Raw genomic sequence first — 144,179 nt, forward strand, 5'->3', positions numbered from 1 at the left:
TCAGTAATGACAAGCAGCTTTGATGGGTAGTCTGAATTGTCATTAGCTGTCTTTTGGAACATTGAATACCTCTTTCCATTTTCTCCTGCTTTTCAAAATCTCAGGTAAAATCTGTTATTCTCACAGATTTTCCTCTAATTTTGTCTTGATGTTTCTCTTTCCAATGTCAATACATATTTTTTATTTAAATATAACATTTTGAGAGGTGGTTCTTTTCTGGTCTTATCTATGTGGGATTCTAAATTCTGCCTGTATCTGAATGTGTATCCATTCTAACAAGATGCAACTTAGCAAGAAAAGGGTTTGTTTTACTCACAACTCCAGAGTACAGTGTATCATTGATAAGAAGTCTTGGTAGGAAGTTAAAACACTGTATTCACAGTCAAAATCAGACAGACAATGTGTTTACTCTTGCTTTCTTACCTGCAACTAGCTTTCTCTTCCCTTATACTTTTGTGGACTCCTATGAGTAGGGAATGATCCTGCCCACAATGTGATTCATCATTCTACATTATAAATGAACTATCAGGATACTCTTTCAAAGACATGCCCACAGGCCAATGTAATCTAGATGATTCCTCATTGCAAATCTCTTCCAAGGTGGATATCGAATGTGTTAAATTAACATTAAAAGCTACTAAACATGATATCTCATTTCCTTATTACAAGAAATGATCATAAAATGTTTACTACACCTATGAAACTTACATTTCATCTTTGCATAGGATGACAGATATCCTGGAATTCCCACTTTTATCTTCTTATTGTGTTACCTTTGTTATTATTGGATTGTCCAAAGTCTGCCATCTTGCCTTCACACTATTATTATTTTCCTTTAAACATACATTTTTAAAATCATTTTTTTTAATTTATTTTTTTCATTTTTCTTTATTAAGAAATTTTCTACTCACTCCACATATCACCCATAGATCCACCCTCCTCCTTCCTCCCATGCCCAGCCATAAAAATATCTTATTAATTTTGATCCCATGTGTATGTGTGCATGTGTGATTCTGTGGTTACACAAATTTCAAAGAACATTTGAGAGAATTTGAGAACAATGTTGTGGAGTTACTTTTCTACTTCTGATTTATGTGGGTTACAGAGACAGACTGATCATCAGGTTTATAAGATGAACAATGTATATTTTTACCCATTGTTATCTCATAATGCCACCATTCCCTTTTGTATATTTATTTACTTTATTTACAATTATTTGTTGTGTATGTCATCTGTGAAAATTTCTACACTTCCTTCTTCAATAAAGTTGTTTTTATAACTTACTCTTCAAAATTATGTCATTAGGGCTGGATAGACACTTCAGTAATCAAAAGTACTTAGAAATACTTAGAAAAAAGTACTTGGAAGAGTGGCATGGGTTTCCTAGCACTCACATTAAGTAGCTCAATTTGTATCATGACTCCAGCTTCAGGGAACTGACACTCTGCAAACCTCAGTGAGCACACACACACACAAACTCACACATACACAAACAGATTCATACTTCTCTCATTATGAACAAACATATACATAAATAAAAATATATCTCTTGAAAATGATTTCATTAACTACAATTTCTAGGGCGTCGCATACTATCTGAATGCTCATGTAAACCATTCTCTCTCTCTTGCCCCCCTTCTCTATCTTGCAACAAAGGAAATAAACTCCACAAGGAGTTATTAAGTGCCCCTCATCTTCTCTGAAGTAGATTAATGCTGCCAGGAGTACACATGTCTCACAGACATGAAACAGAATATATGTTATTACAACATCACAAATACCATATTCTGCAGATCTCTGATGTGTTTGAGATGACCTATCTAAAATATATTTCAGTTTGAATTTGAAAATGTACCTAATATAAATACAAGTTCAAATGCAACAGGTGACTAACAACTAACTTTTATTTCTTTATATGCTAAATATATGGTAATAATAAATTTCAGGGACTAGAAATTTGCATTACATTTTAAAGTATTTGTTTAGGTACAAAGCCTTGAATAAGATTAGAATAGTTTGTACAATATGGTCTTGTAAACAAATTTCTAGAGGGTCTTATTAAATAAAAACAAGGAACCTAATATAGGGGTAAAGCCTTAGAGAGATCAGGGAAATAGGAAAAGCCAACAGCCAACCTCACCTCAACAACTCTGTGGTTTCCAAATACAATCTATTTCCTGTCTTCCAATGCCTCTTTATGCCTTGCTTTTCTGCCTTCTTATTGGCTCTTACACCAACTACCTCACTGCCTTGTCACTGTCTGTCTGTACATACCTCCAGATGTCTATAGTTGATAATGGGATTAAAGGCATGTGTCAACACACGTGACTCTGTTCCCTAGTATGTCTTTGAAAACTCAGAGACTCTGCCTTCTAATTGATCAGATTAAGGGCACTGTGCTGCCTGACTTTGTTTACTTAAAATGGCTGGTCTTTCACCCTGATTTCCAGGCAAACTTCTTTTCTTAAAGCACAAATAAAATATCACCACACTTTGCCTTTTTTTGTCTAATAAAAATTTTCAAAATTAAAAATTTATAATTAATATAAGAAAAACTATATACTATAAGTACAATAACTACATATAATACATACAAGCAATAAATACATCAATAATGTCTAGTCCATTTACATTTGACAAATTCAGAGAAAATGTTCATTTATCTATTCTCTTTTGGAACATCCAAAACGTATCTAATTCACTTTTTATTCTAACCCATATTACCAACAGAAAACTATCTTATGATGTCTTTCAGACTTATACAATTAACACATCTTAGTGAGTTTCTTTTCTAAATTTCTTAAGTAGGAAATTTGTAACTACACCTATCTATTGTTTAATTCCCTCAGAGACCAAAGAAGGAAATCATATTATCTAGTAAAACAGGAAGTTTAAACAAGCAACTTCCAAAAAATTGAGAGTTCATAGAAACTTTCAGCTGTGCATACAATCATCTGAGGTTTCTCTGCATGTTAGGGCATCATCTTCAGCCTATAAGCTTAGAGTATCTGACAGACTCATTTGTGAAGTAGGGTGTATGCAAGACCTACAGCTTAACATCTTATTTGGTGCAAGTGTTCCATGTTCCATATAAACTTGAATTGCACCAGTGTCCTGTCATGATTCAGGATTTTAAATTCTGGAAATTGTTGTTGTTTTTGGAATTTGATTGTCCATTCTTCTCAACTAGTTGGTGGCTTCATCTCAGAATCCCATCATTCTTAGCTTATTGGTGGTTTCATCTCCTTTCTTCAATACCAGTCTATCAATGAGAGGATGGATGCCATCAGTCTAGTTACTCCTTCAGGAATAACTGTTTCAGTTACTGTTTCACTGCACACCAGAAGACATCAGGCCACTGTTTGTTTGGTTGCCTTACAATAAAGAGGCACTGTACCTTTTCTGGATTGCAAAGCTACTTTGATAATGGTATCATATTGTCCTTGTCTCAGAGGACATCTGTTGACAAAGCTGCAACCACAGTTGTCTTGGCAAGAATTGGTCATCCTGTGTTTTGTGTACTATTTGTCCATTTTGGACATAACACTGTCAGTAGTCAATGTGATATCACTTTGTTGCCCAGTGGCTAAGTTTTGCTACAAAATAGTTAACTCTATATGCATTTCTTTCTTTGCCCATATCTTCTCTGAAGTAGAATGGTGCTGCCAGGAACTGACATGTATAGGCAGCTAAATGAAGCCTTTTTCTAGAATAAGTTTGTACTTAATGACCATTAATATAATGACATAAGTTTAATATATATGTATACATATATACATGTATTTATACATGTATAGTAATCTTATACATTTTGACATAAAATTCATACCTTAAGAAAAGTTTAAAGAATCAAAATAAAACCAAAGATTTGAGATTCCTGGCAGTAGAAAAGTTCCTTAATTTTTTTGTTTTCTTCTGCCCATGTCAGAAGATGTTTTTTTCTTCTGACAGGATACAGAGAATTTGCATTTCCCTTTTAACAATATGCTTGGGTATAGAGAAGGAAAGAACCATTCTCCAACTCAAAAACCAGCTTTAATTTTTAATTGAACTGGGACTACTTAAAGACCATTTGTGTTAAGTGTCTGTAGAGAAGAGTAAAAACACACTTTTAAGGAAGATTTATGGAATTTTACATGTGATATACCAATAGGCCAATTTTCCCTGTCCTATTTTTTCTGATGTCTCATTTGTCCAGTATTCTTCAGATCCCTTAGCCTTTATTCTTCTGAAAGACAAAAACAAAAACCTTTCCCCTAGCCTTCTAGCTAGTTATATCTGATTAAATGAAAAATGAAATGAAAAGAATTTGTTGTTTGACTAAGTTAGTTTCAAATTGGATGGTCATACTGGTTGATGAACTATTCCCCATTCTAATTAAGAGGTCTCTCCTATTCAAATCAATCCTTTATCACTTTTAATGGTATCCATAGCTTTTCTTCTCCTGTAGAAACAAAGCAAAACATCATCCTCAATGTAACATATATCCTGGTTTCCATTTTGGGGTCATCATATCTTTAAAGTATATAGGCTAATTTAATACTGTAGATTTTTCTATTATCCAATGTCTCTCCTGTAGATGTAACCATTGTGTTAAATAAGAAATACAGAGCCAATTGCAAAGTTAAAAAGCCCAAGAGGTCAGAGCAAATGTTAAGAGCTTAAATCCTTACCCTTCACTGTTGCTGCTGTCCTTCTCCATAAGAGACCTCCTTCCTGTGTTTTTGTCCTTTTTTTTGACTTATTATTCTGCCTTCTCATTTGTTGTAAACCCAACCACATGACCTCCTTGTCACTGCCCATCTATACAGACCTCCAGATCTTCTATGATTGGTATTGAGATTAAAGGTATATGTCTCCATGCTGGCTGTATCCTTGAACACACAGAGCTCTGTCTAGCTCTGCCTCCCAAGTGCTGTTAAAGGTGTACACCACCACCACCACCAGGCTTCTGCTATGGATTGCTATTATCTCTGACCCCCAGGCAACTTTATTTATTAAGACATTTCAATACAAAAGAAAATATCACCATACTCTCCACAGCTGTTGCTCCTTTCTTATTAGCACTGAGAAAATTCAGTGCTAATAGAGCACTATGTAATCTATTTCTGGGGAATTGTGTTTCTTTTTTTTTCTGTGTATTTAGCATATTGTTTAGAGTTGTATTTAATCTTTATGTGACTTCTTGGCTTGTAGGATTATGTGGTATACTTGTAATATGCTTTATCTTGCAATAAGCAAAAACCTGTTTCATTTAAACAGAGACATATGTTGGAGCATTATCAGGTTAATTTCGTATAGGTGTACCCACAATACACATCACTTCTAGCAAATGTGTGATTACAGAATCAGCCTTTTCAGAACCGAAAGCAGGTGCCCATTGAAATCCTGAATAAGTATCAATGATGTGGTGTACATATTTCAATTTTCCAAATTCTGCAAAGTGAAATAATCATCTGACAGATTTCATTCCTCTGAGTATCCTTTGGGTTAAATCTTGCTGGCAGTGGAGTCTGCTTTTAAATAGAACAAGTAGGACATTTCCTTGGCTTCTTCCCAGATAATGGAAAAAAACATTTTTAAAACTTTTACTATTGATATGATGTTTTTTAAATGAATAATGAGGCCTTCAGCACATTTCCTATCATTAATTTATTGATCTCATCATTATCTTGTGGTAGAGGGCCGGACAGACCTGTATGGAATCAGATGTGAGTTACATGTGAAGGATGCTTCCTATTCCTGATTATATCTTGGAACTGAATAAATAATAAATTTAATTCTGACTCATCATGTATAAATTCTGCAATCTTAATATGTAAGACCACCATTTCAGCATACTGTGAGTCAGGAACTATGTTGAGAGGTACAGAAAAATCCATTAATACTAACAGAATATCATAGAATAATGGTTTTTGAACTGAATTACATGGACTTTGAACCAATTCACTTATTTTTTTTATATTTTTCCTGCCTTTTCTTGTTTGTTTTCATCTGAATAAAATGCATGGGCTTCAGATGTGGGTGTTTTCCTGGACAATTTAAGGCAGAATCCAATCAGCCCTCTTTATAAGTTAAACTCTGTCACTTTTGGGATATTTACTGTTAATCTCTCCCCAAAATTTACAACAAGTTCTTTGCCAAGGTTCACTTTCTTCCCATAATTTGTGACTTTTTTCTTTAGTTAAAGGTACTACAATTTCTGCTGCATCTATTCATGCTAATTGACAAAGTCTGAATTTTCCTTTTAAAATTAAGAGACCTTTTTCACATAAATTTTTAATTTTTTACCCTTTTGCTTGGTAGAAATATTCATTCCAGTATATTATCTTCCCTCGTCACTAAAATTCCTGTAGGATAATGCTTAGACTGCAAAATAACCAAAATTGATCAAACTTTGGATTCACACGATATACATGTCCTTCCTGTGCTATCTATTAAAACAAGGCTAATTCTCTCAGCTTCCCCTGAAAATTCTCTTGGATTATATAAATTTTTATCACTTTCTAAGGTTTTGAACAAATTACTAAATTCATCATTTTTTTATCCCCAAAAAAGTTTGTGGATGGGAAATGTTAGAAAAATAAACTTTGAAATTAATTAAGAGTCTATAATAGATCTCTCCTAATTTGCATCTATTGGGGTCTAATTTTTTGTAGACCTGTGTTATATTCTAAATAATTAATAGAATCTCCTCTTTTTATATTTTCAGGAACAATTTTCAATATCCAATAAGGCAAAATTTTATTTACTTCTTCAAACATTTGTTCTAAATTATCTGCATTTGAAACAGCTAGTAAAATATTGTCCATGTAATGATAACTTATAGATTTGAGAAATTATGTATGTATTATTTCCAATGGCTGTTGTACATAATATTGGCACAGGGTTGGGCTATTCTACATTCCTTGTGGGATAACCCTCCATTGATATCTCATAACCATCTGAGAATTATTATAACTAGGCAACATGAAGACAAATTTTCTCTGTTCTTTTCTTGTAAAGGTATTGTACAAAAACAGTCTTTTAAATCAATACCTATAATAGGCTAGGTTACAGAGTAAGCAAAAAAATTCCAGATTGTATAGATCTCATTGGCTGAATTACTTTGTTAATTGCCCTGAGGTCTGTTATCATTCTCCATTTACCAGATTTCTTTATAATACCACATACAGGAGAATGCCAAAGGCTGTTTTATTCTTTGATATGCTGAGATTCAACTGTTCTTGTACCAGGTTTTCTAAAGCCTGCAGTTTTTCTGCTGTGAAAGGCCATTGCTAAACCCATACATCTTATCTGTTAACCATTTTAAAGGTAGAGCTGTTGGGGTCTATGAAAGATCAACAGTCCTGTACTTGTACAATCTGGATGACCAGTGATCTCTCTTTGTAATAATACCTCCTAATATTTCTCTCAGAAACATGTGTTAGTTTATGGTTTGCTTCTGAGGTTGGAGGAATGTTAATCTGAGTATCCCAATGTTGTAATAGATTATGTCCCAATAAATTTATAGCTATATTAGACACTTATGGCTTTAATTATCTACTCTGTTCTTTTGGACCTATACATTCTAGCCATCTCGAGCTCTGTTTCACTTGAGATGATGTTCCAGTCTCTAACAGCTGAACATTTACCTCCTGAAGAGGCAAATTTGGATGCCAAAATTCTGGTGCAATTAGTGTAACATCCGCACCTGTGTTTAACAAATCTTCCAAGAGAATGACATTTTTCATATTTTTAATTTGGTATTTGTTCATTTATAGAATTTTGCTGAAAAAAATGCTTTATGGTTTCTCCTGAAATTCCTGTTCTCTCTGCTACAGCTGTTCTATTATTCTGAGCACCCTGGTTTATTCCAATATGTATTTGGTTGCTTAATTGCTCTGAAAAGTGGTTTCTTTTATATTGACAGGAAAGGTCTGAACTTAATTTGCTGTGGGTACCTGCATGAGACCCGTCTGGGAGTTTCCCAAGGGCAGATGAAAAGGATTACCTTGTCTGTCCATTGTTGACCTACATTTGTTGGTCCAATGTTTATTCTCACCACACTTTCTCCATAATCCAGAATGGAGGGGCCTTCTGTTCCTGATGTTCATTGAATTAACATTCTTTCTAGGAAAACCTTGTTTACACTCCCTTTTCAAATGACTTTCTATCTTAAAGCCAAAACATCTCACATTATTTTTCCTCTCTTATGCACATCTCATCATGGTCATGAGTCTCAATATTAATTATATCCCTGATCCAATACTCCAGGGGTGCTGATCTAGCCTTTTGTGGCCTGATTATTCTTTTCCAAGCTGCATTCACATTCTCAAAAGCCAAATATTCAATTATTATCTGTCTGTCTTATGAATTTGATATCATTCTATTTACTGCTGAAGACAGCCTTTGTAACAAATCCATGAAGGATTCTCTGGGGCCCTGTATAACTTTTGTAAAGGATTCAATTTTCTTTCTTGCTTCCTCAGTTCTGTCCCATGCATTCATGGCTGCCATGTAGCATAGAATTAAGGTTGGTTATCATATGAACATTCTCTTTGTATATCAGTCTATTTGCCTTCTCCACGAAACTGATCCTGGGGAATTTCCACACCTCCAGGCCAACATTTTTGCTGTATTGTTTTAGCTTCCTCTTCCAATAACATTCTCCATTGTAATTGTGCCCCAGCTTCTATGACAGCTGTAACAAATTCTTTCATGTCCAGAGGGAAAATTCTGTTACAAGTTGACCAAAAAACTTAACATATGCTTTACAAATGGAGAATCCATACCATATGCGACTATACATCTCCTTAAATCTGATATTTCCACTGTAGTCCAATTAGCTTGTACAGTCCATTGAACAGGTATTTCTATAAGGCTACCAGTAGATTAAGTTTGTTTGTTTGAAAACAGGCTGTATCTCTGTAACCATATAATTCAATCCTGAAAGAATATTACCTTTAAATTCTTCTGTCTGGCTCTAAATTTTTCTATAAGTCATTTAAACTAGTTTTTCTAAAGTCAATTGTAGATGAATTTCTAATCAGTCTTTTAAATAAGAAACACAGATCCAAATACAGGAATGAAAGCTGAAGAGATCAGAGAAATATGAATAGCCACCAGCTAACCTTAGATCACCATGTTGTTGTAGCTCCAAAGTAAATCAGCTTCCTCCTGTCTAACCTGCACAATTCTTGCCTTGCTGTTCTTCCTTCTTATTGGCTTTTAGCACAGCTGCCTCACATCCTCATCACTGCCTGTCTGTAAAGACCTCCAAGCCTCTATATTTGGCATTGGGATTAAAGACGTGTCACCTCACGTGGCTGTGTCATTGAACACACAGAGACTATGCCTGCCATGTGATCTGATTAGTGGCGTGTGCTACCACTGCCTGAATTTTCTTTATGGCCAGCTATGTCCTCTGATCTCCAGGCAAACTTTATTTATTAAAATACAAACAAAATATCACCATAGTCAATCCTGAGTTAGGTTCACATTTAAATTCCCCTCTCTAGGTCTGAATTTATATGATTTATTTTAACAAGTTTTTCTAAAACTCTTATATTGGCACTTAAGTTGACCAAACATTTTAATACTATGACAAAGATGATTAAACAAATAATATTAAAAATTGATGTTATGTACATCCCATGAACATTAATTATCCTCTCATTTAATTGTTCCATGTTCAGACTGCCTAATGTGTTATCAAACTGCAAACAAATTCCTTCCCTTGTAAAAATGTTTCCCATTTTTAATGTGGGAAAAATTTCTCTTTTAACTAATCTCACCCTTTAAGATATTTTTATTGACTTACCAAATCTGTCTTTTGCATAGAACAGTAGAAGTCTGAGGAAATTTCAAAGCAGTTACCAAGTGTTGTGGCAGTACAAGATGGAAATCCAGAGAGAGACAGAGGTGTTGGGAGTCTGCTACCCTCAAATAGAGAGAACACTAAAGAGATTCTGGCCACATGCTTGGGCCTGAGTCATGCAACTGTTACTGGAGCCAGAGGCTCTGTAAGCTCAGAAGCAGTCTGGCCACATGTAGCTCTGGCCACTTGCACCTTCAGCTGAGGGCACTGCCCAGCTCCTGTGGAGTTGGGACCCAGCAAGGCCACAGGCAATTGGATTTTCTGTGAATTACTGCCCCACAGTTGGATGCCAAATGTAGATGACTATCTAAATGGTCTTCTTAAATAAAAAAAAAAAAAACATGAAACCAAATATAGGGGTGAATGCAGCATGGAAAAGAATAATCAGGCTACAAAAGGCCAGTTCAGCACCCTTGGAGTATTGGATCAGGGAAATAGGAAAAACCACTAGCCAACCTTACCTCATCAAATCTAAAGCTTTCAAATGTGAACTACTTCCTTTCTACCCACACCTTTATATGCCTTGCTTTTCTGCCCTCTTATTGCCTCATTAGCCAAGCTGCTTCACTTTCTTGTCACTGTCTGTCTGTACAGAAGCCAAGGTCTCTATAGTCAGTACTTGGATTAAAGGCTTGTGTCACCACACTTGGCTCTGTTCTCTAGTTTGGGCTTGAAAACACAGAGATCCTGCCTGCTAAGTGATTAGATTAAGGGCATGTGCTGCCTGACTTTGTTTACTTAAAATGCTTGGCCTTTTAACCCTGATCTCCAGACAAGCTTTATCAAAGCACAAATAACTATCACCACATTTCAGCACAAATGAAATATCACCACATTGTCTAACAAAAATTAATCTCAAATTTGTATTAATATACAAAATTTGTATACAACATAAAAAAATCCAATCTGGTGTAAGATATTTAAAACCACTATATGATGTTTAAGATTAGATTCAGTAATCTGCCCAGTTTTTCCTGTCATTTCTATGACATTTTTAGAGAAGATTCAGTAATATACCTCTTTTCTATATCCTCTTTTTTTCCTTTTGTAGTAGATTCAACAATCTATTTTTTAACTTATCACTTCTATATTTTTATTGTAGATTCAATAATCAAATTTCTTAACTTATCATTTCCATATAAAACTTTTCTCTATCATACCCCCTTTCTTTTTTTTTTTTTTTTTTGGTTTTTCGAGACAGGGTTTCTCTGTGTAGCTTTGCACCTTTCCTGGAACTCGCTTTGGAGACCAGGCTGGCCTCGAACTCAGAGAGATCCTCCTGGCTCTGCCTCCCAAGTGCTGGGATTAAAGGCGTGCACCACCACTGCCCACCCCATACCCCCTTTCTTATTTTAGAAAGATATTGACTTTGACCAATAATAATTTTTGCCAATGAATAAACATAGACAAACACCATAATCTATTTTTGGGAATGTCCACACAGTTTTTCAGGCTAATTCCTTATTTGCTCTAAAAAGAAGTGTCCTCCATAATTACAGGAAAGGATTCAAATGAAATTTACAAGGGTGCTTGTGAAAGGCCCCTCAGGGAGTTTCCCAATGGCAAAGGCTAGAGATTACTTCATGTGTCCATTGTTGATCTCCATTCATTATTCCTGTCTGTGCCTTTGCAGAGATTCAATTATTATCTGTCTAGATTCTGAAATTGGTGTCACTGTATTTACTGCTGAAGGCAGTCTTTTTAAGAAATCAGTGAGGGTTTCTTGTGGGCCCTGTATAACTTTAGTAAATGACTCATTTTTTCCTGTGTCTTCAGCTCTGTCCCAAGCACTCAAGTCTGCCATTCAGCAAAAAGTCAGGGTTTGGTCTTTATATAAAGTTTGGCTTTATATAACAGCATAATCACCTTCTCCAAGAAGTTTGTCTTCAGAAATTTCTATACCTCTAGTTCTATTTTGTTGTTCGATGGTCTTAGTCTCATCTTTCCACCAAATTCTCCATAGTAATTGAATACAAGCCTCTAAACTGCTATAACCAAATTTCTCCAGTCTTGAGAGATAATTCTGTTACAAGTTGATTATGGGTTGAACGTCGGCTTCATGAAAGATGAGTGGATGCCATATGAGATGGTTGCTTCTAATAATTTCCCAAAATTTAACATTTGCTCATGTGTCAAGTGAGTTCTTACAAAGTCTTGAGGATATCAAATCACTTGGTAGTTCCTGTAAAGTTTCTGGATAGATTAGCATTGGCTGTTTGAATGACTTATGCTGTTTCTCTCTTACTATATAATGCAATGTTGAGATTGGTTCTTTTTTAAAATCTTCTGCTTGGTCTGAATATCTCTACAATCTGTTTAAACATATTTTCTAAAACTTTTATTTTTGGAATCATATTAACCAATTTTTTAATGATAAAATAGAAATGATAAAAAAATAATATTTATCAATGATATTATGTAAATCCTATGAGCATTAATTATCATTTCATTTAATTGTTCTGTTTTTAGAGCATCAATTGCATTATCAAACAGAGAGAAACAACACAGCTATCTCTGTTGTTTAGTAGTGCAGTTTCTCAAAGGTCCCCTGTGCAACCATTCAACACATTCTTTTCAGCTATTGCCATGGTTCTTTCCTTCCGAGGAAATGATAACTTAACTTGTGATAAAATATGTAATAAAACTATTGAGCCAATAATAACTTGAGGACTCAGGACAAGGGCTAGAATTCAAATCAATTCAATAAGAGATAAAATACAGTCCTTAGAACAGGTGGTACAAGAACAGTTAAATTCCCAGCATATTGAAAATCAATCAGACCTTGGAATTCTCCTGTATCTGTTATTTTAAAGATATCTGGTAGGTGGAGAATGGTAACAGATATAAGAGCTTTTTAAAAGCTAATTAAGACAGTGGGCTCTCTACAATCTGGAATACTTTGCCTTCTCTGTTACATAAAGAATGACCTCTTATAGTTATTGATTTAAAGAGCTGTTTCTTTTCACTGGACAATGAAATATCTAAAAGAAAAAGACAAAATATACAAAAAATGTCACAATAAAAAGAGTAATTGGCCTGTTGGTATATAGTATATCACATATTTAACAAGATAAAATTTCATAAGTCTTCCTAATAGTTTGTTTTTAGGTGATCTCTACAAACATATAATGCCAATAGTCTGTGTAAAGTCCCAGTTCAATTAAAAGTTACACCTATTTTTGGAGGTGGAGCATTGCTCTCGCTTTTTCTAAACCCAAGCATGTTTGTTAAAAGAAAATGAAAAATCTCTGTATCAAGTCAGAAGAGCCTCCAGAAATGGGATAGGAAAAACAATAAGGGACTATTCTATGGCCACTAATCTCATAATTCTTTGGTTTTATTTTGACTTTTTAAAACTTTTCTTAATATATAACATGTGTGTGTGTGTGTGTGTGTGTGTGTGTGTGTGTGTATTTTAAACTTTTGTCATGACATTAATGGTCATTGAGTATTATCTAATCCTAGAAAAAAGGCTTCATCTAGCTGCCTGTACAAGATTTCAGGTTTGAGTCTCTATCTATTTTCACAGCATACCATGACCATACATAACAGTGATTTTTGAAGTCCAAAAATGATGATGGGGCCCCACAACAATGATTCCATCAGAAAAATGATAATACCAGTGAGAAGATAAACACCACCAAAAGATCAGCTTTGGACTACAAAGTGCTCAGGACAATTTCAAGTTGGCTAGCTGAGATGATCCAGGCTGAGAGTCTACTTAAACAATGACTTGAGAAATAATCTTTTATTATTTTAGACAAAAAGGGGAAATGTGGTTATACATTATACAACCCAATAAAACTTATCTGGGCATCAGAGAACAGAGCCAGGCACTACATTATGAATGTAGACTAGACATTGATGACACATACCCATCACTATCACTCAGGATACATAGATCTGTCAGGTTTTCTGTGAGTTTAAGGCCACACTGGGGAAAGAGTCAGATGTGGTAGAACATGTTTTTAATCCCAACACTTGAAATTGAAAGACCCCCCACTCCATTATGAGGACATGGGGCATTGGGCCGATGAAATGCCCCCCCCCCGTCCCAATAATTTAGCTTAAGAAACGTCATTCTGTAAGACCAGAGTTCACAGCTGTGGCTGGCCACCCGGCCTTGAGAGAGATAACTATGGCCAGCCATCTGGCCTTGAGAGAGAGATAACTGTGGTCGGCCACTGGCCTTGGGAGAAAAACCCTTGAGTCAAATCAGGATATTTTATGACTGGCCCCCTGGCCTTGAGGAATAAGCAGCTGGGCTGGAAAAACACCCACTATACCCTGGGCAAGGCCAAGTCAGCCACACACATACGACCCCAAGTTCACCCTGGCCTTCTTTGAAACAACCAATAGGAGCCCTGTAACTATGCTTCTCGCTTCTGTAACCGTGCCTCTGCCCCTGGGATCCTATAAAAAGTCCCTCTTGCCCTAGGAAGGCATGCAAGTCCTCCGAGAGACTTTGCCCCAGGTCCCTGTGTATCTAAATAAACCCTCTTGCTGTTTGCATCTGATCTGTGGTTTTGGTGTGTTCCTTGGGTTTGGGGTCTCTCCTGAAGGAAGATCTCCCCTGGGGGTCTTTCATTTGGTGGCCCGTACGGGGAAAGAGACCCCTCCCTGGGACCACTGACCCACCGTCAGGAGGTAAGCCGGCCAGCCTCGGTATATGTCATCCCTGTCCTGTCTGAGTGTTGTGTGTTTGTCTGCATGCCTGATAATCTGTCTGTGGCGGTGGGGACTGAAGGAGCTGACGAGCTCGGACTTCGCCCACCGTTACCCTGGCAGACGTTCCACGGGTGTCTGAAGTCCCCTCTGGGGCACAGTTTTTCGGGGCCACTCACATATCCGAGGGATACGTGGTGTTGGTCGGAGACGAGGGGTCCGGACCCTCACAGTCTCCTTCTGAGGTTTTGCTTTCGGTTTGGAACCGAAGCCCCGCAGCACGTGTTAGTCTTATTTGCATTTGTCTGTCGTTCTTTGTTTTCTGTTTAACCGTTCTCCTCCTAGAAACAGCCATGGGACAGACTGTCACCACCCCCTTGAGCCTCACGCTCGACTACTGGTCAGATGTGAAGACAGGAGCCAACAACGAAGGAGTTGTAATCAAGAAAAATAAATGGATCACCCTTTGCGAGGCCGAATGGGTCATGATGGAAATAAGATGGCCTCACGAGGGAACCTTTAACCTCAGTCTTATTTCACAGGTGGAGGGAAAAGTTTTCGCTCCGAGTCCCCATGGCCACCCAGACCAGGTCCCATACATCGCCATATGGAGACTCCTGGCGACAGAACCCCCTCCATGGGTTAGGCCGTTTCTCTCCCCTCCTGCCCCCCGGCAGCAGCACTCGCCGAATCCCGGGGCCGAGGAAGCCGGATCGGCGGATCTCTCCCGCTCCCCATTCCTCCCAACCCCTCCACCCGTGCGTCGTTTCCTCTCCCTGTGTCCCGCTGCTCCGGTGGCGCGCGCAGGCGGGGCCGGGGGTGGGGTAGGTGGGGGACCGCGCACTTCCACTGTGGCGGTGAGCCGAGACGGGCTCCGGGACGGCTGGGAGGGCCCGGTGTGGGGAAGGTGGCTCCGGGGCAGCGCCACCCGTGGACGCCGAGCCACCCCACCCCGAGTGTTACATCCCCTCCACAGCACCACCGCTCCCTCTTGCCCCTCCTACCTCCTCCCTTTACCCTGTTCTCCCATGAAAGGATCCCCCTAAGGCCCCTGCAGCAGCACCGGAGGGACCGGCGGCTCCCGCAGCGCCCCCAAACAGCCTCTACAGAGAGAGCGGGAGGATGAGGCCCTGGCTCCCTCCCCAATTGCCAGTCGCCTACAAGGAAAGTGCGACGAACCAGCCAAAGAATCCAGGGCCTTCCCCCTTCAGGAAGGTCCTAATCAACAGCTCCAATACTGGCCGTTTTCGGCCTTGCCTAATATCATTGATGCAGCCTTTCTCCTCACCCACCCGAACTGGGACTTCACAACCCCAGAAGGTAGGGAGCACCTACGTCTCTATCGCCAGTTGCTCTTAGTGGGTCTCCGAGGGGCCGCTAGATGCCCAATTTGGCTCAGGTTAGGAATGTGATCCAGGGAAAGGAGGAGACGCCGGCAGCATTCTTAGAAAGACTTAGAGAGGCTTATAGGACATATACCCCGTACGATCCGGAAGATCCAGGACAGGCACCGGGTGTTATCTTGTCTTTCATCTATCAGTCAAGTCCAGATATAAGGGCCAAGTTACAGAGACTAGAAGGATTGCATTCATTCAGTTTGTCAGATTTATTGAGAGAGGCAGAGAAAGTGTTTAATAAGAGAGAGAGAGAGAAGAGAAGAGAAGAGAAGAGAAGAGAAGAGAAGAGAAGAGGAGAGGAGAGCAAGAGAACGAGAGTGGAGAGCGAGCAGGAGGAAGGGAGGGCGAGAAACAGAGACACAGAGGGAGAGGGAAAGAGGCAGGAAAGATCCTGAAATGAGGAAGAGGAAGAGGTGTTGGATCTGAGGGCAAGAAGAGAGAGATAAGAAACATCATAGGGAAATAAGTAAAGTCCTGGCCACTGTAGTGTCTCAGGGACAGGTCAGAGAGGGAGTTAGGATGGAGATCAAAGAAGGACACCGCTTGACAAAGACCAGTGTGCTTACTGTAAACAGAGAGGACATTGGGCTCGTGACTGCCCAAAGAAGCCTCAAGGGTCTCAGAGACCTAAGCCAAGGGCCACGGACCTCCTCAATCTGGAGGATTAGGGAGGTCAAGGCCAGGAGCCCCCCCCCCCGAGCCTAGGATAACTCTCAAGATTGGGGGCAGCCAGTGACCTTCCTAGTGGACACCGGAGGCTCTTGGACCAGGGGGTACTTGTGCCCTGTCGATCCTCTTGGAATACCCCCCTCCTGCCTGTAAAAAAAAAAAAAACCTGGGACAGGGGATTACAGACCGGTGCAAGACCTAAGGGAGGTTAATAAACGGGTTAAAGATATACACCCCACGGTGCCAAACCCTTACAACCTCCTCAGCACTCTTCCACCAACCCACATTTGGTATACGATACTGGACTTGAAGGATGCCTTCTTCTGTTTGAGATTGCACCCCCAGAGCCAACTGCTGTTTGCTTTTGAATGGAAAGACCCAGAGATGGGACTTTCAGGACAGTTGACCTGGACTCGGCTCCCCCAGGGGTTTAAAAACAGCCCGACCCTCTTTGATGAAGCCTTACACTCAGACCTGTCCGAGTTCCGGGTCGAACATCCAGCCTTAATCTTGCTCCAATATGTGGATGACCTCCTCCTAGCAGCCAGAACCCAGGCTGAATGTCTGAGAGGCACTCGGGCCCTTTTGGCTAAACTGGGACAGAAGGGCTATTGGGCTTCGGCCAAGAAGGCTCAGATTTGTCAAAGCAAAGTCATTTACTTGGGTTACATCCTAGAGGGAGGACAGAGATGGCTCACGAAAGCAAGAAAGGAGGCCATACTCTCCATACCCCCTCCAAGGAACCCCCGCCAGGTATGGGAGTTTCTAGGTACTGCCGGCTACTGCTGCCTCTGGATTCCAGGTTTTGCCAAGATGACTGCCCCTCTGTATCCTCTCACCAAGCCTGGGGCCATGTTCCACTGGGGAGAGGAGCAACAACAGGCCTTTCAACGAATTAAGAGAACCTTACTTGAGTCACCAGCTCTTGGCCTACCAGATCTGACTAAGCCCTTTGAACTGTTCGTGGACAAGAACTCAGGCTTTGCAAAAGGAGTGCTGGTACAGAGACTGGGGCCATGGAAGAGACCTGTAGCTTATCTATCCAAGAAATTAGACCTGGTAGCTGCAGGATGGCCCCCCTGTCTGCGCATGGTAGCTGCCATTGCTGTTTTGCTCAAGGATGCAGGGAAACTGACTTTGGGACAGCCATTAACTGTGTTATCCTCCCATGCAGTGGAAGCTCTGGTCCGGCAGCCCCCAGATAGATGGCTCTCAAATTCCAGGATGACCCACTACCAGGCTCTGTTGTTAGACACAGACCGAGTGATGTTCGGACCAGTTGTCTCCCTCAACGCTGCAACCCTGCTGCCCTTGCCAGACCCATCCGAGGAGCACAATTGCCTCCAGATTCTGGCGGAGACCCATGGCACCTAACAGATCAACCGCTGTCGAACCCAGATTTTATCTGGTTCACGGATGGGAGCAGCTTCCTCCAAGAAGGAGAACGGAGGGCCGGAGCAGCCGTCACCACTGAATCAGAGGTAATTTGGGCCTCACCGCTGCCACCTGGAACATCGGCCCAAAGAGCAGAGCTGATCGCGCTGACCCAGGCCCTCCAGATGGTGGAAGGAACAGGTCCTCCAACAGGTGACTTCCAGCTGCACTGCTTGTGCCCAAGTTAATCCAGGAAAAGCCCATCTGAGCAGAGGGAGCCGCCTGCGAGGCCACCGCCTTGGAGTCCATTGGGAACTTGACTTCACCAAGGTATGGAATGCCCCAGATATTGGGGTCAGACAATGGGCCCGCCTTCGTCTCCCAGGTAAGTCAGAAGGTGGCCAGGCTACTGGGGATTGATTGGAAACTCCATTGTGCATACCGCCCCCAGAGCTCAGGACAGGTAGAGCGTGCAAATAGAACCATTAAGGAGACTTTAACCAAATTAACGCTTGCAACTGGCACTAGAGATTGGGTGCTCCTACTCCCATTAGCCCTTTACCGAGCCCGGAATACTCCTGGGCCTCACGGCCTAACCCCATTTGAGATTATATATGGGGCTCCCCCGCCAATTGTAAATTTCCTTCACCCTGATATCTCCTCTTTTGCCACTAGCCCTACCCTGGAGGCACACCTCCAAGCCCTCCAACTGATACAAAAGACGATGTGGAAACCCCTGGCCGATGCCTACCAGGAACAACTGAATCGCCCTCAAAGAAGAATGCTGCTTCTATGCAGATCATACTGGAGTAGTCAGGGATAACTTGGCTAAATTAAGAGAAAGATTAAAACAGAGACAACAATTATTTGAGTCTCAACAGGGATGGTTTGAAGGATGGTTCCAAAGGTCACCATGGTTTACGACCCTTGTCTCCACCATTATGGGCCCCCTAATCATCCTCCTGCTCATTTTATTGTTTGGGCCATGCATCCTCAACAGATTGGTGCAATTCATCAAGGATAGGGTTTCTATTGTCCAGGCTTTGGTCCTAACCCAGCAATATCAGAGGTTCAGACAGTCAGAGATGGAGCTGACCCCTTATTCTCCATCCTAAAATGAAAGATTCCATTTGGTACAAAAGAAAATGGGGGAATGAAAGACCCCCACTCCATTATGAGGACATGGGGCATTGGGCCGATGAAATGCCTGCCCCCCCCCCCCCGGTCCCAATAATTTAGCTTAAGAAACGTCATTCTGTAAGACCAGAGTTCACAGCTGTGGCTGGCCACCCGGCCTTGAGAGAGATAACTATGGCCAGCCATCCGGCCTTGAGAAAGAGATAACTGTGGTCGGCCACCGGCCTTGGGAGAAAAACCCTTGAGTCAAATCAGGATATTTTATGACTGGCCCCCTGGCCTTGAGGAATAAGCAGCTGGGCTGGAAAAACACCCACTATACCCTGGGCAAGGCCAAGTCAGCCACACACATACGACCCCAAGTTCACCCTGGCCTTCTTTGAAACAACCAATAGGAGCCCTGTAACTATGCTTCTCGCTTCTGTAACCGCGCCTCTGCCCCTGGGATCCTATAAAAAGTCCCTCTTGCCCTAGGAAGGCATGCAAGTCCTCCGAGAGACTTTGCCCCAGGTCCCTGTGTATCTAAATAAACCCTCTTGCTGTTTGCATCTGATCTGTGGTTTTGGTGTGTTCCTTGGGTTTGGGGTCTCTCCTGAAGGAAGATCTCCCCTGGGGGTCTTTCAAAATCTCATGTCTTTGCTTGGGAACTATACATGACTTTAATACCAGTAAGTAAGGTGCCAGGGCATAAAAAGGTTATATAAGGCCTGAGTAAAGAAGTCTCTCTCTTGAAGCTGAGGATTTTGAACAAGTAAGAACATGGCTGTCTTGTTCTGTTTCTCTGATCTTTCAAATTTTACCTCAATATTTGGCTCTATTTTTTTAATTAATAAGACCATTTAGTAATTAATGTTACACACCTGTTAACTAACTTTTCAACAGTGAAAATTTAAGTACAGATTATAAGCAGTAGCAATGATAATATATCCAAACTTTTCTTGTTTTTCTATTCTTTTCTTTCTTTTTTTTGAGACAGGGTTTCTCTGTGTAGCTTTGTGTCTTTCCTGGAACTCACTTTGGAGACCAGGCTGGCCTCAAAATCACAGAGATCCGCCTGGCTCTGCCTCCTGAGTGCTGGGAATAAAGGCGTGTGCCACCACCGCCTGGCTAAATTCTCATGTAAATTTAAGAAAATTAATTATTTCATCTCATTGTGTAAATTTAAGAAATTCATGTATGCCTCAAAGATCAGCATCTTGGATCTATCTATCACAACTCGTACTCTAGATAAATACTTCTGTCAATCAACAGCAGAAATTTCCCTACTTACCTACTGTCAATTCCTATCATTGGGATCTATCTATCTGCCTCTGATATGATTAGTCTTTAGAATACTTGTACACCCTATAGACCTGGAAATTTCAAGCATATACCCAAAAAAAGTTTTTCCACTATGCTCATTATCTTTATTTTTTCTCCAGTCTATAGCTCTCCCATCAGATTTCTAATTATTTAAAAACTATAAACTGCTCCAAATTAAAAACAGCTAACCCCACACTTGCTGTAAACCATATAAACTTGACATTTCTGATGGAATTCCAAACTGGCCTTAGCCTCTGGCTTTAACCAGAATTTTCATACTGCTCCAAAGCTCTCTGTTTTTTGCCTGCCCCAGGTTGACTCTGTAAACCTGGATATCAAAACAGATGTCTCCAACCTTACCTCAACTCCTTACTTCCAATCTTTGATAAGCACTCCAAACATCCAAGGTCCTGACAACAACATCGTAATTTCAGCCAAGAAGCAGATACAAAACTGATTACATAGGCCTTCGTCACCAAAAAACAGTATGGAATGTCAGGGTCAAAATAATTCTTAGGACAAATGGCTAAATTGGTGCCTGTTAGCTTACCAAAGAGCATGCTGGCCTCCATGCTCTCATGGCAAATACTGTTACAGAGTTCACATAAGTATCCAGTATCTTGACTCCTCTCTGCTCTTCTCACCCCAGTCCCTATCCTGAACTTATCCAGGTCATAGACTGCTGTGGATATTGTTCTATATAAATAAAACACTGATGGCCAATGACCAGGCAGGAGGTAGGTGGGACAAGGAGAGAGGAGAATTCTGGGAAGCGGAAGGCTGGGGGAGGGAGACTGCAGTGACCGCCAGGAGAAGAGCATGTAGAGACGCCGGTAAGCCACCAGCCACGTGGCAAGCTATAGATTTATAAAAATGGGTTAATTTAAGATAAAAGAACAGTTAGCGAGAAGCCTGCCACGGCCATACAGTTTATAAGTGATATAAGCGTCTGAGTGATTATTTTATAAGTGGATTGTGGGACTGCGGGGCTTGGGGAACCTGGAAAGAAGCTCTCAAGCTACAAATGGCGCCCAACGGCTCGAGTTTCCACCTTAAACCTGAGAATATTTAATAACCAATTCTAAACAGAGCCAAAACCAGGTTCCTGCTTCTTGTCTCATACGGCAGCTAGATGCGGCAAAACGCAAGTTTGGACACTGGCGGGTTCCTGGCGGGTGCATCTGACCGGCAGTATGGCGGAAATGAGGCATCTGCCAGCGGCAAATTAAGCTGTGTGGTAGATTTAGTCTTTACTATTATTTAAAAAAAAAAAAAAAAAAAAAAGAGGTTTCTGGGCTACACGCTGCTTTGATAAAAGCTTAGACCCACTATTTCTGAGACTTGATGACTCCCAGAGCTGGCGGAAAACGTACCACTGCCATGTTGGGAAGCTGAAGTGGGCGGAGCCAGCAGCCACAGCGCCGTTTCAGGCTTACAATGGTACAGTTTAAAGCAATAGGCTCAAGGCTCAAGGTAATATAAAACATAAGCCACATAAAGATGGCTACCACACAGAGAATCTGGATTATGTTCTCTTTGATATTCATAACTAAAGAAAAACATTTGATTACAAAACCTGTTGAGTTATGCCAAAATGTATATTTTAAAGGTACCTTGACTTCAAAATTTGGATATAAGGATATGTTACTTTGGAAAAGAGGTTCTGCTTTTGTTTCCACAGAAAGCCAGAGGCTGTGGACTTGTTCCAGATTAAGATACATCAGGTTTCACCAGCCAAGACCCCCTGAAAGGTCTCCGATGACACCATGGCCCAGATGATCCAACATCCAGACCGGTTTCAAGGCAACTGGTTCACACAATACAGCCTCACGGACTACCCCATAGGTCTAAAATTTTCTTTGTATCCCCATAAGATACAGCGCCCCCCTCCAGCAGGAAGTAGTAAGAGATGCTACGCCCAAATTCCCAAATATACCAAGCTGGCTTTAGAGGTGGAATTGGCTCACTCCCCCTCTAAACCCAGACATATTGCTTTAAAAAAAATGGTTAAAAGATTCTTGTGTCCCAAATCAGAAGAGCCCTCTGGTGTGGGACAGAGAAAAACCAATATTTTTATTTAAAACAGGTTGATAATAAATCTGATCTCTTTCTAAAAAAGAAAAGGGGATATAATATAGATATATAGGAGGATATGGAGATGATAAGATAAAAGGGTAGATTAATGAACCTACTTTTAAAGAACAACTTGTTTAAAATGTTTTACATTGGTATAGATTTTATAAGTGGATTGTGGGACTGCGGGGCTTGGGGAACCTGGAAAGAAGCTCTCAAGCTACAATAGACTTCTATTCCCTAGCCACTCATTTGTATATAAAACACTCAATTTGACAATGTCCACTCTTAGCCCTCTTGATCTTTTCGGCCACTCTCTCTCATCTTATTCTGTTTTAGTCTTGCTTTCTTGATCCCCACTTAGTGGCCTGACCTATTCTGCTGGCCACGTTCTGTCTACTACTTTCTCTCTCTGCTCTGGACTCTTCTAGATGCCCCTAGGTATATTCTCCATGAGAGTTAAAATAAATAACTTCCCTATAATCATAAAAAGGAAAGAAAATATTGCATCATTTTCTCCATTCTGAACATCCATATTTAAATATAAATATGTCTATAGGACCCCCAGGCAGAGAGGTGCTGTGTGGTAGGAGAAAGTACTAACATGAGTGAATGTACGGCACTTGGCAGTAGAGGAGTAATACTGAGAAAATGAAAATGATGTGCATGTATGAACCAGTTTTATAATGAAACCCATTATTGTATACACCCTGTAAAAATTACCAAAAAGAAGAAAAAACTGAAATACAAATACACAATTGTGAACAGAAATGTAAATTTTAAAGATCTTCTACCATAGACTAGATAAATTAGGTTTGAATGTCTATAAATACAATTATTTATTTTTCACCCAAATGTCACAGACCAAAAATTTTCTACAAATTTCTGTAGAGTGTTTTGCATTTCAGATATTACAAGGGTTGTTTTAAGCTGCAATTCTGTGAAGCACATTGGACTTAATTGGCTATGTATAGTAAAAAAAAAACATTTCATGACTCAAGACTACAATATTTAGGGCTGGAGAATTGATTCAGAGGTTAAGAGAAGTGTACTACCCTTACAAAAACCCCAAATTTAGTTCCTAGGATGCAAAGAAAGGAGCTTACAGCACATGTAATGTCAACTTCATGGGAACCAATGCATTAATCTCATCCCTAAAGGTACTACACACAGAAATGTACATACACACACACACACACACACACACAAATACATATAAAACAACCACCACTACTATCCTACTATGGCCACTAATACTACTGCTGCTATTATTACTAGTACATTTTAGGAAAAAACTACCCAATTCAATAAACACCAGTGTTCATGTAAGATTATGAAGTTTTAAGGATATTTCCATGGAAACAGCCCTGGAGGGAAACCAGCCATTTTCTCCTGGAATACTTTATCAAAGGCTTCAGCTTGGGCTACTGTAAAGTGATTCTTCCAGTCCCCAGTTGTGCCTAGAAAATGTGAAATAGACACATAGATCGGTAATGTTGATTGTACATATGCTCTTACTCCTTTATGCACATGAGTTTACCATCTGCTTAAGTAGGACTACACAGTCAATAATGTAGAACTAACAGTTATTCTGTGGAGAACAATTCTTATGCTTTGAAAATATGCAAACAGACTTGTACCACTAGTGAATAATGTCAACCATTTCCTATACCAACATATCCACTAAACAATCTAACAGCATAGACAATAGATCTACATTTTTAATGTCCAGATTATTTCTCCTTCTCAATAGACATCCTTCAGTCATTCTCAGCAAGATACAGCTTGCTGAGAACAATCCAGGATGTTGGTTTTCAGTTAGTATGGAGTTTGGTGTTGCATAAAGATGATTTCATCCACTGTCTTTACCACCATATCTTGGTTCTCATAACCACATTCTAGGAAGTCTTTAGGTTTGGGCTTAGAGATCTCAGGTAGTGCATTTTTTTCACATTGTATTATGTGTTCCTTCACCATGATGTGCTGAAGTGTTCCACATAGTCCCTTCTTTTACTTTTGTATCATTATTTGTGTGACTTTGACCATCTCTTACTATCTTCTCTCCATATAGAATTCTACAGCCCCCATCCTTCGTGTATTTTATTTCACAGTTGTGTTACTTTATGCATTTCCTTTTTGTAAACATGGTTGAAATATGCATCTAATACGTTTGAAAAGTAAAATATTTCTTAAATTGTATGTATCAAACATAAAAAACATATTCAGTACGAAATTATTAAAAAGATTATTGAATGAGTAAGGAAGATAGTGGCCTTGTTGTCATTTTGCTGATGAAGGAAAATTAGTCCTTGGGATCTTACCAGCATTATAGTGATGTATGTGGTTTTGAAGCCAAAATGCCTAACAATAGTAGTCATGTGTTTTCCTGATGAAAATAAAATATTTTTGTCACATATGTTAACTTTAAATGCCCAGTGTTATACATTATAAGAAATGTAATTATTGATACACCACATTCAAATAATATACCATTACTTGTGATGACTGTAAGAGTGTCATCTATTACTAATGGAATCTATCAATGCCCATTTCTACTTTTCAGCTTCATTATTGGAACTCATTATTGGAACAAGTTGTGTTACTGTATCCAATAGCAATCTTGATTCTCTTAAGCCAGACTAGATGCTGAGCTTCTAGAATCTGAACAAACTCAGTATTTCTGCCTAATGGAATGAATCAGTCCTAATGAGGGAATCATGTTTCTGGAGTTGAACATATGAAGTATAACCCTAATGCATAGTGGCTTGACACTTCTTGGAAAGGAACTTCCTCCTGGTTTTAGACGCTGTAGGTCTCATAAAATGTTGTTGTCCATACCCTCTAGGCTTTTTGGTCTGTAGATAACGGGCTTCTCTGTGGGTCTTCTTCTCTCTGTGTCTCAGATTAATACATTTTTTTATACAAGAGGAAATGATTACTGGCTCAAGTACACTGTCTAGTAAATATCTACTGTGAATTAATGAGGGTGAAAACCTTCGAAGTTTGTCAGAAGACATTTCCTCCTACATATCTTCATTGTGACAATGTCTTTATAAAAGTTTTGTCAACTAAACAAGACATCTCTCTGATCTATATTTTCTGCAGTATCTAAATATTGAATAATAATGCCCAAAATTGTTTGTGGAAAATTTTTCATTGGAGCTTTAAACTAAATTAATGCCATCTAGCCAGATAATTGAGTCTCCCAGGGAAATAGTAGCTCTTCATATTATCTCTCTAGAGGCAAGAAAATGTATCTTTCTGGTGTCCTAAGAAAAGCAAATAAAGGACAACAAAAACAAGTTGAGAGAATTCCTGTGGTCAAAGCAAGTATAACATTTCATGCTTTACAATTTCAGGATTAGGTATGTAAAGGTAAGTAATGAAATAAATTTTAGAATTAATCTTTGATCTACTCATACCTTCCGTATTAAAAAAGGAATCAGTCTAATGTAGGAAATAAGAAGATCAAAATCTTCCTTGCTCATCTTATTCTTTCCAAAATGTTTCCTAACATATGCATCTCAGCAACTTCTATAATGAAGTTATGAATCAGGGTGAAGTGTGTGATGAAGTTTGTCTCCCCTTCATTGTTCTGGTTTCCTGTGGGATTCATGGCTTATAGTGTGTGTTAGTACAAGGAAAACAATTTCTCAGCATAAAAGTTATCTTCAAACGCAAAAAAATGGGTGTCATGTATAATCACTATGATAATTAAGTCACATGTGACTTATAGGGCCATATCCATTGTTCTGACATAACTGATACATTTCCTCCAAAGGAATATAATGCATGAAAATATACTATGTTTTAGAAGAGACTAAACTAAAATCCCAATGCGGAAACATCCTGGAAGAAGAGAACTAGAAAAGAGGTAATTATAGTTTTCCTCATGAAATTGTGACCCTAATTCTATAGCATCTGATCCATTGTGTCTCAGGTAAAAAATATTGTTACTTTCAATAGCACTTCTCTAGTAAGCAATACACTTTATTTCTTTTGGTACTTCTTTGGAGCCATTTATGTGCACATACTCTTTTATCTCTACCCAATTTTGATTCATTACAGGAAATCCAAGAGTGGCAATTTCTTTTCTAATTGAGTTTCTCAGTTGTAGTACAGAGAACTCTATGTCCACAGAACCTGGAGCACAGTTGTCTGAGGTTAAGGGTCAATGGCAGTGGACCCTCCCATAGGCCTCAGTCCATAGTGTATAGATGACTATTTTCTTGAGCTGACATTTTTGTGTGCCCAAATCTGAGTCTAATTTCCTCCTGTGAGGACACCAGGAGTACTGAATTAAATGCAATCCACTAATGACTTTAACTTACTTATCTCTATGTATATTCCTGATGTCTTACACTCTTATGACCTGATCCTCACACTGTATGTTGGAGAGGGACTGAAGTTTAAGGCTGAAGCATGTAAAAAATGGAAGAGGAAAATTTGAACCCATAACTCTCCACATGTGCATTTATACCCAGGTTTTTTAGTCACCCTCAAATACCTCACATCTACCTCATTCCTTCTTCAACCTTGAGTCTCACCTCACCAATTATTCACTAATTCGGTGTGGTGTAGTCTGGCAGTCACTCCTCAACTGCACAGATATGAAACCACACCTACAATTTGCTCCTAGTGTAAAGTGGTGGCACAGACATAGAGAAGATGGATATTCCTATTCCAAGAGAGACAATTCAGAACAAAGCCAGTAACTATGATCGTGAAGCAATCAAAATTTTGCTTGGCAAATGCCGTCATATGTTAACCCTGGAGGACAATTTTCTAAATCCTTGTAAGGTCTGCCCTTTGCCTGAGGTGGATCATCAATCTTGACCTGTTGGACATATTTTCCATTAGTGAATAGAAGTGTATTTTGTGCTATGCATATATATGTGTTTGTGTGTGTGTGTGTGTGTGTGTGTGTGTGTGTGTGTGTGTGTGTATCTTTAGTTCTTTGCATTAAATATTTTCTTTCTTTTGAGTTTAGGGCTATTCTACTGGGAGCCTAACCAAGCCTCACAAAAACATGTCTACTTTCTCATTTACCATTGGGGATATTGGACATAATACTCTAAAATCCCAAGATCATCTCTCCCCACCAAAATAAATATTTTCAGTTTCTGAAGTCCATGCCATTACCATGGAGAGATCCCCCTGGAAGGTCTGTGAAAAATTATGAGTAATAAGCAGTGACTGCTGACATATTCCCAATTTTTTTAGAGTCTAATATGAACAACACACCCACCACAGATTCTAACATATTTTGGAACTAAAGAGTTTATTCACCTTTTCTCAGGAGGACCAAACCATTAGTAACCATATGTTCTGGGACAAGACTAAAATTAGACATTTTGTTTTCTTTCATGGCTTGGAAAGAGCTGTACTTGAGGACCAGATCTAGTTCATCTGCCTCCAATTTCTTTCCTAGGAAGTCACAGATCTTCTCTATGGTTCCCCTTGTATTCTGAAAGAAGAAACAAAACAAAAATGAGGTTAATAATTAGCTTAAAAAGAACAGATGCGGAGAAGGTACCTATAGATGGACGATGGAAAAAAAATGAAGAAAAAACGGCAACACAATATGAGAAAGTATTCAATGGGGTTTAGCAAACAAACACACCTTGTATGGAGGGCAATAGTCACACACAACATTTGTATATTTAGTGGGTTGGAATGTGACTGATCTCTGGCCCCTAAAATATAGAGGCTGGGATTTCTTTTATGGGGGAGTTGATATTGGATGGGTCTCATATAACTTAGACTGTCCTCAAATTTATATTGTACTGAATGAGGACCTTAAACTTCTGATCATGTTGTCTTCATCTGTGTATTGCTATATTCACAGGTGTATGCCTAACCACCTACTAACTGCAATGGGATATTTTGTCTGGAAACAGAGTGTGCTATGTCCTATAGAGGGGGGAGTCCTATGTGGTGTGATGTAAACTGCTGTGGAGACCAGAGGACCTCACACAGTCATACTCATTTCCTCTTAAGAGTTAGCATTAAAGGTTTGCACCACCATACCCAACCTGCCCTGTGATGTTTAAAGATACTTATAGAAATACTTCTAGAAGGCAGTCAAGGTGAATGAAGGCCATATGCACAAATAATTGAATGGAGGTTCATGTTTATGCCAAAGGATACCTTTTCCTATGGGTAAATGAGAATAAGACAGTTTTAAAATACTTTCATAAAAATGTTCTCAATAATTCTTAGTAAGGGTTACAGCCAAACTTTAATTTTGATTTTAATTATGCTTTCATGCTGTTATTTAAATGGGCATCAAATCCACAATCTGTTTACCTCAGACCCACATAGACTCGGATTATAACTGTGCACTGCCACAGCTTGCTCACTTCTAGGGTTGGTCATAAGAACTCAAAATTTTGGAATAAGGGTGACTTTGCTTAGAATTCAAGTCCTACACATGGGCTCATGAAGGTTCTTTTAGCTCTAAACTTGTATTACATATTTTATCACAGATTCAGTTAACTTTTAATTGAAAGTAAACAACCATGCCAATAACTGAAAAGAATGTGTTGAATGCCTGGAAGGGAGACTTATGGGAAACTGAATACGCATACAGTGGAGGTGAGTAATGAAGCTATCTGGGGAAAATTGAATTTATAATGAAAATTAAAATATTTTTCAAAAGGCAAGTTCTGATGGATGTCTTTGCTTCTTACATGAAAACTTTCTATCCCTGGAAAATAAAATTAAGAGAGCAAATTATTTTTGGAATGGTTCAATTTTTCTGTTTTAGGTTATCCTTAATATATTTCATTAAAAATTATTTTTCTGACTCCTGCCAGGGAAGTAGGTAGGCTGACCAAATATTTTAACCTTTTCTACTCTTCTTCCAGATCCAATCCCCAAGTCTGATTCAAACTTCTGCAGCAAAATATCCGTGTCATCCCCCACTGTAGCATGAAACTTAAAAGTTCTTATTAATAAAATCAAACCTGAGGCCAGTTATTAGGGTCCATGCTGGTAGATCAGAGAGACAAAACAAGCCACAGCTATCTCACCTTGCTAATTCCTCAGCTGGTCTTGTCTCCTCAGACTGGAGGCCTCTGAGTCCTCATCCGGAATGGGTCTCAGCTGAATTACTGCTCAAAAGCCTGAATGCTTAACCAGCCAAATGCTTCTAGTTTCTGGTTCTCATGCCTTATATATCTTTCTGCTTTCTACCACCACTCCCTGGGATTAAAGACTGGCTTTCTGGGATTAAAGGCATTTGTCACCATGCTTGGCTATTTCCAATGTGGCCTTGAACTCACAGAGATCCAGAGGGATTTCTATCTCTGGAATGCTAGGATTAAAGGTGTGAGTGCCACCATTTTCTAGACTTTGTATCTAGTGGCTGTCTGTTCTCTGACCCCAGATAAATTTATTAGAATACACAATACCACCACACCCCACCCCCATCTAGAGTGGATCCCAAAGAGCTTCTCCTCCTTTCCTGCTCTTCCAACTCATAGCATTATCCCCACACCCTACTTCAACTGGCCCTCCATGGGAACTCACAGATTGTTCCGGCCAGGGAAAAATAAGCTAACTACGTTTTTGGCTTATTTTCCATTCCTTTGTGTCCCATCCACAAGTATTATCTACAGCTCTGCATCAAAACACCTACATCAGCTACCTTCATCTCTAGTGAATCTCAGAGACACCCTTAAACACCTATACCATAAATCATTGCTTTGTCCAACACCTCAACTCCATCAAGCATTTCCCATAAATCCTCATGCAAAGGTGGGCTTGAAAGCAGTAGGCTCAATGCAGAGCTTTACCTCTCCATTTCTTCCTTGAAGTCTAGTCTCCTAGTTTCATCCTCATCTCTGTGCAGAACACCTGCTATAGTCTCTCCCCAAAATTTCCCAATATAATGTATATAACACAGGTCTTATACTCCAAAGTTCCCTCTACTTACTCATTGCTTTTCCCTCACCCCCAAATCAAGAAAACACTCCATAAGAACCCACAAGTCACTCTCACCAGGAAAGCAAGTAGGCCATCTATAAATCCTCACCTCTACCTCTGTTATCCCAAGTCCAATTAATCAGTTTTATTCACAGCTTTATATGAAAATTTTTCTGGGCCTGTCCTCACTCAGTGCCCCCATTTCCAGGTGATTGTCAATGCAGTTCCTGTGGAAAACTCTGCTTTCTTACATCCTGGTGTCCTTCCTATTACAACTCATAGGCCACCCCCTTTTCAAGTGCCATGGAATGTTGCTGTACACTATAAATTATGTCCAGATTGGTTTAATAAAAAAGCTGACTGACCAATAGCCAAACAGGATATGGTTAGGCAATAAAACCAAATTATGGAGGAGGAAATGAAGGGTAGAGTGGGAGTGAGCCACTGAAGAAGCAAGATGTTATAGGCAGGTGAAGCCACAAGACATGTAGCACAACATAGATTAATAGATATGGGTTATTCAAATGTAATATCTAGTTAGTATCAAGCTTGAGTTTTTTTTGCTGAGCATTTTGTAATTAATAGACATCTCTGAGCGGTAATTTGAGAACTGGTACGTGGGAGAGAAATGTCCAGTTACATATGGCACACACTGTGAGTCCCACAGTGTGAGAGGCCTTAAAAAGGCTTCTAGACACACAAAAACAGAGCCAAGACGAGCATTATCATTCATGCCTCTCATGTGGGCCACTATACAGAGACACATCCCCTGTGTGTGACATGTTGGCTTGAGCTGCAGCATGGCAAGTTATCACATTCTCACACAGGATGAGGTACAGAGAGGCAACTCCCAGCCACATGGTAGGTGGCAAATGAAGGTTTTTTGCTCATAAAGACAGAAAGGCTTAGAGATACACAGTAAGGACAAATTTAGACATAAAGGCCTCTAAGTGGATCCCAGTGTGTTTGAAAAATGTGTGTAGGCTTGGGAGAGGAAGAGAAAGACTAGAAATAGTCATAGATTTAAAATTAATAAAGTAAAATCCCTAAAAATGTATAGGAATAATAAAAATTATGCTAAGTCATATACAGATCAAAATATACAGAGAGTCTAGATTCTATATTATGTTGTGTGCTGTTTTTAGGTTTTTGACTGTTAATGCGTGGATGACAACATCTGAGAGACATTTGATTGTGAAAGCTATTAAGTTACACCAATCTGTACATTGTACAGTTTGTATTTTTAATAAAGGTATATATATAACCTTTAAAAATTTACATATTTTCAGACCGGAGAAAAAAGCACCAATAAAAATGATGAGGGTGATCCAACATCCAAAATAGATTTAAGATTGCTAGCTGTGATGATCCAGATTCACAAAATATTCAAGCCAAACCTTAACAATGATCGTGATTTTCTCAGAATTCCTGAAAGTTTACCAGCACCCAGCAAATAGCAGGAAGAAGTCTAGAAATCTAGACCTACAGTCCCAAACTATTGGTTATAAATGTTTGTTTTCATTTAAGAAGGGTTGGTTACGAATTGAAATTGGTCATAATCTTTTTCTAAAAGAAGAAAGGAGATATGATATAGAAATGTTAGAAAAAAATGTTACATTATTATGATGGGAAAAAAGTAAATTATGGGATATTTAATCCTCACAAACAACTGTTAAGCTCTAAATATTTTATATTGGAATGAATTTTACTTTATTTATACAAATTTAAAGTTACTTTTGTTGTATGTATACTACCACTATTGCTTAAGGTAACTTTTATGCAATTCAATAATAAATGTAGTATATAATTAAGCAATACAGATCAGTAGTCATTTCTAATAGTCAAATTTATTGTCTTGTTAGTTAGATGTTCTAGGTACACAAACATGTATTTTAAGTAGATAAGAAATCTTCAAAACATTCAAAGAACTACAAAATATGACATTTAAGATGTTTTAATAATTAAAGCTTTTCATGAAACTGAGATATGTCTGTCCTGGCAGCACCAATCAACTTCAGAATGGATGATGAACATCAAAGAAACTGTATGGAGTTTTTTTTTTTTCTGAATAAATGTAGCAATCTGGGCAAAGAAATGGCCTTTGCTTCAATTGCTGACAGCCACTGTAAAAACTAGATCAGGAGAGTGCAGCAAGTGGTGACTGCCAAACTTTGCCAAGACAAGCTAGGAAGTCTTTTAGTATTCTCTGTTCACAGTAAATTCTGTAGGCTATTCCAGGCCTGTATGCCAAAGATGGATGCCCCATCATTGCAGAGGATCTTTGGGTGACTGATGAGATAGCCTGATGTCCCTGTCATTGAGTAATATTTCATCCTTCTGGGATTTGATGAATTTGAAGAATAAATAGTTATAAATAAATATTCCTTAGTTATAATGGAAAGTAAATTAGATACAAAACTTTAGACTTAGATAAGTTACATAATTATTTTGTCTATTTTTGCCAAACGCAAATGGATTGCGTATAAGAACTGCAATTCTTAATAACTTTTATATGTAGCTTTACTATGTTAATGATAAAACCTTTCCATTAATGTAGACCAAAAAAAGGAAATTGTTTTGGAATATTTCATACCATGTGTAAATTATGTTCTGATTGGTTTAATAAAGAAGCATTTTGACCAATACCCTGGCTGGATGAGGTTAGGTGAAAAAACTAAAATACAGAGGGGAAGAAGAAGGGCACAGTGGAGAGACACATCTGAGATGCCCAAGGAGCAAGATACTGGAGGACAGGTAAAGCCACAGGACCTGTGACAATACACAGATGAATAATTACAAATTATTAATTACAATACAAATTTTAATAATGATAGGTTGATTTAAATGTAATGGTAAGAAATCAAACCAAAATAATTCAAAAAAGAATTTGGAGGATATTGTATACTTATTAAGGCAAATATCCACCACAATGCCATTTCAATTCTTAATATTTATACTCCAAATGCAACGGCACCCTTATTTGTAAGAGAAACAGGACTAATACTTAAATCAAAAGCCAAATCCCAAACATTTATACTGGGACACTTCTGCCATCCTCTCATCCCTACAAATGGACATGCCATCCAGAAGGAAATTAAATGGAAGAATAATGGAATTATCAAATATTATGGCGCAAATGACCACAGGACATAAATCTATAGTACGTTTCACCCAAACACAAAAGGTTACACTTATTTCTCATTTTCTCATGGAACCTTCTCCAAAATTGATCATATACTCAGTTACAAATCAAGTATTCACAGATTAAAACAATTGCAATAACCCACTATATACTATGAGACCACTATGAGTAAAATTTGCATTTGAAAATAACAGAAACTATAGAAAGACTATAAAATCATGAAAACTAAAAACCTCCTAACTGAATTAACAAAGAGTCAATAAAGAAATAAAGTTTTTGAACAATTCTTAGAATTCAATTAAAATAATTCCATGACCTACTGAAGCTAATGGGACACAATTAAAGCTGTGTTAAGAGAAGGCTCATAGCACTAAGAACCCGAAAGCAGAATTTAGAGAATTCTCATACCAGAGAATTAACAGCACAATTAAAAGCTCTAGAACAATAAGAAGCAGACACAAATACTACAAAGAATTCAGGAAATAATCAAATAGAGGATGAAAATCAATATAATAGAAACAAAGAGAACAATGCAAACAATCAATGAAACTTCAAGTTGGTTCTTTGAGGAAAAACAACAAGGTAGACAAACATTTTCCAAACTTACTAAAAGGCAGAGAGAGAACATCCAAATTAACAAAATCAGAAATGAAAAGAGAGACATAACAAGTGACACCTAGGATATTAAGGAAATCATTGGGTCATACTTCACAAATGTTTACACTGCAAACTTGGAAAATCTAAAAGTAGTGAACAACATTTGTGTTAGATATCACTTACTGAAGTTATATGAAGTTTAAAACAATTTATATAGATGCATAATCCCCAAGGAAATAGAAGCAGTCATTAAAAGTCTCCCAAATTATAGTAGTCAGGACTAGATTGTTTTAGTACATACTTGTACCAGACATTCAAAGAAGAGCTAATACATATACTCCTCAAATTGTTCCTCAAGATAGAAATAGATGGAATATTGCCAAATTATTTTATGAGGCCACAGTTACCATGATATCTGAACCACACAAAGAAAAAACAAAAATAGAATTACAGACCAATCCCTCATGAACATAGGTGTAAAATACTCAATAAAGGACTCACAAACTCAATCCAAGAAAACAAAAAGATAATCCAAATTGGTTAGGTGGGCTTCATCCCAGAGATGCAAGGATGACTCAACATATGAAAATCTTTTAATTAAATCCATCATATAGATTAACTGAAAGAAAAGCTCCACATGATCATCCTATTAGAGGCAAATGAATCCTTTGACAAACAGGAGCACCACTTCATGATAAATATCTTGGAGAGATCAGGGATAAGGGACATACCTATACATTCCAAAGGCAATATATTGCAACCAATAGCCATCATCAAATTAAATGGGGAGAAAGTCAAAACAATTACACAATAAGAGGAATGTGATCAGGCTTTCCACTATTTCTACATTTTTTAACACAGTACTTGAAGTGTTGTCTAGCAGAATAGGACAACTTAAGGAGAATAATGAAAAACAAATTGTAAAGGAAGTCAAAAAATTACTATTTGCAGGTGGTACATCAGTATACATAATCTATACCAATAATTCTACCAAGGAGATTGAAAACTGATAAACATCTTGAGTGAAGTAGCTGGGTTCATAAATAACTGAAAAAAAAACCAGTAGTCCTCCTATATACAAATGATAAATGGGGTGAGGAAGAAATCAGGAAGACAACATGCTTCACAATAGCCACAAGATAAAATAAAATATCTTGGTGTAACTGTAAGTAAGTAAGTGAGTAACCAGTATGACAGGAACCTAAAGACTCTGAAGGAAGAAATTGGAGAAGATTTCAAAGCATGGAAATGTCTCCCATATTCATTGATCATCAGGTTTAACATAGTAAAACTGGTCAGCTTATTAACAGCAATCTACAGATTCAATGCAATTCCCAACAAAATTCTAACACAATTCTTTACAGATCACAAAATAACAATACTCAACTTTCTATGAAAAAAATCAGGATAGCTAAAGCAATCTTGGATGAGAAAATAACAACACTATCCCTGATTTAAAGCTATACCACAAAGTACTAGTAATAAAACTCACATGCTTTTTTCATTAAAAACAGAGAGATTGTACTTTTGATAAGATAAAGGACCCAGAAGTAAATACACATACCTCTGGACATTTGATTTTGGACAGAGAAGCCAAAATTATACAATAGAAAAAACAACATTTTCAACAAATGGCACTGGTAAAACTGGATGTTTGCATGTATAAAAATGCAAATAAGTACATATCTATCATTGTACAAAAATCAAGTCCAAGAAGATCAAAGCCTTCAACACAAATCCAGATACTACCTGATTAAAGAGAACGTGGGATATAGCCTTGAACACATTGAAACAAGAGACAACTTCCTGAGCAGAATACTAATTGAGCAGGCAATAACAATGACAATTAACAAATGGGATGTTATAAAACTGAGACACTTGTGTAAAGCAAAGGAAACTGACAATAGGACAAAAGGCCATTCACAGAATGAGAAGAGATTTTAACCACTTCCACATTTGACATAGGTGTAATACCTAAAACATAAAAAGAACACAAGAAACTAGATATCAATAAAATAAACAATCCAATTTGAAAATGAAGTACAGATCTGCACAGAGAATTCTCAACAGGGGTGTATCAAACGGCAGAGAAATAGTCAAAGAAATATTCAAATCCTTAGCCATTAGGGAAATGCAATTAAAAACAACACTGAAATTTTAACTTACCCCTGTCAAAATGGCTAAGATCAATGTTACCATTGACAGATTTATGATGAAGAGCACATGGAATAAGAGGAACACTCCTCCACTGCTGGTTGGAGTACAAACTTATATAGCCACTTTGGAAATAAATATGGCATTTTCTAAGAAATTTGGGAATTGATCTACCTCAAGACTCAGTTATACCATACCACTCCAGGGCATATGCCTTAAGAACACTCCATACCACAGGACCATTGTTCTACTATGTTTATAGAATGTTTATTTGTAATAGTCAGAAACTGTAAATAAACTCAATAGAAAAATGGATACAGAAAATCTGGTTTATTTATATAATGGAGCATTACTCAGCTGTTAAAAACAATGACATCATTAAATTTGAAGGCAAACTGATGGATGTAGAAAAGATAGTCATGATTAAGGCAATTCTGACACAGAAATACAAGTATGGTATGTACTCAATCATAAGTGACTATTACATCAGAAGTAAAGGAGAACCAAGCTACAACTGACAGACCAAGAGAAACTAAATAATTAGGTATGCCCAAGGGGGTCTGTATGCATGCATCTCACTGTGAGGAAGTAAAATGGACATTGCTAGTGGATGGGGGAGAGTATTTGAAGGGAGAATGGATATGGGAACAGGAGGGATCATGTGGGTGGAGGATGGGTTGAAAGAGAATTAGGAGAGACAATGGAATATGGGGCATCACTGGAATGAGATGGAAACCTAGAGCAATGGAAACACCCTCAGGAATCTATGAGGGTGACCTAGTAACAAAGAATATGGCAGCTGAACTAGACATCTCCTCTAACCAGGCAAGATTTCCTGTGGGAGGCCTGGGACACCAGACCAGCCACAAAGCCTTCAACCTACAATCTGTGCTACCGAGAAAATTTGCTTGGGTAAAGATGTGGCAGCATTTGGGGGAATGAACAAGTAATGACCGGCAGAGCACAGACCCATATCCTGAGAGGGGCTCCCATCTGAGGGCCAGCACTGAGAGGCAGTATATCCCAGAGATTTAGGATAGCAAAAATATCAATGGCAAAGAAAGTCAATGAAATGATATACTGCTTTTCTCATAGACTGATATCTTGTCCTACTGTCATCACATAGACTTCACCACAAAGCAACTGATGGAAAAAATATGCAAAGACTACAGCCAAACATTAGGTGGAACTCACAAATAAACTTCAGAACAGGGCAAGGCTGGAGTGTAGGGGTCAGTGATATCAAAGTCACCAAAAGAAAATCCACCGAATTAACTAACCTGGTCTCTAAGAGTCTAAGGGCCGGAGAGGAGAACATAAAGAAACAAGGCCCTCCACATCAGCATGAGAAAAACACATATGAAGCCACATTCTGAAGCATGCTGCATTGTGCTCCATGTCTGAATCAGTTCTCTACTTATAAATTAGAGTTTCTAGTTTCATGATTTTTTTGGCTTCCCATGTGATCAAACATTGAGATCTCTGATTTTTGTGCCATTTCTTGTGATACTTTTGTTCTGTTGATTTGTCTTGTCTAACTCTAAGGTGATAGTATTGATTCATCATATTGTACTTTATTTTGTTATAATTTCTAAAAATGAATGAATGAGTGAATGAATGAATGAAAATCTAGCCACTGAGGTAAAGGTTAACACCTAAACTGTCATTTATACCTGCGGGGAGAGGGAAAATCAGGTTTCTGCAGTTCAGTGACCCTGTATATATCAATCACTCCAGGGCAGTGTTCATGTGCAGGAATAATTAACCAACATATAATAGACTCCATAGATTTGGTTTTTTTTGGGGGGTGGGGGGGTGTAGCTAGAGTTTTCCTGCCTTGCCCACAGTCAGGACAAATCTCTCTCACCCACCAGCCCCACAGCCGCTCAGACCCAACCAAGTAAACACAGAGACTTATATTGCTTACAAACTGTATGGCCGTGGCAGGCTTTTTGCTAACTGTTCTTATATCTTAAAGTAACCCATTTCTAGAAATCTATACCTTGCCACGTGGCTCGTGGCTTACCAGTATCTTCGCATGCTGCTTGTCCTGGCAGTGGCTGGCTGTGACTCCTGCCTTCCTGTTCTTTTATTTCTCCTCTCTGTTAGTCCCGCCCATACATCCTGCCTAGCCACGACCAATCAGGTTTTATTTATTGACCAATCAGAGCAACTTGACATACAGACCATCCCACAGTACAGCCAAGTGCAGACCATCTCAGACACCTGCACTCAGGCCCATGGTCCTAATCATCCTCTATGCAGACCTGCTGGGTAACGCCACAAGGAACCCAAGAAGGGCTCCCACAGGACATACAGAACATCCCACAGCAGGGGGGTGCTCACAGTTAGTTACACTTTGGTGTTTTTCTTTTGTTCCTTTTTTATTAGTATTAGAAATTTTCTATTCATTTTACATACTGACCACAGATCCCCTTCCCCACCTTCCTCTGACCACCATATCATTCCCCCTCAACCCATACCCCCATTCCCATCTCCTCCAACACAAGACCTATGATGGTGAGTCAGCAGAGCCTAATACAACCAGTTGAGACAGGTTCAAGCCCCTACTCTGCTGTGGATATCACTCTGTATAAATAAACACTGACTGGCCAGTGGCCAGGCAGGAAGGATAGGTGGGACTAACAGAGAGGAGAAAAGAGGAAACAGGAAGGCAGATGAGAGACTGCATGTAGCCATGACCAGGACAAGGGAGATGTAAAGTACCAGTAAGCCATGAGCCAAGTGGCAAAGTAAATATTAATAGAAATGGGTTAAATATAAGTGTAAGACCTAGACAATGATAGGCCTGAGCTAATGGCCAAGCAGTTTAAATATTGTAAGAGTCTGTGTGTTTATTTTATAAGTGGGCTCTGGGATTGGCAGGACTTGGCGGCAGGAGCTGGAGAGATATTCTCCAACAACACTACTCCTGCACAAGGGTTGTGTAAGTTGTCCCATGCTAGGATGTGTGGACTCTCAAAAGCCTGCTATACACCAAGGATGGTTCATGATCCCAATGTCAGGGAGCCCATTAAGCAGAGCAAACTAATCAACTGTCTTGCCAATGCAGAGGCCCTAGTCCAGTCTCATGGCGTTTTTCTCTTTTGCTATTGTTTTCATTTGGGGATTTTTTTTAACAAGGAATTTGAAGTTGGGTGTGTAAGGATGGGGAGATGATTTGGAAAGAAATGTGTGAGGGAAGAATCTGATCAAAATATATTTAAATTGCCATGTGTGGTGGTGCTTGCCTTTAATCCCAGCACTCAGGAGGCAGAGGCAATCAGATTTCTGTGTTCAAGGCAAGGCTGGGCTACAAACTGAGTTCCAGGACAGGCTCCAAAATAATATATAATTAATAATTGTTTTAAAAAATAAAAAATATAATAAGAGAACATAAAAGCAACAAAAAAGTTACAACTATTAGCAGCCTTTTCATCACCAGAGTCTACTTCTGTAAGGTTAGCATTTACTGTAAGATTGCTTCTCCTTAACTAAATTTTTGAAGAATTCTAATGATGGACAAGTATTTTTTTCTGACAGACTGTTTGCTCAGGACAATTTCGTTTTGCTCAGTAAAAAGTACAATTGATATCTTTATCACTGATTATAAATGTGTAAATGATGGTTGCATTTCACATGTAACTTTCAAACTGCTTAAACTTTTGAGTTGCTGATCAAATGATAATACTTTTGTGTTTATATGCTTGGTTTCATTATTATGTGCCCATCATTATAGGGAAGATTTTTTTTTACGTACATGAAAATAAATTAGACAAATGAACTTCAAAATTATTTTCCTTAGTAGTCTTTTGAAACAAGGTCTCTTATACCCAAGGTTGGCCTCAAACACACCAGACAACCAAGGATGGCCTGTGGTTCTGAGTCAGTCTCTAACTCTCAGTGCAAGTTAGACAATCATGTGACACCCTTCCAGGATTTTTTTTTTAATTTTTAAAGTAAGAGATATTTGTGACATGCACATATTACTTAAACATATTTATGACTTTCAGTGGGACATTTCAATGAAATGAAACCTGCAAAATAACATAAGGGTGTGACCTATCAGAGTATTTAGATATATTTCATTAGTTAGTGTTGAAACATTTTAGATATTCTTTTCTAAGAGTATTGAAATTTTCAGTGTCTTCTAGCTCACCATGCAGAAACCCTCAGTACTTCAGAGCACAGGAAACCCTCCTCCTGAAAGATTGCATGCCATTGTCCCTCTTCTTTTCATCAAAGGGAAAAGGCATACATTTCGGCACACCAGTAGTATTACACTGTTTACCCCTTCCCCACTACCACTGGGTTATCAGCTGTATCAAAATTGTTGCATAGACAGAATTGAAACACCACTAGAACATGTTTGAGCTGCCCCAACCTACTTCAGGGTCAAGTAGGGTAACTTGGAGGCTGGAGAGTAAACGACAGATCACCTTAATAAAGGAAATAGGGTATAATCTCACATTTAGTGACTCTTCATGATCCTACCAGTGATAGTATAGTTGGAATAGAGATACTGAACAATGTGGGTTACTGCATGAGGTGAATTGCTAAAGGATTTTGTGATTGCTGTAAGAATGACAGGTACCTTTTTCATGTCTTCATAGCTCAGTAACAGGAAGTTGTCATTTTCTCTCATAGACAGCCAGTTACGGGTGTGCTCAAACCATGATCCATATGTCACTGTATGAAAGGGGAAGGAAATTATTGATTACAAAGTATAACATTGAGGTCTGCCTATTATTATTCACTTTCTGCAAATGACAGACAACTTTACTAGGAAAAACAAAACCAGTATTACAGCATTTAATGTGATATTTTATGTAGCCATATCAGAGGAACAGTACATGGCAACTGAAGATCAGTAGGTTGGTCCACCATGGAGGAAAGTTTAGGGCTTTGGCCCTAAAATGTCTTTTGCTAATGTTGCACCTTTAAATTTTTGCCACTGGTATTTTCCTATGTTATCTAGCATGGCTTGAATGCATGGGGGAAGAACCCTACTTTCATTAATTTATTATGACTATCTCTGGGAAATATTCCATTCTACTGGGCATTTTTGTTTGTGGATTATTGTAAAAATGATTTCCTCCTAAGCTATTCTGTTAAAGCAATCATTTTATCCAAAATAATTGTGTTGGTTTAAATGGGATTTTGGTGATTTGGGTTCTTTAATAAATGTAGTAATTGATTATGATAGAGTTTAGTTTAGTGGGGAAACTAATAAAGTCAAAAACAAGATATGGTGTTTCCCCTGCCCATGATAAAGCATGGGATCCAGAGAATAGAAACCCAGATCAAGGAAATTTCACATCCTAGTTTTATTGAGGATCCATATGGATTGTAGTTTAGATTAATGATGAAGGAAAACAATTGTGTTGTAGAAATTTTTAAAGTATGTTACTTTTTTACATTGCATTTGTTTAACTTTGGGAAGTTATGTTATGGTATCTGTCTAAACAACTGATGGTCTAATAAAGATCTGAAGCCAAGAGGGAGGCATGAAAAAGGTCAGAAGGGGCTGGCAGGCAAAGGACATACAGAAGAAGTCTGGGAGTAAAAAGGATCAATGAATGAGAGAGAAGTAGGAAGACGTCAGTGTCAGCCAACCAATACACAGCCAGTGCCAGAAGAAGTAAGAGTAAGACTAAGATTTACAGATGTAAGAGAATGGGAAAATCCCAGAGGCAAAAGGTAGATGAGTTAATTTAAGTTAAGGAAAGCTGGAAAGAAACAAGTCAAACTAAGGACAGGTATTTACAAGTAAGAATAAGCCTCCTTGTGTGATACATTTAGGAGCTGGGTGGTAGACTACCCAAAAGAGGAAAAATGAACAACAAAATTTTGTCCCAGAAGTTAAGCTAGCTCAAGTTATTTTAATCTTAATGTTGAGTGATGTGACATGGGCCTCAGTGTGCATCATAGCTAAAACAAAGCTTTCAATGTGCCTTACAGAGAGGATAAGATATTTTTGTTAAAAACTTTGAGAGAAAAAACCTGGGGAAACCATCTAAAGTTTGGAAAGGCACATAGTTGAGTGAGGGACTCATTGAGGTCAAGAAACAAGAATAAAGCAGCCTATTTATTATTTGTAGATGGATTTTTCTTGTTAGGATGGTTTGGCAATCCAAGATGATGATTTATTCATTAATCCTTAAATCCTGATAATTAATTCAAAAACAGTTAGTAATTAATGCCCATTTATGCCCTCTGCTTCCTGATATAAAAAAAGCTACTGATGAGTGAATACACAATCTGAGTATTTAAAAGACAGAAGACTGGTTGTTTTTCATATATAATAATTTAGGTTTGTGATTCTTTTAAGATTGTTTATAAGATTATCATCTGAGATAAGTAATAAAATCATTGATCCTTCTTTTGTAATCACAAAAATCAGCCTGGCAGTAATGAATGGCTGAGAAATAATCTTACTTGCTTATATTCTGTTAATCTATGCCAAGTTGCTTGTATATGCGTGTATGTGGGTTCTTCTAATAATTTGTTTTACATCCATGATATGTAGGATGTTTAATCGTTTGAGGGAAATTGGAAATCATGCTTTCTAACTATTTTCATTTTAATCATGCACTTGAAAAATAGTATGTAACCACATTGTAAGTTTTATAATGCCTGAGAGATTTTGTTCAGATATATAAGCCTTAAGAGAAACACAGAGAAAATGATGGAGAAATATAAATTTTTGCATGTTTCCTCCTTTTTTTTGGCCTCAGAGAGTTAAATTTTGTCCTCTCTCTGACCCCAGCCAATTAACTTTTACACCCTCAGATAGAAAAGTCAAGTTAATTGATTAGTTTGCTGACTCCATGCCTTCCCCTTCAATCCTTGAGCTCCTGAAGGCTGGTCAACATTTCAATGATATCATTTGCCACACACACACAGTTAGTAAGCAGATAAAATCCAGTTCATTAGTGAACTCATCACCTCACAAATTTACTACTGATGCCATGAGGAGACATCCTATGGGCAAGTAGCAGTGGCAAAGGCATGAGTTGGTAAAATGTGATCACAATAGTACAGGAAGCCAGAGGATTCTGAGCATTTCCAGTTTGGGATTTTTTATTACCATCATGTCTGCTGAACTCTATTAACCCCTTCTCAGGGAGATTTCTTCCCAGTAACATTCACCCCTCAGGTCCACAACTTGTGGATAGTGACTCCTTAAGACCAAAGCACCAAAACATAGACAGCTAGAGATGCTCAAGGCATAGACTTCCATATTCAGTCAAATGCTTCATTTACATTCCCAGTACTACTTTGATATGTTTTCAATAGTCAGAGTGTCCTAAATGTTCCTGGTCTAGTTGTGCTGTCTCTTCATGCATCACCCTCCATTGCAGGCTTGTATTGTTCCTCATTATCTCAAGAACCAACTGAATCAATTCAGGAGAGAAGGTAAGACTTAAGCCAGTGCCAGAGAAGTAGGATACATGAATTCAATGAATCTAAGATTTGATTGAAACCTGGTAGTGATAAATGATCTACAGAGAATGTGTAGCAATAAAGTAAATTATATAATATATGAGAAAATTAAGTCACTTAAGGAGATTGAAAGCTTGGCTCATATGATAGCTCAAAGGAAATCAGTTGCCTTGTATGTCACAAGACCTGAGTTTGGATCCTCAAAAAACCTTCAAACATAGAGATGCAGCCTGATTTTTTTATGCCTAGTATACCTTCTATGACATGAGAGGTGGTGACAGGAGATTGCCTACAAGCTTAGGACCTGCCAATTTGCCACACACAGGGACATACAAGAAGAAGGAGATTGTCACAAACAAGTTAAAAATCAAGGTTCAACACCTGATATTATCATCTATCTTTAGCATAAGAACACATACATTCTCACATTTGTATGGACTTCATCATAAACACAAATACATACATGCATAAACGGAAAAGCTAGAAGCCAAGTGAAATGTTTTGTCACACATATGTAATGCCAAAATTAAGAAGGGAGGGTCAAAAGACCAGGGATTCAATGTAATTTTCAATTACATGATGAATTTCCTGTCAACTTGGGATACAACAGATCTTGTCTCAAAACCAACAAAACCAAAAGCATGTTAGTGAGTGCACCAAAAATAAGTCAGTGAGAAATACTGATAATAATTAATATCAATTCTACTTTGGGAGTTGTTTTAAAAGGTATTTGTATAGGGACATGAATTACAAAGTGTATGTCAACAAGGCTGTAGTTGGAAGATTTCCTGTATTGACCTGCTGGCGGTATGGACACATCTCTCCCACTCACATCACCCAAGTTAACACACAGAAGCTTATATTAATTATAACTGCATGGTCATGGCTCAAACTTTTTGCTAGCTATTTTTTATATCTTAAATTATCCCATAACTATTAATTTGTGTATCTCCACTGGTTCTGTGTCTTTAACTGCATCCCATTGCATGTTGCTCCTTGGGTGGCTAATTGGCATCTCTTCCCTCCTTCTCCCTGTCTCTCTCTTTTAATTTCCAACCTGCCTCTAACCTGCTTTGTTATAGGGCAAATGGCTTTATTTATCAAACATTCAAAGCAACACATATTCTCAGCATACAGAATGACTGTTCTTCACTATTTCCTCTCTTCTGTCTCAACAAAAGGAATGTTTTAACTTTAACCTATTAAATTTATGAATAACAAATGAGTTATCAAGCAATAATAACATTTACAATATCTAGTCTATTTGTATTTTGCAAAATTAAAGAAAATATTCTATCTGTCCTATAGTTGTGAGTCTACAGTTTCATATGTAATGTGTCTTTTATCATAAAAAAGAAAATTATAATTAGAACTATCTAGTCTTCAACTGTATCAAAGACCACAGAAGGATATATTACTTAAGTAAACAAGAAATACATTGTATGCAGCTTCCAAAAATCTAGAATGACAGAGAGAGCTGGCTACCTGGACAGTTACCACTAGGGCATCCTTATTTAGTCTAAGGGCCTAGTGTCTCTCAGTTGCTTCTCTCTTTGTCCTGTCGAAGGCCTGACTGTCTCATCTGTTAAGTAGAAACCTAAAGAACCATCTTATCTTGCAAAGTTCAGTGGTCACCTTTTATGAGTCCTGATGTCTACTTTATACAACATATTTTCAAGCAGTCCAGGCAAGGGCAATTTTTTTTGTACAGTGGCTAACTTTTGCAGCAAAGAAAGCAAATTTCATAATGAGTTTCTTCAATGACTATTATCTTCTCTGAAGTAGATTGGTGCTGCCAGGAGCAGACATGTCTCAATGTCCAGAAAGTCAAATATCTTAAAAGATTTTAAATGCCATATTCTGTAGTTCTATGAACTGTTTGAGGATTACATACATAATTGAAATATATCTATGTATATCTAAACAACTTAACTAAAATGACTACAATTTTGATATCATAGATGATTAACTATAAATATGCATTTCTTTATGATACATTACAACATTAAATGAGTTGCACAAACAAAATACTTCCAAAAATTGTATAAATATACATACAGCATAAAAATTAACTTTAAATTTATATCAATAAGCTAAAATCCACAGCAATGTAAAACATTTTTAAACAATCTACCCTTTCATCCTATCATATCTATAACATTCCCTTTTCCTGTTTAGTAAGAAATTGCATTTATAACAATGTGCTTTAAACAAAAATAAACATTTATAAACAATATTTTGGGAATTTGGGAGTAGCTTCTTATATTACCCATGCTAGTTAAGGGTGCTGGTAATCTTAGGAGAATCCTGAGTAAATTTGAGAAAATGTTCAAGTCCTGGTAATCCTAGTTATAACCTTTCTTGATAGGTACCATCTGTTAAAGTTCAGGATGTCTGGCTTGATCAAATATGAACCATCTTAACATGGAACAAATCCATAGCCTCTTGCTTTCTGTGGAAACAAAAGCAGAGCCTCATTTCCAAAGCAATATATCCTTAGATCCAAATTTTGAAGTCAAAATACCTTTAAAACACATATATTGTTTTAACGTAGCTACCATATAATCAAATGTCTTTCTGCAGTTATAAATCCCAATAACAATATAATCCAGATTCTGTGTATGATTTCCATCTTTATGTGGCTCACTTTTTATATTACTTTTACTGTCTCTTTAAAGACTTTACTCTTTAAAACTTTTTATTTTATATAATTCTCTATATTCCTTTCCTCTCTCGTCCAAGCCTTTGTTTATTTTTACACATACTGTAAACTCTTTAAAGTTTATCCAATTTGAATTTGTCTCATTGTGAATTTATTGCTTTAAACTACAGTGGTTAGTACTGAAGGGAGAGTCTTGGGTGCTGACTCTGCCCACCTCAGCTTTTCAACATGGTGGAGATAATTCACCACTGTCTCTGGGAGCCATGCTGTCCACTGACTCCAGGGGGCCATAGGTCTGTGCTTCCATCCAGAACTGTGTAACCCAAAGCATCTTCCTTTTGCTCCTTGTTTCTAGTAGCAAAAGCTAAATCCACCATGCAGCATAGAGATGCTTCTGTATATCTGGAGGGAATCTGCCATGCTACTGATCAAGACAAATGCCACAAACCTGCCATACTCAAGCTCCCAGCCTGCTGTTGGCCTGACAGACACACTAGGAAGCTGTTGTTAGCCCCTTTTTAGAATCTTTTTTTAAAGCTCTTTCAAGTTTTGGGTGGAAACTCTTGCTACATGTTGGGCACTAAATGTAGGTTGAAGATTTCCTGTATCCTGTCTAGCCCACAGCTGCTCAGACCAAATTTAAACACACAGAAGATTATATTAATTATAACTACAAGGTCATGGCTCAAGCTTTTTTCTAGGTAGATAATCTTAAATTATCCCATAAATATTAATTTATGTACCTTTACATGTTCTGTGGATTCACCTGCGTCCCAATACATGTTGCTCCTTGGATGGATGGATGGCATCTCTTCCTGTCTCTCTCTTTGAACTTCCCGCCTGCATCTAAACTGCCTTGCCATAGGCCATATAGCTTTATTCATCAACCAATCAGAGCAACACATATTCACAGCATACAGAAAGACATTTCCCCATCACAAGGCTGTCCTTAATCTTGGTATGTAAACAAAGATAGCCTTGAATTTTTGATCTATTCATCTCCCCCCAATTAATACCTTCATCATCCCACTCAGTCTGTAAATGTATTATTTGTTACATTTTAATAGATAGGTATCAATTTTGAGACCTAGTGGCTGTATCCACAACAAACAACCACAAAATTTTAGTGTCATTGCTGAGTAATGTTCAATAACCTGTCAAGTATGTACTTGCCACGTGGAGAACTTCTGGAGGAAGTCTGAAAGCTCCAGTTAGAAATATGTAAAGCATGGCATAATATGAAGATTCCCATCAATAAAGCAACCTGTTGAGTGAAAACAAATGAAGGTATGTATCAAGGTTTTATGACCACATTAATAAGTATATTAATGACCAGAGTGAGGTATGTAAGTCAACTGGTAGGGAGAAAAGGGTGTGGGGGAGGAAGAAGAGAGAGAGCAGTAAAAGGAGAGAGAGACTGGGGATTGTAAACATGTATTTTTGGAGAATATACAAATTTCTAGAAACTTGTAGTTAAAGACATAAATTGTAAATGGTTTATTGTATTTTTATATTTGTATGTTTATGTGTTCTTATGTGAGTACAAGTCTGTGTGTGTGTCTACAGAGGTGAGAGTGTTGGTTTCCCCCAAAGCTAGAGTTACAGGAAGTAGAGAGCCACTCTGTGAGGATGCTGGGAAACAAAGCACCTTCTTCTAAAAAGCATTAAGTTCTTTTGGTCAGAGCCATCTGTCAAACTCCTATGATAATATAATTTTAAAGAATAATTTATACTGTACAATGAAAAGTATAAAGTATCCCGAAATGATCTCCACAACAAATACATTGTAAATAAATTAAATAGTGATACAAAAAGGAATGGTGGGATAATGATATGACAATGGGTAAAATGCTTATTAGATAAACCTCATGACCAAACCTCAGTCTCTTGTAAACCATATAAATTAGAATGGAAAACTGACTCCACAAGGTTTTTCTCAGGTTCTTCCAAATGTTCTGTGAGAGGTGTGTACTCACACAGACCCTTATGCACACATGTACACTAGATCAAAAAAATTAAAGGAAAAACATATCACAGTGTGAAGGCAAGGTGAAAGATGTGGGACAATTCAATAAGAACCAAGATAATATAAGAAGAAGATATGAGTGGGATTTCCATGATATTTGTCACTCTATGGGAAAAAAATCTAAGAGGTGTTATATTAAAATTACCTACTGTTAACTTATCAAAACCTATAACTGCTTTGGAACAGATTTTTAATGAGGAATTATATAGATCACGTAAGCCTGTGGGTATATCAATGAAAGATTGTCCTGATTGTTAACTGATGACGTAAAGGTGAAGAATTATTGTGGCAGCCCTATTCTCTACTCAGCTGTGTTCAGGAAAGCATAAGGTAAGAGAATATTAACTGAGGGCAAGAAAGCAAGAGCAAACATATTTATTGTCTCTCTACTCCTGTCTGTGAACTCACTGTCTTAATTACTTGCCTAGACTTCTCATCAAAAATAAACTGTAACTTGGAGTTGTAAAAAATATTAACATTTTTCCCCTCTAGGTTGCTTTTTGTTAGAACAGATGTCAGTTAAGATAAAGGAGTAATTTAGAACACCATATATACAAGACCACAAAATATATTTACCTCATAAAATTATAATTTAAAAAAGTACATTGAAACTGGCAAAAGAGAAATACCAAATCAAATGTAAAAGGAGGGTCTGTCAGAATAACAGATTTTTCAACTGAAATTTTAAAATGCAGGAGGGCCTGGAAAGCTGTATTTCAAGTTCTAAGACAACCAACGACAACTCTGTATACTGTACCCATCAAAACTGCTTCTCAAAAATGAAGGAGAAAAAAATATGCTAAAAATATGCAAAATGAATTTATGACCATCAAATCTGCTCTACAAAATATACTTACAGGAATTTTTTCCAGTAAAGAGAAAAAAATGAATCCATAAGGATGCAACAAAGCGAACATTAACTTCCATGTTCAAGTTGATTCAGCCTAGAATTATCTGAGAAAGTCTCATTCAAGAGTTTGAACAGATCAGATTGGCTGGTGACAAAGTATTTGAGTTGTTGTCCTGATTGATGATTGGTGTGTTAGGTCCTACAGCATAGGTAGCTGTGACTGGATTTTATGAGAAAGATAACTCAGCATAAGACTGTAGATGTAACTAGCCATCTTATTAAATAAGAAACATAGAACCAATGCAAAGAAGAAAGCCAAGAGGTCAGAGCTAAGAGCTAAAACCGTACCCTTCCTTCTGCAGTGGTCCTACCCCTCCAAACCAGAGCTACTTCCTATGTGTCAGTCTTTTTATAGTGTTTCTCTTCTGCCTTCTCATTGGTTGTAAACCCAACCACATGACCGCCTCATCATGGCCTGACTGTATAGACCTCCAGGTTTTCTATGATTGGTATTGAGATTAAAGGCATGCGAATCTAATATTGGCTGTATCCATGAATACACAGGGACTTATCTAGCTCTGCCTACCAAGTGCTGGGATTACAAGCGTACGCCACCACTGCCCTGCTTTCCTATGTCTTGCTAATAGCTCTGAACCCCAGGGAACATTATTTATTAACATACAAATAACATTTTAATACAAATAAAATATCACCATATAAGAAACTGAAACAAGTTAACATGCAGATTTGTAAAATGGTTTCTGCTTCAGTTCCTTCTGGAAATACTGCTCTGACTTCTCCCATAGATAATTGCAATCTGAAAGTTTAAGCCAGATAAATAATTTCTTCCCATACATTGCTTCTGGAAAGTGTGTTTTTTATCACAGAGACAATAAAGCAAACTAGACCAATAGTTAAATAAAAAAACTACTCAATCACCTTAGTAAAATCATCAAAATGAGAGGAGTCAACAAACATCTTTCACTAGTGTAGCTGAAGTGCTCTGGGATGTCCTGTATTCTGTGAAAATATGTTGCTAGGTTTGATTAATAAATAAAACACTGATTGACCAGTAGCCAGGCAGGAAGGATAATGTAGGTGGGACAAAGAGAGAGGAGAATGCTGGTTGGAAGTAGGCTGAGTCAGAGAGATGCTGCCAGCCTGTCATGGGGAGCAGGATGTAAAGTACTGGTAAGCCACAAGCCACATGGCAAGGTATAGATTTATATAAATGGGTTAATTTAACATATAAGAATAGGTAGCAAAAAGCCTCAACCACTAGGCCATAGAGTTTGTAAATAATATAAGTCTCTGTGTTTTAACTTGGGGGACCCTTGTGGGAGAGATCTGCCCTGACTCCTGTCAGGATGGGGCACAAGAAAGCACCAGGTACACACTAGTAACTGAATATTAATAGTACCAATTCCTTAATCAAAAGACACAATGTAGGACATTGGATTAAAGTACTAGGATGTTTATGTTTGTTGTAGTCCATCATATAAGACAGCTATAACCTTACAATGAAATAATGGAAAAAAGAGATTCTTGGAAAATGGAGCTGGAGAACACGGATATGTTGCTTATCTAATCTGACATAATAGACTTGAAATCTATTGAGCAATGATATACATTATTTCCTACAATGTAAGGGAACAATTCATGGGGAGAACTGTATAACTACAAAGACAGGTTCATCCAGTTATGCACAGAAAATACTACTAGATGTAAAGACATAGGCAAGCATCACAGTACTTTCATTTCCAATAGTTAACACTTCATTCCAATAGAAAATAAATAGAATTAACTGACATCACAGGTAAAATGGTCTTAAAGGACATCTATAGAATATTGTATCCAAACACTGTAGAATACACTCTGTTCTCAGAAGTCCATGGAATTTCTGTAAAATAGACATATACAAGGTCAGAAAGAACATCTTAAAAGCATAGGGGAAATGAAATAATTCCTTATGTTCCACACAGAACTATAAAATGACTATAAATAAATAAGAAAAACTCCAGAATATAAACAAACTCATGGAGAGTACACAATTCACAACTTGATGAATGAGTCCTTGATGAAATCAAGAATGGAAAGATTATCACAATGAAATAAAACAAAAATACTACAATATTCTTTAACCTATGGGATGCAAAGAAAAATGCCCCAAGAGGGATGTTTAAAGTTCAAATTAACTACATTATAATGTTAAAGAGATTTCTAATAAATTTGCTAATAAATCACCTTAGGGCTTTGGAAAGGAAATATATCAAACATCAATATTAGTAGCTGGAAAGAAAACACTGGCGTTAACAAAATTTAGTGAAAAGAGCAGCAATACCAAACATATCCAGAGAGTCAATGAAATAATTTGCTCCTTCAACATATAAATAATGTTGTCAAAACTTTAGATAAATGTAGATGAATTTCTAAATGGTCTTATGAAAGAAAAAACATGAAGGCAAATATAGGGGTGAAAGCCTTAGAGTGGTCAGGCAACTAGGGAAGCCACCAGCCAACCTTAACTCACCAAATCTGCAGCTTCCATAGAGAGTGACTTCTTATCTACCCAGTCTTATATGACTTGCTGTTTGCCCTCTGATTGGACTCTTAGCCTATGTAGCTTAGTCATTTTCTGTCTCTCTGTACAGACCTGCAGGCCTCTACGGTTGGTAATGGGATTAAAGTCATGTGTCACCATTGTTGTTTTATCTGAATCTGTCTTATTGTGTAACTATTGGTTTAAACTGCAGTGGTTGTAAGACTGAAAGGGCTGCTGTGGCTGCTGGCTCTGCCCACCTCAGCTTTCCAACATGGCAATGGTAGGATTTCCACCAGCTCTGGGGGACATCAACTCTCAGAAACAGTGGATCTCTGTTTTTATCATAGCAGCATGTAGCCCAGGAACATTTTTTTTAGCAAAGGCTAAATCCAACATGCAGCATAATGTGTCGTTTGAAGATGCCTCATTTCCACCATACTGCTGGTGAAATGTGCATGCAAGGAACCCACACACTTGAGAGAGACAACTAGGAAGTTGTTTTTAGCTCCGTTTTGAATTGGTTATTAAATATTCTCAGGCTTAAGGTGGAAACTCCAGCCATTTTGTGCCATTTGTAGTTGGAGTTTTCTCTCAGGGTCTTGCCAAGTCCCAGCAGTCCAACAGCCTACTTACATCTCCCTTGTCATGGAGGCAGCTGGCAGTGTCTCTCAGCATCAACCTTCCACTTCCCAGAATTCTCTTCTCTACTTGTCCCGCCTATAATTCCTGCCTGACTACTGGCCAATTGGTGTTCTATTAATAAGCAATCACAGCAAATCATTTGACATACAGAACATCCCACAACAGAGAAGGGATAGAAAATGCTGACATATGGGCATGACATAATAAGTGTACTCATGATCTTAAAGCAACTGAAGCAGCTACAAAGATCCTGCATAAGACTAGCCCAAAAATGAGGTATCATGGACTGAAGTGGATACTCGTTGGACACTACAGCTCCATAATGAAATTATGAACACTGAATGATTCTGGGTTGTAGGAAGTCACTATCCTGAGTTGTGTCCCCAGTGAGGTGCCAACTAGGTTTCCATTGGTAGTTCAAACCCCACATTCCCACGGAAGATAAAAATCATGGTTAAATTGAATGGGTCACCAATAAAAAGATGTAAGTTATAATAGAGAACTGTAGGGAATGGGGGTTACTAAATGTGAGAGGGATATTAGAGAGGGAAAAGGGTTTCAATAAGCAGAATATAATGTATACATCTTTGTAATTTCTAAAGAACTAGTTCAATAATAAATTCATACAAAAGCACAAACAATTGCAGATAATCAAAGCAACCTTGGACAAAGATAGTACCTTATCTCAAGTTATACGAGAGAGATAGAGTAATGAATACAGCAAAGCACTGACAGAAAACAAACATGTGAAATAGAAAACCAAGACATAAACAACTGCAGGCACTGTATTTTTGACAAAATATCAAGAACATGCATTGGAAGAAAGACGGTATCTTCGGTACATGGTATTTGGGGAACTAGATCGATATGTGTAGAAGAATGAATTTTGAACTTTTTTTTTTGGTTTTTCAAGACAGGGTTTCTCTGTGTAGCTTTTCGCCTATCCTGGAACTCACTTGGTAGTCCAGGCTGGCCTTGAACTCACAGAGATCCTCCTGGCTCTGCCTCCAAGTGCTGGGATTAAATGCGTGCACCACCACTGCCCACTGCCCAGCTTTGAATTTCGATCTTAATCTTTCATCACACACACACACACACACACACACACACACACACACACACATACACACACACACACACACACACAAACACACATTCACACCAATTGTAAATTTATCAAGACCCTCAACAGAAGACACAAAACTCTGACACAGTTGAGGAAAATACAGGAAGTGCACTTTGAGAGGTAATCACAGGTAAGGACTTTCTAAATGCTACTCATCTCACTCAGAAAATAAGGCAAATACTCAACAAGTGGGACCCATTGAAATTAAAAGATTTCTATCCACCAAAGAAAATCATTAATCATGTGAAGGTTCAGACAATAAAATGGAAGAAAGCTTGGCCAGTTATATGCTTCCAGACAATGAGTATCTAGTATCTAAAAAGAATTAAAGATAATAAAATATTCAATATAAAGAGAGAAATGGATCAAAATCTGTGCTATGGAACTAAATTGTAGACCGTAAAAGAAAGAAAATGCCTCATATGAATTTTGAAAGTGTTCATCAACATTAGCTATCAAGGAAATATAAATAAAAATCAAAACTACTTAGGAGTCCATCTTATCTATGTCAGAATGGCCACCGTTATTTATATATATATATATACATATATATATATATATATATATATATATATGCCAGAATTATAACATAGAGAAAATGCATCTCAGAAGCAAAACAAAAAAGACAAAAAAAAAAACAAGTAAATGTTTGAAATGTATGGTGGAAATGTTTGAAAAGAGAAAATAATTTAAATATACAGGGATGAGAAGGGAGTAGCTGTAAGTAATGGACAAGACTGTTGTATGAGAATATAGGCTAATGTTATTCTTGTTCTAAATTTCTCATGGATTTGGGAGTTTTATGGTTCAAAATTGGGTGAAATATAAGCAGTATTGAAAGTATAACATTTAATATGAAGTTTCCCAGCTTCTCTTTTGGATACCAATTCTAAGTGTATATAAATTCATTACATTGTATAGACTTTGAGTCTCAATAAATTTGGTGAATCTGGTTTTTATTTATGTGCAAATTGCTTTGTAATAAAATTTAGTTATCATTATTTTTAATTTTCAAAAAAAATGTGGGGAAAGAAAAACACCCTTGGGACTGAAAACTGCACAGCCATTATTTAAATCACTGTGAGCAGCATTAACAAAGCTAAAAACAGAAATTCCATATGACTCAGCTATCAAATCTTAGGTATATACTCAAACTATGTCAGTATATACTACTATAGACTTATATTTACACAACTACATAGGTACTTGACATTTGTGCTAATTGCAGCTCTATTCACAACAGCTACAGAACAGGTTTAGCCTAGATGCCCATCAACTGAAAATATATGAGATTGTGATATGTACACACTATAAAATTTCCTTCAGCTTTAAAGATGAAATTACAAAATTCACAGTAAAATATTTGGAACTTGAAAATATGCTTAATGAGTTAACACAAGCACAGATAGACAAACACTGCATCTTTTTCTATATTTGGAACCTAGACAAGTTCTTAGCATGTTTACCTTGATCTATATAAAGGAGGGGAAGGCAGAAAGGAGCCATTAGAAGAGTAGCAATAAAAAAGAGACTTTAAGGAGAGAGAAGCACCAGGACACATATGGTATCAATATGAAGGAAGGGAATATGAGACTGGTTGTGTGGATGCAAAGATGGGGTGTGTAAATTAGGGATAGAATTAATCAAAACCCAGAATATATGAAAATGCCATTAGTTGTAAGCTCATTTAAAAATTTTTTAAAGAGTTTAAATCAAGGCAGCATTCATGAGCAGATACTAATGCTCCCAGAAGTTACTGGTTATAAAATAAAAGCTGTAATGCTATTATTGGGATACCACCCTAGGAGTTGTTGCCTTAAATGGGCCTGAGGATCCAAAAAATGTAGGCAATTGTCACTACTGTCAGTTGCCCACAAAAACTGGTTGGTAAGACACTATTTCTTTTTTCTTTCTTTCTTTCTTTCTTTCTTTCTTTCTTTCTTTCTTTCTTTCTTTCTTTCTTTCTTTCTTATTATTTTCTTTTTATTTTTGTCTTTCAAGACAGGGTTTCTCTGTGTAATTTTGGTGCCTATCCTGGATCTCGCTCTGTAGACCAGGCTGGCCTTGAACTCACAGAGATCCACCTGGCTCTGCCTCCTGAGTGCTGGGATTGAAGATGTGCACCACCACTGTCTGGCTAAGACCCTATTCCTAAAGCCAATCTTATAGTCTTGTCACACAACATAAGGAAAGAAAACTGGGAATGAGCTGAAACGTGCTTTTCTGCTGAATTGCCTTCATTGTAGCAGAAGGTTTTATATAGGATTCTTATGGGAGATTCTTGTCAATAATATTACTCAGCTATGGAAACTGATATCTATACTTCAACCATCCACTGGTGCAATAACTGCAATTGTGTTATCACAGTAATCAATCATTTTCTGATTGAGAAGACATCACATCTGATACAGTTACCATGGTCAAGTATCCACGATGGGGAGGGAATAGGTCCTAGTGTTGTTGCTATCACTGTTGTTTTGTTAACCACAAGGTATAACATCTTCATTAGTACTAAAAAGACTAGATACTCCAATTATTGCCAGGATGGTTAGTCATAGGTCAAGCTGTAGCTGTGCCATTAGGCAGTGACTTGTGGGAACAGGTAGACTTCAAAGTTAGGTTTGTAATGGTAATGAACCTTGGATCAACAGGTTGGTAGAGTGTAGAGCGATAAGATAGAGTGAAGAGAAAATTACAGAATATACTAAAGGCTAGAGTTGTAACTAAGTTAGATAACATAAATGACTTGGAGGTTGAGCCCCAGTATTAAATAAACAGAATATAGAACTGACTACTTATAGTCTTAGAACTCAGGTAGTACAGGAATGAGGGGCAGAACTTCAAGGTAACCCCTATCTGCATAGAGAATTCAAGGCAGCCTAAGCTATATCACACCTTGTCTTCATAAATGTAACTGAGCCTCCCTCAACCCCTATATTTAACAGGACACTCACCATTTCCTTTGAGGAACAATTCAAAGTAAGTTCCTAGTGACTCTGGATTATCAATCAGGTTTATTTTATGACGGAAAAAATAAGCAGACACAAGAACATCTCTGGGATTTCTGATGATATAGATCACCTTAAATGGAAAAACATGTAAGTGTAGGTCAATATAGTAATAAAACAATTTGATCTTGCATAGTTATTTGAATATCAGTGAGGTTTATAAAAATAATTATTATTTTCATTTGAACAAAATATGAACAGACATGCAAAATATCTATATTTTCAGAATCTTCTTTTATAATTTTATTTGACTGACAAAAATGTAACAGCAAATGACTGAGGTCACTAATACTGTAAAAAAATTAGCAACAAGAAAAAGACAAGATTGATTCAATACTTGTAAAGATCAATATCTTAAAGGGTGAAAGACTATCCATCCATTGTGAAAGAATGGTTTATATACACAGAATAATACATACAATCTAAATATATCTGAAAAATGACAAACTAATTGGTTTCTGTAATTGTAACTATAAAAGAATCATGATACAGAGTTCAATGCCAATGTTTCATTGCAAAATGGTGAACACAAAGACCCATGAGCACCTAAAAAAATGCTGAGACAGAAAGAAATAGACTTCCCAGGGAAAAGCATAGCAATTGGTTATGCCATACCAGTTTTTTAGCCTTGAAAATATACATACACTAACATTGTATATACTGAGCAGATTTTACCAAGGTACTTAGGAACACACACACACACACACACACACACACACACACACACACACACACACATATACATATATACAGATGTAACAAAAAAGGATGGAAAAACCCACAAATTTGAAAGAGAGGAAAGGCTGATGGTAGTGGCACATGCCTTGCATCCCAGCACTTGGGAGACAGAGGAAGGTGGATCTTTGTGAGTTTGAGGCCAACCTGGTCTACAGAGCGAGATCCAGGAAAGGCACAAAGCTACATAGAGAAACCCTGTCTTGAAACCCCCCACCAAAAAAAAAGAAAGAGAGAAAATAGGGTTATAATGGTAAACCTGGAGAGAGGAAGAGAGAATAATGTATGTAATTATAGTACAATCTCAAAAATAGAAAAAATAATTTCAAAAAAAAATAATATTAAATAATTAATGAGATTAATATTTTGTCCAAATGCTCATTGTGACATTACTATATAATTCATCTTTTAGGCTTTAATTTCTCCAGACACAAGTTTTCCAAATCTTGCTGGAAAAACACACATATATAGGTTTATGATCACAACTTCACTGTGATAGGTTCAAGAGAGATTATTTTCTACATTTGTCTTTATGTTTAAGCATAAATACTTATAGATTCTAAGGTATGGGGACTTCCACAAAACTTTCTTACCAACAATGAGCTATGATATATCAGAACCTGTATATTTCTGATTCCTTTTGGGGATCCCCTATCAGTGATGTCGGTGATTTTTGTGGCTACTGAGCTCAGTGCACAGCTAGACACAGCAAGACACATTGAATACAGATAAGTCATGATTGTTGAACAGTCTCCCAGATTAGAGCATACCTGCCTGTTCAGGCTGCATCCCCTATGAGCAGCTCTGCTTGGGTGATTCATCCATTATGTATGGGCTATATTTAGAATCAATTTTAGCTAAATGGTTTTGATGACAATGAAAAAATAACATACACTAGAGTTTGAGCTCTACTTGACCTGTATGTGTAGTCCCTGAATTCCCTACTGTGATAACACAGTTTTTTGCATTATATCTGCCCAGGATCACTGAGAGGTGGTTGATATTCTGTTATTCTGATATAGTCTGAGGAGGGGACATATTAGCATCACCTAGTAAATGAGAATCCCATATTCCCTCACCAAATCTACAAAGAATACATTTCAGGCAGAGGTCCAGGGCCCAACACAGTAGAATAAGTTCAATGAGCATTTGGCCACAGATTTCTCAGCCACTAGACACTGACCTTGGCCTTGGATCTGAAGAAAGACTTGGGGAAAAGATGGAAAGGGAGGTGGGAGGACATGAGGCGTGGTCCTTCCTTATTGATTAATATTGGAAATCCCTTTTTAGTCTCTATCCAGGGTGAGCGTTGCCAGACAGGCACAGATTGGATCCATTTGGGATTTCCCTTGGTCTGAATCAAGCAGACAGTCTCAATCAGCCAGTTAGTTCCTGAAAAAGAAGAAAAAGGTATTGTCACTCATTTCAACAGCACCTCTGAAAAGCCTTAAATAGAATATACAACCATAAAATTTACAATTTAGCTGTTTCCAATCACAAAAGCATGTGGTATTTGCAATATCCACATTGTGTAAGTACAAAATATATTCTTCCAGAAGATTCAAAAGGTTTCAACTAACAAAACTGAGAATCTTTACTCAGTAAACCCCACCTGCCTATTGAACATTCCCTTCAGTCAAGAAGGATTCTGTTTCGGTAAATTCAACTATTCCACATATTTGTCAGGGATGTAGTCATGGAATTTGTCCTTGAGAATGGAGCCTTTTATTTAGTACAATGTCATTAAGATGCATCCATCCTGCACTGTATGTATTGGTACTGCTTCTCTTTAGCTTAAATAAAACCCCTGTGTCTATTTACCATACACATGTTTATTTGTGATTACATGCTCATTTGTCAGTGAGTGTTTCTCTAATATTATTCTCTGAGCTATTATCTGAATTCTTTTCCTGCATTCCACTGTCCTTAGATTTTCCATGTTATTGCTCTTTGATGTTAGCAACCTAATACTTAACCAAAGTTTACTGCTTCTGCCATCCACCACACTAATCCCCCAAATGACCACGATGCTTTCTTAGTTCCTTGAGTTTTGAGACTCTTTTTTCTACATGAAGAAGGTCCATTGTAATTCTTTTACCTGACCTTGTTCTCTCCTCCACATATTCTTACATTCATGCCTTTTTTCTTGATGCTATTTTATCTGTTTATTCTCATCCTTATCTCTCTTCCAGACAGACAAACTAATGCCACAATCTGCTTTAGGAGACACTGCTATTGCTCCAAGGATCAGCTCAGGCAAGTGCCTGAGCTACTCCTCTGACTACATTGCTTAGGTTAGAGTTCTTCCTCTGAGTGTCAATGTTCTCAGATAAAGCTCTCCAAGACCACAAACAACCATTTGAACACATGAGATATATAAAGCATTCCATTAACCACCTAAATGAAAGATTATTAAAACCCAAAAGTTCCACAGACAGTTCAGGATCATTCTCATTGATGTTCCTTACCTGATTTAGGATAACTCAGTATGACAGTGTCTTCATCTCTGATCACAAATTTATCACGGCTTTCTTCAATGATTTCTCTTTTATGCACTATAGCATGGAAAGGTATTCCTTCAAAACAAAAGTAGGCTGACATCCCAAAAAAAACTCTCTCTTGGTGCTGTGAAAATTCCAGCATTGGCCACCTGTTCAGCTTAAAGCAAATGCTGAGAGCTAAAATTTATAGTGCACTCAAAAAATCATTAACATCCCAAAGTTTGTACAAAATGAGCTGCTGATAGAAAGAAATACAGATTGCGGAAATCAGTCAAAGGTTGCTGTATTATGACACTGTCAACTTAATCAGAGATTGTTCTACAAAATTGTGAACCTGAGGTCATGGCCCCAAACCAGAAATTCAATACGTACTTAGACATTGAATTGAGGCTTAGTTAAAATATTTTCTAGTACAATTAAGCATTTCCAATGGTTTTTAATGTGCAAAAAATTTACAGAGACCATAAAAAATGTTGTCCTGAAAAACAGTTGTCATGTACAATCATCATTTTAAAAGTAGGGATTGTTTTTGATAAATAAAGTGCCTTTAATACACCTCAGCCTCATTTTCCCCCTCCATTGCCTTCCTTCCTTTTCCATATTCATGATCCCTTCTTTAATTTTCACTGCTATGTTGATATGATCACACATTTACATAACATGCAGAGTCCATTTAATTCTGTTTGTATGTGAATATCCTTAGATGAGCACTAGGACCTGAACAACCAATATGGGATTTCCCCTCCTGAGGCAGTTGATTCTACATTCATTAACCTGTTTTGTTGTGTTTGTTTTTTCCTCTATGGATAAGACAATGTAAAATTTCCCCTATCATTACTTGGGTAAAAACTGTGCCATTATGGTGGTTCATTTGTATAAATATACTGGTGAGTGTTCAAAGATGTATTGCTGTGTCATGTCTGTAGAATATATCCCATCAAGAGATATCCTCAGGCTCTGTGTTTTTAACAAGCCTTAGGTAGAATGGATTCATTGTAGAAAAGTTTTGAAACTCTGAGGGTTAGGTCCTGGTTTTGGGCACCAAAATGTAAGCAACTTTCGAAACTCTGTGGTTTTGGTCTCAGGTTTTGGCACCAAATTAAAAATTTTGCAACTCTGGGTGAAAGGTATCTCAACTATTTGGAGAGTCAGATAACAACTAGGACAGCCCTGACAGCAGGAGCTGCAATGAGAAAGCTCAGCCCTAGAGGATGAGGTATCTGGAATACCTCAAGCTGACAGGATAGCTCAGCCCTGGAGGTATCCCAAATACCTTGACTGGCATAGGACAGATCATCCCTGCAGGGGAAGGACTCCCAGATATCTTGAGCTGCTAGGACAGCTCTGATGGCTGGATCTGCAATGAGACAGCTCAGCCCTGGAAGGGAAGGCATTCTGAGTGATCAGGAGAGTCAGGCCTGGAGCTTCTAGGACAGCTCAGCATGAAAGGGTGAATTAAGATCTTCACACCTAAAACTCTTTTGAGAAAGAAATTTATATGGGAAGGAGGAGTCCAGGAGAGTGGCTGCCTCTAACAGGTTTAGAGAATATCCCACAATTGAACATGCAGGGTACATTATATAGAATATCTTGGGCGTGGTGTCAACCAAATATTGGTTAGTTTTTTCTCCTCAGTGATTGGTTATTTCTGTGGGTTAGGGACAGAGTTGGCCTTGATCTCAAGCCAAACTGTGTTTCTTTTATTGGCCTTTCTTGGCTTTTTGACACTAATTCTAAGGCTAGGGCATATTTCTTTGACTGACTCTGATTCTAGAGACCAAGAGTGTTTCTTTGGTACTGGTTTCAGAGTCAGGGCTTGTTTCTTAGGTTCTGGGTCTGGGGATAATTTTCATTTCTCTGACTCAGTTCCCAGACTCAGACTGTGTTTCTTTCCCTGGTTCTGGGCTCCGGGGTCAGGTTGGGTTACTTTACCCAGCCCCTTCACCCTATATTCATTGCAGATGTGTCAACTGGAGTTGGGTACTTTACCGTGAATTATTTGTGGAACTTTGTGAAAGTCTCCATATATTGCAAAAAGGAGCACGTTTGATGAGGGGTGGGAACTGTATTTACCTTAATATAGGTATTAAGAAAACAGCTAGAAAGTATGCTGGTTAGTTAAACTGGCAGTGGCAGGTTCACCTCTTGGATCTATTCCCTCTACATGCCTAATTGGTTGTCTATGTTTACAGTACCACACATGGCTTACCTGTTGTTGAGTGTGCTTTAAGTCCAATTAGAAAGCCCTTGAAACCTCCAAGATGAAAGTTCCACTATTTCACCATTGTGAATGTCTTGCTAGTCCAGTTATTGTTGTGGCTCCCAGATATCACATCTGGATAGGTCTAGTGATTGATCCTTTCCCTTTGAAGCTTTTCACTTTTGAAACCAATTTTCAGGAAAGAGGTTCCAGGTGAGGTTCAGTTCAATTCCCCAATTTCTGTGTCTGAAGTGCATCGAGACTTTAGCAAAAGAGTTAAATTTTCAAATTCTGAGACAATCAAGGGCAACATTAGCTGATACGGTTTTGGAAGTCTCATGGATTACCCTGAACAATAACTTGAAAGGATATTTCTCATACATAGTACTTTAGTGTTTAGTATATGCAATATATATATATATATATATATATATATATATATATATATAATTATAGACTTTGGGGGAATATAATCACTGTTAATGGCATAATTTTTTTAAAAAAATACATGGTAATACATGCATATTATATGTGATTTTAGATAAATATGGAAAATTAAGATTATCTCTGTCTTTTTAAACATGCCTAGCAGTATGTATCCCTCCTTCCACTCTTTCAAATTGTATTGTACTCTGTGACTCTTTATCAGTTAAAGACCCCATCCATTTATTCCATTTCTCCCTTTGAAGTACCTGCATGCTATTCTAGTATTGAGAGATGCTTTAACAATTGATCCCATTTTGCTATCTTGGTTCTGAAGTTGCTTGAGGTTATAAACTTGCATCTACAGGTTCCAAGCGAGAAAACACTAATAAGAGAGAACACTTAATATTTGTGTTTCTGTGTCTGTGTTACCACATTCAGTATAATACTTTTAGTTAAACATATTTACATGAAAATTTCATTAATTCATTTTTCTCCATTTTGAATAGATATCCATTGTATGCATGTATCATGTTTTCATTAGTAGTTCACTGGTTGAAGGACATTTAGGTTCTTTTTCTTTCTTATCTATTATGAACAGGGAGTAATGAACATGGCCAAGAAATTATTAGTGAAATATGATATCAAGTTCTTTAAAAGAGTCCAAGGAATAGTGTGTTGGGGCCTTGTGATAAATTTTCCACACTGATTTCCAGAGTGGTTCAACTGATCTCTAGAGATTCCTATCACACTAAAAGTACATAAGCGTTCCCCATTCCCCACACCTTCTGCAGCATTTATTCTCACAAGCATTTGTTGTTTATGCTTTTTGGAATGATGGCCATTCTTGCTGAGTAAGATGAAATCTCAAAGTAGTTTCAATTATCATTTTCTAAAGTTTAAATATTTACCAATTTAAAAGATATTTCTTGTCCATAGACATTTTACTTTCTTTTCTTGAGAACTTTCTGGCCAGTGATTTCTCCCAGTTTTTAATATAGCCAAGATTTTAAATAGATCATCTCTTTCATGGGACAGTTCTGTATTCCTTAAATTTTTTCTTATATTTTTTGTTTAAAATATTTGCACATAATATATTTTGATCATAATTTACACCATACTACAAAGTCTTTCAGATTATACACAGTCAACTTTATTCCTCTCAGTTAAAACAAAAACAAATAAAAATACAAACAAACAAAAAATGAAACCAAACCAAAATAAAATAATATACTCTCCTAGACATACCAGATGGAATCTGTTTTGTGTTGGCCATATACAACTGAGTATGAGGGCTGACATGGAATATGACTGATACACCCAATGACACTCCATTGGAGATAACTTAATTTCATTTCCTAGAAGTTATCAATTGCATATTGGTGTAGATGTAACCAACCTTGGTTCTTGGTTAGGAGCAAGAATTTGTGTCCAAATGTCTTTTTCTGTGCTGAAATTTTGCCTCATATAAGGTGTGTAACTTGTGCATGCTATTAGTCTGCATGGAAAGTTCTGTAACTTGAATTTATCCAACAATTCTGGCTCTTACAATCTATCCATCTCCTGTTCTTTATGGATCCCAGCACAATGAGTAGTTGAGTTTTATGAAGATATCTGATTTTGGAATGATTGATCCATGTTTCATAATTTCTACACTTTATCCAGTTGTGATCTCTGTGTTAATTAAAATCTACTGCAAAAAATTAGCTTCTCTGATGACAGTGGTATGATGCCCTGATCTATGAGTATAGCAATATATCATCAGGAGTTATTTTACTGCTATTTTATTTAGCACAATAATATTTATAGATTTTTCCCGTAAATCCATGACCAATCTAGAATAAAGTTTTGGCCTCATTGTCAGTGTCAGATGTGGGTTACATCTGATAGAATTGGATTTAAATCCAGTAATAATGGTGTTGACTATGTCCATAATATTTTTTCCATTAAAATACCAATAAATCTGGAAGATAGATCACTTGTATAGTCACAGGATAGGTAGACATATGATATTCGTGATTGCTTTTCTTCTCCTGTAGTGTGCAGAGTACCTTCCAGTACTGTTAATGATAATCATTAGAGATGAAGCTTCTTGTTAGACACCAACTTATTTTCTCCATGGTGAATAATATAAGTTAAGTTCTGTCTTCAGGAATAAGGACTTATCATCATGTTGTAGAAGGTAACCAATAACATTGACAACAGCCTATAACATTGGGGGTGTCTATGGGACCCTTTTGGCCAACTATTCAAAAGATGAAAACTAATTCCTAATACTATAGATTTTACTTGACAGCATATAAATTCTAGTTGGAACATGATCATCCCTATATGTCATAATATAATTTGAATTATTTTATTTACTTTAGAAAGCATCTAAATTAGTGGGTTTCCATATGTATTTTCAAAATATATTTAGTATCAATTTAACAAAACATTAGCCCCCTCAAGTTGATTAAAATTTGACCTTGCCTATAATTTTGATATTTCACAGGATTTCAGTTTGGAGAAATATTGAAACTAACATAGAATATATGCCATGACAAAAGAGTATCATTTTGAATTGCTTTCTAACTAATTATTATTATCTGATATCAAATTGTGGTGGTTTGAAACAAAATGCCCAACAAATGGAGTGGTAATATTAAGAAGTGTGACTTTGTTGGAGGAGGATTGGCTTTGTTGGAGTAAGTGCGACATTGCTGGGGTGGGCTTTGTGATTTGACAAATACTCAAGCTACTCCCAGTGATTCAGACCACATTCTGTTGCTATTGTATAAAGATGTGAGAACTCAGATTCAGTATTTTATCTGTCTGCTTGCTACATTTCATGCCACCATAGGGATAATGGGATAACCTTCTGAAGTATAAACTAACCACCAATTAAATATATTCCTTTATAGGAGTTGCTGAAATCATTTAGTATCTTCATAACAATAGAAACCCTATCTAAGAAACAAATCTTAATTGTGATGGGTGAAGAAACAAGATATTAGGCCTGTGAAAAGTAAATATTCCATTGATTTTGTGGAAAATCTTCTCACTTATAAGAAGACCATAAAATGGGAGAGACACAATGTAGATCAGTTGTTAAGAGTACTGGTTGTTCCTCCAAAGAACACAGATTCCACCTTGTCACCTATATGTCACTCTCAAGCATCTGTAACTGCAGTTCCAGGGAATCCAATAATCTCTCCTGGCTTCAACAGGCACCAAAATGCATGAGGTATACAGATTATCATGCAAGTAAAACACTCAAAACTGAAAGTAAAATAAATTTGAAACATCTTTTTAAAATAAGAAATGAAATTAGAATTTTGACAAAATTTTACTATGGATTTTCTGTGCTAATTTAATCATATTCATAATATTAAATTTGTCAATCAGTGAAGAGTGTATTGCTGAAGAGTATCATTCCAGTTCATGTTGTTCTTTTTAGGTGCTTCCTTTAAGTCTTAAATATTTACTGTAATTTATTTTACCTCCTTTTTCAGAACTGGTCCCAGTATAGTTTAATCTATTAAGAGTATTATTTTCTTATTTTTTCAACATTTTCAATGTTATTTTGAAAGGTCATGGATCTTGTGCCATGCTTTGTTGTGGAAAGTAGTGATATGGTCTGAGTGTTTTGTGGAGGAGTCCTTAGAATCTGCGATAGGTGGGACCATTTTCTTTCAAACCACCACAACTTGGTGTCAGATGATAACAATTTGTTAGAAAGGAATTCAAAATGAAATCTTTTCTTATGAGATTGGTGCTGCTAACTGGCTCATTTCCATGACATTGCTCAACCTGCTTTCTTATGGAACCCATTAAAAACAACCAAGGGAGAGCACCACCCACTATGGGTTTGATGTTCCCAGAACTAACTAAAAAAAAAAAAAACATTACAGTTGAATCTTATGGAGGTATTTCTCAGTTGAAATTCCCTCCATTCAGATGACTTTATGCTTTGTGAAGTGAACATAAAACTAGCCAGGACACAAAAACTCTAGCTTCAGCTCAAGAATGTCTATTCCTGATCATGAACATTCTATAGCTTACATAGAACAGGAAGCATCCCAATAATCTTGCCTATGCAATCATCCCAGGGTGCCCTTTTCATGCATGTTCCATAAAAGATTTTTTTTTTCTGGAACTGACCAAATTTTACAGAAGCTGAAATTACAGGTTTCTAGTGAGAATTGTTTACCCTATAGCAAACAGAAGTTTCTATAGAAGCTAAAAGGAAGTGAGGGTCACTTCTAAAAGGAAAAGGGCAGATGTCTACTTAGAACTGAAAAGGTCACATGAAAGTTCACTCCTCCCTAACTCATTCCTCATAGTTTCCTTAGTCTGCTTTTCCAAAAAAAACCAAGACCAACTGCCTAGGATGCCTCCAACACCACTGGATTGGGTCCATCTACATGAATAATTAACCAAGAAATGGTCAAGACATAACTACATGCCAGTCAGTTGGAGTCATTTTCAAAATTGCAATTCCTTCTTCCAGACTGAACCTGGTATATATAAAATTGCCTAAATATTAACCAGAAGATTGGAGTTTATTAATGAATATGCAATGACTTATGTATAGCTACCTATCACTGGACCAAACAGCAAGTCTCTCCTATAAGCTCTATCAGGCATCCTCTTAATCGTCTTTCACATCTGTGTTCCTTCTAGAAAAATATTAACTCTTTTCTATTTAAAATATATCAATGCCTACAGCTCTTCTATGTTATGTACAACCAACTGGTCACTTCAAAACACATAGACATATGATCAAAATTAAATCAACATATTAGGAGTGATATATTATATATTCATACCAATATAAATGCATCACATTTTCATATATACATACATAACATATAAATGTATCTATTATATTTGTACATACATAAGATATGTAAAAATCTTTAAGAACTTGGGAACTGAGGACCACAAGAGGAGGGAAGTAGCAAAACAGAAAGAAGGTAAAATGTAATGATTACAATATTTCTGTAGGAGTTTCTCAACAGATTATAAGGGAATAAATTAAGAAACCTATCAAACAACATATAGCTAGAGAGTTCATATTAGACCATACAAAGGAAACAGGAATTTGGACTTGGAAAATGGTGTATGCCATTGCTCAAGGCTAACTTACTAAATTAGAAGTAATTTAATCTTGACTTAACTCTAACCAAGCAATTGAAAGACCTGCATGACAAAAACTTGAAGTCCTTGAAGAATGACTATCATAGAATACTAATTGTTTTATTACAATTTAAATGAGTTAGATGAATATATTACCTTCAGTAAGAGTAAAAACACATATATAGTATAACAAAAATAACTTTAAATTTGTATCAATAAACTAAAATCCATAGCAATGTAAAACATTTTCAAACATGTTGTTGCTTTTCAAAAGTAGGTTCAACAATCTACCCTTTTATCTTATATATCTATATCAAACAGCTCGTGCTGGAGAGGAGGTAGAGTAAGGAGAACACTCTTCCACTGCTGGTGGGAGTAGAAAATTGTACATTGTCTTAGAAAGTCAATGTGGAGATTTCTCAGAAAACTGGGAATCAACCTACAAAAAGACCAAGCTATACCACACTTGGGCATATACCCAAAGGATGCACAGTCATACAACAATGATATTGTTCAACTATGTTCATAGCAACTGTATTTACAATACATGGGGAACTGCTTAGTCTTAATGGAACTTCATAGGCCAAGATTTGTTGATACTCATGGGAGACCCGCCCGTTCCTAAACAGAAACATAGAAGGAATGGTTTGAAGGGTGGCTACAGAGGGAGATGGGGGAGTTCCTGGGAGGCAAGGAGGGATGGGAAACTATGGCTTGAATGTAAAAATATACATAAATAAATTTATTTTAAAGTGAAGAGAAAAAAAAAAACAAACCAAAAACCAAATCTTGTCGAACACTCTGGGCATGGATGTGCTCCACTATCAATAGCAGTCTTCTCTCATTCCAGTCAATCATGTCATGCCTTCAGTTCCAACCTACTTGTCCCACTTTACTACTCCATTTTTCCCACATTTCCATTAATTATTTGTTCATCATAATGGCATAGGGAACTAGGGAGTGTCATGCAGTATATAGTTTTGCCCGAAAGTTTTTACTTACTGATAATGTACATTGCAATGAGCTGTTGTTCTGGTTCAGGGCCTCTGCATTCTGTTACACCATCAATACTGGACCCTCACGTAGACACATCTTGTATATGTTACTATCACAGTCATGGATATCCTGTGACTAGGTTTTGAAGGACCATCCCTTTTCACCTTCTCTACTAGCTCATAGATATGGCCAATGTTGGGGTGACCCAACTCAAAGCCCTAGATTGGGCCTCAGTGGTAGCTGAATTATTCAGTGATAGTCTTTGCTGTGCCTTTTCCCACCCCAGAGGTAATAGACAAGGGGCAGAACTTGTCCTGACTATTTTTAATTTTCCTTTTATTTTGTGTTTAGAAGCGTTTTTCTTGCATGTATGTATGTGTTTGCTGCAAATGTCTGGTGCGCCAAGAGTCTAGGCAATGGCATTGTGAATTGTTATACAGGTAATAGAAATTGAATTGTGCTTTTCTACAAGAACAGTGAATGCTTTTAACTGCTGAGCCATATCCCCATCCACACTTTATTCAATGTTTAAATCATCATCTTAGTTTAATTATGGTAGTTTTTGAGCTCTCTAGAAATTCATTCATATGTTATAGATTTTTCCAGTTTAGTGGAATGTTCTTAAGGTAAACTCTAATAATTTTCTGAATTTGACTGTTGCTTGTCATCCATTTTTGAATCTTACATATTCAGCGTTGGCTTACATGCTTCCTTTTGCATAGTTTATCTAAAGTTTGTCAATAATTTTATATTTGGAAGGACCAAAATAAATTTTATTGACTCTGTGGTTTGTTTCCTTTTCAGCTATTTGCATTTCACTGATTTCATTAATGTCAGTGCTTTCTTTCCAGCTCCTGATTTTGATATGTAAGTTGTCCTTTTTCCAGAGCCCTAAGGTGAACCATTAACTAAATTATTAGAAATCTCTTTAATTTTTTAATGTAGGCATGTTGACCTTTAAATATCTCTCATGGGATTATTTACATTGCATCTCACAGATTAAAGTACATTGATTGGTTTTAATTTTCATGTTATTATAGGAGTCTTTCTACTCTTGGATTCTTCAAGAAATCATTCATGATTATGTTGTGAGTTGTTAATCCGCCATGAGTTTCTTTACCTTCTAGTGTTTCTCTTGTTTATTGAAGTTATTTCATTGTTGTCATGTACAATAAAAGGAAATATTTCAGTTTCCCCATATTTGCTCCGATGTTCTTTGTGTCTTAATATATGATCTATATTAAAGAAAGTTCCATGGGCTGCTGAGAACAATTTGTATTCTGCAATGTTTGTATACAACATTCTATAGTTGTCTTTTCAGGACATTTTACCTTTGATTTCATTTAGCTCTGTCTACTTGTTTTGGGATGAAAGATTAATTCTTAGAATGAACTACTATGATACCTGGTGATAGACTTTGGCTTTACATCTAATAGTATTTTCTGTGTAGTACTGTGTGCACCTGTGTGTAGAATTGTAAGGTTATCTCCATGAATTGTTCCCTTAATCAGTAGGAAGTGATATTTATCATTTTTCATTAGATGTCTTTTCAAGTCTATTTTGCCAGATTGCATCAGCTTGTTTTCAAGCTACATTTGCCTCAAATATCTTTTTTCATCATTTCATTTTAAGGTTACATATGTCTTTTTATGATGCAATACAACAAAAAATACTTCATGCTTTATTATTCTAATCTCCTAACCTGTGTCTTTTGATTAAGGAATTGATTCCATTATAATTAAGATACTACTGAATGGTGCCTATTCCTGATTTTTATTTTGATGATTTTGTCAATGTGCTCGAGCTGTTTTCCTTTCATTATTTTTTGTTTAGCTGTTGCTCTGCTTTGCTTTATCATTTTTGTGAAAAAAAAAAACACTCTTGCTAGAATCAATGTAGGGGAAGAAATTATTATACTTTCTGGTCACAATTTAGCTATGGGAGAAGTCAGGGCAGTATCTCCAAAAGGAACTGAAGCAGGAATCATTTGCCTAATGCTTTTTAACTTCATCAGTGTTTCATGATCAGTTTCTTTCTTATACAACTCAGTCTCAGCTACCTATGCTGTGGGCCCAAACACACTGATCATCAATGAAGACGACATCTCAAACACCTGGAAACAAGTCAGCCTGATGAGGACAATATCTTAATATCTTAACTGAGGCTTTCTCAGTTAATTCTAGGTTGTATCAAGTTGACTGGTGAAATGAATTTTGCATGTTGCACTCTTAAGGATACACCTATATTTCTCTTAACTGTAAAAGACTCCTTTCCTATAAATATGCTTTGTAGAGGTGTGTTGGTGGTCATAATTTCATTTCGCATATTTTTAGCATATAAATTTTTGTAATTCCTTCAGTAATGACAAGCAGTTTCATGGGTAGTCTGAATTGTCATTAGCTGTATTTGGAACATGAAATACCACTTTCCAGTTTCTCCTGCTTTTCAAAATCTCAGGTAAAATCTATTATTCTGACAGATCTTCCTTTAATTTTGTCTTGATGTTTCTCTTTCCAATGTCAATACATATTTTTTATTTAAATATAATATTTTGAGAGGTGGTTTTTTTCTGGTCTTATCTATGTGAGGTGCTAAGTTCTGCCTGTATCTGAATGTGTATCCATTTTAACAAAATGCAACTTAGCGAGAAAAGGGTTTGTTTTACTACAACTCCAGAGTACAGTGTATCATTGATAAGAAGTCTTGGAAGTTAAAACACAGTATTCACAGTCAAAATCAGACAGACAATGTGTTTACTCTTGCATTCTTACCTGCAACTAGCTTTCTCTTCCCTTATACTTTTGTGGACTCCTATGAGTAGGGAATGATCCTTCCCACAATGTGATTCATCATTCTACATTATAAATGAACTATCAGGATACTCTTTCAAAGACATGCCCACAGGCCAATGTAATCTAGATAATTCCTCATTGTAAATCTCTTCCAAGGTGGATATAGAATGTGTTAAATTAACATTAAAAGCTACTAAACATGAGATCTCATTTCCTTATTACAAGAAATGATCATAAAATGTTTACTACACCCATGAAACTTACATTTCATCTTTGCATAGGATGACAGATACCCTGGAATTCCCACCTTTATCTTCTTATTGTGTTACCTTTATTATTATTGGATTGTCCCAAGTCTGCCATCTTGCTTTCACACTATCATTTTTTCCTATAAACATACATTTTTAAAATGATTTTTAAATTTATTTTTTTCATTTTTCTTTATTAAGAAATTTTCTACTCACTCCACATACCACACATAGATCCACCCTCCCCCTTCTTCCCACCCCCAGCCATAAAAATATCTTATTAATTTTGATCAAGTGTCTATGTGTGCATGTGTGGCTGTGTGGTTACACAAATTTCCAAGAACATTTGAGAGACTTTGAGAACAATGTTGTGGAGTTACTTTTCTACTTCTGATTTATGTGGATTACAGAGACAGTTTGATCATCAGGTTTATATGATGAACAATGTATATTTTTACCCATTGTTATCTCATAATGTCACCATTCCCTTTTGTATATTTATTTACTTTATTTACAATTATTTGTTGTGTATGTCATCTGTGAAAATTCCTACACTTTCTTCTTGAATAAAGTTGTTTATATAACTTACTCTTCAAAATTATGTCATTAGGGCTGAGTAGACACTACAGTAATCAAAAAGTACTTAGAAATACTTAGAAAAACTACTTAGAAGAGTGGCATGTGTTTCCTAGCACTCACATTAAGTAGCTCAAATTGTTTCATGACTCCAGCTTAGGGAACTGACACTCTGCAAACCTCAGTGAGCACACACACACATGCAAACTCACACATACACACACAGATTCATACTTTTCTGATTATGAACAAACATATACAAAAATAGAAATAAATCTCTTGAAAATGATTTCATTAACCACAAGTTTCTAGGGCGCCGCATACTATCTGAATGCCCATGTAAACCATTCTCTCTCTCTCTCCCCCCCATCTCTATCTTTCCCACTCCTTCTCTGCATCCCCACCCCAGTCTCTATGAGATGATTTATTCTCCTCACTCTGTTCATTGATGTGATTATTAACAATGTCATATAACCTTGATTCATACCATCAATTCTTTTCACTCAAAATGTTTTGGTATTGATGGGAATCATTCATCCCAACGTCATAAAAAATATCATTCTTCCCATTTCTGTCATGTAATCTTTCTGTCCTCATAGCACACTTCACCAGGAGGCAGGTAATTACTTGTTTTCTTTTTGAACATTACTCCCTATTAACACATAGATTTTGTGTTTTTTTTTTTTTAGATCCAGCCATTAGGTCTCATCACCTGATAAAAATCAATGAAAATGTAACAAAATAATAAATATCCAGGCTGACTATTATGGTGCAAGCCTTCAATCACAACATTCATGAGACATATTCAAGTGGATCAATAATTCAAAACCATCCTCTGCTACATGCTAAGACTGAGACACCCTTATTGACATACCCTTTGGAATCCATGTCTCCAAATAAACACATATATTTAATATCACTTCCAAATCAGAACAACTGTTAATTATCTGCTATATTTATGATATTGGTTATTTTTTTGCTTGTAGTAACAGAGTTTGGCTTTTTTTCTTTTACAGATCTGTTGTATTCTAGGATGGCCACAAATGCTATGTGAACTGGAAAATGACACTGGAACTTTGGTCTTCACAAGTCTCTTTCTCCTGAGTTTTAGTATCACAGATGGATGCCATCACATTTGACTTGGCTTTTACCTTTTCTTTTGATGTGTATAGGTATGTTAGTTTACGATGGTATGAATACAAATGTGTGAAAATGGTTGTTCTTCTGATAAAATTAGAGTGCAGAAGAGAAACAACCACATCCGGTTTATTACATTTTAGTCAACTACTCCTGAACATGAAGACTGCATTGGAATGATTGATATATCCAGTTTCACTGCATTGGAGAAAACTGGTTCTCCCTCTCCAAGCTGGTATAAATGAGAGCTGAGTTGTTAACCGTTAGCTTAGTATATAGATTTTCATTCATTCATTCACTCATTAATTCATTCATTTAAAAAAATATAGCAAAATAAAGTACAATATGCTGAAATAGTATTATCACCTCAAAGCTGGACAAGACAAACCAACAGAAGGAAAAGAGCACAAGAGAAGGCACAAGCAGAGGCTGACATGTTCACACATTCAGGAAGCTCATAACATCACTAAACTGGAAGCCATAACTTATAAGCAGAAAACTGGTGCAGAGTGGAGAGGCACTATGCATGCTGTTCCAGTCTGTGGGTCATATGAGCTTTTCTTGTGTTGATGTGGAAGGCCTTGTTGTTTGCTGACATCCTTCTTCTCTGGTTCTAACATTCTTTCCTCTTCTATGAAGAGTTCTCTGAGACATAAAGTGAGAGATTTGGTTGAGAAAGATGATTTAGGGCTGATTGTCCAAGAGATGCTCAAACTCTCTGTGTTGTCTGTTTGTTACCCACTGCTTTGTAAGAAAATTTATCTAATGATGACTGAACAAGTGACTAATCTGAACATAGCAGAACATCATTAGTCATCATTTTTCACAATATTTTAGACCAGTATTATTTGGTTTACCCCAGTCTCTTGTCACCAAAGCAGTGTCTGGAATGCATCATATCTCATGGAGTGGGCCTTAAGTAAAATCTGTTACTGGTTGTTTATTGCCATGAGATTTGTGGTATCATTGGCCTATCTTATCTTGCAAGTTTGACTATGTAAATGAATGTTGCCTGTTCTAATTGCCCGGTCCCAAATAAACAACACAGAGTCTGAATGTGAATTATGAATGATTGGATGGTAGCTTAGGCATTTTACTAGCTAACTCTTACCTTTAAATTTACCCATTTCTATTAACCTACATATTGCCATGTGGCTTCTGACTTTAACTGTCCTCTACTATGTCTTGCTTCTTGGATGGGTGGCTAGCATATATTCTAACTCCTCCCTTCTTCTTCCCAATCATTCAGAGTTTGGCTTTTCTCCATTACTCCCTTCCAAGTTACTTTTCTATCAACTTTTTATTAACTAATGAGACTAAACATATACATAGTGTAGAAAAGGATTGCTAAACAGCAGACACCATTGTAGATCAAAAGATTTGTGGCTGGCTTCATGTCTACATTTCTCTTTTGATAGTGTGCAAAGCACATTGCAGTATCAAAGATTTGGAACTAGAGGTGAAAGCTCTAGGTGGTCACCAGTCTATTATCTCCATGTTCAATGAGTTCTGAAAGTGTTGTCCTCAAGATTGGGTCCTTGCAGTCAGTTTGTAAAGAGCAACCTAGAAACTGTGTTGTTTAGAGGTTTCAATAAGGTCTCTTTCCCAAAAAATAAATTAAATTTAATCTAATCAAAGTAAAAAAAAATTCCTTTGTTGTCTAGAGATAGACATTTAGGAAACCATCTCCACCATTATTATTTTATAGTATTTAGATAGTATTCATATGTATGTACATTCATATTTATATTTATTATCCATTTATGTATTATATAATTTATAATATTTGTATATAATTGACCTGGGTTTTCTTCTTTATCTTCTATTCTTAATATTACACATTATTTTCATGGTGTCCCAGATATCCTGCATGTTTTGTGCAAGGAATATTTTAGATTTAACATTTTCTCTGACAAATGTCTACATTTCTTCTACATTGTCTTCAATGCTCTAGTTTCTCTCATCTATTTCTTGTACTGTGTATTATTGAAGTTCATCTCTGAGGTTCCTGTTTGAGTTACTAAATTTTCCTTTTGCATTTCTTTCAGTTTGTTGTTGTATTTTTTTGGGGGGTGACTAATACTCTTTCCATTTTCAGGTCTTGAATGTTTTTTTTTTAATTCCTTGTACTGCTTATGTTTTCACAGATTACTTTATGAGATTTATTATTTGCTCTTTAATGATGTCTGTCATCTCCACCCAAACATTTTAGTGTTGTTTTCTTTTTTCCAATTATTTTGGAATATTCAGAGCCTGTTGTAGTATATTTGGTGGGCTCTAATGAAGGTATACTGTCCTGGATGTTATTGACTGTGTTTTTAGGCTGGTTTTTAGGCATCTGGGATTGGGAAAATTGTAATTCTACATGCTGATATCTGATCCTGTCTTTGCTGGGTTGGTATTTTGGTGGCTTGGTATTTCCTTCCTTAATGTCTGTTGCTCTGTCTGGTACTTAGGACAGTGTGCTGCCTGGTAGAAAATTCTTCTGGAATCCTGATAAGTGTGGCCACTTGCAGTTTCAGGTAAAATCTCTCCATTTTTACAATGCTTACATTTAGGATTGGGAATGATCTAGGAGGAAGGCATAAGAAGATCCACAGAAGGGAAGATAAGAGATTAATGCACAGGAGCTACTTAGTTAGTTACCTGGGAATGGGACCACTGAGTAAAGTCAGATCACAAGAGAAGGTTTGAAATCAAGCTGTGAATGAGACTGAAAATTGGACTTGGAAGAATGGAAGGAGAGATCAAGATCTGCAGTTAGTCTACTTGTTTCCTGATTAGACTGGCCAGTAACTGCTTAGATAGTATCTTCTGGATTTCATCATTTGCTAGACAAAAAAAATGAGTAGGGGGAAGAACTTTGGTTGTTAAGATCTGTGTTATCTACATAAGACAGGGACATATGTGGGAGGAAGGCTGCAGCAGGTGTTCCACATAGGTGAGCACATAGAGCTTGAAAGATAAGACTAGCAGATTGGACATGGAGATTCAAATGGAGAGGCAAAGATCTGAATTTAACCTGTTTCTTTGCCTAGGTTGTTTTGGATGTTTTTAGGGAATAGTTGATTGAGTTGAGGTACGGGGCAAATCCTTGCATTGTGGTAGGTATGTTAGCAGGGATCTCAGACATCCACTAGAGATGGGGGTAGCTAATGCATGTGCTCTTCTGCAGAGCTGGGGGTAAGGCTGGGGGATGGGACTCAAAGGAAGAAGGAGAAATGAAGATCTGTATTTAGGTTAGCTCTTCTTTGGCACAGTAGCTGGTGGGTTCCCAAGGAGGCCGCATTGGAGTTAAAAGTTGAGACAGTACTCCGAGTTTGATTATTGAGTTTAGAAATTTTGCTGGATTCAACCTAGATGAGGGAGATACCACAGATTATTCTCTGGCATAAATGAGGATGAGACAGGGGAATTGGAGCTGTAAAAGCACAGGGACAGGTAAAAATCTTCAGTCAGCCTACCTGCTTCCCTAGCAGGTATTCAAATTTTAAAAGGTCTTATTAAAGCTGGGCGGTGGTGGTATATGGCTTTAATCCCAGCACTTGGGAGGTAAAGGAAAGTTGATCTGTGTGAGTTTGAGGCCCGACTGGGTTACTGAGTGAATTCCAAGAAGGGTGCAATTCTATAGAGAAACGGTGGCACAAAATTAAAAAAATGTCTTATTAATAAAAATCCATTAGCCAGATAATGGGGTAAAAGCTGAAAGATCAGAGAAGCAGAGAAAGCCACAGCCAACTTCACCTCACCAACTCCTCAGCCAGTCCTGAAAGCCTCTGAGTCATAAATGTAAAAGCATAGGCCAAAAAGAGCCTCTAGTTCCTGTCTCCTTGTAACTTGAACTTTCTTCATCTTGACATAATATATCCTGGGATTAAAGGCATGTGTATTTCCTCACCAAAGGCATGAGATCTTAAGTGTTAGGATTAAAGTTGTGCACCATCATTATCTGGCTCTGATTCCTCTCTGAGACTGAGTCAGTCTTCTGTAGTCCAGGGTGGCCTTGAGCTCACAGAGATGCAGATGAATCTCTGTGTAGCTGGAGAGTTCTCCAGTCCTGCTTGGCCTAAGGTCAGGACAAATCTCTCTCACCTGCCAGTACTGCAGCTGCTTAGAAACAGCTGAGTAAGCACACAGAGACTTATATTTTTTACAAACTGTATGACCGCAGCAGGCCTTTTCTTATCTAGTTCTTACATCTTAAATTAACCCATTTCTATTAGTCTATAAGTTACCATGTGGCTTGTGGCTTAGTGGTACCTTACATCTTGCTTGTCATGGCAGCAGCTGACAGTGTCTCTATGCCTTAGCATTTTAATTTTTAGAATTCTTCTCCCTCCTTTTCCCACCTATACTTCCTGCCTAGTTACTGGCAAATCAATGTTTTATTTATTAACCAATCCGAGCACACATTTAACATACAAAACATCTCACAGCATCTCTGCCTCCCAAGTGCTAGGATTAAAGGTGTGTGCCACTACTGCCGGATCTAGTGGATGGCTCTGCCCTCCGATCCTCAGGCAAGTTTTATTAGGTGATACAATATATCACCACATTTCCACATTTTCATCTAAAGTAATAAAAGAAGATTATAACTAATACTATATTGAATACTATATTCAATAATTATAATAAGTATATACAATATATCCAGTCAAGAATTACATTAACATTGTCCAGTCCATTATCATTGGACAGATTCAGAGAAATTATTCCATTATTTATTCCATTTTGGTGAGTCCAGAATATTGTACCTAATTCACTTTCTATCCTACCTTTTATTACCAACTAAATATTCTCTTTCAATGACTTTCAAACATATACACTTTGTACCTTTTTAGTGAGTTTCTTTTCTCAATTAGCTAACAAGTAAAACTATAACTATCTAGTCTTGAACTCCCTCAGAGACTCAAGAAGGAAGTAATATTCACTAAGTAAGCAATAAGTGAAAGCAGGCACCTTCCAAAAAATGTGAGAAATGACAGAAACTGATGGCTGCCTGGACATTCACCCAAGGTTTCTCAATTGTGGTATCCATCTTTGGCCCACAGGCCTAGTATTTGGGACAGAGTCATCCATGAAGCAGGATGTTCTAAAGGACTTTCTACCTTGTCTATGCAAGGTTCAGCAGTCCTGTCTTTTGTGTCCTCCTTGTCCATTCAGTCTGCTGTCAGCACTTGAGGCAAGGGCCCTTTCTTACCAAGTGGCTAACATTTTGAAACAAAGGAAGTAAACTCCATAAGAAGTTAATAAGTGCCCCTCATGCCCTCATGTTCTGTGAAGTAGTTTAATGCTGCCAGGAGTTCACATGTCTCACCGACATGAAACAGAATATATGTTATTAAAACATCACAAATACCATATTCTGCAGATCTCGGACGTGTTTGAGATGACCTATCTAAAATATATTTCAGTTTGAATTTGAAAATGTACCTAATATAAATACAAGTTCAAATGTAACAGGTGACTAGCAACTAACTTTTATTTCTTTATATGCTAAATACATGGTAATAATAAATTTCAGGGCCTAGCAATTTGCATTACATTTTAAAGGATTTGTATAGGTACAAAGCCTTGAACAAGATTAGAATAGTTTGTACAATATGGTCTTGTAGACAAATTTCTAAAGGGTCTTATTAAATAAAAACAAGGAACCTAATATAGGGGTAAAGCCTTAGAGAGATCAGAGAAATAGGAAAAGCCAACAGCCAACCTCACCTCACCAACTCTGTGGTTTCCAAATGTAATCTACTTCCTGTCTACCCATGCCTCTTTATGTCTTGCTTTTCTGCCCTCTTATTGGCTCTTATACCAACTACCTCACTGCCTTGTCACTGTCTGTCTGTACAGACCTCCAGATGTCTATAGTTGGTAATGGGATTAAAGGCATGTGTCAACACACTTGACTCTGTTCCCTAGTATGTCTTTGAAAACTCAGAGACTCTGCCTGCTAATTGATCAGATTAAGGGCATTGTGCTGCCTGACTTTGTTTACTTAAAATGGTTGGCCTTCCACCCTGATTTCCAGGAAAACTTCATTTCTTAAAGCACAAATAAAATATCACCACACTTTGCCTTTTTTTATCTAATAAAAATTTTCAAAATTAAAAATTTATAATTAATATAAGAAAAACTATATACTATAAGTACAATAACTACATACAATACATACAAGCAATAAATACATCAATACAATACAAAACAATGTCTAGTCCATTTATATTGGACAAATTCAGAGAAAATGTTCATTTATCTATTCTATTTTGGTACGTCCAAAATGTATCTAATTCATTTTTTATTCTAACCTATATTACCAACAGAAAACTATCTTATGATATCTTTCAGACTTATACAATTAACACATCTTAGTGAGTTTCTTTTCTAAATTTCTTAAGTAGGAAATTTTTAACTACACCTATCTATTGTTTAACTCCCTCAGAGACCAAAGAAGTAAATAATATTATCTATGAAAACAGGAAGTGTAAACAAGCAACTTCCAAAAAATTGAGAGTTTGCAGAAACTTTCAGCTGTGTGTACAGTCATCTGAGGTTTCTCTGCATGTTAGGGCATCATCTTCAGCCTATAAGCTTAGAGTATCTGACAGACTCATTTGTGAAGTAGGATGTTTGCAAGGCCTACAGCTTAACATCATATTTGGTGCAAGTGTTCCATGTTCCATATAAACTTGAATTCCACCAGTGTCCTGTCCTGATTCAGGATTTTAAATTCTGGAAATTGTTGTTGTTGTTGGAATTTGGTTGTCCATTCTTCTCAACTAGTTGGTGGCTTCATCTCAGAATCCCATCATTCTTAGCTTATGGGTGGTTTCATCTCCTTTCTTCAATTCCAGTCTATCATTGAGAGGATGGATGCCATCAGCCTAGTTACTCCTTCAGGAATAACTGTTTCAGTTACTGTTTCACTGCCCACAAGAAGCCACCAGGCCACTGTTTGTTTGGTTGACTTGCAATAAAGGGCACTGTAGCTTTTCTGGATTGCAAAGCCACTTTGGTAATGGTACCACATTGTCCTTGTCTCAGAGAACATCTGTTGACAAAGCTGCAACTACACTTGTCTTGGCAAGAATTGGTCATCCTCTGTTTTGTGTACTATTTGTCCATTTTGGACATAACACTGTCAGCAGTCAATGTGAGGTCACTTTGTTGCCCAGTGGCTAAGTATTGCTACAAAATAGTTAACTCGCTGGGTAGTGGTGGCACACACCTCTAATCCCAGCACTCGGGAGGCAGAGGCAGGCAGATCTCTGTGAGTTCCAGGCCAGCCTGGTCTCCAAAGTGAGTTCCAGGAAAGGCGCAAAGCTACACAGAGAAACCCTGTCTCAAAAAAACCAAAAAGAAAAAAAAATAGTTAACTCTATATGCATTTCTTTCTTTGCCCAAATCTTCTCTGAAGTAGATCGGTACTGCCAGGAACTGACAGGTATATGCAGCCTAATGAAGCCTTTTTCTAGAATAAGTTTGTACTTTCTGACCATTAATATTATGACATAAATTTAATATATATGTATATATAAATATATATGTATTTATACGTATATATTAATCTTATAAATTTTGACATAAAATGCATACCTTAAAAAAGTTTAAAGAATCAAAATAGAACCAAATAATTGAGATCAATGGCAGTAGAAAAGTTCCTTATTTTTTTTCTGTCCTATATCAGAAGATGTTTTTTTTCTTCTGACACGATACAGAGAATTTCCAAAGCCCTTTTTACAATATGCTTGGGTTTAGAGACGGAAAAAACCATTCTCCAATTCCAAAACCAGGTTTAATTTTTAATTGAACTGGGACTACTTAAAGAACATTTGTGTTAAGTGTCTGTAGAGAAGAGTAAAAACAAACATTTAAGGAAGATTTATGAAATTTTACATGTGATATACCAATAGGCCAATTTTCTCTGTCCTATTTTTTCTGATGTCTCATTTGTCCAGTATTCTTTATTCTTCTGAAAGACAAAAACAAAAACCTTTCCCCTAGCCTTCCAGCTAGTTATATCTGATTAAATGAAAAATGAAATGAAAAGCATTTGTAATTTGAATAAGTTAGTTTCAAATTGGATGGTCATACTGGTTGATGAACTATTCCCCCTTCTAATTAAGAGGTCTCTCCTGTTCAAATCAATCCTTTATCACTTTTAGTGGTATCCATAGCTTTTCTTCCCCTGTAGAAACAAAGCAAAACATCATCCTCAATGTTACACATATCCTGGTTTCAAGTTTGGGGTCATCATATCTTTAAAGTATATAGGCTAATTTAATACTGCAGATTTTTCTATCATCCAATGTCTCTCCTGTAGATGTAACCATGTGTTAAATAAGAAATACAGAGCCAATTGCAAAGTTAAAAAGCCCAAGAGGTCAGAGCAAATGCTAAGAGCTAAAAACCTTACTCTTCTTTGTTGCTGTTGTCCTCCTCTGCAAGAGACCCCCTTCGAGTTTTTTTGTCCTTTTTATTGACTTTCTATTCTGCCTTCTCATTTGTTGTAAACCCAACCATATTACCTCCTCATCACTGCCCAGTTTTACAGACCTCCAGATCTTCTATGGTTGGTATTGAGATTAAAGGTATGTTTCTCCATGTTGGCGTTATCCTTGAACAAACAGAGCTCTGTCTAGCTCTGCCTCCCAAGTGCTGGGGTTAAAGGTGTACACCACCACCACCAGGTTTCTGCTATGGCTTCCTATTAGCTCTGACCCCCAGGCAACTTTATTTCTTAAGTCATTTCAATACAAATAATATATCACCATACTCTCCACAGCTGTTGCTCCTTTCTTATTAGCACTGAGAAAATTCAGTGCTAATAGAGCACTATGTAATCTATTTCTTGGGGGTTGTGTTTCTTTTTTTCTGATTATTTAGCATATTCTTTAGAGTTGTATTTGATCTTAATGTGACTTCTTGGCTTGTAGGATTATGTGGTATACCTGTAATATGCTTTATCTTGTAATAAGCAAAACACTGTTTCATTTAAAAATAGAGATATGTTGGAGCATTATCAGGTTAATTTTGTATATGTGTACCCACAATAACCATCACTTCTAGCAAATGTGTGATTACAGAACCACTTCACTTATTTTTTTATTTGTATCCTGCCTTTCCTTGTTTGTTTTCATCTGAATAAAATGCTTGGGCTTCACTTGTGGGTGTTTTCCTGAAAAATGTAAGGCAGAATCCAATCAGCTCTCTTAATAAGTTAAACTCTATCACTTTTGGGATATTTACTGTTAATCTCTCCCCAAAATTTACAGCAAGTTCTTTGCCAAGTTTCACTTTCTGCCCATAATTTGTCATTTTTTTCTTTAGTTAAAGGTACTACAATTTCTGCTGTGTCTATTCATGCTAATTGACAAAGTCTGAATTTTCCTTTTAAAATTAAGAGATCTTTTCCACATAAATTTTTTATTTTTTTTTTACCCATTTGCTTGGTAGAAACATTCACTCCAGTATATTATCTTCCCTCTTCACTAAAATTCCTGTAGGATAATGCTTAGACTGCAAAATAACCAAAATTGATCAAGCTTTGGATCCACACCATATACATGTCCTTCCTGTACTATCTATTAAAACAAGGCTAATTCTCTCAGCTTCGCCTGAAAATTCTCTTGGAGTATATAAATTCTTATCACCTTCTAAGGTTTTGAACAAATTACTCAGTTCATCATTTTTTTACCCCCAAAATAGTTTGTGGATGGGAAATTTTTCAAAATAAACTTTGAAATTAATTAAGATTCTATAATAGATCTCTCCTAATTTGCACCTATTGGGGTCTAATTTTTTGTAGACCTGTGTTATATTCTAAATACTTAATAGAATCTCCTCTTTGTATCTTTTCATGAAAAATTATCAATACCCAATAAGGCAAAATTTTATTTACTTCTTCAAACGTTTGTTCTAGATTATCTGCATTTGAATCAGCTAGTAAAATATTGTCCATGTAATGATAACTTATAGATTTGAGAAATTATGTATGTATTACTTCCAGTGGCTGTTGTACAAAATATTGGCACAGGGTTGGGCTACTCTACATTCCTTGTGGGATAACCCTCCATTGATATATTTTAACCATCTGAGAATTATTATAACTAGGCAACATGAAGACAAACTTTCTATGTCCTTTTCTTGTAAGGGTATTGTACAGAAACAGTCTTTTAAATTAATACCTATAATAGGCTAAGTAACAGTGTAAGCAAAAGAATTCCAGATTGTAGAGATCCCATTTGCTGAATTACTTTGTTAATTGCCCTGAGGTCTGTTATCATTCTCCATTTACCAGATTCCTTTATAATACCACATACAGGAGAATGCCAAAGGCTGTTTTATTCTTTGATATGCTGAGATTCAACTGCTCTTGTACCATGTTTTCTAAAGCCTGCAGTTTCTCTGTTGTTAAAGGCCATTGCTAAACCCATACATTTATCTCTTAACCATTTTAAAGGTAGACCTGTTGGCGTCTATGAAAGATCAACAGTTGTTGAGTCCTGTACTTGTACAATCTGGATGACCAGTGATCTCTCTTTGTAATAATGCCTCTTAATATTTCTCTCAGAAACATGTGTTAGTTTATGGTTTGTTTCTGAGGTTGGAGGAATGTTAATCTGAGTATTCCAATGTTGTAATAGACCATGTCCCAATAAATTCATAGCTATATTAGCCACATATGGCTTTAATTTTCTTCTATGTTCTTTTGGACCTATACATTTTAGCCATCTAGAGCTCTGTTTCACTTGAGATAATGTAACAGTCTCTAACGGCTGAACATTTACCTCCTGAAGAGGCAAATTTGGATGCCAAAATTCTGGTGCCGTTAGGGTAACATCCACGCCTGTGTTTAACAAATCTTCCAACAGAATGACATTTTTCATATTTTTAATTTGGTATTTGTTCCTTTATAGAATTTTGCTGAAAAAATTGCTTTATGGTTTCTCCTGAAATTTCTGTTCTCTCTGCTACAGCTGTTCTGTTATTCTGAGCACCCTGATTTATTCCAATAGGCATTTGGTTATTTAATTGCTCTGAGAAGGGGTTTCTTCTATGTTGACAGGAAAAGTCTGAACTTAATTTGCTGTGGGTACCTTCATGAGACCCCTCTGGGAGTTTCCCAAGGGCAGACGAAAAGGATTACCTTGTCTGTTCATTGTTGATCTACATTTGTTGGTCCAGTGTTTATTCTTACCACACTTTCTCCATAATCCAGAATGGAGGGCCATCTGTTGCTGCTGTTCCTTGAATTAACATTCTTTCTAGGAAAACCTTGTTTACACTCCCATTTAAAATGACTTTCTTTCTTAAAGCCAAAACAGCTCACATTATATTTCCTCTCTTATTCACTTCTCATCATGGTCATGAGACTCAATATTAATTGTATGCCTGATACAATACTCCAAGGGTGCTGATCTGGCTTTTTGTGTCCTGATTATTCGTTTCCACACCGCATTCTCATTCTCAAAAGCCAAATATTCAATTATTTTCTGTCTGTCTTGTGGATTTTGTATCAATCTATTTACAGCTGAAGACAGCCTTTGTAACAAATCCATGAAGGTTTCTCTGGGGCCCTGTATAAATTTTGTAAATGATTCAATTTTCTTTCTTGCTTCCTCAGTTCTGTCCCACGTAACACAGAATTAAGGTTGGTTATCATATAAAAATTCTCTTTGTATACCAGTGTATTTGCCTTCTCTACGAAGCTGATACTGGGGAATTTCCACACCTGCAGGCCTACATTGTTGCTGTATTGTTTTATAGCTTCCTCTTTGAATAACATTCTCCATTGTAATTGTGCCCCAGCTTCTATAACAGCTGCAACAAATTCTTTCAGGTCCAGGGGGAAAATTCTGTTACAATTTGACCAAAAATTTAACATATGCTTTACAAATGGAGAGTGCATACCATATGAGACTATATATCTCCTTAAATCTGATATTTGCACTGTAGTCCAATTAACTTGTACAGGCCCTTGAACAGGTATTTCTATAAGGTTACCAGTAGATTGAGTTTGTTTGTTTGAAAACAGGCTGTATCTCTGTAACCATATAATTCAATTCTGAAATAATTTTACCTTTAAATTCTTCTGTCTGGCTCTAAATTTCTCTATAAGTCATTTAAACTGGTTTTTCTAAAGTCAATCGTAGATGTATTTCTAATCAGTCTTTTAAATAAGAAACACAGAGCCAAATGCAGGAGCGAAAGCTGAAGAGATTGGAGAAATATGAATAGCCACCAGCTAACCTTAGATCACCATGCTGCTGTAGCCTCTAAAGTGAACCAGCTTCTTCCTCTCTAACCTGCACCTTTATTGCCTTGATGTTCTTCCTTCTCATTGGCTTTTAGCACAGCCACCTCACATCCTCATCACTGCCTGTCTGTAAAGACCTCCAAGTCTCTATGTTTGGCATTGTGATTAAAGACTTGTCACCACACTTGGCTGTGTCATTGAACACACAGAGATTCTGCCTGCCAGGTGATCTGATTAGGAGTGTGTGCTACCACTGCCTGACTCTTCTTTATGGCTGGCTATGTCCTCTGATCTCCAGGCAAACTTTATTTATTAGCATACAAATAAAATATCACCACAGTCAATCCTGAGTTAGGTTCCCATTTAAATTCTCCTCTCTGGGTCTGAATTTATATGATTCATTTTAACAAGTTTTTCTAAAACTCTTATATTGGCACTTAAGTTGATCAAACATTTTAATACTATGATAAAGGTGATTAAACAAGTAATATTCAAAATTGATGTTATGTGCATCCCATGAACATTAATTATCCTCTCATTTTAATTGTTCCATGTTCAGACTGCCTAATGTGTTATCAAACTGCAAACAAATTCCATCCCTTTTAAAAATGTTTCCCATTTTTAATGTGGGAAAAATTTCTCTTTTAACTAATTTCATCCTATAAGATATCTTTTTTGACTTACCAAATCTGTCTTTTGCATAGAACAGTAGAAGTCTGAGGAAATTTCAAAGCAGTTACCAAGTGTTGTGGCAGTACAAGATGGAAATCCAGAGAGCAAGACAGAGGTGATGGAAGTCTGCTACCCACAAGTAGAGAAAACACCAAAGAGATTCTGGCCAGATGCTTGGGCCTGAGTCATGCAACTGTTGCTGGAGCCAGGGCCTCTGTAAGCCCAGAAGCAGTTTGGCAGCATGTAGCTCTGGCCACTTGCAGCTCCAGCTGAGGGCACTGCCCAGCTCTGGTGGAACTAGGACCCTACAAGGCCACAGGCAATTGGATTTTCTGTGAATTACTGCCCCACAGTTGGATGCAAATGTAGGTGACTGTCTAAATGGTCTTTTTTTTTTTTTTTTTTTTTTTTTGGTTTTTCGAGACAGGATTTCTCTGTGTAGCTTTGCACCTTTCCCGGAACTCACTTGGTAGCACAGGCTGGCCTCGAACTGACAGAGATCCACCTACCTCTCTAAATGGTCTTCTTAAATAAAAAACATGAAGCCAAATATAGGGGTGAGAGCCTGTATGACTTTAGTAAATGACTCATTTTTTCCTGTGTCTTCAGTTCTGTCCCAAACACTCAAGTCTGCCATTCGGCATAAAGCCAGGGTTTGGTCTTTATATAAAGTTTGGCTTTATATAACAGCATAATCACCTTCTCCAAGAAGTTTGTCTTCAGAAATTTCTATATCTCTAGTTCTATTTTGTTGTTCGATGGTCTTAGTCTCATCTTTCCACCAGATTCTCCATAGTAATTGAATACAAGCTTCTAAATTGCTATAACCAAATTTCTCCAGTCTTGTGAGATAATTATATTACAACTTGATTATGGGTTGAATGTCGGCTTCATGAAAGATGAATGGATGCCATATGAGATGGTTGCTTCTAAGTATCTCCTGAAATTTAACATTTGCTCATGAGTCAAGTCAGTTCTTACAAAGTCTTGAGGATATCAAATCACTTGGTAGTTCCTGTAAGGTTTCTAGATAGATTAACATTGGCTGTTGAAAGACTTAGGCTATTTCTCTCTTACTGTATAATGCAATATTGAGATTGGTTCTTTTTTAAAATCTTCTGTTTGGTCTGAATATCTCTACTATCTGTTTAAACATGTTTTCTATAACTTTTGTCTTTGAAATCATATTAACTAATTTTTTAATAATAAAATAGAAATGATCAAAGAAATAATATTTATCAATGATGTTATGTAAATCCCATCTGCATTAATTATCATTTCATTTAATTGTTCCATTTTTAGAGCATCAATTGCATTATCAAACAGAGACAAAAATTCCCCCATTGTAAAATGTTTCACATATTTAATATGGGAAGAGACCCTTCTATTAACTAATTTCTCCTTAAGAAATCCCAACTGTATCATCAAGACTGCTAACAATGAGATTCAGATGACTGTGTGGCAGCAGCCAGAAGAGTTTGCCAAGAGAAAGCCAAAACCTGCAAGGAGAGGAAAAAAGCAAAATAACCAGCCATCTGCATGGGTAAAGTGTTCAAAGTGCCTAACTCCTGTCATTTTTGGAGTCAAAAAATACCTATGGAATTTGCTGCAGAGTGTCTGCAACAAAAACTTAGCCAAAGGGTATAGAATCCAGCCCAACTAAGGTGAAGACTCTGGCCGTGTTTAGATCAGGCCTGAGGAGGGGACTGCAAGACTACAGGCAAGTGACTTTTATGGGAATTCATGCTTCACAAGCTGTATGCCAGATGTTACTCAAATTCTAAAAGGTCTTTTAATAAAAACCTGGAGCCAGTAATTAGGGTAAATACTAAAAGTTCAGAGAGACAAAAGAACAAGCCACCTTTTACAACTAGGACTCCTCAGCCAGAAAAAATTTTCTCAATTGAAAGGTTTTAGATCCTGTTTTCTTAACCCCTGTAGATTTGTTTTGCTACATCATATTAATTCTTGGGGTAAAAGGCACTTTTGCTTCCCAAGCAAAGGCATGAGATCTGAAATGATGGGATTAAAAGTGTGTGCCACCACTGTCTGGCTCAATTTTTCTCTGAGATCAAGTCAATCTCATGTAGTCCAGGGTAACCTTGAGTTTACAGAGGTGCCGATGGATCTCTGCCTACTGAGAACTAGGTTTAAAGGTGTGTGCTACCACTGCCTGACTTCTATGTCTAATCTAGTAGCAGGCTCTTTCATCTGATCTTTAGACAAACTTTTTGATGGTACAGAGTATATCACCACAGCCATGAGTAACAAAAGCAAATTTGTTTTTAATGACAAATATTAAGGAGAAATAAACACAGAAAAACTGGATCACTCAAAAGAAATTGATATTAATCTTATCATCAAGGAAAGAATGTTTCCATGGAAGTAGCAATACCAACAATTGTTTAGTCTATTATAAAACAGTGTACTTTCTCACTATAAAATTCAATATTCCCCAGGAAGCTTCCTTACGCAGCTGTCTCTGTTGTTTTGTAGTGCATTTTCTCAAAGGTCCCCTGTGCAACCATTCAACACATTCTTTTCAGCTATTGCCATGTTTTTTTCCTTCCCAGGAAATAGTAACTTAACTTGTGATAAAATATGTAATAAAACTATTGAGCCAATAATAACTTGAGGACTCAGGACAAGGGCTAGAATTCAAATAAATTCAATAAGAGATAAAATACAGGCCTTAGAACAGGAGGTGCAAGAGAAATTAATTTCCCAGCATATTGAAGAATCAATCAGTCCTTGGAATTCTCCTATATCTGTTATTTTAAAGATATCTGGTAGGTGAAGAATTGTAACAGATATAAGAGATTTTAAAAGCTAATTAAGCCAGTGGGCTCTCAACAATCTGGAATACTTTGCCTTCTCTGTTACATAAAGGGTGACATCTTATAGTTATTGTTTTAAAAAGGTGTTTATTTTCACTGGACAATGAAACATCTAAAAGAAAAAGAAAAAACATCCAAAAATGTCCCAAGAAAAAGAGTAATTGGCCTGTTGGTATATGATATATCACATATTTAACAATATAAAATTTCATAAGTCTTCCTAAAAGTTTGTTTTAGCTGATCTCTATAAACATATAACACAAATAGTCTGTATGCAGTCCCAGTTCAATTAAAACTTACACCTATATTTGGAGGTAGAGCATGGCTCTTGCTTTTTCTAAACCCAAGCATGTTTGTTAAAAGAAAATGAAAAATCTCTGTATCAAGTCATAAGAGCCTCTGGAAATTGGATAGCAAAAACAATAAGGGACTACTCTATTGCCACTAATCTCATAATTCCTTGGTTTTATTTTGACTCTTTAAAACTTTTCTTAATATATAACTTATATATACATATACATATACATATATATATATATATTAAACTTTTGTCATGATATTAATGGTCATAGAGTATTATCTAACCCTAGAAAAAAGGCTTCATCTAGCTGCTTGTACGTGATTTCAGGTTTGAGTCTCTACCAGTTTTTTGTAGCATCCCATGACCATACATAACAGTGATTTTGAAGTCCAAAAATGATGATGGGGCCCCACAACAAAGATTCCTTCAGAAAAATGATAATACCACTGAGATGATAAACACCACCAAAAGATCAGCTTTGGACTACAAAGTGCTCAGGACAATTTCAAGTTGGCTAGCTGAGATGATCCAGCCTGAGAGTCTACTTAAACAATGACTGGAGAAATAATCTTTTATTATTTTAGACAAAAAGGGGAAATGTGGTTATACATTGTACACCCCAATAAAACTTAATCTGGGGATCAGAGAACAGAGCCAGGCACTAGATTATGAATATAGACTAGACAGTGATGACACACACCCTTCACTATCACTCAGGATACACAGATCTGTCCGTTTTTCTGTGAGTTTAAGGCCACACTGGGAACAGAGTCAGATGTGGTGGAACATGTATTTAAACCCAACACTTGAAATCTCATGCCTTTGCTTGGGAATTATACATGACTTTAATCCCAGGAAGTAAGATGCCAGGGCAGAAAAAGGATATATAAGGCCTGAGTAAAGAAGAAGTCTCTCTCTTGAAGCTGAGGATTTTGTACAAATAAGAACATGGCTGTCTTGTTCTGTTTCTCTGATCTTTCAACATTTACCTCAATATTAAGCTCTGTATAAGACCATTTAGTAATTTGTGTTACACACCTGTTAACTGACTTTTCAACAGTGAAAATTTAAGTACAGATTATAAGCAGCAGCAATGATAACATATCCAATTTTTTTTTGAGACAGGTTATCTCTGTGTAGCTTTGCACCTTTCCTGGAAATCACTTTGGAGACCAAGCTGGCCTGGAACTCACAGAGATCTACCTGGCTCTGCCTTCTGAGTGCTGGGATTAAAGGTGTACGCCACCATTGACCAGTTAAATTTTCATCTCATTGTGTAAATTTAACAAATTCATGTATGCTTCAAGGATTAACATCTTGGATTTATCTGTCACAACTCATACTCTAGATAAGTACTTCTGTCAATAAACAGCAGAAATTTCCCTACTTACCTACTATCAATTCCTAACATTGGGATCTATTTATCTAACTATCTACCTCTGATACGCTTAGTCTTTAGACTACTTGCATACCCTATAGATCTGGAAATTTCAAGCATATACCCAAGAAAAAGTTTTTCCACTATGCTCATTAGCTTTATTTTTTGCTCCAGTCTATATCTCTCCCATCAGATTTCTAATTATTTAAAAACTATAAACTGCTCCAAATTAAAAACAGCTACCCCTATACTTGCTGTAAACCATATAAACTTGACATTTCTGATGGAATTCCAAACTGGCCTTAGCCTCTGGCTTTAACCAGAATTTTCATACTGCTCTAAAGCTCTCTGTATTTTGCCTGCCACAGGTTGTCCCTGTAAACCTGGATATCAAAACAGATGTCTCCAACCTTAACTCAACTCCTTCCTTCCAATCTTTGAGAGCACTCCAAACTTCCAAGGTCCTGACAACACCATCATAATTTCAGCCAAGAAACAGTTACAGAACAGATTACATAGGCCTTCATCACCAAAAAACAGTCTGGAATGTCAGGGTCAAAAAAATTCTTAGGACAAATGGCTAAATTGGTGCCTGTTAGCATACCAAAGTGCATGCTGGCCTCCATGCTCTCATGGCAAATACTGTTACAGATTTCACACAAGTATCCAGTATCCTGACTCCTCTCTGCTCTTCTCACTCCAGTCCCTATCCTGAACTTAGCCAGGTCATAGACTTCTATTCCCTAGCCTCTCATTTGTATATAAAACAGTCAATTTGACAATGTCCACTCTTTGCTCTCTTGATCTTCTTGGCCACTCTCTTTCATCTTATTCTGTTTTAGTCTTGCTTTTTTGATCCCCACTTAGTGGCCTGACATATTCTCCTGGCCATGTTCTGTCTACTACTTTCTCTCTCTGCTCTGGACTCTTCTAGATGCCCCTAGGAATATTCTCCATGATAGTTAAAATAAATGACTTCCCTGTAATCATAAAAAGGAAAGAAAGTATTGCAACATTTTCTCCATTCTGAACATCTATATTTAAATATAAGTGTGTCTATAGGACCCCCAGGCATAGAGGTGCTGTGTGGGAGGAGAAAGTACTAACATGAGTGAATGTATGGCACTTGGCAGTAGAGGAACAATACTGAGAAAATGTAAATGATGTGCATGTATGAAACAGTTATATAATGAAACCCATTATTGTATACATCCAGTAAAAATTAACAAAAAGAAGGAAAAAACTGAAATACAAATACACAATTGTGAACAGAAATGTAAGTTTTAAAGATCTTCTACCATAGACTAGTTAAATTAGCTTTGAATGTCTATAAATACTATTTATGTATTTTTCACCCAAATGTCACAGAACAAAAATTGTCTACAAATTTCTGTAGAGTGTTTTGCATTTCAGACATTACAAGGGTTGTTTAAAGCTGCAATTCTGTGAAGCACATTGGACTTAATTATCTATGTATTTCCAAACAAACATTTCATGACTCAAGACTACAATATTTAGGGCTGGAGAATTGATTCAGAGGTTAAGAGAACTGTACTACCCTTACAAAAAACATGAATTTAGTTCCTAGGATGAAAAGAAAGGATGTTACAGCACACATGATGTCAACTTCATGGGAACCAATGCATTCTTCTTATCCCTAAAGGTACTACACACAGAAGTGTACATGCACACACACACACACACACACACACACACACACACACACACACAAATACATATAAAACAACCACCACTACTATACTACTATGGCCACTAATACTACTGCTACTATTACTACTAATACATTTTAGGAAAAAACTACACAATTCAATAAACACCAGTGTTCATATAAGATTATGAAGTTTTAAGGATTTATTTCCATGGAAACAGCCCTGGAGGGAAACCAGCCATTTTCTCCTGGAATACTTTATCAAAGGCTTCAGCTTGGGCTACTGTAAAGTGATTCTTCCAGTCCCCAGTTGTGCCTAGAAAATGTGAAACAGACACATAGATCAGTAAATGTTGATTATACATATGCTCTTACTACTTTATTCACATGATTTTACCATCAGCTTAAGTAGGACTACACAGTCAATAAAGTAGAACTAACAGTTATTCTGTGGAGAACAATTCTATGCTTTGAAAATATGCAAACAGACTTGTACCTCTGTGTAAATAATGTCAACCATCTCCTATACCAACATATCCACTAAACAATCTCACAGCTTAGACACTGGATCTACATTTTTTAATGTCCAGATTATTTCTCCTTCTCACTAGACATTCTTCAATCATTCTCAGCAAGATACAGCTTGCTGAGAACAATCCAGTATGTCGGTTTTCAGTTAGTATGGAGTTTGGTGTTGCCTAAAAATGATTTCATCCACAGTCTTTACCACCATATCTTGGTTCTCATAACCACATTATAAGAAGTCTTTAGATTTGGGCTTAGAGATCTCAAGTAGTCCAATTTTTCATATTGTACTATGTGTTCCTTCATCATGAAGTGCTGATGTGTTCCACATAGTCCCTTCTTTTACTTTTGTATCATTATTTGTGTGACTTTATCCATCTCTTCCTATCTTCTTTCCATATAGAATTCCATAGCCCCCATCCTTCATGTATTTTATTTCACAGCTGGGTCACTTTATGCATTTCCTTTTTGTAAACATGGTTGAAATATGCATCTAATACATTTGAGAAGTAAAATATTTCTTAAGTTCCCTAAGGCTTCATACACATACTCTTTCATCTCTGCCCAAATTTGATTCATTACAGGAAATCCTAGAATGGCCAATTTCTTTTCTTACTTGAGGTTCTCAGTTGTAGTACATAGAACTCTATGTCCACAGAACCTGGAGCACATGAGTTTGAGGTTATGGGTCAATGGCAGTGGATCCTCTTATAGGCCTCAGTCCTTAGTGTATAGATGACTATTTTCTTGAGCTGACATTTTTGTGTGCCCAAATCTGAGTATAATTTCCTCTTGTGAGGACACCAGGAGTACTGAATTAAATGCAATCCACTACTGACTTTAACTTACTTATCTCTATGTATATTCCTGATGTCTTACAGTCTTATGACCTGATCCTCACACTGTATGTTGGAGAGGGAATGAAGTTTAAGGCTGAAGCATGTAAAAAAAGGAAGAGGAAAATTAAACCCTTAACTCTCCACTTCTTGCATTTATACCCAAGTTATTTAGTCATCCCCAAATACCTCACATCTAACTCATTCCTTCTTCAACCTTGAGTCTCACCTCACCAATTATTCACTAATTCGGTGTGTGTAGTCTGGCAGTCACTCCTCAACTGCACAAATATGAAACCAAACCCACAATTTGCTCCTAGTGTAAAGTGGTGGCACAGACATAGAGAAGATGGATATTCCTATTCCAAGAGAGACAATTCAGAACAAAGCCAGTAACTATGATCATGAAGCAATCAGAATATTTGCTTGGCAAATGCCATCATATGTTAACCCTAGAGGACAATTTTCTTAATCCTTGTAAGGTCTGCCCTTTGCCTGTGGTGGATCAGCAGTTTTGACCTGTTGAACATCATTTTCAGCAGTGAAGGGAAGTGTATTTTGTGCTTATCATGCAATACATTTATATATGTGTGTGTGTGTGTGTGTGTCTGTGTGTGTGTGTATCTTTAGTTCTTTTCATTAAATATTTTCTTTTCAGTTTAGGGCTATGATACTGGGAGCCTAACTAATCTCACAAAAACATATCTACTTTCTCAATTTCCATTGGGGATATTGGACACAACACTCTAAAATCCCAAGATCACCACCCCCCAGAATAAATATTTTGAGTTTCTGAAGTCCATGTCATCACCATGGAGAGATCCCCCTGGAAAGTCTGTGAAAAACTATGAGTAATGAGCAGTGACTGCTGACATATTCCCAATTTTTTTAAAGTCTCATATGAACAACAAACCCACCACAGATTCTGACATATTTTGGAACTAAAGAGTTTCTTCACCTTTTCTCATGAGGACCAAACCATTAGTAACCACATCTTCTGGGATAAGACTAAAATTAGACATTTTGTTTTCTTTCATGGCTTGGAAGGAGCTGTACTTGAGGACCAGATCTAGCTCATCTGGCTCCAATTTCTTTCCTAGGAAGTCACAGATCTTCTCTATGGTTCCCCTTGTATTCTAAAAGAAGAAAGAAAACAAAATGAGGTTAATAATTAGAGAGCTTAGGAAGAACAGATGCAGAGAAAGTAACTACAGATGGACGATGGAAAAAGAAACATGAAGAAAAAAATGGCACCATAAAATGAGAAAGTATAGAGTGTGTTTTAGCAAACAAACAGGCCTTGTATGGAGGGCAAAAGTCACACACAACATTTGTATATTTAGTGGGTTGGAATGTGACTGATCTCTGGCCCCTAAAATACAGAGGCTGGGATTTCCTTTATGGGGGAGTTGATATTAGATGGGTCTAATATAACTTTGACTGTCCTCAAATTTACATTGTACTGAATGAGGACCTTAAACTTCTGATCATGTTGTCTTCATCTGTGTATTGTTATATTCACAGGTGTATGCCTACCCACCTCCTAACTACAATGGAATATTTTGTCTGGAGACAGATTGTGCTATGTCCTATAGAGGGGGGAGTCCTATGTGGTGTGATGTAAATTGCTGTGGAGACCAGAGGACCTCACACAGTCATACTCATTTCCTCTTAAGAGTTAGCATTAAAGGTTTGCACCACCATACCCAACCTACCCTGTGATGTTTAAAAATACTTATAGAAATACTTCTAGAAGGCATTCAAGGTGAATGAAGGCCATATGCACAAATAATTGAATGGAGGTTCATGTTTATGCCAAATGAAACATTTTCCTATGGGTAAATGAGAATTAGACAATTTTAAAATACTTTCATAAAAAATGTTTTCAATAATTTTTAGTAAGGGTTACAGCCAAACTTTAATTTTGTTTTGAATTATGCTTTCATGTTGTTACTTAGATGGGCATCAAATCCACAATCTGTTTACTTCAGACCCCCGGACTGGCATTATACCTGTGCACTGCCACAGCTGGCTCACTTCTAGGGTTTTACATAAGAACTCAAAGTTTTGGAATAAGGACAACTTTGCTTAGAATTCAAACCCTACACATGGGCTCATAAAGGTTTTTTCAGCTCTAAACTTGTATCACAGATTCAAGTAACTTTTAATTGAAAGTAAACAACCATGCCAATAACTGAAAAGAATGTGTTGAATGGTTGGAAGGGAGACTTATGGGAAACTGAATACGCATAGGGCAGAGGTGAGTAATGAAGCTTCCTGGGGAAAAATGAATATATAATGAAAAATTAAAATATTTTTCAAAAGGCAACACATCTGATGGATGGCTTTGCTTCTTACATGGAAACTTTCTATCCCTGGAAAATAAAATGAAGAGAGCAAATTATTTTTGGAATAATTCAATTTTTCTGTTTTTGGTAATCCTTAATTATTTTTCTGACTCCTGCCAGGGAAGTAGTTAGACTGACCACATTTTTTTTCACTTTTTCCACTCTTCTTCCAGATCCAATCCCAAAGTCTGATCCAAATTTCTGCTGCAAAATATCTGTGTCATCCCTCACCCCCATCAAGAGTAGATCCCAACGAGCTTCTCCTTCTTTCCTGCTCTTCCAACTCATTGCATTATCCCCAAACCCTGCTTCAACTGGCCCTCCTTGGGAACCCACAGATTGTTCTGGCCAGGGAAATATAAGCTAACTATATATTTTTGGCTTAATCTCCATTCCTTTGAGTCCCATCCACAAGTATTATCCACAGCTCTGCATCAAAACACCTACATCAGCCACCTTAATCTTTAGTGAATCTCAGAGATACCCTTAAACATCTGTACCATAATCATTGCTTTGTCCAACACCTCAACTCCATCAAGCATTTCCCAAGAACCCACAGGCAAAGGTGGGCTTGAAAGCAGTAGGCTCAATACAGAGCTTTACCTCTCCATTTTCCTTGAAGTCTAGTCTCCTAGTTTCATTCTCATCTCTGTAAAGAACACCTGCTATAGTATCTCCCCAAAATTCTCCAATATAATGTGTATAACATAGGTCTTATTCTCAAAAGTTCCCTCTACATACACATTGCTTTCCTGTACACTGTATAAATTATGCCCAGATTGATTTAATGAAAAAGCTGACTGACCAATAGCAAAGCAAGATATGGTTAGGCAATAAAACCAAATTATAGAGGAGGAAATGAAGGGCAGAGTGGGAGTGAGCCACTGAAGAAGCAAGATGTTATAGGCAGGTGAAACCACAGGACATGTGGCAATACAGAGATTAATAAATATGGATTAATTTAAATGTAAGATCTAGTTAGTAACAAGCTTGAACTATTGGCTGAGCATTTTGTAAATAATAGAAACCTCTGAATGCTAACTTTAGAACTGGCACGTGGGAAAGAAATATCCATTTACATATGGCACCCACTGAAGGTCCCACAGTGTGAGAGGTCTTAAAAAGGCTTCTAGACACACAAAAACACAGCCAAAACCAGCATTATCATCCATGCTTCTCATGTGGGCCACTATATAGAGACACATCCCCTGGCTGTGACATGTGAGCTTGAGCTGCAGCATGGCAAGGTATCACATTCTCACACAGGATGAGGTAAAAGAAGAAATTCCCAGCCACATGGTAGGTGGCAAATTGAGGTTTTTTGCTCATAAAGAGAGAAAGGGTTAGAGATACACAGTAAGGAGAAATTTAGACATAAATTCTTCTAAGTGGATCACACCATGTTTGAAAAATGTGTGTAGGCTTGGGAGAGGAAGAGAAAGTATAGAAACAGTCATAGATTTAAACTGTTTCAAAATTAATTAAATAAAATCCCTAAAAATGAATAGGAATAATAAAAATTATGCTAAGCCATATACAGATAAAAATACACATATAGTCTAGATTCTATATTATACCGTATGTTGTGTTTAGATTGTTTGTTTATTTGTGGATCATAACATCTGAGAGACATTTGATTGTGAAAGCTATCAAATTAATCCAATCTATATAATTTAAAATGATCTTGATTTCAAAATTTAAGTCAATAGCTATGTTAATTGGGGGAGAGTATATGCTTTTGTTTCCACAGAAAATAAGAGTCTATGGATTCATCCTGAGTCAATGAAAATCAGGTTTAAACAAGAAAGATCCCCTAAATTCCTGACTACAGACATGAGAAAACAAACCTAAATACAAGAAAAATGGTGTATATTTTACCTGCTCCAACATAAAACAAAAAAAAATTATTTTTGGCTAGTTTGTGTATAATGCACAGTTTATATTTTAATAAAGGTATATACATACACATTTAAAAGGTATATACATACACATTTAAAAGGTTACATATTTTCAGACCAAGGGAACAAAACACCAATAAAATGTGGAGGGTGATGCAACATCCAAAATAATTTTAATATTGCCTGCTGTGGTGATCTAGCCTCACAAAATATTCAAGCCAAAACTTAGTAATTATCCTCATTTTCTCCAAGTTCTGGAAAGTTTACCAGCACCCACCAAACAGCAGGAAATAGTCTAGAAATCTAGACCTACCATCCCAAAATATTGGTTATAAATGTTTGTTTTCATTTAAGAAGGGTTGGTTACAAATTGAATTTGTTCATAATCTCTTTCTAAAAGAAGAAAGGGGATATGATATAGAAATGATGGAAAACAGTTATGTTATTATGATGGGGAAAAAGAGTAAATTATGTAATAATTAATCTCCATAAACACTTGCTAAACCCTAAATATTTTATATTGGAATGAATTTTACTTTATTTATACAAATTTAAAGTTACTTTTGTTATAATGTATGTATACTACTAATATTGCTTAAGGTAACTTTCACAACTCAATAATAAATGTATAATCAAGCAATACAGATCAGTAGTCATCTATAATTGTCAAATTTATAGTCTTGTTAGTTAGATGTTCTAGGCATACCAACAGGTATTTAAATAGATAGGCAATCTTCAAAACATTGAAAGAACAACAATATATGACATTTTAAATGTTTTAATAATTAAAGCTTTTCATGAATATGAGATATGTCTGTCCTGGCAGCACTAATCTACTTCAGAATAGACGGTGAACATCAAAGAAACTGTATGGAGTTTTTTTTCTTTTTAATGACTAAAGCTAGCAATGTGGGCAAAGCAACGGCCTTTGCTTCCATTTTTGACAGTCACTGTAAAAACTAGATCAGGAGAATGCAACAAGTGGTTATTGCCAATCTTTACCAAGACAACGTAGGAAGTCTTTCAGAATTCTCTGCTCACAATAAAGTTTGTAGGATATTCCAGGCCTGTATGGGAATGATGGATGCCCCATCATTGCAGAGGATCTTTGGGTGATTTTTGATATAGCCTGATGTCCCTGTCATTGAGTAATATTTCATCCTTCTGGGATTTGATGGAGTTGAAAAATAAATACTTATAAATGAATATTCCTTAGTTATAATGGAAAGTAAATTAGATATAAAACTTTAGACTAAGATAAGTTACATAATTATTTTCTCTACTTTTGCTAAACACAAATGGATTGGGTATTGGTACTGTAATTCTTAATAACTTTTTCAATTTTATATAGATTTACTATGTTAATGCTAAAACCTTCCTATTAATTTAGACAAAAGAGAGGAAAATGTTTTTGAATATTTCTATACCCTGTGTAACTATGTTCTGATTGGTTAATAAAGAAGCATATTGACCAATACCATGGATGGATGAGGTAAGGTGGAAAAACTAAACTAAAGAGGGGAAGAAGAAGGGCACAGTGGAGAGACACAGCTGAGATGCCCAGGGAGCAAGGTGCTCGAGGACAGGTAAAGTCACAGGACTTGTGACAATAAGAAGATTAATAATGATGGGTTAATTTAAATGCAAAGGTGAGAAATCAAACCAAAATTATTCAAAAAATAATTTGGAGGATATTTTATACTTATTAAGGTAAATATCCACCAAGATGACATTCAAATTCTTAACATTTATTCTCCAATGCAATGGCACCCATATTTGTAAGAGAAACATGAGTAACACTTAAATCAAAAGCCAAATCCCAAACATTTATACCGGGACACTTCAGACACTCATTCCTAAAAATGGACATCCCATCCAGAAGGAAATTAAAAGGATAAATAATGGAATTATCGAATATTAATGCACAAATGACCACAGGACATAAATCTATAGTACATTTCACCCAAACACAAAAGGTTATACTTGTTTCTCATTCCCTCATGGAACCTTCTCCAAATTGATCATATCCTCAGTTACAAATCAAGTATCCACACATTAAAACAATTGAAATAACTCACTATATACTATGAGACCACTGTGAGTAAAATTTGCATTTGAAAATAACAGAAACTATAGAAAGCCTAAAAAATCATGAAAACTGAAAAACTCCCAACTGAAATGACAATGAGTCAAGAAAGAAATAAAGTTATTGAACACTTCTTAGAATTCAATTAAAATAACTCCATGACCTACTGAAACTAATGGGACACAATTAAGCTGTGTTAAGAGAGGGCTCATAGCACTAAGAACCTGAAAGCAGAATTTAGAGAATTCTCATACCAGAGAATTAAGAGCACAATTAAAAGCTCTAGAACAATAAGAAGCAGAAACAAATACTACAAAGAATTCAGGAAATAATCAAATAGAGGATGAAAATCAATATAATAGAAACAAAGAGAACACTGCAAACAATCAATGAAACTTCAAGTTGGTTCTTTGAGGAAAAACAACAAGGTAGACAAACATTTATCCAAACTTACTGAAAGGCAGAGAGAGAATATCCAAATTAACAAAATCAGAAATGAAAAGAGAGACATAACAAGTGACACCTAGGATATTAAGGAAATCATGGGGTCATACTTCACAAATGTTTACACTGCAAACTTGGAAAATCTAAAAAAAAGTGAACAAACTTTGTGTTAGATATCACTTACTGAAGTTATATGAAGTTCAAAACAATTTATATAGATGCATAATCCCCAAGGAAATAGAAGCAGTTATTAAAAGTCTCCCAACCAATAGTAGCCAGGACTAGATTGTTTTAGTGCATAATTCTACCAGACATTCAAAGAAGTGCTAGTAAGTATCCCCCTCAAATTATTCCACAAGATAGAAATAGATGGAATATTGGCAAATTATTTTATGAGGCCACAGTTAGCCTGATATCTGAACCACACAACATCCTTCACAATAGCCAAAGTAAGATAAAATATCTTGGTGAAACTGTAAGAAAGCAAGTGAAAAACCGGTATGACAGAAACCTAAAGACTCTGAAGGAAGAAATTGGAGAAGATTTCAAGGCATGGAAATGTCTCCTATATTCATTGATCATGAGGTTTAAAATAGTAAAACTGGTCAGCTTATCAACAGCAATCTACAGATTCAATGCAATACCCATCAAAATTCTAACACAATTCTTTACAGATCAGAAAATAACAATACTCAACTTTGTATGAAAAAATAAAAAGAAAAGCAGGATAGCTAAAGCAATCTTGGACGAGAAAATAAAAACACTATCCCTGATTTAAAGCTATACCACAAAATACTAGTAATAAAACTCATATGTTTTTGTCATTAAAAACAGAAACATTGTTCTTTTGATAAGATCAAGGACCCAGAATTAAATACATACTCCTGTGGACATGTGATTTTTGACAGAGAAGCCAAAATTACACAATAGAAAAAACAATATTTCCAACAAATGGCACTGGTAAAACTGGATGTTTGCATGTATAAGAATGCAAATAAATGCATATCTATCATTGTACAAAAATCAAGTCCAAGAATATCAAAAACATCAACATAAATCCAGATACACTTAACGTGATAAAGGAGAAAGTGGGATATAGCATTGAACACATTGAAACAAGAGACAACTTTCTGAGCAGAATACTAATTGAGAAGGCAATAACACTGACAATTAACAAATGGGATGTTATAAAACAGAGACACTTGTGTAAGGCAAAGGAAACTGTCAATAGGCCAAAAGGCCATGTCAGAAATTTGGGAATCGATCTACCTAAAGACTCAGTTATACCATACCACTCCTGTGCATATGTCCAAAAGAACCACAGGACACTTGTACTCTTATGTTTACAGAAGCTTTACTTTTAATAGTCAGAAACTGTAAATAACCCCAATAGAAAAATGGATACACCAAATATGGTATATTTATATAATGGAGTATTACTCAGCTGTTAAAAACAATGACATCATTAAATTTGAAGGCAAACTGATGGATGTAGAAAAGATAGTCATGATTAAGGCAATTCTGACACAGAAATACAAGAATGGTTTGTACTAAATCATAAATGACTATTACGTAGAAAGTAAAGGAGAACCAAGCTACAACTGACAGACCAAGAAAAACTAAATAACTAGGTATGCATAAGGGGGTATTCATGAATCTCACTGTGAGGAAGTAACATGGACATTGCTAGTGGATGGGGGAGGGACTTAGAAGGGAGAATGGATATGGGAACAGGAGAGATCAGGTGGGTGGAGGATGGTTTGAGAGAGAATTAGGAGAGACAATGGAATATGGGGGCATCACTGGGATGAGATGAAAGCCTAGAGCAATAGAAACACCCTCAGGAATCAATGAGGGTGACCTAGTAACATAGAGTATGGCAGCTGAACTAGCCATCTCCTCTAACGAGGCAAGATTTCCTGTGGGAGGCCTTGGACACCAGGCCAGCCGAAAGCCTTCAACCTACAATCTGTAATGCTGAGAAAATTTGTTGGGTAAAGATGTGTCAGCATTTGGGGGAATGAACAAGTAATGACCAGCAGAGCACAGACCCATATCCAAAGAGGGACTCCCATCTGAGGGCCAACACCCAGAGGCAGTATACCCCATAGATTTAGGATAGCAAAAATATGAATGGCAAAGGAAGTCAATGAAATGATATACCTCTTTTCTCATAGACTAATATCCAGTATTACTATCATCACATAAGCCTCACCACAAAGCAACTGATGGAAAAATATGCAGAGACTACAGCCAAACATTAGGTGGAACTCACAAATACACTTGAGAACAGGGCAAGGCTGGAGTGTAGGGACCAGTGGTATCAAAGTCACCAAAAGAAAATCCACCGAATCAACTAACCTGAGCTCTAAGAGTCTAAGAGCCAGAGAGGCAGGATGACATAAAGAAACAAGGCCCTCCTCATCAGCATGAGAAAAACACATATGAAGCCACATTCTGAAGCATGCTGCATTGTGCTCCATGTCTGAATCAGTTCTCTACTTATAAATTAGAGTTTCTAGTTTCATGATTTTTTTGGCTTCCCATGTGATCAAACATTGAGATCTCTGATTTTTGTGCCATTTCTTGTGATGCTACTGTTCTGGTGATTTGTCTAGTCCAACTCTAAGATGATAGTATTGATTCATCATATTGTACTTTATTTTTTTATAATTTCTAAAAATGAATGAATGAGTGAATGAATGAATGAAAATCTAGGCTCCGGGGTAAAGGTTAACACCTGAACTGTCATTTATACCTGCTGGGAGAGGAAAAATCAGGATTCTTCAGTGCAGTGACCCTGTATATATCAACCACTCCAGGCAAGTCTTCATGTTCAGGAGTAATTAACCAACATATAAGAGACTACATAGTTTTGTTTTTTTGTTTTTTTGTTTTGTGTGGGGGGGTGCGCACAGTTAGTTACACTTTGGTGTTTTTCTTTTGTTCCTTTTTTATTAGTATTAGAAATTTTCTATTCATTTTACATACTGACCACAGATCCCCTTTCCCACCTTCCTCTGACCACCATATCCTTCCCCTCAACCCATACCCCCATTCCCATCTCCTCCAACACAAGACCTATGATGGGGAGTCAGCAGAGCCTAATACAATCAGTTGAGCCAGGTCCAAGCCCCTACTCTGCTGTGGATATCACTTTGTATAAATAAACACTGATTGGCCAGTGGCCAGGCAGGAAGGATAGGCAGGACTAAGAGAGAGGAGAAAAGAGGAAACAGGAAGGCAGAGAAGAGACTATCTGGAGCCATGGCCAGGCAAGGAAGATGTAAAGTACTGGTAAGCCATGAGCCAAGTGGCAAAGTAAAGATTAATAGAAATGGGTTAAATATAAGTGTAAGAGCTAGACAATGATAGGCCTGAGCTAATGGCCAAGCAGTTTAAATAATGTAAGAGTCTGTGTGTTTATTTTATAAGTGGGCTCTGGGATTGGCAGTACTTGGCAGCGGGAGCTGGAGAGATATTCTCCAACAACACTACTCCTGCACCAGGGTTGTGTAAGTTGTCCCATGCTTAGATGTGTGGACTCTCAAAAGCCTGCTATACACCAAGGATGGTTCATGATCCCAATGTCAGGGGGCCCATTAAGCAGAGCAAACTAATCATCTATCTTGCCTATGCAGAGGGCCTAGTCCAGTCTCATGGTGTTTTTCTCTTTTGCTATTGTTTTCATTTGGGGATTTTTTTTAACAAGGAATTTGAAGTGGGGTGTGTAAGGATGGGGAGATGATTTGGAAAGAATTGTGTCAGGGAACGAATCTGATCAAAATATATTTAAATTGCCATGTGTGGTGGTGCTTGCATTTAATCCCAGCACTCAGGAGGCAGAGGCAGGCAGATTTCTGTGTTCAAGGCAAGGCTGGGCTACAAACTGAGTTCCAGGACAGGCTCCAAAATAATATATAATTAATAATTGTTTTAAAAAATAAAAAATACAATAAGAGAAAATAAAAGCAACAAAAAAGTTACATCTATCAGCAGCCTTTGTCATCACCAGAGTCTACTTCTATAAGGTAAGCAGTGGCTGTAAGACTGCTTCTCCTTAACTAAATTTTTGAAGAATTCTAATGGTGGACAAGTATTTTTTCTGACAGACTGTTTGCTCATGACAATTTCATTTTGCTCAGTAAAAAGTAAATTTGATATCTTTATCATTGATTATAAATGTATAAATGATTGTTGCATTTCAGATGTAACTTTAAAACTACCTAAATTTTTGAGTTGCTGATCAAATGATAATACTTTATTGCTTATATGCTTGGTTTCATTATTATGTGCCCATCATTAGAGGGAAGTTTTTTTTTATGTACATGAAAATAAATTAGACAAATGAGCCTCAAAATTATTTTCCTTATTAGTCTTTTGAAACAAGGTCTCTTGTACACAAGGTTGACTTCAAACACACCAGACAACCAAGGATGGCCTGTGGTTCTGAGTCAGTCTCTAACTCTCAGTGCAAGGTTGACAATCATGTGATATCCTGCCAAGATATATTTTTTAATTTTTAAAGTAAGAGATATTTGTGACACGCAGCACATATTACTTAAACATATTTATGACTTTCAGTGGGACATTTCAATGAAATGAAACCTGCAAAATAACATAAGGGTATGGCTAATCAGAGTATTTAGATATATTTCATTACTTAGTGTTTAAATATTTTAGATATTCTCTTCTAAGAGTATTGAAATTTCCAGTGTCTTCTAGCTCACCATGCAGAAACCCTCAGTACTTCAGAGCACAGGACACCTTCCTCCTGAAAGATTGCATGCCATTGTCCCTCTTCTTTTCATCAAAGGGAAATGGCATACATTTTGGCACACCAGTGGTATGACACTGTATACCCCTTTCCCCACAACCCCTGGGTTATCAGCTGTACCAAAATTGTTGCATAGACAGATTTGAAACACCACTAGAATAAGTTTGAGCTCCCCCAGTCTACTTCAGGGTAAAGTAGGGTGGACTAGGAGGCTGGAGAGTAAATGACAGACCACCTTAATAAAGGAAATAGGGTATGATCTCATATTTAGTGAATCTTCATGATCCTACCAGTGATAGAATAGGTGGAATAGGGATACTGAACAATGTGGGGTGCTGTATGGGGTGAATTGCTAAAGGATTTTGTGATTGATGTAAGAATGACAGTTACCTTTTTCATGTCTTCATAGCTCAGTAACAGGAAGTTGTCATTTTCTCTCATAGACAGCCAGTTACGGGTGTGCTCAAACCATGATCCATATGGCACTGTATGAAAGGGGAAGGAAATTATTGATTACAAAGAATAAAATTGAGGTCTGTCTGTTATTATTCACTTTCCACAAATGGCAGACATCTTTACTAAGAAAAACTGAATCAGTATTTAAAGCATTTATTGTGACATTTTATGTAGCCATGTCAGAGGAGCTGTAGGTGGCAACTGAAGATCAGTAGGTTGGTCCACCAGGAAGGAAAGTTCTAATGGGTGAATCTCAGATAGGTGAGGCCCCAAAGGCGTTGGCTCTAGAATGACTTTTGCTAATGTTGCACCTTAGCATTTATGCCACTGCTATTTTCCTATGGTGTGAATGCATGAGGGAAGATCCCCACTTCCCTTAATTTATTATGACTATCTCCAGGAAATATCCCATTCTACTTTGCATTTTAATTTGTGGATTATTATAAAAATGATTTACTCCTAAATTATTCTGTTTAGAGCAATGATTTTATACAAAATAATAGTGTTGGTTTAAACAGCATTTTGGTGATTTGGGTTCTTTAAAAATATAGTAAATGATTATGATAGTTTTTTTGAGTAGGGAAACTAATGAAGCCAAATGCAATAGGTGTTTCCTGTGCCCATGATAAAGAATTGGCAGCAGAGCATAGAAAATAAGAACAAGGAAATTTCACATACCTAGTTTCTTTTGAGCATCTATATGGATTGTGGTTTAGAGTAATGATTAAGAAAAACAATTGTGTTGTAGAATATTTTTTAAAGTATGTTACTTTTTTATGTTGCATTTGTTTAACTTTGGGAAGTCATGGTACCTGTCTAAACACCTGATAGTCTAATAAAGATCTGAAGACAATAGGGAGGCATGAGAAATGACAGAAGGGGCTGGCAGGCAGAGGACATATAGAAGAAATCTGGTAGTAAAAAAGATCAATGAATGAGAGAGAAATAGGAAGACATCAGAGTCAGCCATCCAGATACACAGCCAGTGCCAGAAGAAGTAAGAAGAAGAGTAAGATTTACAGATGCAAGAGAATGGGAAATCCCAGAGGCAAAAGGGAGATGAGATTATTTAATTTAAGGAAAGCAGGCAAGAAAGAAGTCAAACTAAGCCCAGGTATTTACAAGTAAGAAAAAGCCTCTTCGCCGTGGTAGCTGGCAGAGACATACAGGTCCGGCTGTGGCCCGCAGAGGTAGACGGGCACAGCAGCAGCAACAAGCAGAGGCAGGTGGGGCCGAGGTGGCAGCCAGCAGAGACACACAGGTCTGATGGCAGCCCACAGAGTTAGACTGACCCGGCAGAGGCAGGCAGGCCTGGAGTGGAGACAGGCAGGCACAGCAGGTGATGGCTGAAACACAGTCGCAATAAGGACCAGAAACAGAGCTATTACCCTCTGAAGAGCTAGTGAAAATGAACTCTTAATCAAAAGCTTGGAACAGGGATGCCTCTAACCCCAAAACCAGGGGAAGAAGCTATCTCCGTGGGACAGAAACAGAACGAATCTGAACACTCCGTCTGAGGACAACCCAGAGCCCAGCTGCTGAACCTGCAAAACCCAACAACGTGGAGGTGTTGGTGAGACTACCCAGCTCAGCTGAAAAAGATGAGTAGACGCCAGTCCAAAAATACAGGCAACAATATAAAGACCTATATGGCAACATCAGAACATAGTAATTATACAACTGCAAGACTTGAACATACCAAGACAAAAGAAACAGAAGTAATCAATCCTAAAAAAAAATTAAGAAGATGATAGAGGCCCTTAAAAAAGAAATAAAACATTCCCTTAAAGAGGAAATAAAAACTTTCCTTAGAGAGGAAATGAAAAACTCCATTAAAGAAGAAAAAAAAACACCCTTAAAGAAATGGAAGAAAAAACAAACAAAAAATGGGAAGAAATCAAAAAAGACATGAAAAAGCAATTAAACAGATGAAAGAAACATTCCAAGATCTGAAAAATGAAATTGAGACAATAAAGAAAACACATGCTGCCAGACGGTGGTGGCGCACGCCTTAAATCCCAGCACTCGGGAGGCAGATCCAGGCGGATCTCTGTGAGTTCGAGGCCAGCCTGGGCTACCAAGTGAGTCCCAGAAAAAGGGGCAAAGCTACACAGAGAAACTCTGTCTCGAAAAACCAAAAAAAAAAGAAAAAAAAAAAAGAAAACACATGCTAAGGGAATGCTGGAAATAGGAATCCTGACTAAACGAACAATAACTACAGAAACAAGCATAACCAACCGATTGCAAGAGATGGAACAGAGAATCTCTGACACTGAAGACACAATAGAGAAAATAGATTCATCAAAGAAAACACTAAAGACAAAAAAGTCATAACACAAAACATCCAGGAAATTTGGGACACCATGAAAAGACCAAGCCAAAGGATAATAGGAATACAAGAAGGAGAAGAATACCAACTCAAAGGCAAAGAAAATATATTCAACAAAATCACAGAAGAAAACTTTCCTAACCTAAAGAAAGAAATACCTATGAAGATACAAGAAGCTTACAGAACACAGAATAGGCTGGATCCGAAAAAAAGTCCCCTCGCCACATAATAATCAAAACATTAAACACACAGAACAAAAAAAAAAATATATTAAGAGCCGCAAAAGAAAAATACCAAGTAACATATAAAGGCAAACCCATCAGAATAACACCAGACTTCTCAATAGAGAATATGAAAGCTAAAAGATCATGGACAAATTTTATGCAGACACTAAGAGACCACGGATGCCAAGCCAGACTATTATACCCAGCAAAACTCACAATCACCATAGGCAGAGCAAACAAAATATTCCAGGATAAAACCAGATTTAATCAATACCTGTCCACAAACCCAGCCCTACAGAAAGCACTAGAAGGGAAAATCCAACCCAAAGAAGCTAAACACATCCATGAAAAATCAAGCAATAGATAATCCCACACCAACATACACCAAAGAAGGACAACACAACACAACCACAAAAAATAACAGGAATTAACAATCACTGGTCATTAATATCCATCAATATCAATGGTCTCAACTCACCTATAAAAAGACACAGGCTAACAGAATGGATAAGCAAACAGGACCCATCCATCTGCTGCATACAAGAAACACAACTTAACTTCAAAGACAGACACTACCTCTGAGTAAAGGGCTGGGAAAAGGCTTTCCAAGCAAATGGACCTAAGAAACAAGTTGTTATAGCTATCCTAATATCTAATAAAATAGACTTCAAACTAAAATCAATCAAAAGAGATCAGGATGGACATTACATATTTATCACGGGAAAAATCCACCAAGATGAAGTCTCGATTCTAAACATTTATGCTCCAAATACAAAAGCACCCACATTCATACAAGAAACACTACTAAAGTTTAAAACACACATCAAACCCCACACAATGGACTTAATAGATATTACAGAAGAATCCATCCTAGCACAAAAGAACATACCTTCTTCTCAGCACCCCATGGAACCTTCTCAAAAATTGACCACATGCTTGGACACAAAGCAAATCTCAACAGATACAAAAAAATTGGAATAACCTCCTGTACCTTATCAGACCACCATGCCTTAAAGTTAAACATCAACAACAACAACAACAATTATAGAAAACCCACAAACTCATGGAAACTGAATAATGCCCACCTGAAACACCAATGGGTCAAGGAAGAAATAAAGAAAGAAACTAAAGATTTCCTAGAAATCAAATAAAATGAAAGTACAACATACCCAAACTTATGGGACACTATGAAAGTAGTGCTAAGAGGAAAATTCATAGCTCTAAATGCACACATAAAGAAGATGGAGCAATCCCATACCAGTGAATTAACAGCACAACTGAAAGATCTAGAACAAAAAGAAACAAATTCACGCAGGAGAAATAGACACCAGGAAATAATCAAATTGAGGGCTGAAATCAACGGAATATAAAACAAGAGAACAATACAAAAAATCAATGAAACAAAGATTTGATTCTTTGAAAAAATCAACAAGATAGACAAACCCGTAGCCAAATTAACCAAAAGGCAAAGAGAGAGCACCCAAATTAACAAAATCAGAAATGAAAAGGGAGATATAACAACAGACAATGAGGAAATCCTGAGAATCATCAGATCATACTTCAAAAACCTGTACTCCACAAAAATGGAAAACCAGGAAGAAATGGACAATTTTCTGGATAAATACCACATATCAAAATGAAATCAAGAACAGATAAACAATTTAAATAGACCAATAACCCCTAAAGAAATAGAAACAGACATCAAAAGTCTCCCAACCAAAAAAAGCCTAGGACCAGATGGTTTCAGTGCAGAATTCTACCAGACTTTCAAAGAGGAACTAATTCCAATACTCTTCAAAGTGTTCCACACAATAGAAACAGAAGGAACACTACCAAACTTTTTTTATGAGGCAACAATTAACCTGATACCCAAACCACACAAAGATGCAACAAAGAAAGAGAACTATAGACCAAACTCGCTCATGAACATTGATGCAAAAATACTCAACAAAATATTGGCAAACCGAATCCAAGAATACATCAAAACAATATTCCATCAAGACCAAGTAGGATTCATTCCAGGGGTGCAAGGAAGGTTCAACATATGAAAATCAGTCAATGTAATACACCATATAAACAAACTGAAAGAAAAAAATTCACATGATCATCTCCTTAGATGCTGAAAAAGCCATTGACAAAATCCAACACCCCTTCATGATAAAGGTCTTAGAAAGATCAGGAATACAAGGAACATTTCTAAACATAATAAAAGCAATTTATAGCAAGCCAACAGCAAACATCAAATTAAATGGAGAGAAACTCAAACAATACCACTAAATTCAGGAACAAGACAAGGCTGTCCACTCTCCCCATATTTATTCAATATAGTACTAGAATATCTAGCTAGAGCAATAAGACAACATAAGGAGATCAAAGGGATACGAATTGGCAAGGAAGAAGTCAAACTTTCACTATTTGCAGATGATATGATAGTATACATACATGACCCCAAAAACTCTACTAGGGAACTCCTACAGCTGATAAACTGCTTCAGTAAAGTGGCAGGATACAAGATCAACTCAAAAAAGTCAGTAGCCCTCCTATACACAAATGATAAAAGGGCTGAGAAAGAAGTCAGAGAAACATCACCTTTTACAATAGCCACAAATAATATAAAATACCTTGGGATAACACTAACTAAACAAGTGAAGGACCTTTTTGACAAGAACTTTAAATCTCTTAAGAAATAAATTGAAGAAAATATCAGAAAATGGAAGGATCTCCCATGCTCATGGATAGGTAGGATTAACATAGTAAAAATGGCAATCTTACCAAAAGCAATCTACAGATTCAATGCAATCCCCATCAAAATCCCAACACAATTCTTCACAGACTTGGAAAGAAAAATACTCAACTTCATATGGAAAAACAAAAGACCCAGGATAGCTAAAAGAATCCTCTTTGATAAAGCAACCTTTGGAGGCATCAGCATCCTTTACCTCAAATTCTACTATAGAGCTATAGTAATAAAAACAGCTTGGTACTGATATAAAAACTGACATACAGACCAATGGAATCGAATTGAAGACCCTGACATTAATCCATGCACATATGAACACCTGGTTTTTGACAAAGGAGCCAAAACTATACAATGGAAAAAAGAAAGTATCTTCAACAAATGGTGCTGACATAACTGGATGTCAATATTTAAAAGATTACAAATCGATCCATATGTGTCACCATGCACAAAACTCAAGTCCAAGTGGGCCAAAGACCTGAACATAAATCCAGTTACACTAAACTTAATAGAAAACAAAGTAGGAAGCACGCTTGAACACATTGGCACCGGAGACCATTTCCTAAATAAAACACCAACAGCACAGACCCTGAGCACAACAATTAATAAATGGGACCTCTCGAAATTGAGAAGCTGTTGGCAGGGCAAAAGACACAGTCAATAAGAAAATTAGGAATCAAACTACCTCAAGACCCAGTCATCCCACTCTTGGGCATGGAAACACATGGACTATGAACCAAAGGTTGAGGGGCCCCCAGCTGGACCAGGCTCCCAAATGTATCACACAAAGAGGCTTATTCTTATATGTAAATACCTGGGCTTATTTATTTTACAATACCATTCAGTTCTACATATCAGCCACGGGTTCCCCAATTCTCCCCCCTCCCACTCCTTCCCCTTACCCCCAGCCCACCCCCCATTCCCACCTCCTCAGGGCAAATCCTCCCCCGAGGATTGCAATCAGCCTGGTAGATTCAGTCCAGGCAGGTCCAGTCCCTTCCTCCCAGACTGAGCCAAGTGTCCTTGCATAAGCTCCAGGTTTCAAAGAGCCAACTCATGCACTGAGCACTGGCCTCTTTGTGTGATACATTTGGGAGCTGGGTGGTAGACCACCCAAAAGAGTAAAAAATGTACAATAACACAATTATGTCCCAAAAGTTAAGCTAGCTCAAGTTCTTTTAATCTTAATTTTGAGAGATGTGACATGGGCTTCAGTGTGAATCATAGCTAAAACTAAGCTTTCAATGTGACCTACAGATAGGATAAGATATTTTTGTTAATAAGTTTGAGATGAAAAACCTGGGGAAACCTTCTAAAGTTTATAAAGGCATGTAGTTGAGTGAGGGACTCATTATGGTCAAGAAACAAGAACAAAGTAGCCTAGTTATTATTTATGGATGGATCTTTCTTGTTAGGATGGTTTGGCAATCCAAGATAATGATTAATTCCTTAATCCTTAAAACATGATAATTAATTCAAAGACAGTGGTTAATTAATGCCCATTTATGCCCTCTGCTTCCTTATACAAAAAAAGCTATTGATGAATGAAAACACAATCTGAGTATTTAAAAGACAGAAGACTGATTGTTCTTCATATATAATAATTTAGATTTGTGATTCTTTTAAGATTGTTTATAAGATTACCATTTGAGATAAGTAATAAAATCATTGATACTTCCTTTGTAACCACAAAATTTAGCCTGGCAGTAAAAGAATGGCTGAGAAATATATCTTACTTGCTTATATTCTGTTAATCTATACCAAGTTGCTTGGGTATGAATGTATGGGTTCTTTAGATAATTTGTTTTATATCCATAATGTGTAGGATGTTTAATCATTTGAAGGAAATTGGAAATCATATTTTCTAACTATATTCATTGTAATCATGTACTTGAAAAATAGAATGTAATCACATTGTAAGTTTTATGTTGCCTGAGAGATTTTGTTCAGATAAATAAGTCTTAACAGAAACATAGGGAAAATGATGGAGAAATATAAATGTTTGTGCATGTTTCCTGCTTTTTGTTGGCCCCAGAGAATTAAATTTTATCCTCTCTCTGGCCCAAGCAAATTATGTTTTACACCCTCAGATAAAAAAGTCAACTTAAGTGATTAGTTTGTTGACTCCATGGCTTCCCCTTCAATCCAATCGCTCCTGAAGGCTGCTCATCATTTCAATGATATCATTTGCCACACACACACAGTAAGTAAGCAGATAAAATCCAGTTCATTAGTGAACTCATCACCTCACACATTTACTACTGATGCCATGAGGAGACATCCTATTGGCAACTAGCAGTGACAAAGGCATGAGTTGGTGAAAGGTGATTGCAACAGTACAGGAAGCTGGAGGATTCTGAGCATTTCTAGCTTGAGACTTTTTATTACCGTCATATCTGGAGAACTCTATTAATCCCTTCAGAGGGAGATCTCTTCCTACTAACATTCACCTCTAAGGTTCCACAACTTGTGAATAGTGACTCCTTAAGACCAAAGACACCCAAACATAGACAGGTAGAGATGTTCAAGTCATAGCCTCCCACATTCACCAAATGCTTCATTTACATCCTAGTACTACTGTGATGTGTTTTCAATAGTCAGAGTGTCCTAACTGTTCCTGGTCTACTTGTGCTGTCTCTTCCTGTCTCACCCTCCATTGCAGGCTTGTATTGTTCCTCATTATCTCAAGAACCAACTGAATCAATTCAGGAGAGAAGGTAAGACTTAAGCCAGTGCCAGAGAAGTAGGATACATGAATTCAATGAATCTAAGATTTGATTGAAACCTGGTAGTGATAAATGATCTACAGAGAATGTGTAGCAATAAAGTAAATTGCGTAATATATGAGAGAATTAAGTCACTTAAAGAGATTGAAAGCTGGGCTCATGTGATAGATCAATGGAAATCAATTGCCTTGTGCGTCACAAGACCAGAGTTTGGATCCTCAAAAACCTTTCAAACATGGTGATGTAGCCTGTTCTTTTTAAACCTAGTACCCCTTCTATGACATGAGAGTTGGCGACAGGAGATTGCCTACAAGTGTAGGACCTGCCAATATGCCACACACAGGGATGTACAAGAAGAAGGAGATTGTCTCAACAAGATAGAAATCAAGGTTCAACACTTGATATTATCATCTTTCTTTAAAATAAGAACACCTAAATTCTCACATTTGCATACATATCATCATAAACACAAGTACATACATGCATAAAAGGAAAAGCTAGAAGCCAAGTGAAATGTTGTGTCACATATATGTAATGCCAAAAGTAAGAAGGGAGAGCCCAAATACCAGGGATTCAATGTGATTTTCAATTACATAATGAATTTCTTGTCAACTTGGGATACAACAGATCTTGTCTCAAAACACAAAAAAAGACAGCATCTTAGTGAGTGCACCAAAAATAATCCAGTGATAAATACTGATAATAATTAATAGCATTTCTGCTTTGGAAGTTGTTTTAAAAGGTATTTGTTTGGGGACATGAATTACAAAGTGTATGCCAACAAGGCTGTAGTTGGAAGATTTCATGTGTTGTGACCTGCTGGCAATAGGGACACATCTCTCCCACTTGTATCCCCCAAGTAAACACACAAAGCTTATATTAATTATAAATGCATGGTCATGGCTCACACTTTTTTCTAGCTATTTTTTATATCTTAAGTTATTTTATAAATATTAATCTATATATCTTTACATGTTCTTGGCTTTATCTGCATCCCAAAACATGTAGCTCCTTGGACAGCTTGCTGGCATCTCTTCTTGTCTCTCTCTTTGAACTTCCTGCCTGCTTCTAAGCTGCCTTGCCATAGGACAAATACCTTTATTTATCAACCAATCAGAGCAACACATATTCACAGCATACAGAAAGACATTTACCCATCACAAGACTGTCCTCAATCTTAGTATGTAAACAAAGATGGCCTTGAATTTTAATCTATTCATCTCCACCCAATTAATACTTACATCATACTACTCAGCCTGTAAATTTATTATTTGTTATTATTTTAATAGTTAGGTATCAAATTATGAGACCTAGTGGCTGTATCTACAACAAACAACAACAAAATTTTAGTGTCAGTGGTGAGTAATATTCAATAACCAGCCAAGTAAATACTTGCCACCTGGAAAACGTCAAGAGGAAGTCTGAAAGCTCCAGTTACAAATATGTAAAGCATGGCAACTCATAATATGACAGAAAGGAAGATTCCCATCAATAAAGCAACCTGTTGAGTGAAATCAAATGAAGGTATGTTTCAAGGTTTTATGACCACATTAATAATTACATTAATGACCAGAGTGAGGTAAAAGTGAACTGGTAGAGAGAGAGGGATATGGGGGAAGAGGAGAGAGAGAGAGCAGGAAAAGGAGAGACTAGGGATTGTAAACATGTATATTTGGAGAATATACAAATCTCTAGAAACTTGTAGTTAAAGAAATAAATTTAAAATGGTTTATAGTATTTTTATTTTTGTATGTTTATGTGTTCTTATGTGAGTACAAGTCTGTGTGTGTGTGTCTACAGAGGTAAGAGTGTTGGTTTCCACTGAAGCTAGAGTTACAGGAATTTTAGAGAGCCACTCTATGAGGGTTCTGGTAAACAAAGCACCTTCTTCTAAAAAGCATTAAGTTCTTTTAGCCAGAGCCATCTGTTATACTCCTATGATAATATAATTTTAAAGAATAATTCATACTGTACAATGAAAAGTATAAAGTAGCACAAAATTATCTCCATAACAAATACACTGTAAATGAATTAAATAGTGATATAAAAAGAATGGTGGGATAATGATATGACAATGGGTAAAATGCTTATCATATAAACCTGATGACCAAACCTCAGTCTCTGTAAACCATATAAATTAGAAATGGACAACTGACTCCACAAGGTTTTTCTCAGGTTCTTCCAAATGTTCAGTGAGATGTGTGTACCCACACAGACACTTATGTACACATGTACAGTAGATCACAATAATTAAGAAAAATTTAAAAGAAAAATATATCACGGTGTGAAGGCAAGGTGAAAGACGTGGGGCAATGCAACAAGAACAAAGATAACATAAGAAGAAGATATGAGTGGAAATTCCAAGATATCTGTCACTCTATGGAAAAACAAATCTAAGAGATGTTATATTAAAATTACCTACTGTTAACTTGCTACAACCTATAACACCTATAACTGCCTTGGAACAGATTTTTATTGAGGAATAATCTAGATCACTTAAGCCTGTGGGTATGTCAATGAAAGATTGTTCTGATTGTTAATTGATAATGTAAAAGGTGAAGGGTTATTGTGGCAGCCCCATTTTCTACTTAGGTGGGTTCAGGAAAGCACAAGGTAAGAGAATATTAACTGAGGACAAGAAAGCAAGGGCAAGCATATTTATTGTCTCTCTACTCTTGTCTGTGAACACACTGCCTTAACTACCTGCCTAGGCTTCTCCTCAAAAATAAACTGTAACATGGAGTCGTACACAAAATTAACCATTTTTTCTCTAGGTTGTTTTTTGGTATAACAGATGCCAGTTAAGATAAAGGAGGAATATAGAACACCATATATACAAGACCAGAAAATATATTTCCCTCATAAAATTATAATCCAAGAAATTACATTGAAACTGGCAAGGGAGAAACACCAAGCAAATGTAAAGGAAGGTCTGTCAGAATAATAGATTTTTCCACTGAGATTTTAAAATGCCAGGGGGCCTGGAAAGCTGTATTTCAAGTTCTAAAGCCAACCAATGACAACTCAGACTACTGTACCCATCAAAACTACTTCTCATAATTGAAAGATAGAAAAAATTATGCTAAAATATGCAAAATGAATTTATGGTCATCAAAACAGTTCTACAAAATATACTTACAGGAATCATTTCCAGAAAACAGAAAAAAATGAATCCATAAGGCTGCAACAAAGCAAATGCTAACTTCTGTGTTCAAGTTGATTCAGCCTAGAATTTTCCGAGAGAGTCTGATTTAAGAGTTTGTACAGATCATAAAGGAATTACTTTGAGTTTCTCTCCATTTAATTTGAGGTTGGCTGTTGGCTTGCTGTAAATTGCCTTTATTATGTTGAGATATGTTCCCTGTATCCCTGATCACTACAAGACTTTTATCATTAAGGGGTGTTGGATTTTGTCAAATGCCTTTTCTGCATCTAGTGAGATGATCATGTGTTTTTTTCTTTGTGTTTGTTTATATGGTGTATTACATTGACAGACTTTCATATGTTGAACCACCCTTGCATCCCTGGGATGAAGCCTTTTTGATCGTGGTGGATAATGATGGAGAAATGGCTGAGATCTACATGAACAACCTGGACATGAGTGGCAGTAATGAAGGGTGAGGGTCTAGGGAAAGAGAGCCTGTGGGAGCGGGAGATCCCAGATGGATCAAGAACAAAGAGGGAGAACAAGGAATAGGAGACCATGGTAAATGAAGACCACATGAGAATAGGAAGAAGCAAAGTGCTAGAGAGGCCCACAGAAATCCACAAAGATACCCCCACAATAGACTGCTGACAATGGTCCAGAGGCAGCCTGAACTGACCTATTCTGGTGATGGGATGGCCTGACACCCTAATTGTCATGCTAGAAACACCATCCAATGACTGAGGGAACTGGATGCAGAGATCCATGACTAGGCCCAGGTGGAGCTCCAGGAGTCTACTTAGGGAGAAAGAAGAGGGTTTATATGAGTGAGAATTGTTGAAACCAAGGTTGGGTAAAGCACAGGGACAAATAGCCAAACGAATGGAAACACATGAACTATGAACCAAAGGCTGAGGGTCCCCCAACTAGATCAGGTCTTCTGAATAGGTGAGACAGTTGATTGGCTTGATCTGTTTGGGAGGCATCTAGTCAGTGGTACCAGGTCCAGTGCTCATTGCATGAGTTGGCTGTTTGAAACATGGGGCTTATGCAGAGACGCTAGGCTGTCTGTGAGGAGGGGACTGGACCTGCCTGGACTGAGTCTATCAAGTTAATCTCAGTCCTCAGGGGAGGCTTTGCCCTGGAGGAGGTGGGAATGGGGTGTAGGCTGGGGGAAAGAGGATGGGGGCAGCAGGGGGGAGAACAAGGGAATCCATGGCTGATATGTAGAACTGAATGGTATTGTAAAATAAAATAAAAGGGAAAAAAGAGTTTGTACAGATCAGATTGGCTGAAGACAAAGTATTTGAGTTGTCCTGATTGATGATTAGTGTGTTAGGGCCCACAGCATAGGTAGCTGTGCCTGTATTTTATGAGAAAGACAATTGATCATAAGACACTGAGCAAGTTAACATGCAGAGTAGTAAAATGGTTTCTGCTTCAGTTCCTTCTGGAGAAATTGCTTGGACTTCTCCCATAGATAATTGCAATCTGAAAGTTTAAGCCAGATAAACAATTTCTTCCCCTACATTGCTTCTGGCTCTAGAGACCATAAAGCAAACTAGATCAATAGTTAAATAAGAAAACAACACAATCACCTTGGTAAAATCATCAAAATGAGAGGAATCAACAATCATCTTTCACTAGTGTAGCTGAAGTGTTGAGGATGTCATATATGCTGTGAATATATGTTGCTAGGATTGATTGGTAAATAAAACACAGAATGGCCAGTAGTCAGGCAGGAAGGATAGTGTAGGCAGGACAAGGAGAGCGAGAATGCTGGGTGGAAGAAGGCTGAGTCAGAGAGATGGTGCCAGCCCGCTATGGGGAGGAGGATATAAAGTCCAGGTAAGCCACAAGCCACAGGGCAAAGTATAGTATAGTGATATTTTATTTGTACTGGAATGTGATTTTATTTGTATGTTAATAAATAAAGTTGCCCGGTAGTTAGAGCTATTAAAGCCATAGTGAAAGCTGGGTGGAGGTGGTGCATGCCTTTAATCCCAGCACTTTGTCGGCAGAGCTAGGTAGATCTCTGTGTGTTCAAGGATACAGCCAGCATTGGAGACACACACCTGTAATCTCAATACCAACCATAGAAGTCCTGGAGGTCTGTACAGACAGGCAGTGACAAGGGAGTCATGTTGTTGTGTTTACAACCAATGAGAAGGCAGAACAGAAAGTCTATATAAAGACAAAAACACAGGAAGTAGGTCTCTTGGCTGAAGAGGCTAGCTGCCGCAGACAGGTAAGGCCCTTAGCTCTGATCTCTTGGCTTTCTTCTTTGCATTGGTTCTGTGTTTCTTATTTAATAAGATGGTTGATTACATCTACAGTCCAGACTTATAGAAATGGGTTTATCTAAGATATAAGAACAGCTGGCAAGAAGCCTGAACCATTAGGCCATACAGTTTGTAAATAATATAAGTCTCTGTGTGTTTACTTGGGGGACACTAGTGGGAGAGATATGCCCTGACTACCAGCAGGCCAGGACACAAGAAAACTCCAGCTACACACCAGTAACTGAATATTAATGGTGCCAATTCCTTAATCAAAAGACACAATGGAGGACATTGGATTAAAGTACTATAATGTTTATATTTGTTGTAGTTCATCATATAAGACAGCTATAACCTTACCATGAGATAAAGGAAAAAAGAGATTCTGGGGAAATGGAGCTAGAAAACAGGGATATGTTGCTGATCTAATCTGACATAATAGACTTGAAATCTATTGAGCACTGATAAACATTACTATCTACTGCTTAAAGGAACAATTCATGGGGAGAACTGTACAATTACAATCACAGGTTCACCCAGTTATGCACAGAAAATACTACTAGATGTAAAGCCATAGGCAAGCATCACAGTACTTTCATTTCCAATAGTTAACACTTCAACACAACTGAAAATATTAGAATTAACTGACATCACAGGTAAAATTGTCTTTAAAGACATCAAGGAGAGTAAACACCTAACAAATTAATGATGAAAGAGGTCTTGATGAAATCAAGAATGGAAAGACTTTTACAATGAAATGAAACAAAAATATTACAATATTCTTTAACCTATGAGATGCAATGAAAAATGCCCAAAGAGGGATGTTTAAAGTTCAAATTAACTACAATATAATGTCAAAGATATTTCTAATAAATTAGCTAAGGAATTGCCTTAGGGCTTTGGAAAAGGAATATGTCAAACGTCAAAATTAGAAGCTGGAAAGAAAACACTGACATTAAAAAAAAGTTAGTGAAATGAAAACAGCAACAGCAACCAAACAAATCCAGAGAGTCAATGAAATAGTTTTTCCTTCAACATATAAATAATATTGACAAACGTTTAGATAAATGTAGATGAATTTCTAAATTGTCTTACTAAAGAAAAAAACATGAAGCCAAATATAGGGGTGAAAGCCTTAGAGAGGTCAGGGAACTAGGGAAAGCCACCAGCCAACCTTAACTCACCAACTCTGCAGCTTCCATAGAGAGTGACTTTCCATCTACCCAGTCTTATTTGACTTGCTGTTTACCATCTGATTGGTTTGTTAGCCCAAACACCTCACTTCCTCTTCCTACACAGCTTAGTCATTTTCTATCTGTACACACCGCCAGGCCTCTATGGTTGGTACTGGAATTAAAGGCATGTGTCACCATGCTTGGCTCTGTTCTCTTGTGTGGCCTTGAACACACGGAGACCCTGTCTGCTAAGTGATAGAATTAAGGGCATGTTTTACCACTGCCAGACTTCTTTGCTTATTTAAAATGGCTTGCTATTTCCTTTGATCTCAGGGCAAACTTTATTTATTAATACAAAAGTAAAATGTCACATTTCAGCACAAATAAAACATCACCATGGATAAACTAAGAAAAGGAAGTGAAACAGCAAAAGATAATATAGTTAAGTCATGAAAAAGGAATCACTCATTATGACAAGCACCAGTGAATTCACAGAATTATTAAAGTTTACATTAAAATCATTCCACTAAACCAGAAAATCTAAAATATATGGATTAATTTCTACATAGGTTAAAACCTACCTAAATAAATCCAAGATGACATATTAAATTTTTAAATAGGTAGATGTGGGGACAAGTCTCAGCAGTTAAAAATACTTACTTTTCTTTTAGAGGGTCAGGATTCAATTTCCAGTACCTACATGATAGCTCACAATGCCATCTTCCTGCCTCTGTGGGCACAAGACACATATCCAAAAAGCATACATACATGCAAAAAATCCCTTCTACACATAACATAAAATAAACCAGTAAAACACTCAGGCCTGGCCCTGACTCTCATCTGCTACCTCAGGAGCCAAGGGAGGGCATAGCAAAGACTGAGGCTGAACAACTCAGCTACCACTGAATCTCAAATCCTCAGCCTTTAGTTGGCTCTCTCCAACATCTACCCTGTCTATGAGCTGCTGGAGATGATGGATAGAGCTGGTCCAGTGGAACCAAGGCCACAGGATTTCCTTGATTTTGAGATAGAGTAGGATATCTGAGAGGAGTCTGGATGAGGGCCCAGTATTGATGGTGTAGCAGAAGCCAGAGGCCCTGAAACAGACCAGCCATTTATTGCAATGAACTTTTGAATATAAAGCTGTTTGGGCAAAAGGGTATGTGGTGTGACACACAACTGCACCCAGTGCAACTATAATGAAAAAATATGCAGTGGGTAGATGGGGAATACAGAGGAGTGAACAGGGACAAGAATGCCAGAATTGGACACATGACAGCTGGGACTGGTATGAGAGAAAACTGCTGACTTGCAGCAGAGTTTGTCATTCCCCAGAGAGGTCAGCGAAATTTTTGTTTTTTGTTTTTGTTTTTATGTTTGTTTTCATTTTTTATTATCTTTTATGTGGCAGGATACAAGGGTGGAGGGTAGATATGAAAGGACAGGGCAATGAGTGGGACTGATATGCATGATGAAAATTTTCAAAGAATCAATAAAAATTATGTTATAAAAATACTCTAAGGCCTATAACATCAACGAGTTTGCAAAAGTAATTAAAAATCTCTAAAGAAAGAGAAATGTTCAGACCAGATGAATTTTTCCAGACCTTCAGAGAACACAAAGATTATTGAATTACTATATAAAAGAAAGAAAATAAGGCTCATTACCAAAGTATTTTTTGAAATTATCATCTTGATACAAAGAAAAGACAATATTCACCAACAAACAAACCATATAGACCAAGATCTATGATTAACATAGATGCAAAGTTTCTCAATAAAATACTTTGTTAACATATTCAGGAACTTATCAAAGGATAGTAAAATGGCTGAGCAGTAATGTTGTTTATTGCCAAACCTGAAGACCCAAATCCACATGGTCAAACGATAGAACATATTCTTGTAAGTTTTTCTCTGGTTTGCACCTACATATTTGGGTATACATGGACCCACACAATATACATATATATGTACATGCACATGCACAAGTACACATGGAGACACACACAGACACACACATACACACACACACACACACACACAATATCAAAAAAAAACATTCACCATGAACAAGTTGACTTTACTCCAGTGACTCAGTGATGAACTGGTTCAATACACAGACATCAATCAATATAAATTAAATAGTATAAATGGACTCAAGAACAGAAAAACCATTGTAATCTGTGTAGATAAAGAAAAGAATTTTTGATAAAATTTATCATCCCCTCATGTATAAAATGCCAAAGAACTTAGAATAGAAGGAAAAATTTTCAACATAGTATTGTCTCTATGTAGGAAAAGTTTAGGTTACATTCCACTAGGTAGGGGGAATCCACTATTTTTCCAGTACAAGCAAGAAGAAAATGATGTGCACTTACTCCACTCTTTTTTAATATAGTACCAAATACCAAAATAGAAAAAGAGGCAAAATAAACAAATAAAAGCTGTACAAATAAGGAAAAAAATACAAGTCAAAGTACCTATTCTTGAGTGATATGATTCTATCAGTGGAACACTGAAAGTGTTTAGCAGAAAACACTTAGATCTGATAAAGTCTTTTAACAAAGTGACAGGGTACAAAATTATCAAACAAACATAAATAGTTTTTCTCTATATCAGTGATGAACAAATTGAGAAACAAATCAGAGATATCAGTCTTTTAACAACTGTCCAAAGATAACACCTCATAATAAATCTAAACAAGTATTGACTTCTAAAAATGTCCCTTATAATGTTCAGGTTTGAAAATTTGGTTTGCAGTTTTGGTGTATCTTATGGGAAGATCAGCAAGTCTGAACTTGCTGGAGAAAATATGTCACTGGGATGGAATTTAAGGTTTCAAGGACTAGCATTGTTTCGAGTGCTCTCCTTCTGCCTCCTGTTTGTGGGTTGAGGTGTGAGATCTCAGGTTTTACCCCCATGCGTGCCTGTCTCCCTGATGCCATGCTTCCTGTAATAGTAATGATTAAATCTTATCACTCTGGAATCATAAGTTCCAAACAAAGCATTCCTTCAATATGTTGCCTTGTTCATGGTGTTTTATCACAACAATAGAAAAGTAATGAATACACCCAGGAGGCAAAGCCCTCATTACTGAAAACTTCAACACATTGAAGACAGAATCTTACGCAGATGTTAGGAGATGGAAAATGTTCCCATGGTCACAGACTAGAGAAATTCATGTTATGAAAAAGTCCATCCTATCAAAAACAATGAACAGATTCAATACAATACCAATCAAGAGTGTTATCAATAGAAATAAAAATTAATAATCTTCAAATTATTATGGAATGGTTGGATGATCTTTCTTAAATTCAACACTACATAACTGTCTCTAATCTTCAGGGATCATTGCAGAAAAGGCAGTGTAAATAATCAAGAAGCTGAAAAAGAGAAAGAGAAGTGCTAGAAAATGCTGACGTGTGGGCATGACAGAACAAGTGTACTCATGATGTTAAAGCAACTGAAGCAGCTGCAAAGATCCTGCATAAGGCTTGCTCATAAATGAGGTATCATAGAGTGATGAAGATACTCACTGGACACTACAACTCCATAGTAAAATTATGTATACTGAATGATTCTGGGTGGTAGGAAGACACTATCTTCAGTTGTGTCCCCAGTGAGTTGCCAACTAGGATTCCATTAGTAGTCAAAACCCCCCACATTCCCACAGAAGATAAAAATCATGGTTAAATTGAATGGGCCACCAATAAATAGTTGTGAAAGTTAAAAAGAGAACTGTAGGGAATGGGGGTTACTAAATGTGAGAGGGATATTAGAGAGGGAAAAGGGTTTCAATAAGCAGAATATAATTTATACATCTTTGTAATTTCTAAAGAACAAGTTCAATAATAAATTCATACAAAAGCACAAACAACTGTAGATAATCAAAGCAACCTTGGAATAAGATAGTACCTTATTTCAAGTTATACTACAGAGACAGATTAATGAAAACAGAAAAGCACTGACACAAAACAAACATGTGAATTAAGTGAATAGAAAACCAAGACATAAGTTCACAGAACTGCAGGCACTGTGTTTTGACAAAATATTGAAAATATCCATTGCAAGAAAGAACTTGGTATTTTCAGTACATGGTATTTTGGAAACTAGATTGCTATGTATGGAAGAATGAATTTCGATCTTAATCCTTCATATCTCTCTCTCTCTCTCTCTCTCTCTCTCTCTCTCTCTCTCTCTCTCTCTCTCTCACACACACACACACACACACACACACACACACACAGAGAGAGAGAGAGAGAGAGAGAGAGAGAGAGAGAGAGAGAGAGAGAGAGAAACACACATTCACACCAATTGTAAATTTATCAAGACCCGAACAGAAGACACAAAACTCTGACACAGTTGAGGAAAATACAGGAAGTGTACTTTGAGGGGTAATCACAGGTAAGGACTTTCTAAATGCTACTCATCTCCCTCAGAAAATAAGGCAAATACCCAACAAGTGGGACCCCTTGAAGTTAAAAGATTCCTGTCCACCAAAGGAAATCATTAACCATGTGAAGATTGAGCTAATGAAATGGAAGAAAGCTTTGCTAGTTATATGCTTCCAGACAATGTGTATCTAGTATATAAAAAATTAAAGATAAAAAAATATTCAATATAAAGAAAGAAATGGATCCAAAATTGTTGTATGGAACTAAAAAGTACACTGTAAAAGAAAGAGAATGCCTCATATGAATTTTGAAAGTATTCACCAACATCAGCTATCAAGGAAATACAAATAAAAACTATAAACTACTTAGGAGTCCATCTTATCTATGTCAGAATGGGCACCATTATTAAAAAAAAAAAATATGCCAGAGCTGTAACACAGAGAAAATGCGTCTCAGAAACAACAAAAAAGACAAAAAGAAAAAAAAACAAATAAATGTTTGAAGTGTATGTTGAAAATATTTGAAAAGAGGGGATAATTTAAATATAAAGGGATGAGAAAGGAGTAGATGTAAGTAATGGACAAGACTGTTGAATGAGCATATAGGCTAATGTTTTTCTTGTTATAAATTTCTCATGGATTTGGGGGTTTTGTGGTCTAAAATTGGGTGAAATGTAAGCAATATTGAAATTATAACATATAATATGTTGTTTCCCAGCTTCCCTTTTGGATACCAATTCTAACTGTACATGAATTCATTAAATTGTATAGACTTTGAGTCTCAATAATTTTGGTGGATATGGTTTTTATTTATATACAAGTTGCTTTATAATAAAACATAGTTTTTAAATTTTTTTTTAATTTTCAGAAAAATTGTGGGGAAAGAAAAACACTGTTGTGACTGAAAACTGCACAGCCATTATTTAAATCACTGTGGGAAGATTTAAAAATCTGAAAACAGAAATTCCATATGACCCAACTGTAAAATCTTAGTATATAGTCAAACTAGGTAGGTATATACTACTATAGACTTAGATATATACAACTACATTGATACTTGAACATTTGTGCTAATTGAAGCTCTATTCACAATAGATACAGAACATGTTTAGCTTAGATGCCCTTCAATTGAAAATATATGAGATTGTGATATGTACACACAATAAAATTTCATTCAGCTATAAAGACAAAATTATGAAATTCACAGTAAAATATTTGGAACTGGAGAATATACTTAATGAGGTAACAGAAGCACAGATAGAAAAACACTGAATCTTTTTCTCATATTTGGATACTAGACAAATTCTTAGCATGTTTACCTTGATGTGTATATAAAGGAGAGGAAGGCAGAAAAGAACCATTAGAAGAGTAGCAAGAAAAAAGAGACCTTAAGGAGAGAGAAGTACTAGGACACATATGATATCAATATTAAGGAAAGGAGTATGAGGCTGCTTGTGTCGATGCAAAGATGTGGTGGGTAAATTAGGGATAGAATTAAAACCAAGAATATATAAATATGCCATATGGAAACTCATTAGTTTGTAAGCTCATTTAAAACTTTATTAAAGAGTTTAAATCAAGGCAGCTTTCATGAGCAGATACTACTGCTCCTAGAAGTTATTGGTTATAAAATGAAAAGTCCATTGCTATAATTGGGAAACCTCCCTAGGAGTTTTTGCCTAAAATGGGCCTGTGGATCCAAATAATGTAGGAAATTGTCACTGTTGTCAGTTGCCCACAAAATCTGGTTGGTACGACCCTATTTCTCTCTCTGTCTCTCTCTGTGTCTCTCTCTCTGTCTCTTTCTGTCTCTCTCTCTCTCTCTCTCTCTGTCTCTCTCTCTCTTTCTCTATCTATCTATCTATCATCTATCTATTTATCTATCTATTTATCTCTTTTTTATTAGCTTTGGAGACAGGATTTCTCTGTGTAATTTTTGTGCCTGTTCTGGATCTTGCTCTGTAGACCAGGTTGGCCTTGAACTCACAGAGATCCACCTGGCTCTGCCTCCTGAGTGCTGGGATTAAAGATGTGCACCACCACTGCCTGGCTAAGACCCTATTCCTAAAGCCAATCTCATAATCTTGTCACACAACATAAGGAAACAAAACTAGGAATGAGTTGAAATATATCTTTCTGGTGAATAGCCCTCATTGTAGCAGAAGGTTTATGTAGGATTCTAGTGGGAGATTCTTGTCAATAATATTACTCAGGTATGGACACTGATATCTATACTTCAACTATCCATACACCATACACCCACTGGTGCAATAACTGCAATTGTTATATCAGAGTAAACAGTCATTTTCTGATAGAGAAGACTTCACATCTGATACTGTCATCATGGTCAAATATTCATGATGAGGAGGAAATAGCTCCTAGTGTTGTTGCTATCACTGTTGCTCTGTTAACCCCAAGGTATAACATCTTCCTTATTACTAGAAAGACTAACTACTCAAAATATTGCCAGGATGGTTAGTCACAGGTCAAGCTGTAGCTGTGCCATTAGGCAGTAGCTTGTGAGAACAGGAAGACTTCATAATTAGGTTTGCAATGGTAATGATCCTTGGATCAACAGGTTGGTAGAGTGTAGAGGAATAAGATGGAGTCAAGAGAAAATTACAGAATATACTAAGGCTAGAGTTGTAACCAAGTTACATAAATGACTTGGGTGTTGAGCCCCAGCATTAAATAAACAGAGTATAGAAGGGAGTGCTTGTAGTCCTAGAACTCATGAGGTAGAGGGAGGAAGAGCAGATCTTCAAGGTAACCCCTATCTGCATAGAGAATTCAAGGCCAGCACAAGCTATATCACACCTTTTCTTCATAAATGTAACTGAGCCTCCCTCAACCCCTATATTTAACAGGACACTCACCATTCCCTTTGAGAAACCATTCAAAGTAAGTTCCTAGTGACTCTGGATTATCAATAAGGTTTGTGTTACGACGGAAAAAATAACCAGACACAAGAACATCTCTGGGATTTCTGATGATATAGATCACCTGAAATGGAAAAACATGTAAATGAAGATCAATATAGTCATAAAACAATTTGATCTGGCATAGTTTATATGAAAAGTCAATCAAATATCAGTGAAGTTTCCAAAAATATTTATTATTTTTATTTGAACAAAATATGAACAGAAGTGCAAAATATCTATATTTATCAGAATGTTCTTTTGTAATTTTATTTGATTTACAAAAATGTAACAGCAAAATGACTGAGGTCACTAATACTGTAAAAAAACAACAGCAACAATAAAAAGACAAATTGATTTCAATACTTGTAAAGATCAATATCTTACAGGGTGTAAGACTATCTATCCACTGTGAAAGCATGTCTTATATACACAGAATAATGCATACTATGCTAAATATATATGGAAAATGAAAAACTAATTGGTTTCTGTAACTGTAACTATAAAAGAAAACTCTCAAAAGAATCATGATGCCCAGTTTAATGCTAATGTTTCATTGCAAAATGGTGAACACAAAGACCCATGAGCACCTAAAAAAGGCTGAGACGGAAAGAAATAGACTTCCCATGGAAAAGCAACTGTAATTGGTTATGCAATACCAAATTCTTAGCCTTGAAAACACACATACACTAACACTGTATGTACTGAGCAGATTTTACCAAGGTACTTTAGAATATGTAGATACTTGTACAGATATAACAAAAATCATGAAAAAAACACAAATTTGAAAGAAAGAAAAGAAGGTTATGATGGTAAGCCTGGAGATAGGAAGGGGGAATAATGTATGTAATTATTGTACAATCTAAAAAATAGAAGAAATAATTTCAAAAAATAATATTAATTAATTAATGAGAATAATATTTTGTCCCAATGCTCATTGTGACATTATTATATAATTCATCTTTTAGGCCTTAATTTCTCCAGACACGAGTTTTCCAAATCCAGAAAAGACACACATATATAGCTGTATGATGACAACTTCACTGTGATGGTTTCGAGAAAGATTATTTTCTACATTTGTCTTTGTAGTTTAAGCATAAATACTTATAGGTTCAAAGGTGTGGGGACTTCCACAAAACTTTCTTACTAACAATGAGCAATGATATGTCAGAAGCTGGATATTTCTGATTCTTTTGGGAGATCCCCTATCAGTGATGTTGGTGATTTTTGTGGCTCCTGATCTCAGTGAACAGCTAGACACAAAGAGACACAATGGATATAGATAAGTCATGATTGTTGAACAGTATCCCAGATTATAGCATTCATGCCTATTCAGGCTCCTTCCCCTATGAGCAACTCTGCTTAGGTGATTCACCCTTTAGGTGTGAACTATATGTAGAATCAAGATGACTTTGATGACAACAGAATTAATATCCACTGGACACTAGAGTTTGAACTCTACTTAACCTGTATATGTAGTCCCTGAATTCCCTACTGTGATAACACAGTTTTTTGCATTATATCCGCCCAGGATCACTGAGAGGTAGTTGATATCCTGGTACTCTGATATAGGCTGAGGAGGGAACACATTAGCATCACCTAGTGCATGAAAATCCCATCTTCCCTCTCCAAATCTACACAGAATGCATTTCAGGCAGAGGACCAGAGCCCAATGCAGTAGAATAAGTTCAAACATTTGGTCAAAGACTTCTCAACCACTGGACACTGACCTTGGCCTTGGATCTGAAGAAAGACTTGGGGAAAAGATGAAAAGGGAGGTTGGAGGTCATGAGGCGTGGTCCTTCCTTGTTGATTAATGTTAGATGTGTATTTGGATACTCTATCCAGAGCGAGCGTTCCCAGATAGGCACAGATTGGATCCATTTGGGATTTCCCTTGGTCTGAATCAAGCAGACAGTCTCAATCAGCCAGTTAGTTCCTGAACAAGAAGGAAAGTTATTGTCACTCATTTCAAGAGCAATTCTGAAAAGCCTTAAATAGAATATACAACCATACAATTTACAATATAGCTATTTCCAAGCACAAAAGCATGTGGTATTTGCAATATCCACATTGTGTAAGTCGATATATTCTTTCAGAAGATTCAAAATACTTCACCTAACAAAACTAGAATCTTTACTCAGCAACCCCCACCTTCCTATTGAACATTGCCTTCAGTCAAGAACCATTTGTTTTGGTGAACTCTACTATTCCAATATTTGTCACGGATGCAGTCATGGAATCTGTCCTTAAGATTGGAACCTTTCATTTATTGCAATGTCATTAAGTTGCATCCATCCTGCACCGTATGTATTAGTACTGCTTCTCTTTAGCTTAAAGAAATTCCCTTGTGTCTATTTACCATACACACATGTATTTGTGATTATATGCTCATTTCTCAATGAGTGTTTCTCTGGTATTATTCTCTGGGCTATTATCTGAATCCTTTTCCTGCAGTCCACTGATCTTAGATTTTCCATGTTATTGCCCTTTGATGTTAGCAACCTAATACTTAACCAATGTTTACTGCTTCTGCCACCCACCATACTCCTCCCCCAATGACCATGATGCCTTTCTTTTTTTCCTTGAGTTTTGAGACTCTTTCTTCTACCTGAAGAATGTCCATGGTAATTCTCCTACCTGAGCTTGTCCTGTCCTCCACATATTCTTACATTCATGCCTCTTTTCTTGATGCCTTTTTATCTGTTTATTCACATGATTATCTCTCTTCCACACAGAGACAAACCAATGCCATAATATGCTTTAGGAATCACTGTCATTGTCCCAAGGATCAGCTCACGCACTCTTAGTGCCTTAGCTGCTACTCTGACTACATTGGTTAGGATAGAGTTCTTCCTCTGAGTGAAAATGCTCTCAGATACAGCTCTCCAAGCCCACAAACCATTGGACACATGAGATATATAAAGTATTCCATTCACCACCTAAATGAAGGATGATTAAAGCCCAAACCTTTCACAGACCACAGACAGTTCAGGATCATTCTCAATGATGTTCCTTACCTGACTTAGGATAACTCACTATGACTGTGTCTTCATCTCTGATCACAAACTTATCACGGCTTTCTTCAATAATTGCTCTTTTATGCGCTATAGCATAGAAAGGTATTCCTTCAAACCAAAGGTAGGCTGACATCCCCCCAAAAAAACTCTTTCTTGGTGCTGTGAGAATTCTAGCAATAACCACCTGTTCAGCTTAAATCAAATGTTGAGAGGTAAAATTTATAGTGCAGGCAAAATATCATTAACATCCCAAAGTTTGTACTGAAATGATTTGCTGATATGAAGAAATACAGATTGCAGAAACCAGTCAAAGGTTGCTGTATTAAGCAACGGTGTACTTATTTAGAGATTGTTCTAGGGAATTGTGAGCCTGAGTTTATGATCCCAAACCAGAAAATCAATAACAAATACTTAGACATTGAAATAAGGCTTAATTTAAAATATTTTCTAATACAAGTAAGCATTCCCAAATGGTTTCAAATGTGCAAAAAAATTTACAGAGTCCATAAAAAAATTGACCTAAAAAAAGTTGTTCTGTACAATTATTTGTTTTAAAGTAGGGATTGTTTTTGATAAGTATAGTGCCTTCACTGCACCTCAGCCTCATTTTTCCCCTCCATTGCCTTCCTCTCTTTCCCACATTCATGATCCCTTCTTTAATTTTCCCTGCTGTTTATATTATCACACAATCACATAACATATAGAGTCAATTTAGTTCTGTTTTTATGTGAATGTGTCCTTAGATGAACACTTGGGATTGAACAACCACTATGTGATTCCCCCTATTGAGGCAGTTGAATCTACTACCTTCATTGGCCTGTTTTTTTTTTTCAATCTATGTTTAAGACAATGTAAAATTTCCTCTATCATTATTTGGGTAAAAACTGGTGCCTTTATGGTGGTTCATTTGGGTAAGTATACTGGCGAGAGTTCAAAGATATATTGCTCTGTCATCGCTGTAGGATGTATTCTATCCACAGATATCCTTAGGCTCTGTGTTTTTCGTAAGCCTTGGGTAGGAATTCATTGTAAAAAAGTTTTGAAACTCTGTGGGTTTGGTCCTAGTTTTTGGCACCAAAATGTTTGTAAGTTTTGCAAGTCTGTGGGTTTTGTCCCAGGTTTTGGCACCAAAATATGAAGTTTGAAACTCTGGGGGAAAAGTATCCTAACTATTTGGAGAGTCAGATGATACCTTGAGCTGCTAGGACAGCCCTGACAGCAGGAGCTGCAATAAGAAAGCGCAGTCCTAGAGGGTGAGGTATCTGAGATACCTCAAGCTGCTAGGACAGCTCAGCCCTGGAGGTATCCCAGATACCTTGACTTGCTTAGGATAGATCATCCCTAGAGGGGAAGGTCTCTCAGATACCTTGAGCTGTTTAGGGCAGCTCTGATAGCTGGATCTGCAATGACACAGCTCAGCCCTGGAAGGGAAGGTATTCTGACTGCTCAGGAAAGTCAGGCCTGTAGCTGCTAGGACAGTTCAGCCCTGTAAGGGAAGGTACCCTGACTGCAAAGGACAGTCAGGCCTGGAGCTTCTAGGACAGCTCAGCATGAAAGGGTGAATTAAGATCTTCACACCTAAAACTCTTTTGAGAAAGAAATTTATTTGAGAAGGAAGAGTCCAGTAGAGTGGCTGCCTCCAAAAGTGTTGAGAGAATAGCCCACAACTGAATATGCAGGGTGCTTGATATAGAATATCTTGGGGGTAGAGACAACCAAATATTGTTTAGTTTTTTTTTCTGTTCAGGGATTGCTTAGTTTTGTGGGTTAGGTACAGAGTTGGCCTTGATCTCAGAGCCAAACTGTGTTTCTTTTACTGGCCTTTCTTGGCTTTTTGACACTAATTCTATGGCTAGGGCATATTTCTTTCACTGACTCTGATTCTAGGGACCAAAAGTGTTTCTTTGGTACTGGTTTCAGAGTCAGGGCTTGTTTCTTAGGTTCTGTGTTTTGGGGATAGTTTTTTTTTTCTCTGGCTCAGTTCCCAGACCCAGGCTTTACTACTTTCCCTGGTTCTGGGCACCAGGGTCAGGTTGGGTTATTTAACCAGCCCCCTTTTCCTTATATTCATTGCAGATGTGTCAACTAGAGTTGGGTACCTTACAGTGAATTATTTCTGGAACTCTGTGATAGTCTCCATATAGTGCAAAAAGAAGCTTCTTTGATGAGGGATGACAACTATATTTACCTGGGTTTATGAACATAGGTATTTAGAAAACAGCTAGAAAGTATGCTGATTAGTTAAACTGGCAGTAGCAGGTTCACCACTTGGATCTATGCCCTCTCCGTGCCTAACTGGTTGTCTATGTTTACAGTACCAGATATGGCTTACCTCTTGTTGAGTTTGCTTTAAGTCAAATTAGCCCTTGAAACCTCCAAGATGAAAGTTCCACTATTTCACCATTGTGAATGTCTTGCTAGTCCAGTTATTGTTGTGGCTTCCAGATATTACATCTGGATAGGTCTAGTGATTGATCCTTTCCCTTTGTAGATTTTCACTTTTGAAACCACTTTTCAGGAAAGAGGTTCCAGTTGAGGTTCAGTTCAATTCCCCATTTTCTGTCTGAAGTGCATCGAGACTTTAGCAAAAGAGTTAAATTTTCAAATTCTGAGACAATCAAGGGCAACATTAGCTGATATGGTTTTGGAAGTCTCATGGATTACCCTGAACAATAACTTGAAAGGAGGTTTCTCATGCATAGTACTTGTCATATATATATATATATATATATATATATATATATATATATATTATATATATATATATATATATATATATATATGTGTGTGTGTGTGTGTGTGTGTGGGTGTGGGTGTGTGTGGGTGTGAGTGTGTGTGGGTGTGTAATATATATGTATATATATACATATACATATATATACATACATACATATATATATATATATATATATAACAGCCTTTGGGGAAATATAATCACTATTAATGGCATAATTTTTTAAAAAATACATGGTAATACATGCATATTATATGTGATTTTAGATAAATATGTAATAATAAGATTATCTCTGTCTTTTTAAACATGCCTAGCAGTATGTATCCCTCCTTCCACTCTGTCAATCTGTATTGCACTCGGTGACCCTTTATCAGTTAAAGCCCCCATCCATTTATTCCATTTCTCCCTTTGTAGTACCTGCATGCTATTCTAGTATTGAGTGATGCTTTAACAATTGATCCCATTTTGCTTTCTTGGTTCTGAAGTCGCTTGAGGTTATTAACTTGCAGGTTCAAAGTCAGGAAGCACAAATAAGAGAGAACACTTAATATTTGTGTTTCTGTGTCTGTGTTACCACATTCAGTATAATACTTTCTAGTTAAACACATTTACATGAAAATTTCATTAATTCATTTTTCTCTATCTTTGAATAGATATCCATTGTATGCATGTATCATGTTTTCATTAGCAGTTCATTGGTTGAAGGACATTTAGGTTCTTTTTCTATCTTATCTATTATGAACACAGAGTAATGAACATGGCCAAGAAAATATTTGTGAAATATGATATAAAGTCCTTTAAAAGATACCAAGGAATAGTGGGTTGGGGCCTTGTGAAAAATTTTCCACACTGATTTCCAGAGTGGTTCAACTGAACACTAGAGATTGCTATCACACTAAATGTACATGAGCGTTCTCCATTCCCCACACCTTCTCCAGCATTTATTCTCACAAGCATTTGTTGTTTATGGTTTTTGGAATGATGGCCATTCTTGCTGAGTAAGATGAAATCTCAAAGTAGTTTCAATTATCATTTTCTAAAGTTTAAATATTGACCTATTTAAAAGATATTTCTTAGCCATAGACATTTTACATTCTTTTCTTGAGAATTTCTGGTCAGAGATGTCTCCCAGTTTTTTAATATAGCCAAGATTTTAAGTAGATCATCTCTTCCATGGGACAGTTCTGTATTCCTTAAAATTTTTCTCTTATTTTTATTTAAAATATTTGCATGTAATATATTTTGATCATTATTTACACCATACTGCAAAGCCTTTCAGATTATACACAGTTGACTTTATTCCTCTCTCCGTAAAAACAAAAAATATATAAAAGTACAAAAAAACAAAAAAATGAAACAAAACAAAAGTAAAATGATATACTCTCCTAGACACACCAGATGGAGTCTGTTTTATTTTGGCCATATACCCCTGAGTATGAGGGCTGACATGGAATATGGCTGGTACACCCAATGACACTCTATTAGAGATAACTTAATTTCCTTTCCTAGAAGGTATCAATTGCATATTGGATCTTGGTTAGGAGTGAGAATTTATGTCCAAATGACTTTTTCTGTGCTGAAATTTTGCCTCATATAAGATATGTAACTTGTGCATGCTATTATTCTGCATGGAAAGTTCTGTAAACTTGAATTTATCCAACAATTCTGGCTCTTACAATCTATCCATCTCCTGTTCTTCATGGATCCCAGCACCATGTGTAGTTGAGTTTTATGAAGATATCTGATTTTGGAATGATTGATCTACGTTTCTTACTTTCTGCACTTTGTCCAGTTGTGATCTCTGTGTTAATTAATATCTACTGCAAAAAAAAGTAGCTTCTCTTATGACAGTGGTGTGATGCCCTGATCTATGGGTATAGCAATATATCATCAGGACTTATTTTATTGCTGTTTTATTTAGCACAATAATATTTATAGATTTTCCTGTAAGTCCACGACCAATCTAGGATCAAGTTTTGGCCTCATTGTCAGTGTCAGAGGTGGATTCCATCTGATAGAATTGGATTTAAATCTAGTAATAATGGTGCTGAATATTCCCATAATAAATTTTCCATTAAAATACCAATAAATCTGGAATATAGGTCACAGGATTTGTAGATATATGATATTTATGATTGCTTTTCTCCTCCTGTAGTGTGCAGAGTACCTTCTAGTACTGTTAATGATAATCATTAGAGATGAAGCTTCTTGTTAGACACCAACTCATTTTCTCCATGGTGAATAATATAAGTTAAGTTCTGTCTTCAGGAATAGGGACTTATCATCAGGTTGTAGAATGCAACCAATAACATTGACAATAGCCTATAACATTTGGGGGTGTCTATGGGACCCTTTTTGCCAACTATTCAAAAGATGAAAACCAATTCCTAGTACTATAGATTTTAGTTGACAGCATATAAATTCTAGTGGGAACATGATCATCCCTATATGTCATAATACAATTTGAATTATTTTATTTACTTTAGAAAGCATCTAAATTAGTGGGTTTCCATATGGATTTTCAAAAAAATATATTTAGTATCAATTTTACAAAAAACTAGCCCCCTCAAGACTAAAATTTGATCTTACCTATTATTTTGATATTTCACAGGATTTCATTTTGGAGAAATAGTGAAACTAACATTATAGAATATATGCCATGACAAAAGAGTGTCATTTTGAATTGCTTTCTAACTAATTATTATTATCTGATACCAAATTGTGGTGGTTTGAAACAAAATGCCCAAGAAATGGAGTGGTCATATTAAGAAGTATGATTTTGTTGGAGGAGGATTGGCTTTGTTGGAGGAAGTGTGACATTGTTGGGGTTGGCTTTGTGATTCAACAAATGATCAAGCTACTCCCAGTGATTCAGACCACATTCTGTTGCCATTGTATAAAGATGTGAGGACTCACAGATTCAGTATTTTATCTGTCTGCTTGCTACCTTTTATGCCACCACAAGGTTAATGGGAAAGCCCTCTGAAGTATAAACTAACCACCCATTAAATATATTCCTTTATAAGATTTGCTGAAGTCATTTTGTATCTTCATAACAATAGAAACCCTATCTGAGAAACAAATATTAATTGTGATGGGTGAAGAAACAAGATGTTAGGCCTGTGAGAAGTAAATATTCCATTGATTTTGTAGAAAATCTTCTCACTTATAAAAAGACCATAAAATTGAAGAGGCACATTGTAGATCACTTGTTGAGAGGACTTGATGTTCCTCCAAAGAACACAGATTCCATCTTGTCACCCATAGGTCACTCTCAACCATCTGTAACTGCAGATTCCAGGGATTCCAATAATCTCTCCTGGCTTCAGCAGGCACCCAAAATGCATGAGGTACACAGATATTCATGCAAGTAAAACAGTCAAAACTAAAAGTAAAATAAATTTGAAACATCTTTTTAAAATAAGAAATGAAATTAGAATTTTGACAAAATTTTACTATGGATTTTCTGTGCTAATTTAATCATATTCATAATATTAAATTTGTCAATCAGGGAAGAGTGTATTACTGGAAACTGTCATCCTATTTCATGTTGTTCAGTTTAGGTGCTTCCTTTAAGTATTAAATATTTACTATATTCACTCCCTTTTTCAGGACTGGTCCCAGTATAGTTTAATCTATTGTTAAGAATATTACTTTCGAGTTTGGATCGACAGGACCACAACCATTAAGAATTAATAGCAGGAGGTGGACGGACCAAGCAGCGGCTGACTGGGACGTACAGGCCCAGTGGCAGAGACAAGCAGACTCAGGTAGGCCTGTGGCGGTGGACCACAGAGGTGGACAGGCCTGGGGACGGAGATGGGCAGACATGGCTTGGAGCAGGGATGCCCCTAGCCCCAGTGCCTAGGGAGGAGGCTGTCTCTGTGGGTCGGAGCCGGAGTGAATCTGAACACTCCATCTGAGGACAACCCAGGGCCCAACTGCTGATCCTGAGAAATGCAACAACTTGGAGGTGTTGGTGAGACTACACCGTGCTGTGGATATTGTTCTATATAAATAAAACACTGATGGCCAGTGACCAGGCAGGAAGTAGGTGGGACAAGGAGAGAGGAAAATTCTGGGAAGCGGAAGGCTGAGGGGGAGACACTGCAGCCACCACCAGGACAAACAGCATGTGAAGATGCCGGTAAGCCACCAGCCACGTGGCAAGGTATAGATTTATAAAAATGGGTTAATTTAAGATAAAAGAACAGTTAGCAAGAAGCCTCCTACAGCCATACAGTTTATAAGTGATATAAGCGTCTGAGTGATTATTTTATAAGTGGATTGTGGGACTGCGGGGCTTGGGGAACCTGGATAGAAGCCCTCCAGAAACAACACCGCTCAGCTGAAACCCATCTGGGAGAGGATTCAGATGCCTACAGTTTGAAGTCTGAAGAAACAAGATCAGCTGAGGAGTCGACAAATGAACAAAATGTGACCTGGGAACACAGAAGAAGGTGCTACCCAGCCACCAAACCAGATCACCAGAATCATAAGTATATACTTCACCGAATGAGATCAGCTGACCCTAAATAAATAGCCCAATAGCACCAATTTAACCAAGAACTCCTACTAAACCAAGACTAAAAATTAGAAGAAGAGAGGCACTCTCAGACACAGATACCACCTGCACTGCACAGAGGAAGAGATGAGTAGACGCCAATGCAAAAATACAGGCAACAACATAAAGACCTATATGGCAATATCAGAACCTAGTGATTCTACACCTGCAAGACCTAAACATACCATGACAGAAGAAACAGAAGAAATCAACCCTAAAAATGACTTTAAGAAGATGATAGAGGCCCTTAAAGAAGAAATAAAACATTCCCTCAAAGAGGAAATATAAACTTTACTTAAAGAGGAAATGAAAAACTCCCTTAAAGAGCAAATAAAAACTTCTCTTAAAGAGGAAATGAAAAACTCCATTAAAGAGGAAATAAAAAAACTCCCTTAAAGAAATGGAAGAAAAAAACGAACAAAAAATGGGAAGAAATCATAGAAAGGCAAGAAAAAGCAATTAAACAGATGAAAGAAACATTCCAAGATCTGAAAAATGAATTTGAGACAATAAGGAAAACACATGCTGAGGGAATGCTGGAAATAGAAATCCTGACTAAATGAACAGAACTACAGAAACAAGCATAACCAACCAATTGCAAGAGATGGAACAGAGAATCTCTGACACTGAAGACACAATAGAGAAAATAGATTTGTCAGTCAAAGAAAACACTAAAGACAAAAAATTCGTAACACAAAACGTCCAGGAAATTTGGGACACCATGAAAAGACCAAACCTAAGAATAATAGGGATAGAAGAAGGAGAAGAATACCAACTCAAAGGCACAGAAAATATATTCAACAAAATCATAGAAGAAAACTTTCCTAACCTAAAGAAAGAAATACCTATGAAGATACAAGAAGCTTACAGAACACCGAATAGGCTGAATCCAAAAAAAAGACCCCTTGCCACATAATAATCAAAACACTAAACACACAGAACAAAGAAAAAATATTAAGAGCCACAAAGGAAAAAGACCAAGTAACATATAAAGGCAAACCCATCAGAATAACACCAGATTTCTCAATAGAGCCTATGAAAGCTAGAAGATCATGGACAAATCTTATGCAGATACTAAGAGACCACGGATGACAACCCAGACTATTATATCCAGCAAAACTCTCAATCACCATAGGTGGAGTAAACAAAATATTCCAGGATAAAACCAGATTTAATCAATACCTGTCCACAAACCCAGCCTCCTCCCACGGAGCCTCCAAGGATGGAGTAGCCTCTTCCCATGGAGCTTACTCAGATGGAACAGCATCCTCCCTTGGAGCCTGCTCAGAGGGAGCCGCCTCCTCCCTTGGAGCCTGATCAGATGGGGCTGCCTCCTCCCATGGAGTCTCAGTGGGGACATTGTCAGGAGAGGCTGCTTTGTCCTTTGGACCATGCTCAGGTGGAGGTTGCTAAGACAGGGCCTCCTCACATGGGATATGTTCAGAAGGAGCCTCCTGCTGTCATGGAGCCACCTCTTCAAGTGAAACCAGTCACCAAAAGGTCTTCTCCCCGAAAAGAGAGTACCAAGGAGAGGTTGGGCATGTGGAGTGAAGTGGTGCGGCAGGAGCAAGTCCTTATTGAAGTTGGCTTAGTACCTGTTAGAGATAGCCAGCTTCTGAAGGGAAGCAGGCATGCACAGGATCTTCCAAAGGTAAACTCAAGAAGAGACAAGACACCCAAGGACCAAGAAATTGGCTCTGTTGGGGAAGGAAATAAAATGGCCCCTATCAAGAAAGTGGGAACAGAGGAAGCTGGCAAGAGTCTAGCTATGCTTGCTGCTCCCAAGGAATCTACCAGTGTCTTATCCTCGGAACAAAACTCAAATGGGTCAGGTGGTGAAATGTTACATGCTAAGTGTCAGACTGGTTCAGCTGGGCTTTGTGAAATGGAAGTGGACACTGAGCAGAACCCAGACAGTGTCCCTGTGAAAGCCTCCACACCCGAACCGGCATCACCATTGCCTCCGGTCCCATCACCAACCGTAACGGCCTCGTCTCCTATCACTTTGGCTGAAAACGAGTCAACAGACATTGATGAAGACAAAGGCATCCACAGCCATGATGGAAGTGACCTTAGTGATAATATGTCTGAGGGAAGTGATGATTCTGGGCTGTATGGGGCTCGGCCAGTGCCACAAGAAGCAAGTTCAAAAAGTGGGAAGGAGGGGTTGGCAGTTAAAATAACCGAGGGAGAGTTTGTTTGTATTTTCTGTGATCGGTCTTTCAGAAAGGAGAAGGATTACAGCAAGCACCTCAATCGCCATCTGGTTAATGTATACTTCCTTGAAAAAGCAGCCGAGGGGCAGGAGTAGTGAGCCGGCCAGTGGAGGGCAGCTCGTCACAGTTTGTAAGCAATGCTTCACTTTTAGTTTAAGGCAGTATACACACACAAGCTCGCTTTAATTAGTGTGCTGATTTTTAAGTGACATTATTTCCTTAGGACTGTATGTGTTACCTAGTGACTTGTAAAAACCTTAGCAAATCCTAGGGAGTTAATGTAAGAAAACAGATACTTAATCTATTAGCTTGTGCAGTGTAGTGAAGAAAGGCGGGATGGTAGGTGACATTCTCCGGGGTGTCTAACTGTGTGGAACCGGTCGGGTGTTCTGCCCTTTTCACTTCACTTGCTATTTTTAGTTCCTTGTTTAGGCTGATAAAAATTGGCATAGCAAATTACTTGAAGAATTTGCTTGCTTTATATAAGTAAAGTTAGTACTTTAAGGTTTCTTTAGAGATGAGAAAAGACATTTAAATTGAAGAAAAATTCTTTCAACAGTGGACATTGTATCTGTCCAGGTAATTGCTTCCTGACTTATGGTCGATATTTTGTGCTTCTATGTTAATCATTATGAAAAGTGATTTTTGGTGGGTTTTTAAATTTTTTTTATTTTGGTACTTTACTGGCTTAAGATGTTGCACATGGTTTTTTGTTTTTCTTTTTTAACCTATGCAGTTAATTCCCCCCTAGAGATAGCATTGTGTTTAATAGTAACACTTTATGCATATATGCATGTTATTTTTTTTCTTTTTGGGGGGTTACTTTTAGGCTTGTTTGCAAAGGGGCCATTTTTCTTTGCTGCAGTTGTCTTTTTTGCAGAACAATAGTATGTGCAAGTTTATGAGCAATGGAACATGCAGATTCAATCCATTATTTTTATTTTTTTAATCTTAAACTCTTGATCTATGCCAGAAGCAGTTTCATGTAAGTTATTTTGATGGTGAGCATATGTGTAATTCTACAGCTCTCCAGGTCTGGTTTTTGCAGTAAGCCACTAGATCCCATATTGAACACAATTTAATCTCAGTATCAGCCATTAAAGTTTTTTTACTTTGCTGTTTCTAGCTTATTTCTTACAGAGTGAGAAGTCATTCTTTGAAGAGTTTCTTTTTTCAATAGATGGTTGATGTTGGGATGGTTACTCAAATCAAGTGATGAGTGATGAACTCCAAGTCATCCTTGGAAATAGCAAATCTGTAGCCCAACATAATTATCCTTTAAACTAGAGAATATCACTTGTGAGAAAGCCATCATGGCCACATGGCTGATCTAGAGTGGAGTGCTGAGTTCTGGCAAACAGCTGCATCTTTCTTCCAGTGAGTACCTGAACAGGGCTGATGTGAATTATGTACAGTCCAGATTTTAAGAATCATACTTTCTCAGGGATCTCCACAAACTAGTGGGTGTCCTCTCTGCCCCTGTGAGACAGGCTTTGTACGAGAGAGGCCTCACATAACTTTGTCCCTGGTGTTCCTCTGGGGACACCTGAGTGAGAAACTGCATGCTCCAGAACCAGCTCTTGTGTCCTTTGGCCAATGCCGGAGTGTGAAATAGTCCAACGTGGGATTTTTCTTGCTGGTAGTAAACAAAGGATGATCCCCATCAGGAATCGTGACTTTGTTTTGATGGTCATGTTCTGTTTTGAAATAACCTCTGTGTATTTCATTTATTTTCTTTTACCTGGCGATCTCTGAACAGGCTTCAGATTTTGACAGTTGATGAAAGATACAACAAGCATTAATGTTCCCTATTAGTTGCTGAACTCTTAAAACTGGTATTGTAACATTACTACAATGTTTTGCGCCAATTTTATAAACTGTACAGTGCAAAAAAAAATTGGATGAAAAAAAAGAGTATTACTTTCTTATTTTTCTCAACATTTTCATTGTTATTATAAATGGTCATGGATCTTGTGTCATGCTTTCTTGTGGAAAGTAGTGATATGGTCTAAGTGTTTTGTGGATGAGTCCTTAGAATCTGTGATATGTGGGACCATTTCCTTTCAAACCACCACAACTTGGTGTCAGATGATGACAATTTGTTAGAAAGGAATTCAAAATGATACTCTTTTGTTATGAGATTGGTGCTGCTAACTGGCTCAATTCCATGACATTGCTCAACCTGCTTTCTTATGGAACTCATTAGCAACAACCAAGGGAGAGCACCACCCACTATGGGTTTGATGTTCCCAGAACTAACTAAAAATACATTGCAGCTGAATCTTATGGAGGTATTTCTCAGTTGCTTTTCCCTCCATTCAGATGACTTGATGCTGTGTGAAGTGGACATAAAATTAGCCAGGACACAAAAACTCTAGCTTCAGCTCAAGAATGCCTATTCCTGATCATGAACATTCTGTAGCTTATATAGAACAGGAAGCATCACCATAATCTTGTCTATGTAATCATCCCAGGGTGTCCTTTTCATGCATGTTCCATAAAAGATTTTTTTTTTCTGGAACTGACCAAATTTTACAGAAGCTGAAATTACAGATATCTAGTAAGAATTGTTTCACCTATAGCAAACAGAAGATTCTGTCCAAGCTAAAACGAAGTGATGGTCAATTCTAAAAGGAAAAGGTCAGATGGCTACTTAGAACTGAAGAGGTCACATGGAAGTTCACTCCTCCTTAACTCATTCCTCATAGTCTCCTTAGTCTGCTTTTCCAAACAAACCAAGACCAACTGCCTAGGGCAGGTGCCTCCAAAACCACTGGATTGGGTCCTTCCAATTGAATAATTAACCAAGAAATGGCCAAGACATAACTACATGCCAGTCAGTTGGAGGCATTTTCAAAATTGCAATTCCTTTTTCCAGGCTGAAACTGGTATATATAAAATTGCCTAAATATTAACCAGAAGGCTTGAGTTTTATTGATGAAAAAACAATGACTTATGTCCAGCTACCTATCACTGGACCAAACAGCAAGTTTCTCCTATAAGCTCTATTAGGCATCATTTTTATTGTCTTTCACATCTGTGTTCCTTCTAGAAAAATATTAACTCTTTTCTATTTAAAATATATCAATTGCCTACAGCTCTTCTATGTTATATACAACCAAGTGGTGACTTCAAAAACACATATACATATGATCAAAACTTAATAAACACATTAGGGGTGATATATTATATATGTATAACAATATAAATGCATCACATTTTCATATATACATATATAACATATATATATATATATGTATATTATATTTGTACATATATAAGATATGCAAAAATCTTTAAGAACCTGGGAAATGAGGACCACAAGAGGAGGGAAGTAGCAAAACAGAGAGAAGGTAAAATGTAATGAGTACAATATTTCTGTAGGAGTTTCTCAACAGACTAAAAGGGAAAAAATTAAAAAACCTATCAAACAACATATAGCTAGAGAGTTCATATTAGACCATCCAAGGGAATAGGAATTTGGACTTAGAAAATGGTATATGCCATTGCTCAAGGCTAACTTACTAAAGTAGCAGTAATTTATTCTTGACATAACTCTAACCAAGCAATTGAAAGAACAGCATGACAAAACTTCAAGTCCTTGCAGAATGATTATCAAAGAAGACTAATTGTTTTATTACAATTTAAATGAGTTGGATGAACATAATACATTAAATAAGAGTAAAAACACATATATAGTATAACAATATTAACATTAAATTTGTATCAAGAAACTAAAATCCATTGCAATGTAAAATATTTTTAAACAAGTTGTTGCTTTTTAAATGTAGGTTCAACAATCTACCCTTTTATCTTATATATATCTATATCAAACAGCTCATGCTGGAGAGGAGGTAGAGTAAGGGGGACACTCTTCCATTGCTGGTAGGAGTATAAAATTGTACATT

General features: G+C 37.0%; 2 protein-coding genes across 2 annotated transcripts; both read right to left on the reverse strand.

Annotated features, from left to right (window-relative positions):
* Positions 1-23,139: 23,139 nt before the first annotated feature.
* Positions 23,140-60,022, reverse strand: LOC114688384 (bile salt sulfotransferase 1-like). Its single transcript, XM_028862979.2, has 6 exons — positions 59,804-60,022; positions 58,519-58,727; positions 56,547-56,673; positions 40,893-40,987; positions 27,766-27,943; positions 23,140-23,936 (listed from the first exon to the last, which is right to left on the reverse strand). The coding sequence occupies exons 1-6, from the start codon at positions 59,976-59,978 to the stop codon at positions 23,818-23,820; spliced, it is 903 nt and encodes a 300-aa protein (XP_028718812.2). The 5' UTR covers positions 59,979-60,022; the 3' UTR covers positions 23,140-23,817.
* Positions 60,023-92,620: 32,598 nt separating this feature from the next.
* On the reverse strand, positions 92,621-131,020 carry LOC114688385 (bile salt sulfotransferase 1-like). Its single transcript, XM_028862980.2, has 6 exons — positions 130,758-131,020; positions 129,468-129,676; positions 127,696-127,822; positions 105,747-105,841; positions 94,762-94,939; positions 92,621-92,758 (listed from the first exon to the last, which is right to left on the reverse strand). The coding sequence occupies exons 1-6, from the start codon at positions 130,888-130,890 to the stop codon at positions 92,646-92,648; spliced, it is 855 nt and encodes a 284-aa protein (XP_028718813.2). The 5' UTR covers positions 130,891-131,020; the 3' UTR covers positions 92,621-92,645.
* Between the last annotated feature and the right edge of the window lie 13,159 nt (positions 131,021-144,179).

This window comes from Peromyscus leucopus, chromosome 1 (genome assembly GCF_004664715.2).
Source record: "Peromyscus leucopus breed LL Stock chromosome 1, UCI_PerLeu_2.1, whole genome shotgun sequence".
In the NCBI taxonomy this organism is placed as follows: Eukaryota; Metazoa; Chordata; class Mammalia; order Rodentia; family Cricetidae; genus Peromyscus; species Peromyscus leucopus.

Coding starts and splice junctions, on each gene's coding strand:
- LOC114688384 (XM_028862979.2), bottom strand. CDS start 59,978: ATGCTGGAATTTTCACAGCACCAAGAGAGAGTTTTTTTTGGGATGTCA. Junction 56,674..58,518: donor TCTTCAGATCCAAGGCCAAG/GTCAGTGTCTAG, acceptor TTTCCATTTAAG/GTGATCTATATCATCAGAAA. Junction 23,937..27,765: donor TTTGGTCCTCCTGAGAAAAG/GTGAATAAACTC, acceptor CACATTTTCTAG/GCACAACTGGGGACTGGAAG.
- LOC114688385 (XM_028862980.2), bottom strand. CDS start 130,890: ATGTCAGCCTACCTTTGGTTTGAAGGAATACCTTTCTATGCTATAGCG. Junction 129,677..130,757: donor AGTGAGTTATCCTAAGTCAG/GTAAGGAACATC, acceptor CTTCTTGTTCAG/GAACTAACTGGCTGATTGAG. Junction 127,823..129,467: donor TCTTCAGATCCAAGGCCAAG/GTCAGTGTCCAG, acceptor TTTCCATTTCAG/GTGATCTATATCATCAGAAA.